Below are 144,179 nucleotides of genomic sequence, written 5' to 3' on the forward strand. Positions count from 1 at the left end.
GAGTATATTCAAGACAGAGACCAATAGATTTTTGAATATTAAGGGAATAAAGGGATATGGGGATAGTGCAGGAAAGTGGAGATGAGGTAGAAGAGCAGCCATGATCTTATTGGATGGCTGAGCAGGCTCGAAGGGCCAAATGACCTACTCCTGCTCCTATTTCTTATGTTCTTATGTTATCTTCTTATGTCTGAACAGAACCCTTGAAGTCAGAAGCAAGGGCATTTTGACTTGCAGCACCAGTCCCTGTCGCCTGACCAACTTTAAACAACTCTAGAAAGCTTCAAACACTTCCACAAACTTACACTGCGCCAGAGAAATTAATCAGCAACTGACCAGAGAGTGATTGATGATCCCTTTAAGTAACGCTGGTACGGGCTCCTTACAGCTGCTGAACGCATGTTCAGCTGTGCGAGGTTAACACAGGGCATTACTTCCAGCATTGAGGACGAAAATGGCAGCGCTGGCATCAAATCAGCGTTGCACACTGATTGACGTCATGATCTGCCTGCTCTACATACTTCTGGTGCATACTTCTGGCGCACGCACCCAGCGCTGCGCTACCGCCCTCAACAAGAGGGGGTCCGGCACGGCCCACACCAGATTTGTGTGTTTGCTGCTCGGACGCCACTTTCGAACCAAAATGGCACCCATAGCTCCCAAATAACAGGTGCTACATAACCGAATTCGTAGGCCAGGATCTTTAACTTCCACCTGGAGAGGCAGTTGAATCTTTGGTTTAATGCCGACTGAATGATGGAACTAAATACTACAGGCCACACCAGACAATGGCTTGGATTTTCTGTGTATTTACTGCCGGCTTTACGGCAGTTTCTGGGTGAGAAATGGAAATGCAGTGTGGAGCCGTTCCTCTGGCTCCCCAGCCTCTGCCGCCACTCCTTGGATTTTCTGTTGAAAGTGACGGCAATCTCATACCTCACCAGACATATTCAAATGAAATGCTAACGATAGGAACACATCATCTGATGTATTTTCTGTCATTAGGGCCTCAGTAACGGTGGGTGAGATTAAAAAAATTAAAGCTTTGCATTGCTTCCCTGACTTCTGTTCTTCAGGCAGCACTGCCAGCCTTGCCACACTGCAGCAGGTGCCACATAGCCACTTCCCTCCCCTCCCCATCCAAGGCAGGCAACCTGGCAGGATCAGAAATAGGGCCAGGACCCTGCTACAAAAATTAAATTGGGCCTGATCTCAGCGAGGCTATTGGGCATAAAGTTTGCACCACCACCGATCCTGCTGGATTCCTGCCGGATCAGAAAATCCAAGCCGTTATCCCCATGTGTAGCTGAAAGAGACACATGAAGCAAATTTTCACAGGACTACTAAAGGCTTGAACTATGGCGAAGTTGCACGAGTCAGCAAGTCTGACTTTTTCAAAATGACTTAAAAATGTTAACTTTCATGGGAAAGTCAGTTTAAACTGATACCAAGGAACCTTAATTCTAAGTTTTTTTTTGTTGAATGTCCTCTTTTAAGAGGTGATTGCACGTTCACATCCTTATGGCGGGGCTGTACTCATAGGGAGAATCGGAAAATCAATGTTGTATCCCACTGGGAACATGGGTTAGCTCGACAGTGAGTATGCTATGAGGCAAAATGATGCTGAGAGGGGAGATGGGAAATGTAGCTGAATGCAACAAGTTCCATTTGCCTTTAACTCTTCACTTGCACCAAGTTGACTGGCACATTCTTTCTTAAATAAGTGTTTTGTATTTTTAAATGAATTGCACAATGTTATCTTTCTTTGTGCCCTATGTAATATGTTTGGAATTCTGAATACTTTTCCTTCCTGTCCTGGGATTCAGTGCATTCATTCACCACATCAGCTGTTTGTGACATGAAGGTATTGTGCTCTGGACATAAACCGGATGCATGTTTCTATGAGGTCACTGATGTCTACATCTCCGACTGATAACTCACATTCAATGCCATAGAAGGAAGGGATTGAGCCTGGTGTTCTTAATGGTTTCCTGTACAGCAGCAGCAGAGATAGTATGACCCTCAAAAAACATATTTTTTCATTAAAGCTTCCTTCTTAACAATCAGACGTGCTTGGATATTTTTCTATAAGCTGTCTGTGTTTTTGTGAAACTCTTGTATAGATACTATCCTCAGCACACAATACAAAGGAGGAAATTTCTATGCAGGAATGTCAGCTGCAGACAATTACCAGGAAGTCCCAGTTATGCCGTGGTAAATTCAAACAAAATTCAAACAAAACCCCTTCTTTCAGAAAGTGAAATCAGATATATTATTTGTCTGAAAACTGCTGGTTTTCCAGTTTAGCGACATCGCTGAGGAACCAGTTATACAACAGGTACTGGTCAGTCCTCAGGCTGCTGCCCGCATCAAGTGATATGGAGACAGCAGACCCAATTTACACTGCTCTTCCCACGTTGTTCTCTGTCCAGGAATTTTGAAATTCTGTTAAAGTCCATCTGACCAAATACTGCAGTTAATAGTACAAGTCAGTTATATTTTAATGTTAGGAGGGAACCAATAGAAACAACATGCATGTTTTGTTTGTCCAAAAGCCAAATAAAGCATGTGCAGTGCACAGCAATAGACAAATGGGATGGGCAGTCGCAGTTCATGATTGTAAGTATGGAAAAAGAAAATAACACTGTCGGTCACAAAGATGGACAATCAGATCCCCACGTGCCTTTCTGATGAGGATAATTTTGTGTCTTTAGCTCCCTCAACAGAGGGCCTTGTGTGTCAAGAGCTCATATGGAGAATTCACAGCCTCTGTGATTTTCTATGCAGTACTTTTAATTAACAAATGTGGGACTTCAAATTGGGCAGACACCTGAATATGGGGCAGAAGCAGTGTGATTAATTGATTGCACACCCTTTACGGCATTTAAAGTTCAAATCCTCCCCCTCACGTACCATAGCAACGCTATACGGCAAGAATGCACGTCGTTCCTCGTGTCCAGCATTGCTACAGTTCAAATGATGGGAACACATTGTATACGGTCTCTGTGGCATTTGGATGTCATTATAATATGCAATCCCATATCTGGGTTGACATAATTGAACACACAATGTCAATTTCTTGTGGGAAATTCCAGAAATGGCGGCAAGTGGAGGGGTCCCTACAACGTAGCTCCCTGCCTGATTTTCCGCCCCTATATGTTGGAGTTAGGCCAGGGAGCCAGTGTAACTGCAGAGGAAAATCTTCCCCTCGTGTCTAACTTGCTGCACCACTAGGCCTTCCTCTGGGAAAGGGTTTAAATGGTATTATTCTTTATTATTTTCATACTGGTCATTGCTGAGATGTGGCACTGTAATGTATAAGGCCATGTGCAGTCAGGGGAAGTGCTGGTATCATCAATAATCTATGTGGAAGGTCCCAGCGCAGAGCTTAGCATGCTGGAAGCATATAACAGGAAATGGAGTGCACCTAATTCAATTAAAATTTATGGATGGAAAATCGTGGGTGGGTGTGGGCATGTGCCTGAATTCCTGATATGTGGTGCTGGCATGCCAAGCTCTGTGTCAAGATCCTAAAGACAAGACTTTACCTCAGAGCAGTTATTTCCTTCAAATAAATGTGTATGTACTTCCACTTGTAACATGTGCATTCAGATTAGTGCACTGCACTATTGCAATGAGAAGAGAGTTATTTGCACATAATGGAATGCAGACATATGGGTGGTTCGTGTCAGCATTAGTGCATGGCGCTTCCATACGCATCAATACCACATGCAGACTTATTTTATCTAACAAATTCTGCATGATATTAAATAATTAACTTTATTGTACCACATAAACTGAGTTGAGGGCTGGTTTGAGAGTAGCTTACACCACAAAATTGCAGCACAACTCAGCAACTGGATGTACTTCTCTATAATCGGTTATATTGCACTTTGCCCATACGAATCAAAAGATTTACCTCCCTGCCAAAAGTATGTTGGAAAATGTGAACTAGCAGAAAAACTGCCCAATTGAGACTGAACTCATTGAATTAAATCTTATGATGTAATGTTCCCAGCGCAAAGCTTCCGACGATGAAAGCGAATGACAGGAATTCACCACGTCTGATTCGGAGCTACAAATTTCCATCCATAAAATTTCATCACACAAAATATGTGAGAGCAGTAAGTTGTAAAATTTGCCCCTCAGTATAATTTCTTACAGGGAGCATTTCTTCTGTGCAGTTGGTGAATCGTGAATCGGTTTATAAAGAATTGGTTTACCATTTCAATTCACCGAGCACACAGAGAAAATTGGCCCCTCATTGGCGGTAAGTCAGTATAAAGCTATCATTCCCCACGTTCTCTACAAAAACACCAAACAGGTTTTAATAATAAGGACTTGAGTTGCCATCTCTCTTTAAGTGGTGCTTCTTTTGGGTGGGAATAGTCAATGTTTGCTGCTGAGTCACCAGACCCAGTTCCGAGAGTGTGAGTTGAGGTTGCAGATTGTCACATTCCCATAACATGAAAACTGTAGAGCAGCCAAACCCCCAGCAGCAACACTAAAATTGAATATAATTCTCAAAATGATTCTCAAAATGAAATTGCCAAAGCATTTATATAGCATCTTATCATATCCTGAAGAACTTCATACCTATTGATTACATTTGAAGTGCAATCACTGCTGTAATGTAGGCAAATGCAACAGCCAATTCGTACACAGCAAGGCTGCACAAACAGCAAATTCATGAATTACCATGTAATCTTTTATGGTGGTTTTGATTAAGAGAGGAATATTGGCCAGGACACCACTTGAACATGCAGTTTAGCATCTCATCCAAATGACAGCACCACCAAAGTACAGCACTCCCTCAGTAATGCACCAGAGTGTCAGGCTAAATGATGTGCTCAAGTACTGCAGTGGGGCTCAACAACTGTCTGATTTAGAGGTGAGAGTGAGTAAGTCAGGCTGACAATGGCATTGATGATTCATCTGGACTGCATTGAAATGAGTATTGGGCAATGCTGCTGAAAGAAAAGATCACCAAAATGAGACATAACTGGTTGTCTGTTTGGCAGTCTGTTCTTAGAATTTGTAAATATTAGGGCCTAGATATTCGGGCACATGGCCTGACTAGTGAGGCCCAAGGCGCCCCCAATATTGGGCCTCAGGCCTCATTTCCATGAAATGGGCGAGCTGCAGGGAGTAAGAAACAGTTCGACGGACATGGCGTGCTTGAAGTTCGAGCCAATGCAACGCGAACAACCACCCTCGGATAATTAAGGAAAGGTGGATGACTGGGTCAGGAGGTAGCGGTGGTTGGGGAAGGGTGGCTGGGGGTGGGGGGTAAATCAGTACCCGGGGGTGAGGGCAATTGGTGGCTGGGTAGTTGATTGGAACCCGAAAAACTACATTCATTTAAACCTTGTTTCTTAATTATTTTATTAAGTGCTGCTTTTAAAAATTCAATTTCTTTCACAAGATCTGCAGTTAAAATGTTGACGCCCCTGGCCATCCCCACAGGACTGTTCTTGTTTCTCTTCTACATTGCTCTTGTATTCAGGCCTCTCACAAGACTACTCTGCTTCCTCACGCGAAGTCTTGCATTGTGAAAGATCCTCTTTACAGGCTGCAGCTAGGTATCAACCACATATTGGATTAGTACTTTACATTCAATGCAAACCATGTCACTAGATGATCTTCTTCTCGAACTGCCGATTCATACAATACGTTCAGGCTGTGGTATATCAAACAAATTTAGGGTTAGTCACTTCTTTCAGTTTGCTCATTATTTGTTAGATTTTTGAAGAAATTGTTCAGTTTCCACCACCTCTTGGGGCAGAAGTCTGGCATAGTGGTAGCAGGGAAATGGAATTTGGGGTCTCCACCAATTGAAAACAGCCCTGACAAATTTTGATGGCGGGTGGGTGGGGGTGGTGGGCATGGAGGGCACTTCTTCCGCCTATCCCCTCCATTTGTAGATGTCAGTTTGGGGTGTTTCTGGGGTGCAGGGGGAGGTTCCTGGCTCTCCAGGAAATCACGGCAAGTATAATATTTTTACAGCTAGTGAAGTTTACACCAGCAAGAAACAGGCACGCATGCCTTACAGGACTGAATGCACAAAAGATAAATCATATGGCAATCGATCCCAGAGGTAGTAACAAAGAATGATGATAACAAAGCACGAAGCCTGCGGCCCAAATGGCCTTTGGATTCCTTCAATAGCGTGTCAAAGTGCCGCTCCAAAATAACGGCAGCTCCGCTAGGTGGGCACATCTGTAGTGTCACTACTGGCATGGGTGCCAGCCTCTAATTTACTAATGACCCTGTCCCAGGGGTTTGGAACGGTTTTATGGCAGGTGCAAAGTGATCGGTGGAACTTCAGCCCCACTGCACTTCTAACAATGCAATGGTGTCACCGGAATTTCAACCCTCTCTTAATTTGCCTGGTGCTGTTTTCCAGTTAAGCAATTCACAGAATCACAGAAATCACACAGTGCAGATAGAGGCCATTTCGGCCCATCAAGCCTGCACCGACACATATCTAACCCGATCCCCGTAACCCCTACACCAACACATATCCCACCCTATCCCCGTAACCCCACGTATTTAATCCCCCTAACACTAAGGGTCAATTTTTATCATGGCCAATCAACCTAACCCCGCACATCTTTGGACTGTCATTTGTAGGTCATTTTCAGTGTATCCATGTTTTCCAATATTTATTTGTCACAAGACTGAATGCAAATAACATTATTTGTGATTATCCCAAAGGTGCCCAATGCTTATTTCCAATATCTATAAATAATATTGACTGTTTTCATCTGCATGCATATTATTAGCTCTTTTTAAAAGTTACTGAAGTTATTTTTAACCAAGAGGTTGCTAAATTTACACTATTTTTAATTCCAGCAAAGTAATGGCATTCTGCCAGTTTCAATGAAACAATGAACAATCTCTCTGCACTTTTCTGAAGACTGCACATATTTTCAACCTTACAAATGGTTGGGGGTGAAATTCGTGCAGCTTTATAAACTGGCACGAAATGGATGCCGCGACTGTAACGCACGCCTGAAGATATCAGCCCAAGGCTTGGTGGAATTTTTGAGCCTTTTGCCTTACCTTTAGAAAACTGGCAAGCTACAGATGCAGCTCGCTGGTCAGGACCTCAGGAAATTTGGCCAGCACCTGACACCGAGCCAGCCTGGAACTAAGTCCTAGGGTGGGGGAGGGGAAGAAATTCAAAACAGAGGGGGACAAGGCAGGGCCTGCAGTATTTTTGTGGAGTCAGAAAGTGCTCCTCCTGGCTCCACAGAAACCAAAGAATACAAAAGTTACTTAACTTTTTGTGGGCAGTCTCCAGCGATCCCTTTCGAACTGCTAGTTAGGCCACTGTAGACCTGGAAAAACTGTGAATGCTCTGCCCAGTAGATGACCAATTTGGAGCTGGGTCCCAAAACAAGCATTAGGACACTGATTTTCATATTCAAGACATCTAATGCCAGTTTCAGGTGGGAACCCTGGACACTTGGAAATCATTGCTTTCCAATTTGGCAGCTGGTGCACTTCCGGGGAAGCGACCCGAAATTGGTTTCCCCAGCGTAAAACTTTTCACCAACAAAACTGTTGCGATGAGGACCAATTGCCTCCATGACATTTTCTTCAGTGGGGCACAGAATATAGTCTATCCAAAGTGCATGATTGATGCTTTAACTACACGATATTAAACAGAGCCAGCACTAGTTAATTAGAATATAAGCAAGATGTTAGGCTGCAGGGATGGGGCTTGATTCAAAACCCCTGTTTGTTTTTCAGATGCTGACAGACCTGCTTTGTACTTTCAGCATTTTCTGTTTTGATATTCCTTTAATTGAGGATTTTCTTTCAAATAACACTGCCATTTTTCAGCACCTATTTCTTTCAAAACATAGTTGTTTAGAAATTTGAGTGTGCCCCAAAATGGGCAGGCAGGAGGCACGGGGATCAATCCCTGCACCTGGACAGTAAGGCCTGAGGCGCACGTGATATAGGGCCTCAGGCTGTGGATACTGTTACGTCCGTGTATAATAAGACACAGACTGCGGAGAACGGTACAACAGATGTTTACTCAACGTGGCTCACACTGCAACTGATCTGTACAGATTACTGCTCAGCGTTATATACAGGTGTGGTCACTGCCGGTACTACAGTATACATGAGCTGTAAAAAGTAGTTCCCCCTTAAAGGTATATACATTACAATTCCTCCCCTTTTAGATTAACAGTACCATAACACTCATTTAACAATTAAATATCAAACTAATTACAATTAACACTTTTAACATGCAACATTAGCTGAAAATAGTCCATTTAAATATTCAGTCTTTGGGGAGGCTTCCTGATCCTTTCTGGATAGCGCCTTTCCCGAGAGTCTTGCTCTTGGTGCAGAGGCGATTCTGGCCCCCTGTCGTCGGTTGGTTCATCGGCTTCCGATGCTACTGTTTCTGGGGTAGATGCGACCTGTACGTCGGGTTCATCACCAGGTACGTATGGGCGAGGCATGGGGTTGACTTGTTCCTGTGACTCTAGGATCTGGTCAGCATGGCATCTCACGATGCTCTCCCCAACGTCCACTGTGTACATTAGTGGGCCCTGCCGTGTGCATATTGTTCCTGGCTGCCATTTTTCTGTTCGGTAGTCGCGGGCCAAGACTGGTTGCCCTACATTGAAGCTCCTTGTTGGCTTCTCATGGATGTGCTGGAATTGCTTACTCTCAACATCTCTTCGTATGTTTGGTCTGAGCAAATCCAGGCGAGATCTTAACCTTCGGTTAAAGAACATCATGGCTGGGGCCTGGTTGGTGACTGCATGTGTCGCATTCCGGTAGGCGAACAGGAAATTGTCCACCTTGTGCTGCAGCGGAATGTTGTCATTGTACATAGCCTTTATTGCCTTCTTAAAGGTTTGTACGAACCTCTCAACCAATCCATTTGTGGCTGGATGATACGGGGCGGATGTGTAATGCCTTACCCCATTCTTTTTCAAGAACCTCCGGAACTCTTCGGACACAAACTGTGGTCCGTTGTCGGAGCAAATCTGTTCTGGCAAGCCATTCCTGGCAAAAATGGTCCGTAGGACTGCAATAGTTTTCTCCGTGGTGGTGGAGGACATTTTGATGACCTCAGGCCATTTCGAGTGCGCATCCACGGCTATTAAAAACATTGAGTCCATGAATGGACCAGCAAAATCAATATGCATCCGTTGCCATGGAGATGAGGGCCACTCCCATGGGTGTAGAGGGGCCTGTGGTGGTGCATTTTGGACTTTCTGGCATCCTGAGCAGCTCTTGGTCAGGTACTCGATTTGTTTATCGATTCCCGGCCACCACACATAAGCCCTGGCTAGGCTTTTCATTTTTACCCCTCCCAGATGACCCTCATGAAGCTCATTGAGCACTCTATCCCTTAACTTGGGTGGAATTACCACTCGGGACCCACACATCAAGGTCCCCCAGCACACTGACAGCTGTTCGCTCCTTGTCGAGAATGCTGGCAACAGTGAGTCGCCATGTGCTGGCCATCCCTTCACCGTCAAATCATATACCCGAGACAGTGTCGGGTCATTTCGGGTTTCCTTTTCGATACAAGTGTTAGTTACCGGTAGGTATTGAACTATAGTCGAATGGAATATTTCAACAGGATCCACTGCTGGTGCTTCCTCTGCAGTAGGCAGTGGCAGGTGTGATAGCCCATCAGCATTTCCATGCTGATTCGTGCCCTTATATTCAATCTCATAGTGGTGCACCCCTAGAAAAAGTGACCATCTTAGTAGTCGTTGCGCAGTCATCACCGGAACGCCCTTCTTCGGATTAAAAATGGAGACAAGAGGCTGGTGATCAGTCAGCAAGGTGAATTTCTGCCCGTGCAGATAGTGATTGAACTTTTTCACTCCCCACACTAGGCTGAGGGCCTCCCTGTCAATCTGGGCGTAGTTACGCTCGGCTGAGGTTAGTGATCGTGATGCAAAAGCTATTGGCCTCTCTGAGCCGTCCGAGAATTTGTGCGACAGCACCGCTCCAATGCCATAGGGTGACGCATCACATGCCAACCGAATTGGTAATGCCGGGTTGTAATGGGCCAATACCCCTTTCGATGCGATTAATGCTTTGCTCTTCTGGAAAGCTCGTCTTCATTCGTCACTCCACTTCCATGGCACCCCAGTTTGCAGTAGGGTGTTCAGTGGGTGTAGTATTGTAGACAAATTTGGCAAGAACTTATGGTAGTAGTTTACCAGCCCGAGGAACGACCTCAGTTGTGACAAATTTTCCGGTGCTGGAGCCTTGACTACTGCCTCAATCTTCTCTGGGGACTTATGTAACCCCTCTTTATCGATAACGTGGCCACAATACGAGATCTGTTTTCTAAAAAACTCGCATTTGGGGTGGTTAGCTCGGAGCCCATATTCCTGCAATCTAGTGAGCACCTGCTCCAGGTTGGCAAGGTGATCACTGTCATTTTCGCCCGTGACCAGGATGTCATCCAAATAACACTGGGTCCCTTGGATCCCTTGCAGGACTTGTTCCATTGCCCTCTGCCAAATAGCTGGAGCTGATGCTACCCCGAATACCAGCCGGTTGTATTGGTAGAGACCTTTATGGGTGTTGATTGTGAGGTATTTTTTTGATGCTTCTTTTACCTCCATTTGCAGATACGCCTGGGCCAGATCAATCTTAGTGAAGCGTTTCCCTCCAGATAGCGAGGCAAAAATATCTTCAATCCGCGGAAGTGGATATTGTACGGTGTGAAGGATCGGGTTCACTATTACCTTAAAGTCCCCACAGATGCGAACCTTCCTTGGTTCCCCAGGCGTGCTGCTCAACGACTTTTTCATCACAGGGACGATGGGTGTAGCCCACTCGCTCCAGTCTACCTTGGACAGTACACCTGAACGTTCCAGACTCTCCAGCTCTGCTTCGACGGCTGGGCGGATCGCATAAGGTACCGGTCTGGCCTTAAAAAATTTTGGGCTTGCGTTTTCTTCAATTTTAGTCGTCGCTGTCATGCCTTTTAGTGTTCCGAGTCCTTGCTGGAACACTTCTTTCACATCAGTTAGGATCTTTGACAGTCGCCCAGGTGTGACGTCGTCATCCTTTTTGTCAGCCACAGTCAGTGCCTGTATGGAATGCCAATCCAATTGTATTTTCCGGATCCATTCACGTCCCAGTAATGGTGGTCCTCCATCTTGCAATACATACAGGTCTAGTTTTGGTGTTTCCTTACCGTTATATATAATGGTCACCCTTATTTTTCCTTTGGGGTAGACCTTTTGCCCCGTGTACGTCTTCAAAATAATTTTTGTGTCTCTCAAGGGTATGTGTGAGAATAGCCGCTCGTAGTCCCGTCGGTTTATAACTGTTAGGGCTGATCCTGTGTCCAATTCCATCTTTACCTGGACTCCTGCTAACTTGAGAGTGACCCAAATGGTTCGGTGATCCTCCGTTGTGATCACATTATGTAGTTTCAGACAAGAGGGCAAAAGGATAACCAGGGAAAGGGTAGGGCCCATTAGGGACCAAAGTGGCAATCTGTGTGTAGAGCCAGATGATGTAGGCGGGGTTTTAAATGAATTTTTTGCATCTGTGTTCACTATGGAGAAAGACGATGCAGACATAGAAATCGGGCAAGGGGACTGTGACATACTTGAACATATTAGCATCGAGAGGGAGGAGGTGCTAGCGGTTTTAGCAGGCCAAAAAGTGGATAAATCCCCAGGCCCGGACGAGATGTATCCCAGGCTGCTGTGGGAGGCAAAGGAGGAGATTGCAGGGGCTCTGACACAAATTTTCAGAACCTCTCTGGCCACAGGGGATGTACCAGAGGACTGGAGAACAGCTAATGTAGTACCATTATACAAGAAGGGTAGCAGGGATAAACCAGGGAATTACAGGCCAGTGAGCCTAACATCTGTGGTAGGGAAATTATTGGAAAAAATTCTGAGGGACAAAATTAGTCTCCACTTGGAGAGGCAAGGATTAATCGGGGATAGTCAGCATGGCTTTGTCAATGGTAAATCATGTCTGACAAATCTGATTGAATTTTTCGAGGGGGTGACTAGGGAGGTGGATGAGGGAAATGCTGTGGATGTGGTTTACATGGACTTCAGTAAAGCTTTTGACAAAGTCCCGCATAGGAGACTGGACAGGAAGGTAAGAGCCCATGGGATCCAGGGTGCCTTGGCGCGTTGGATCCTAAACTGGCTGAGTGGCAGGAGGTAGAGGGTGATGGTCGAAGGTTGCTTTTGTGACTGGAAGCCTGTGTCCAGTGGGGTACCTCAGGGATCGGTGCTGGGTCCCTTGTTGTTTGTGATCTACATAAATGATTTGGATGAGAATGTAAAAGGTATGATCAGTAAGTTTGCAGATGACACGAAAATTGGTGGGGTGGTAAATTGCAAGGAGGAAAGCCTCAGGCTACAGGACGATATAGACGGGTTGGTCAGTTGGGCGCAAAAGTGGCAAATGGAATTTAACCCTGAAAAGTGCGAGGTGATGCATTTTGGACGGACAAATAAGGCAAGGGAATACACAATGAGTGGTAGGACCCTAGGAAGTACAGAGGGTCAGAGGGACCTTGGTGTACATGTACATAGATCTCTGAAGGCAGCGGAACAGGTAGATAAGGTGGTTAAAAAGGCATATGGGATACTTGCCTTCATTAGCCGAGGCATAGAATATAAGAGCAGGGAGGTTATGATGGAGCTGTACAAAACGCTGGTGAGGCCACAGCTGGAGTACTGTGTGCAGTTCTGGCCGCCTCACTATAGGAAGGATGTGATTGCTTTGGAGAGGGTGCAGAGAAGATTCACCAGGATGTTACCTGGGATGGAGCGCCTCAGCTGTGAAGAAAGACTAAACAGGCTGGGGTTGTTTTCCTTGGAGCAAAGAAGGCTGAGGGGGGACCTGATTGAGGTGTACAAAATGATGAGGGGCATAGATAGGGTAGACAAAGAGGAACTTTTCCCCTTAGTAGGGGGGTCAATAACAAGGGGGCATAGATTCAGGGTAAGGGGCAGGAGATTTAGAGGGGATTTGAGGAGGAAATTTTTCACCCAGAGGGTGGTTGGAATGTGGAACTCAATGCCTAAAAGGGTGGTAGAGGCAGGAACCCTCACAACATTCAAGAAGCATTTGGATGAGCACTTGAAATGCCATTGCATACAGGGCTATGGACCAAATGCTGGAAAATGGGATTAGACTGGACAGGGATGGATGGGCGGCGCAGACACGATGGGCCGAAGGGCCTCTTTCTGTGCTGTAAAACTCTATGACTCTATGACTCGAACTCAGTTCCCTGCTGTCGGAGTCGTTATCACTCTTTTGTTCGTCTGAACTATTCTCCGTCATCTTATGTACCTTCTGGTACTTTCCTTTGGTAGGTTTCTTATTGCTGGTTTTCTTTCCTGACCTGCAGACTCGTGCTATGTGTCCTACTTTTCCACACTGTCTGCACACTTTGTCTTTGAACCAGCAATCATTCTGGTCATGTGTTGTTCTGCCGCAGTGATAGCACTTCTCTGTTCCATATGACATTTCGTTTGTGCCATATTCTTGCGGTCTCTGTTGTATCTCTGCAGCGCCCCGTGCTGCTGCTTCATATGATACCGCAATGCTGAAAGCCTTTTCTAGCGTAAGGTCCTTTTCAGATAAAAGCCGTTTCTGGGTTCCTTCACTTTGAAGCCCACACACAAACTTGTCCCTTAAGGTATCTGCCAGTCCCGCTCCAAACTGGCAGTGTTTCGACAGTTTGCGCAGTTCTGTTAAATAATCAGCATTGCTTTCACCCTTATGCTGGTTCCGTTTGTGAAACTTGAATCTTTCTGCTATCAGCAGCGGTGTGGGGTTTAAATGTTCCTGTAGTATCGTTACTATGTCTTCAAAACTCTTTTCCATTGGCTTCGTTGGGGTTACTAGATTTCGTAATATACCATACGTCTTTGCACCCATTAAATTTAATAATACTGACGCTTTCTTGTCATCTGACACCTCATTTGCCTTGCAGTACAGCTCTATTCGTTCGACATGTAGTCCAATCTTCGTCTTCATTGTCAAATGCGGTGATACTGCCACTCTTCGGCATTTTGGGTGTGGTTTAAAATGGCGTCTCCCAATGGCTTAAAATGGCATCTCTCGCGCTTTCCTTCCTCCCCCGCTGCTGCCAACGCCGCTCCCGGCGGTTCTCGTGGCAATGGCGGCACCTTGCGGGTTTCTGCGCGTCTCTCTTTCCCTCTCTCCGACGCTGCTCGGCCCCTGAACACCGGCTGCACCCTATGCGCTCTGCCCTCTCTCTCTCTCCCCCGTCGACGCTGCTCGGCCCTTTGCTGTGCCACTCGGTCGGGCTCTAGCCCGCCGCTGTCCGGGAAGGGTCTGCGCACTACCTGTTGCCAGCCCGTTTCGCTGGACCACCTCGACTGGAAAGCCAAGCCTGGCTCTCGACAGCCTCCCCTGCAATTCTCGAGTCTCTGCTGGATGACTGGACGGTTGCCCGTGGTTGACGCCTGAGTCTCTGGCCTTGACCTCCAATCCACTGATCTCCAGGAACGAATCCCCGGGAGGTGATGCAGAGTTGCAGATAGTTTCGAACCTGCCTCGTCGCCAATGTTACGTCCGTGTATAATAAGACACAGACTGCGGAGAACGGTACAACAGGTGTTTACTCAACGTGGCTCACACTGCAACTGATCTGTACAGATTACTACTCAGCGTTATATACAGGTGTGGTCACTGCCGGTACGACAGTATACATGAGCTGCAAAAAGTAGCTCCCCCCCTTAAAGGTATATACATTACAGATACCTAATAGGCTTTCCGATGCAGCTCGCTTGTAGCATCCCTCAGGTAAGTGGTGAAAGGGGACCGGGAAGGGGGGACCAGGAATGGAAATCGAGTCGAGAGGGTAGTATATCGGGGAATGTAGAGATCAGAATCAGGGAAAGCAGAGGTTGGGCTGGGGGGATATTGGTGGTGATCAGGGTGGGGGGGGGTGGTAGTGTTGGCAATGGCAATCAGGGAGGGGGGAGTGGTGGCTGGCAGTGGCCCACAACCTTTTAATGTGGGAGGAACACTCCATTTAAGGATCAACTGTAAGACCTGGTTTTCCTGAATGCAGCCAGCGCTGGCTGCCTCAGGGCAATCCAATATTGCAGAGAGGGCCTCAAACAGGCGTTAAGTCTGTTATAGGCATATGCTTGTGCATCTCTGTCTCTAACTTCTACCAGCCCCACACCCCTTAGAGAGGGAGACATCTACCTTGGAGAGATTGATAGAGCAAATGGATTGGGGCATCACTCATCCTTTGCTGTCTACGGTCCCGTAGATCAGTGGCAGTGGCACAGTGGGAGGGGCACGTGTTTCCCTCTCTCAGGATGTCAGCACGTCTGCTTCCTCACCACCTGATCAACTAATACTAAACACGGTGCTAGAAAACTGTAAAGTCCGCGCCTCAATAATACACGGACTTCGGGAGAACAGTTTAACAGGTATTTTACTGAACAGAGGGTAACGTCAGACTGAAGTACAGAAGCCTGCTAGGGCCTTTTATACAGGGGTGGTCACTGCCGATACTGCAGTATAAAATCAGTTCTTCCCTTAAAGGTACATACACAACAATTCCTCCCCTTTTAGATAAACAGTACATAACATTCATTTAACAACTAAATAATAACTAATTACAATTACAATTTTCTCGGTACTATATACATCAACTGAAATAATCATTTATAAGTTCAGTCTTTGAGGAGGCTTCCTAATCCTGACTGGATAGCGCCTTTCTCGAGTATCCTGTTCTTGCGGTGGAGTCGATTCTGGCTCATTGTCATTGGTTGGTTCGTCAGCTTCCAATACCACTGCTTCTGAGGTAGACGCAATCTGTACTTCGGGCTCATTACCAGGTGCACATGCTCGTGGTATAGGTTTGGCTTGTTCCTGTGACTCTAGAATCTGGTCAGCATGGCGTCTCACGATGCTCTCTCCAACGTCCACTGTGTACATTAATGGTCCCTGCTGTGTGCATATCGTTCCTGGCTGCCATTTCTCTGTTCGGTAGTCACGGGCCAAGACTGGTTGCCCTATCTTGAAGCTCCTGGTTGGCCTCTCGTTGATGTGCTGGAATTGCTTATCCTCAACATCTCGTCTTATGTTTGGTTTGAGCAAATTCAGGCGCCATCTTAGCCTTCGGTTGAAGAACATTATGGCTGGAACTTGGTTGGTGACTGCATGTGTCACATTCCGGTAAGCAAACAAGAAATTATCTACCTTGTGTTGTAGTGGTATGTTGTCGTTATACATCGCCTTTATTGCCTTTTTAAAGGTCTGAACAAACCTTTCAGCCAATCCATTTGTGGCTGGATGATATGGGGCAGGTGTGTAATGTTTCACCCCATTATTCCTCAGAAACCTCCGGAAATCCTCGGACACAAACTGTGGCCCATTGTCGGAGCAAATCTGTTCTGGCAAACCATTCCTGGTGAAGATGGTCCGTAGGACTGCAATAGTTTTCTCCGTGGTGGTGGAGGACATTTTGATGACCTCTGGCCATTTCGAATGGGCGTCCACGGCGATTAGAAACATTGAGTCCATAAATGGACCAGCAAAATCAATGTGTACCCGTTGCCATGGAGATGAGGGCCACTCCCATGGGTGTAGAGGGGCCTGTGGTGGTGCATTTTGGACTTTCTGGCATCCTGAGCAGCTCTCGGTCAGGTCCTCGATTTGTTTATCGATTCCCGACCACCACACATAAGCCCTGGCTAGGCTTTTCATTTTTACTCCTCCCAGATGACCTTCATGAAGCTCACTGAGCACTCTGTCTCTCAACTTGGGTGGAATTACCACTCGGGATCCACACATCAAGGTCCCCCAGCACACTGACAGCTGTTCTCTCCTTGGCGAGAATTCTGGCAACAGTGAGTCGCCATAAGCTGGCCATCCCTTCACCATCAAATCATAGACCCGAGAGAGTGTCGGGTCATTTCGGGTTTCCTTTGCTATACTTGAGTTTGTAACAGGCAGACATTCGACTATGGTCGCATGGAATATCTCAACAGGGTCCACTGCAGGTGCTTCCTCTACCATAGGCAACGGTAGACGCGACAGCCCATCAGCGTTTCCATGCTGCTTTGTACCCTTGTATTCTATGTCGTACTGATGTGCCCCTAGAAAAAGTGACCATCTTTGCAGCCGTTGCGCCGTCATCACCGGAACGCCCTTCTTTGAGTTAAAAATGGAGACCAGGGGCTGATGATCAGTCAGTAGGGTGAATTTCTGCCCGTGCAGATAGTGATTGAACTTCTTCACCCCCCACACCAGGCTGAGGGCCTCCCTGTCAATCTGGGCGTAATTACGCTCGGCTGAGGTTAACTAGCGCGACGCAAAGGCTATTGGCCTCTCTGAACCGTCAAGGAATTTGTGTGACAGCACCGCTCCAATGCCGTAGGGTGACGCATCACATGCCAACTGAATCGGTAGTGTTGGGTTGTAGTGGGCCAATACTTCGTTTGAAGTGATTAGGCATTTACATTCCTGAAAGGCACGCTTACACTCATCACTCCATTTCCATGTTGCTCCAGTTTGCAGCAGGGCGTTCAGTGGGTGCAGAATTGTAGATAAATTCGGCAAGAACTTATGGTAGTAGTTCACCAGCCCGAGAAACAACCTCAGTTGTGACACATTTTCCGGTGCTGGAGCCTTGACTACAGCCTCAATCTTGTCTGGCGACTTATGCAACCCTTCCTCATCAATCATGTGGCCACAATACGAGATTTGTCTCCTGAAGAACTCGCATCTGGGGCGGTTGGCTCGTAGCCCATATTCCTACAATCTAGTGAGCACCTGCTCCAGGTTGGCAAGGTGTTCACTGTCATTTTCGCCCGTCACCAGGATGTCATCCAAATAACACTGGGTCCCTGTGATCCCTTGCAGGACTTGTTCACAGTCACCTTGAAGTCCCCACAGATGCGAACCTTCTTCGGCTCCCCAGGCGTGCTGCTCAATGATTTCTTCATTACAGGAATGATGGGTGTGGCCCACTCACTCCAGTCCACCTTGGACAGCACACCCGAATGCTCCAGACTCTCCAGTTCTGCTTCAACGGCTGGGCAGATCACGTACGGCACCGGTCTGACCTTAAAAAATTTTGGGTTTGCGTTATCCTCGCTTTTTATCATTGCCTTTACTCCTTTTAGAGTCCCAAGTCCTTGTTGGATCATCTCTTTCGCGTCAGTTAGAATTTGTGACAGACATCCAGGTGCGACGTCATCATCCTTTTTGTCAGTCATAGTTAGCGCCTGAATGGAATGCCAATCCAATTATATTTTTCGGATCCATTCACGTCCCAATAATGGTGGTCCTCCATCTTGTAGTATATATAGATACAGTTTCTGTGTTTCCTTGCCGTTATATTTAACTGGCACCCTTATTTTTCCTCTGGGCTAGACTTTTTGCCCCGTGTATGTCTTCAATACAATGGACGTGTCCTTTAAGGGTATGTGTGAGAATAGCCGCTCATAGTCTCGTCGATTCATGACAGTTATGGCTGATCCTGTATCTAATTCCATCTTTACTTGGGACCCTGCTATCATGAGGGTGACCCAAATGGTTCAGTGATCCTCCTTTGCGATCACGTTGTGTAACTTTAGACAACTTAGTCTCCTGCTCCCGGAGTCGTTATCACTCTCCTGATCTTCCGAACTACTGTCTGTCATTTTGTTTACTTTCTTGTACTTTTCTTTAGTAGTTCTTGTAGTGTTGGTTTTCTTTCCCGACCTGCAGACTCTTGCTATATGTCCCATTTTTCCGCATTGCCTGCATACTTTGTCCTTAAACCAGCAGTCCTTCTGCTCATGGGTTGTTCTGCCGCAGCGATAGCACTTTTCTGCTCCATACGCCATTTCGTTAGCGCTGTATTCTTGTGGTTTCTGTTGTATTTCCGCAGCTCTCCGTGCTGCTGCTTCGTAGGATACTGCCACGGTGAAAGCCTGTTCTAGCGTCAGGTCCTTTTTCGAAAGTAGTCGTTTCTGGGTTCCTTCACTCTGGAGCCCGCAGACAAACTTATCCCGTAAGGTGTCTGCCAGTCCTGCTCCGAACTGGCAGTGCTTCGATAACTTGCGTAGTTCCATAAGATAGTCAGCATTGCTCTCATCTTTGTGCTGGTTTCTTTTATGGAACTTGAATCTTTCTGCTATCAGCAGCGGTGTAGGGTTTAGGTGTTCCTGTAAGATATTAACAATCTCCTCAGAACTTTTCTCCATTGGTTTAGCTGGGGTAATTAAATTCCGCAATAGGCCGTATGTTCCCGCGCCCATCAAATTTAATAATACCGACGCCTTCTTTCAATCGGCCACCTCATTTGCCTTGCAGTACACTTCAATTCTTTCCACATACGTGGTCCAGTCTTCTACCTCGTTGTCGAAAGCAGTGATACTGCCACTTTTCGGCATCTTGGGTGATTTAAAATGGCGCCTCCCGTGCTTTTTCTTCTTCCCCAATGGAATAAAATGGCGCCTCCCGCGCTTTTCCTTCTTCCCCAATGGAATAAAATGGTGCCTCCCGCGCTTTTCCTTCTTCCCCTTGCTGCCACGCTGCTCCTAGCGTTCTACAGGGTAATGGCGGCGACCCGCGGCTTCGGCGCGTCTCACTTTCCTTCCCCTCGTTTATTTTCTCTCCGCTGCTCGGTTCTTGAGCACCGACCGCGCCCTGTGCGCTCCACCCTCTCTCTCTCTTTCTCCTCCCAGCGACGCTGCGCGGCCCCTTTTGCAGAGCCACTCGATCGAGCTCGAGCCCGCCGCAGTCCGGAAGGCTCAGCGCACTACCTGCTACCAGCACGATTTGCTGGAACACCTTAACTGGGGAGCCAAGCTCAGCTCTCCACAGCCTCTCCCGCAATTCTCCGAATACCGATGGATCCTTGGGCGGTTGCCCGCGGTCGACGCCCGTTGCTCAGACTTCGACCTCCAAGAAACTTCTTCTCAGGGTGAGATCCCCGTGAGGTGATGTAACTCTGCCGGTGAGTTCGAACTTGCTCATCGCCACTGTAAAGTCCGCGCCTCAATAATACACGGACTTCTGGAGAACAGTTTAACAGGTATTTTACTGAACAGAGGGTGACGTCAGACTGAAGTACAGAAGCCTGCTAGAGCCTTTTATACAGGGGTGGTCACTGCCGGTACTGCAGTATAAAATCAGTTCTTCCCTTAAAGGTACATACACAACAAAAACCAGTTGGGCCAGACTGCCCCAGCAGCATCGAACATGCTGCAGTCTGTAACTAGGCCCTCAGAAGCTCGAGCTCCCAGGAATTGCCAGCCATGAGCGTCTCAAGTGTCACCACATGAGCAACAGTAGCTTACCCCCAGCTCTACTGAATCCACTGGAAGGGTAGCAGAATTAGTAAACCTTCTTTTAATAGCTCTATGGGTTGATCACTTGCATAACAGAAGAATTCACCACAATATTGTGTTTAGAATTAAAATCAACGACCTAGAAATTCAGTAGCATCAATTTTTGGGTGCCTTACCTGCAGAGTAAATGGGGAGGTCCGAGGAGCCCAGGATTTTGGGCCTCAGACTTCCTTATCATGTAGATGGCGCAGTGGTGGGAGCCCACACAGGTTAGTGCGGCAATTTTCAGGTAAGTGATTGGGTTGGATTGCGGGGATCTGGAGGAGGAACGGCTGGGCCTCGGAGTCTGATTGGAGAGCTGTCGGGGGTCGGGTAGGAGGATCGTGGTGGTCTGCAGGAGGAACGTCAGGACCTCCGAGTCCGATCGAAGGACTGTCGGGGCTTGAGTAGGAAGATCGCGACAGTCTGGAGTATTGTTGGGGGGGTCGGGAGTGCTGTCGGGGGTGGGGGAGGGGTGGCTAGGAGCTTGGGGCGGTGGCGGGGTGGGGGGGGTAGCGGTATGGTGCAGATCGGGAGGGCCTGAAAGTCAGAGTTGGGAGTGAGGTCGGTGATCTCGGGACCGGGAGCAATGGTGATTATGCTAAGTACTTACCTTTTTTAAAATTCCGTGCTGTTTAGCGTTAGTTTTCCTGGAGTCAATCAGCACTGGTGCTGGCTGCCTCAGGCGCAAACTAAAGTTGCAAGAGGGAGCAGAAACAGGCACTAGGCCCCTTATTTGCGTATCTTAATGGCCTAACGCCTGCTTCAGACATGGGTAAAGGAAGCCTTTTGTTTGGCCTCTACCAAGATGGTGTCGGCGTGGCCTGCACCAAAAGTGAGCGCGCGCAGCACGGACATCATTTTGGACATGAATTTCTAGCATCTTTACTGCATTTGGGACTTTGATATACAATTTCTTTTCATTGCAGCTTGTTAGACTGCATTTTCAGAATGTAATTGATTTAGAGGTTGGATAAACGGTTTCAATATTCTTTCATACAGATTGAAGGGAGTGTTGAAGGGATAACAAAGTGTGTTAATACTAAGGGGCTTTTTATCACTTTTCAGGTAAGGGGAGTGAGCATGTCACTGAAAGCACTGCGCTATCAATTGCTCCCTGTCCTCTTTAGCTGCAATGCATTGTGCTGCAGGATAAAGGGGTCGTGGCAGTTACCAGCGAAACTGGCATTGAATAAGTATCTATGTCAGATCTGGATTAGTAACAGGCACTGTTGCCTTTTAGAACTTTCAATTTTACAATTCAACTTATGCGGAGTGCTGTGAGTGACCTTTTCAAATGGTATTATTCCATTAAAACTTGGGCTATCTTTATCATTTTAAGAGAAACACATTTCTTAAAATCTTGTTTAAGTTATAGTTTTCACAAACATCACAAAGGTAAGTACAGATAGGAGAAGCCATTCACCCTATCTAACTCATCTTTCTATGAAAACCTATGGTCCCCCATCACAGCATCTAACTGCCTCTTGAATGGCTCCAGATCTTGAGCCTGATATTGCGATTGGAGGCTTCCTGCGGGCGGATGCCTCCAAATGGCAATAAATCTACACACCTACCTGATGGCCCTGGATCCACGGAGACTCGTGCTCCTGGGCCTCTATACATAGACATGCGCAGAGACCCACATGTCCCAGGAGTGCAGGCGGTTCTCAAGCGCCCCTACGATCACATGGGCCGGCCCAACCAATGAAAGAAGGGGAATCCCCATTCATGCTTATGGAGATTCCGTACATATGGAATCTCCATAAGCATGAATGGGGATCACATAAAAAACATTTACATACAAATAAATGCAAAAATTACATATTTAAAATTAATAAAATTACAATTTAATTAAACATTCAAAAATAAAAAAAATTTGAAAAATAAATTTAAATGTTTTGAAGGGGCTAAAAATAACCGTAACTTATTTTCCAGGTGTTTTAATGTTTAAATAATTGAAAGAAATTTATTTTTATAATCATTTAAACTCTTACGCTGGTAAAAGCAGGCCTTAGGCTTAGGAATTTCACGGGCATTCACTGGGCAGTAGTTGAGCAAATAGCCCAACTCTCCGCCCACGGATGTTCATTTCCTGGGGATTCCCGAAGATTCTTGACAGATCGCAAGTTCCGGGTTTGCACGTGGTTTGTAGAACAGGTGCTGAACTTGCAATAATAGATTTACATTGCAGTCGTAAGATGAAAATTACCCCCATACCGCCTCCTACATATTTAAAGTTTAGTGGAAAATATGAATGTTATATAAATGACGTTCATGGCCAAGTTCCCATCCTTGTGTAAGTAAAGCTGTGTCATTTTCTAATGACACTGTCTCGTCTGTTTGCAGTGCCACTGAACCAAAAGTTCTTACAATAGGGAAGCAGGCCAACAAGAAAAACAATCATGCTCATTCTTTCCTGTTTTTGTAACATGAAGATTAGAGCGCAGTCAACAACATGGAAAATAACATCATAAACATCTTCAACAGTCAATACATTTTCAATATAGTTTTCTTTGTACTCAAAGATTAAGTCTATCAGGCTTTTTTACTTCACGTGTGGATCTTCTCAGCACAGGTAAGTCTGATGTGTTTTCATGAGAGCCTGTATGTGTATTTGTGTTAGATTGTTCTGGTGGTGAGTGACAAGATTCAGTTGCGGCATTGTCATCGATTTGCTCTTCGATAGTCTCTTGTGTTTTTAGGAGGGAACGGCGGTTCCTCCTGAGAATCTGTCCTTCCTCAGTTCTAACAGTGTATGACCTTGGTCCTACTTCCTCAAGAACTGTAGCTTTCCTGTTCCGTGCATCTGGATCCTCAATCCTGACAACATCATCCCTTGTCAATGGTTTCAGAGTTTTGGATGACTTGTCATAGTATGATTTCTGTTTCAGCTTTAACAGTTGAAGTCTCTGTCTCAGTTCCTTACTCTGCTTTTCTTTTGCACAGCAGGGTAGCGTGGTACGCAACTTGTGACCCATTAGGAGTTCAGCAGGTGAAGAACCAGAGTCTAAAGGTGAGGCTCGGTAGCTCAGCAGGGCAAGATAAGGATCAGACTTGCTTTCTGTTGCTTTCTTCAGTAGCTGCTTGAGAACTTGAACACCTTTCTCTGCCTTACCATTCGACTGAGCATACAAAGGGCTGGATGTGATGTGTTGAAAGTCATAATGTGCTGCAAACTGTTGCCACTCCTTACAGTTGAAGCATGGACCATTGTCGCTAACGGCAATCCTGGGAATTCCATGTCTGGCGAAGATGGATTTCACATGCATTATGACACTGCTTGCTGTGGTGCTTGAGAGCAGCGCCATCTCAGGATAGTTAGAATAGTAGTCAATCACTATTAGATAGTCTTTACCATTTAAATGAAAAAGGTCCATACCAACATTTTGCCATGGTGCTGTTGGTATGTCAGCTACTATCATTGGTTCCTTTGCTTGTTTGTTTTGGTGTTTTTGACATGTCTCACATTTGCCTATCATGTTCTCAATGTCCTTATTTATGCCAGGCCAATAAACAGTGTCTCTTGCTCTCCTTTTGCATTTTTCAATTCCGAGGTGTCCCTCATGAATCCTTTTGAGCATGTCTTGACGTAGAGCCTGTGGAATGACTATTCTGTTCTGTTTTAGTAATAGTCCACTTGCGACACTAAATTCTGACCTTATGTGAAAATATTTTGGACAGGAACCTTTTGGCCAACCATGATGAATGTACTCTATTACTGTTTGTAATATTGTATCTTTTACTGTTTCTTCTGCTATTTGCTTTGATTTTGTGTCTGACACGGGCAGCGCAGCAGTGACCATACTCACATGAACATCCACGTCTTCTTCAGTAGAGCTCACATGACTCATTGTGGGTGCTCGGGATAGTGCATCTGCTAACACTATGTATTTGCCTAGTGTGTAGATCAGTTCAAAGTCATATCTTTGCAGCTTCATCATGAGTCGTTGAATCCTTGGAGACATCTCATTCAGGTTCTTTTTTATGATGGCAACCAGTGGGCTGTGGTCTGTCTCAACTGTGAAGGTGGGAAGTCCATATATGTAGCCATGAAACTTTTCTAGTCCAACTACCAAGCCTAGACATTCCTTTTCAATCTGGGCGTATCGACACTCAGTATCAGTCATAGACCTGGAGGCATAGGCAACAGGCTTCCAATCTTCACCCTCTGCTTGTAGCAAGACCGCACCTAGGCCATCTTTTGATGCATCCGTTGACACTTTGATTCTTTTTGTTGGGTCAAAGAAGATGAGTACAGGTGTGGTTGTCAGCACTGTTTTGAGGTTTATCCACTCTTGTTCATGTCTTTCTGTCCATGCGAACTCATTTGTTTTATGTAGCAGGTCTCGCAGACAGGCTGTCTTGGCTGACAAGTTAGGAATGAACTTTCCAATGAAGTTTATCATCCCCATGATGCGTAGCACTCCTTTTTTGTCAGTGGGTCGGGGCATTTTGTGTATGGTGTTTACTTTTTCCACATCTGGCTCTATTCCTTTACCAGATAGATTATCTCCTAGGAAAGTGACTTCCTGGACACCAAACTGACACTTGGCTTTGTTGAGCTTCAGTCCATTCCGGCGTATGCTCTGTAGCACTTTAGTCAGTCTCTCATTGTGTTCTTTTAGTGTGGAGCCCCAGACGATGATGTCATCAACATAGACCCGAACTCCTTCCTGACCTTCAATTATGTGTTCCATCGCTCTATGAAAGATTTCAGATGCAGATATTATCCCGAAAGGCATTCTGAGGAAACAATACCTGCCAAATGGTGTGTTGAAGGTACGGTATTTGGTGCTCTCTTCATCCAGTTTTAGTTGCCAAAATCCTTGTGAGGCATCGAGCTTTGTAAAGTATCTGGCACCTGACATTTCACTGGTGATTTCTTCTCACTTGGGAATCTGGTAGTGTTCACGTTTTATGTTTGCATTTAAGTCCTTTGGATCCATGCATATTCTTAGATCATTGTTCTTTTTCTTTACACATACCATGGAGTTAACCCAGTCTGTTGGCTCTTCTACTTTCCTGATGACTCCTAGTGTGGTCATTCTGTCCAGTTCATTCTTGAGCCGGTCACACAGGGGTGATGGAACTCTTCGTGGAGCATGTACCACTGACTGAGCATCCTCCTTTAGCTGGATCTTGTAAGTGAATGGTAGAACTCCAAATCCTTTGAACACATCCTGGAAATTATTCACTACAGAATCCACCGAGTCATCTGGTCTGCTTATGGCACAGTTTATGCGGTCGACTCTCTTGACCAGTTCTAAGTCCTCACAAGCTTTGTCACCCAGTAGTGAATCAGGTCCTTCAGCCACAACAGAAAACATGAGATGATGCACTTTGTCTTTGACTGTCACTTTAAGTCTGCATACACCTAAGCTATCTATTTTCTCTCCATTATAGTCCTTCAGTAGTACTGACTTTTTCTGTATTTTGGGCTTTTCTTTCATATTGTTAATGTCACTCATACTGATTAAGTTTGCTTTTGCCCCAGTGTCCAGTTTCAATGTAACTAATGCTCCATTTACCTGCAGTGGGATCATCCATTTGTCCTCTTTTACTGCATTAACTTTATGTTCAGCATTGTTAATTCCTGAGGGCTGCACATTTTCTGTATCCTTTCTGATATTGTCACATGACACCATTCCTACAAAACATGTCTTACTTAAATCAGTGTCCTCAATTACATTAACTCATTGCCCTTTCTTAGTTTTTACTTTTGAAAAGCATTATTTGGCAAAGTGATTCTTTCCATGACATTTTGTGCACATTTTTCCAAACGCTGGACATTGTTTTAACTGGTGTTTGTAACCACAGTGTTTACAATTAAAAATTCCTTCCTCCGATTGCTTTTCACTTCTGTTCTTCCCCTTGTAGGACACAGCACCGACAGCAGCACTTACTGCAATCGCATCATCATTGATTTCACTGAAAGTCTTGGCATGCTTTTGAGCTAGCTCGCTAGCTTGGCATATTTTCACAACAATTTCCAATGTTAGTTCGGTTTCTCTCAGCAGACGTTCCCTGACTTTTTTATCATGAATACCAAACACAATCTGGGCATGAATCATGGATGCTTTCAGCTCAGAGAAATTACATGTCTATGCATTCAGTTTCAGATCAGTCAAAAAGCTATCAAAAGTCTCATTTTGCTGCTGTGTCCGAGAATGGAAGATGTACCTCTCATAGGTTTCATTCTTTTTGGGAGAACAATGTGTATCAAACATCTTTAGCACATCGTCTAATTTTTCTCTGTTCTCCTCTGGATTAAATACAAATGTATTAAATACCTCTATCGCCTGTGGGCCTGCAACCGTGAGCAGCAACGCTATTTTCCTTGCGTCTGGCTTCGTACCGTACCCGATGGCAGCAATGTAGAGTTCGAATTGTTGTTTAAAAGTCTGCCAATTGTAGTCAACATTTCCTGTGAGTTTCAAACGCTCTGGTGGCTTCAAATTCTCCATGTCGCGTTGCACAATATTCAGCAGATCTTACCAATCCTGGTACCATGTTATGTTCATTAATAACTAGTCGTTTTTATTAAGAACAGCTAACTTTTGCTAGACACTTTATTGAGCACATGTGGACTAGGTACAGTATCTGTAGAGGCCTCCATCTTGACTGTTGCCTTGTGGGTAGCCTAGTGCATCGTGGGTAGCCCACTCTTATATACATACAGCACCACCTACTGTACCATTCCAGAATGACAGGTTACTGATCATTACAGTCACCAGACCCACTTCCTCTAATTGGCTGGGCAAAATGGTCAGAGGGGCTTAAGGGAAATTCATTTCAGAGGCCGGGATGGAGCCAGCAGTGGGGCCAGGACCCGCCACCCACCACAGACCCGCCGAAGTTGGTAAAATCCAGCCCAGAAAGTCAGCATGCAGGTACAACAAGCAATTAAGAAGGCAAATGGCATGTTGGCATTGGGCCAGAACTTCGGGTCCCCACGGGTGAGTACGCGCTGGGTACTCACGCGTAGGCCCAACGAAAGTGCCGGTTTCGTGCATGCGCGGGAAACCGGAACTTCTGTTCCCTTAAAGGAAAGGGTTCACAGGTCGAATGCGTGCGCTGGAGAGGTAGCACGTACGCCTGGAACTTCCGTTTTTTTTGCAGGTTTCTCCGGGAGGGTAAGTCTCCAGGAGCTATGCTTTTAAAAAGCAGTCGCAAGGCCTGCTTTTAGCAAGGTAAGTGGCGAATTAAGTAAAATTAAAACATTTTTTCCACAGGTTTATTATTTTTAAATACTTTAAAGAAAGGTAACATTATTTTTAGCCCCGTTAGAAACTGTAATTAATTTTTTCAAAAATTTAAATAATTGTTTAAAATAGTTATTTTATGTAATTTAAAGTTATTTTAAAAATGTGATTTTAAAAAAATTATTTGAAGTTTTACTTATGTTTTGGGGCTGAATTGTACTCATAGATTTGACAGGTCTTCCTGTCAAATCTATGAATACAGATTCCCTGCTACCATTGGCTCTCCATGGCCCACGTGATCCCAGGGGACACTTCGAACTAACTGCGCCCCTGGGATATGCAAGCACTGCACGCCGGCAGTTGGAGCAGGCCCAGGATCGGAATCCCACGCGGGCCCACAGCACAACGGCCGCTGCGCTAGGTAAGTGCAGGTCTGAGGCTTGCACCCGCGGGAAGCCTCCGACCCGAATTTCTGGGTCTTTATTGCAAGGGGGTTGGAGTACAAGAGTATGGAAGTCTTACCACAATCGTACAGGGCTTTAGTGAGACCACACCTGGAATACTGTGCACAGTTTTGGTCTCCTTATCTGAGAAAGGACATACATGCCTTAGAGGCCTCATCCTCACCATTCTACCTGTCACAGATGCATCTGTCCATGATAGTATTGGTAACAGTGACCACCGCACAGTCACTGTGGAGCCGAAGTCCCGTCTTCACACTGAGAACACCTTCAATCGTGTTGTGTGGCACTACCACTGTGCTAAATGGCATAGATTCAGAACAGATCTAGCAGCTCAAAACTAGGCATCCATGAGGTGCTGTGGGCCATCAGCAGCAGCAGAATTATATTCCACCACAATCTGTAACCTGATGGCCCGGCATATCTCGCACTCTACCGTTACCATCAAGCCAGGGTACCAACCCTGGTTCAATAAGAAGTGTAGAAGAGCATGCCGGGAGCAGCACCAGGTGTACCTAAAAATGAAGCTGCAACACAGGACCACATGCATGCTAAACAGTGGAAGCAGCATGCTATAGACAGGGCTAAGCGATCCCACAATCAACGGATCAGACCAAAGCTCGATAGTCCTGCCACATCAAGTCTTGAATGGTGGTGGACCCTTAAACATCTAACGGAGGAGTATTCATGAATATCCCCATCTTCAATGATGGTGGAACCAGCACATGAGTGCAAAAGACAAGGCTGAAGCGTTTGCAACAATCTTCAGTCAGAAGTGCCGAGTGGATGATCCATATCAGCCTACTCCCGAGGAACCCACTATCAGAGAAGCCAATCTTCAGCCAATTCAGTTCACTTCATGTGATATCAAGAAACTGGATACAGCAAAGGCTATGGGCCCCGACAACATCCCGGCTATCGTGCTGAAGACTTGTGCTCCAGAACTAGCTGCGCCTCTAGCCAAGCTGTGCCAGTACAGCTACAACACTGGCATCTAGCCGACAATGTGGAAAACGGCCCAGGTATGTCCTGTTCACAAAATGCAGGACAAATCCAATCCAGCCAATTACTGCCCCATCAGTCTACTCTCAATCAACAGCATAGTGATTGAAGGCGTCATCGACAGTGCTATCAAGCGGCACTTACTCACCAATAACCTGCTCACTGATGCCCAGTTTGGGTTCCGCTAAGACCACTCAGCTCCCGACCTCATTACAGCCTTGGTCCAAACATGGACAAAAGAGCTGAATTCCAGAGGTGAGGTGAGAGTAACTGCCCTTGACATCAAGGTAGCATTTGACCAAGTGTGGCATCAAGGAGCCCTAGTAAAACTGAAGTCAATGGGAATCAGGGGGAAAATTCTCCACTGGCTGGAGTCATACCTAGCACAAAGGAAGATGGTTGTGGTGATTGAAGATCAATCATCACAGTCCCAGGACATCGCTGCAGCAGTTCCTCAGGGCAGTCTCCTAGGCCCAACCACCTTCAGCTGCTTCATCAATGACCTTCCCTCCAATATAACGTCAGAAATGGGGATGTTCGCTGATGACTGCACAATGGTCAGCGCCATTCTCAACTCCTCAGATAATGAAGCAGTCCATGCCCGCATGCAACAAGATCTGGACAACATTCAGGCTTGGGTTGAAAAGTGGCAGGTAACATTCGCGCCACAGAAGTGCCAGGCAATGACTATCTCCAACAAGCAAGAGTCTAACCACCTCCCCATGACATTCAACGGCATTACCATCGCCGAATCCCCCACCATCAACATCCTGGGGGGTCACCATTGACCAGAAGCCTAACTGGACCAGCCACATAAATACTGTGGCAACAAGAGCAGGTCAGAGACTAGGTATTCTGCGGCAAGTATCTCACCTCCTACAAGGCACAAGTAAGGAGTGTGATGGAATACTATCCACTTGCCTGGATGAGTGCAGCTGCAACAACACTCAAGAAGCTCGACACCATCCAGGACAAAGCAGCCCACTTGATTGGCACCCCATCCACTACCTTAAACATTCACTCCCTCCTCCACCAGCGTACCATGGCTGCAGTGTGTACCATCTACAAGATGCACTGCAGCAACTCACCAAGGCTTCTTTGGCAGCACCCCCTAAACCCGCGACCTCTTCCACCTAGAAGGACAAGGGCAGCAGGCACATGGGAACACCACCACCTCCAAGTTCCCCTCCAAGTCACACACCATCCTGACTTAGAAGTATACTGCCAATCCTTCATCGTCGCTGGGTCAAAATCCTGGAACTCCCTACCTAACAGCACTGCGAGAGTACCTTTACCACACGGACTGCAGCAGTTCAAGAAGGCAGCTCACCACCACCTTCTCAAGGGCAACTAGGGATGGGCAATAAATGCTGGCCTTGCCAGCGACGGCCACATCCCATAAATAAATAAATAAAAAGAGGCGGTACAACGAAGGTTCACTAGATTGATTCCTGGAATGAGAGGGTTGTCCTTTGAGGAGAGATCGAGTAGATTGGGCCTATACTCTCTGGAGTTTAGAAGAATGGGAGGTGATCTCCTTGAAACATGAGTGGTATTGACAGGGTAGATGCTGAGAGGTTGTTTCCCCTGACTGGAGAGTCTATAACTAGGGGGCACAGTCTCAGGATAAGAGGTCGATCATTTAAGACTGAGATGAGGAGGAATTTCTTCACTCAGAGGGATGTGAACTTTGGAATTCTCTGCCGCAAATGGCTGTGGATGCTGAGTCATTGAGTATATTCAAGGCTGAGATAGATAGATATTTGGACTCTAGGGGAATCAAGTGAAATGGGGATTGGGCGGGAAAGTGGAGTTGAGGTCGAAGATCAACCATGATCTTATTGAATGGTGGAGCAGGCTTGAAGGGCTGTGTGACCTACTCCTGCTCCTAATTCTTATGTTCTTATGCTAATGGCTGAAATCTATGTCCCCACCACTATCACCAACATAAACATGTGGATTTAAATTTGTAGGACAGCGATCAGATACAGCAAGTGATGTCTGACCTCTACTTAAAGTTAAGACAATACTAAGGATTATAAATCTCTTTCTGGAGGCTTAAGCAACTGAATATACTTCATGAGCTTCACAACAGATGCTGCAGAGTGAGGAAAAGGCTGATACAAGAGATAAGATGGGAATGGACCCTCACCAACTCCATGAGCAGTAAAAATGGATTCAACCAAACATCACAGTCTCATGCATCCCTGCCAGCTACCCACTCACCCAGTAACTGATAACAAAGCACCCTGGGTTAGATTTTAATCTTAATCAGTGAGGCATTAAACATTGTCTGGGCAGAGTGCTGAAAGGAATTTTTTTTCCAATCATTCTCGGGATGTGGGCATTGGTCTCTGGTAAGACCGGCATTTATTGCTTATCCCTAGTTACCCTGGGAAGGTGGTGGACTTTCTTCTTCAACAGAGGTTTATTACAACTGAGTGGCTTGCTAGGCATTTCTCAAACTGCCATGGTGAGATTTAAACTCACGCTCTCTGGGTTATTAGCCCAGGCCTCTGATTATTGGTCCAGAAACATAGGGCGAGATTTTGCGGTGGGACAGCCGGTGTGATTGGTGGTGGGTTGGGTGGGAAAGGTTTTTTTTTCTCTAGCGGTTCAGGACCCCGATGTGAACCCACTGCCATGCACCTTCCCCAATGTTGGGTCCGTCAGCGCTGAGCAGACCCGACACGCAGCGGTGGGGGACCCAATTCAGGTAATTATGACCTTGTTTAGAGATCATTAAGAATATATTTGAGCTCACCTTTTAATTTTTACGTGCTCGCCCACTGGGTCCACGCTGGTCGGGGACCATGCCTATCAAGCTGAGGTGGGAGTTCAGTGGCCATTGAATCAGCTGTTGAGTTGACAGCTTCAAATGTAAAGTAAAAGCTCCCACCTTACACAGATATCTTCCCACAGCCACAAGCTCTTCCTCACTGCATTTCCACAACAGATTCTTTACACAAGCCTCCATCCAGTCTGACCTCATTACCTCTCTTACCATGGACAGATCGCTTCTGTCATCTCTACTTCACCTGCCATCTATTCCATCAAGATGGGTGCCCTTTAAACTCTTTCACCTTGGTCCTCAGAATCCCACCACGATCAGCCCCAACACCAGCAGCACCAGGCACACCAGCAGCACCAACAACAATGCCACTGTAATGTATATACCTTTAAGGGGGGAACTATGTTTTACAGCTCATGTATACTGCAGTACCGGCAGTGACCACACCTGTATATAGCACTGAGTAGTAATCTGTACAGATCAGTTGCAGTGTGAGCCACGTTGAGCAAACACCTGTTGTACCGTTCTCCGCAGTCTGTGTCTTATTATACACGGGCGCAACATTGGCGACGAGGCAGGTTCGAAACTACCTGCAACTCTGCATCACCTCCCGGGGATTCGTTCCTGGAGATCAGTGGATTGGAGGTCAAGGCCAGAGACTCGGGCGTCAACCACGGGCAACCGCCCAGTCATCCAGCAGAGACTCGAGAATTGCGGGGGAGGCTGTCGAGAGCCAGGCTTGGCTTTCCAGTCGAGGTGGTCCAGCGAAACGGGCTGGCAACAGGTAGTGCGCAGACCCTTCCCGGACAGTGGCGGGCTAGAGCCCGACCGAGTGGCACAGCAAAGGGCCGAGCAGCGTCGATGGGGGAGAGAGAGAGAGGGCAGAGCGCACAGGGCGCAGCCGGTGTTCAGGGGCCGAGCAGCATCGGAGAGAGGGAGAGAGAGACGCGCAGAAACCCGCGAGGCGCCGCCATTGCCACGAGGACCGCCGAGAGCGGCGTTGGCAGCAGCGCAGGAGAAGCGCGCGAAACCTACAGGGCGCCGCCATTGCCACGAGAACCACCGGGAGCGGCGTTGGCAGCAGCGGGGGAGGAAGGAAAGCGCGGGAGACGCCATTTTAAGCCATTGGGAGACGCCATTTTAAACCACACCCAAAATGCCGAAGAGTGGCAGTATCACCACATTTGACAATGAAGTCGAAGGTTGGACTACATATGTCGAACGAATAGATGTGTACTGCAAGGCAAATGAGGTGTCAGATGACAAGAAAGCATCGGTATTGTTAAATTTAATGGGTGCAAAGATGTATGGTTTATTACAAAATCTAGTAACCCCAACGAAGCCAATGGAAAAGAGTTTTGAAGACATAGTAACGATACTAAAGGAACATTTAAACCCCACACCGCTGCTGATAGCAGAAAGATTTAAGTTTCACAAATGGAACCAGCATAAGGATGAAAGCAATGCTGATTATTTAACAGAACTGCGCAAACTATCGAAACACTGCCAGTTTGGAGCGGGACTGGCAGAAACCTTAAGGGACAAGTTTGTGTGTGGGCTTCAAAGTGAAGGAACCCAGAAACGGCTTTTATCTGAAAAGGACCTTACAGTGGAAAAGGCTTTCAGCATTGCGGTATCATATGAAGCAGCAGCACGGGGCGCTGCAGAGATACAACAGAGACCGCAAGAATATGGCACAAACGAAATGTCATATGGAACAGAGAAGTGCTATCGCTGCGGCAGAACAACACACGACCAGAATGATTGCTGGTTCAAAGACAAAGTGTGCAGACAGTGTGGAAAAGTAGGACACATAGCACGAGTCTGCAGGTCGGGAGAGAAAACCAGCAATAAGAAACCTACCAAAGGAAAGTACAAGAAGGTACATAAGATGACGGAGAATAGTTCAGACGAACAAAAGAGTGATAATGACTCCGAAAGCAGGGAACTGAGTTGTCTGAAACTACATAATGTGATCACAACGGAGGATCACCGAACCATTTGGGTCACTCTCAAGTTAGCAGGAGTCCAGGTAAAGATGGAATTGGACACAGGATCAGCCCTAACAGTCATAAACCGACGGGACTACGAGCGGCTATTCTCACACATACCCTTGAGAGACACAAAAATTATTTTGAAGATGTACACGGGGCAAAAAGTCTACCCCAAAGGAAAAATAAGGGTGACCGTTATATATAACGGTAAGGAAACACCAAAACTAGACCTGTATGTATTGCAAGATGGAGGACCACCATTACTGGGACGTGAATGGATCCGGAAAATACAACTGGATTGGCATTCCATACAGGCACTGACTGTAGCTGACAAAAAGGATGACGACGTCACACCTGGGCGACTGTCAAAAATCCTAACTGACGCGAAAGAATTGTTCCAGCAAGGACTCGGAACACTAAAAGGCATGACAGCGATGACTAAAATTGAAGAAAACGCAAGCCCAAAATTTTTTAAGGCCAGACCGGTACCTTATGCGATCCGCCCAGCCGTCGAAGCAGAGCTGGAGAGTCTTGAACATTCAGGTGTACTGACCAAGGTAGACTGGAGCGAGTGGGCTACACCCATCATCCCTGTGATGAAAAAGTCGTTGAGCAGCACACCTGGGGAACCAAGGAAGGTTCGCATCTGTGGGGACTTTAAGGTAACAGTGAACCCGGTCCTTCACACCGTACAATATCCACTTCCGCGGATTGAAGATATTTTCGCCTCACTATCTGGAGGGAAACACTTCACTAAGATTGATCTGGCCCAGGCGTTTCTGCAAATGGAGGTAGAAGAAGCATCAAAAAAATACCTCACAATCAACACCCATAAAGGTCTCTATCAATACAACCAGCTGGTATTCGGGGTAGCATCAGCTCCGGCTATTTGGCAGAGGGCAATGGAACAAGTCCTGCAAGGGATCCCAGGGACCCAGTGTTATTTGGACGACATCCTGGTCACGGGCGAAAATGACAATGATCACCTTGCCAACCTGGAGCATGTGCTCACTAGATTGCAGGAATATGGGCTCCGAGCTAACTGCCCCAAATGCGAGTTTTTTAGAAAACAGATCTCGTATTGTGGCCACTTTTGTTTGTTCCACATTTACTGTGTACTGTTTACTGCTTAAAATCTAAATTTCCCAGATTTAAGCAGGGTTAAAAAGGGATAAACAAGTCCTGCAACTCAGAGCAGCTGAAGCCAGTGAACAAGGGAAACTGGAGTAATCTGGTTAACCTGGTTCTCCTGTAGCTGGGCTCAGCTCAGCAAGTCTTTGTTTCAGGGCCTATAAAAACAGGCTTTGAAGTGCAATTTTGCAGTGAGTGCTGAGAGTTGGGTGAGTCAGGGAGTTAGGTGAGGCAAGGCCTCAGAACTTCGGCGAGTGCTTCAGCAGTAGAGCGGGCCTACAAAGGGCTCCAGACACCAGGTAAGGCTTACTTTACTGGTGGTATTGAACTAAGTTAATTTAAATTGATTAAAGGGGTAGGTCATGCCAGGAGAGCCCAGCCCCGTGATGTGCTCCTCGTGCTCTATGTGGGAATTCAGGGACGCTGCCAGTGTCCCTGACCAACACGTGTGCCAGAAATGCATCCAGCTGCAGCTACTAACGGGCCGTCTTGCGGCGCTGGAACTGCGGGTGGATGGGTTGTGGAGCATTCACGATGCTGAGAGGGTCGCGAATTACTCATACAGTGAGTTGGTCACACCGCAGGGCAGGGCTGCACAGGCAGAAGGGAAATGGGTGACCACCAGGCGGAGCAATAGAAGCAGGCAGGTAGTGCAGGAGACCCCTGTGGCCATCCCCCTTTCAACCAGGTATACCGCTTTGGATACTGTTGAGGGGGATGACTTACCAGAGGAAGGCAGCAGCAGCCAACTTCCTGGCACTGGGGGTGCTCCTGCTGCCCAGGAAGGGAGGAAAAAGAGTGGGAGAGCAATAGTGGTAGGGGATTCTATAGTAAGGGGAACAGATAGGCATTTCTGTGGCCGTAGACGTGAATCCAGGATGGTTTGTTGCCTCCCTGGTGCCAGGGTCAAGGATGTCACTGAGTGGCTGCAGGGCATTCTGGAGGGGGAGGGTGAACAGCCAGAGGTTGTGGTCCACATTGGTACCAACGACATGGGTAAAAAGAGGGATGAGGTCCTGCAGCAAGAATTTAGGGAGCTAGGTAGAAGATTAAAGAGCAGGACCTCAAAGGTTGTAATCTCTGGATTACTCCCAGTGCCAAGTGCCAGTGAGTGTAGGAATAGGAAGATAGAACAGATGAATGCGTGGCTAAAGAGTTGGTGCAGGAGGGAGGGCTTTAGTTTCCTGGATCACTGGGTCTGCTTCTGGGAAAGGTGGGACTTGTACAAGTCGGACGGTTTACACCTGAACCAGAGGGGGACCAATATCCTTGCGGGGAGGTTTGCTAGCACTGTTGGGTGGGGGTTAAACTAACTTGGCAGGGGGATGGGATACAGAGTGGAGCTATAGTAGGGGGTGAATTACAGCCAAATACGGAGGAAAAAACAAGTCAGCTGGGAAGGCAGAGCAAATATATGAAGGCAAAAGGGAATATGACAAGGCTGGAAGGCATTTATTTTAATGCAAGGAGTCTTGCAAATAAGGTGGATGAACTGAAGTTGTTGTTGAACACATGGGAGTACGATATTGTTGCTATCACGGAGACATGGTTGAGGGAGGGTCAGGACTGGCAGCTCAATATTCCGGGGTATAGAATCTTCAGGCGAGACAGAGGGGGGTGTAAAAGGGGAGGGGGTGTGGCAATATTAATTAAGGAGTCAATTACTGCTGTAAGGAGGGATGATATATTAGCGGGTTCCTCTAATGAGGACATATGGGTAGAACTTAAAAACAAAAAGGGGGCAAGCACTTTGCTGGGAGTGTACTATAGGCCCCCAAACAGTCAGGGGGAGATAGAGGAACAGATATGTAGGCAAATCTCAGAGAAGTGTGCAAATAATAGGGTAATAATAGTGGGGGATTTCAACTTTCCCAATATTAATTGGGATAGTCAGAGTGTGAAAGGCTTAGAGGGTGCAGAATTCTTAAAGTGCATCCAGGAGAGCTTTTTGAGCCAGCGTGTAGAAAGTCCTACAAGAGAGGGGGCGGTACTGGACCTAATTCTAGGGAATGTAGCTGGGCAAGTGGTGGAAGTGTCAGTAGGAGAGCATTTTGGCGACAGTGACCATAATTCGGTGAGATTTAAGGTGGTCATGGAAAAAGACAAAGACGGCCCGGAAATAAGGGTTCTAAATTGGGGGAAGGCCGATTTTAATATGATAAGGCAGGATCTGGCCAAAGTGGACTGGGAGCAGCTACTTATAGGAAAATCCACATCAAAGCAGTGGGAGACTTTCAGAAGGGAAATAGAGAGAGTACAACGCCAACATGTTCCCGTAAAGGTCAAGGGTGATACCAACAAGCAAAGGGAACCTTGGATGACAAGGGATATACAAAAATGCATTAGGAAAAAAAGGGGGGCTTTTGGCAGTTACAAAAGACTAAAGACGGAGGAAGCCCTAGAGGAGTATAAAAAGTGCAGGGGCATACTTAAAAAAGAAATTAGGAGAGCGAGGAGGGGCCATGAAATAACACTGGCGAGCAAAATAAAGGAAAATCCTAAGATGTTTTATAAGTATATTAAGGGCAAGAGGATAACCAGGGAAAGGGTAGGGCCCATTAGGGACCAAAGTGGCAATCTGTGTGTAGAGCCAGATGATGTAGGCGGGGTTTTAAATGAATTTTTTGCATCTGTGTTCACTATGGAGAAAGACGATGTAGACATAGAAATCGGGCAAGGGGACTGTGATATACTTGAACATATTAGCATCGAGAGGGAGGAGGTACTGGCGGTTTTAGCAGGCCAAAAAGTGGATAAATCCCCAGGCCCGGATGAGATGTATTCCAGGCTGCTGTGTGAGGCAAAGGAGGAGATTGCAGGGGCTCTGACACAAATTTTCAGAACCTCTCTGGCCACAGGGGATGTACCAGAGGACTGGAGAACAGCTAATGTAGTACCATTATTCAAGAAGGGTAGCAGGGATAAACCAGGGAATTACAGGCCAGTGAGCCTAACATCTGTGGTAGGGAAAATATTGGAAAAAATTCTGAGGGACAAAATTAGTCTCCACTTGGAGAGGCAAGGATTAATTGGGTTAGTCAGCATGGCTTTGTCAAGGGTAAATCATGTCTGACCAATGTGATTGAATTTTTCGAGGGGGTGACAAGGTGTGTGGATGAGGGAAATGCTGTGGATGTGGTATACATGGACTTCAGTAAGGCTTTTGACAAAGTCCCGCATAGGAGACTGGTCAAGAAGGTAAGAGCCCATGGGATCCAGGGTGCCTTGGCACATTGGATCCTAAACTGGCTGAGTGGCAGGAGGCAGAGGGTGATGGTCGAAGGTTGCTTTAGTGACTGGAAGCCTGTGTCCAGTGGGGTACCTCAGGGATCGGTGCTGGGTCCCTTGCTGTTTGTGATCTACATAAATGATTTGGATGAGAATGTAAAAGGTATGATGAGTAAGTTCGCAGATGACACGAAAATTGGTGGGGTGGTAAATTGCGAGGAGGAAAGCCTCAGGCTACAGGACGATATAAACGGGTTGGTCAGATGGGCGGAAAAGTGGCAAATGGAATTTAACCCTGAAAAGTGCGAGGTGATGCATTTTGGACGGACAAATAAGGCAAGGGAATACACAATGAGTGGTAGGGCCCTAGGAAGCACAGAGGGTCAGAGGAACCTTGGTGTACATGTACATAGATCTCTGAAGGCAGCGGATCAGGTAGATAAGGTGGTTAAAAAGGCATATGGGATACTTGCCTTCATTAGCCGAGGCATAGAATATAAGAGCAGGGAGGTTATGATGGAGTTGTACAAAACGCTGGTAAGGCCACAGCTGGAGTACTGTGTGCAGTTCTGGTCGCCTCACTATAGGAAGGATGTGATTGCTTTGGAGAGGGTGCAGAGAATATTCACCAGGATGTTACCTGGGATGGAGCGCCTCAGCTATGAAGAAAGACTAAACAGGCTGGGGTTGTTTTCCTTGGAGCAAAGAAGGCTGAGGGGGGACCTGATTGAGGTGTACAAAATGATGAGGGGCATAGATAGGGTAGATAAAGTGGAACTTTTCCCCTTAGTAGGGGGGTCAATAACAAGGGGGCATAGATTCAAGGTAAGGGGCAGGAGGTTTAGAGGGGATTTGAGGAGGAACTTTTTCACCCAGAGGGTGATTGGAGTCTGGAACTCACTGCCTGAAAGGGTGGTAGAGGCAGGAACCCTCACAACATTCAAGAAGCATTTGGATGAGCACTTGAAATGCCATTGCATACAAGGCTATGGACCAAATGCTGGAAAATGGGGTTAGATTGGACAGGGCTTGATGGACGGCGCAGACACGATGGGCCGAAGGGCCTCTTTCTGTGCTTTATATCTCTATGACTCTATGACTCTATGACACGTTATCGATAAAGAGGGGTTACATAAGTCCCCAGAGAAGATTGAGGCAGCAGTCAAGGCTCCAGCACCGGAAAATGTGTCACAACTGAGCTCGTTCCTCGGGCTGGTAAACTACCACCATAAGTTCTTGCCAAATTTGTCTACAATGCTACACCCACTGAACATCCTACTGCAAACTGGGGTGCCATAGAAGTGGAGTGACGAATGAAGACGAGCTTTCCAGAAGAGCAAAGCACTAATCACATCGAAAGAGGTATTGGCCCATTACAACCCAGCATTACCAATTCGGTTGGCATGTGATGCGTCACCCTACGGCATTGGAGCGGTGCTGTCGCACAAACTCTCGGACGGCTCAGAGAGGCCAATAGCCTTTGCGTCACGATCACTAACCTCAGCCGAGCGTAACTACGCCCAGATTGACAGGGAGGCCCTCAGCCTAGTGTGGGGAGTGAAAAAGTTCAATCACTATCTGCACGGGCAGAAATTCACCTTGCTGACTGATCACCAGCCTCTTGTTTCCATTTTTAATCCGAAGAAGGGCGTTCCGGATGATGACTGCGCAACGACTACAAAGATGGTCACTTTTTCTAGGGGCGCACCACTATGAGATTGAATATAAGGGCACGAATCAGCATGGAAATGCTGATGGGCTATCACGCCTGCCACTGCCTACTGCGGAGGAAGCACCAGCAGTGGATCCTGTCGAAATATTCCATTCGACTATAGTTGAATACCTACCGGTAACTAACGCTTGTATCAAAAAGGAAACCCAAAATGACCCGACACTGTCTTGGGTATATGATTTGACAGTGAAGGGATGGCCAGCACATGGCGACTCACTGTTGCCAGCATTCTCGACAAGGAGAGAACAGCTGTCAGTGTGCCGGGGGACCTTGATGTGTGGATCCCGAGTGGTAATTCCACCCAATTTAAGGGATAAAGTGCTCAATGAGCTACATGAGGGTCATCTGGGAGGGGTAAAAATGAAAAGCCTAGCCAGGGCTTATGTGTGGTGGCCGGGAATCGATAAACAAATCGAGGACCTGACCAAGAGCTGCTCAGGATGCCAGAAAGTCCAAAATGCACCACCACAGGCCCCTCTACACCCATGGGAGTGGCCCTCATCTCCATGGCAACGGGTGTATATTGATTTTGCTGGTCCATTCATGGACTCAATGTTTTTAATAGCCATGGATGCGCACTCGAAATGGCCTGAGGTCATCAAAATGTCCTCCACCACCACGGAGAAAACTATTGCAGTCCTACGGACCATTTTTGCCAGGAATGGCTTGCCAGAACAGATTTGCTTCGAAGAGTTCCGGAGGTTCTTGAAAAAGAATGGGGTAAGGCATTACACATCCGCCCCGTATCATCCAACCACAAATGGATTGGCTGAGAGGTTCGTACAAACCTTTAAGAAGGCAATAAAGGCGATGTACAATGACAACATTCCGCTGCAGCACAAAGTAGACAATTTCCTGTTCGCCTACCGGAATGCGACACATGCAGTCACCAACCAGGCCCCAGCCATGATGTTCTTTAACCGAAGGTTAAGATCTCGCCTGGATTTGCTCAGACCAAACGTACGAAGAGATGTTGAGAGTAAGCAATTTCAGCACATCCATGAGAAGCCAACAAGGAGCTTCAATGTAGGGCAACCAGTCTTGGCCCATGACTACCGAACAGAAAAATGGCAGCCAGGAACGATATGCACATGGCAGGGCCCACTAATGTACACAGTGGACGTTGGGGAGAGCATCGTGAGACGCCATGCTGACCAGATCCTAGAGTCACAGGAACAAGTCAACCCCATTCCTCGCCCATACGTACCTGGTGATGAACCCGACGTACAGGTCGCATCTACCCCAGAAACAGTAGCATCGGAAGCTGATGAACGAACTGACGACAGGGGGCCAGAATCACCTCCGCACCAAGAGCAAGACACTCGGGAAAGGCGCTATCCAGAAAGGATCAGGAAGCCTCCCCAAAGACTGAATATATAAATAGACTATTTTCAGCTAATGTTGCATGTTAAAAGTGTTAATTGTAATTAGTTTGATATTTAATTGTTAAATGAGTGTTATGGTACTGTTAATCTAAAAGGGGAGGAATTGTAATGTATATACCTTTAAGGGGGGAACTATGTTTTACAGCTCATGTATACTGCAGTACCGGCAGTGACCACACCTGTATACAGCACTGAGTAGTAATCTGTACAGATCAGTTGCAGTGTGAGCCACGTTGAGTAAACACCTGTTGTACCGTTCTCCGCAGTCTGTGTCTTATTATACACGGACGCAACAACCACCATCCTTCACCGCAATCACCTGATGCTGCACAGGTCACACGGCATCGGCACCTGACCACATTGCTGCCCGGGAGGCCAGGGATGGCCTCACCATGGCCAGATTTACTTCACTTGAGGCTGTACACCCTGGCTGCCACATGAGGCGCCAGGTTGGCACCACCTCATAATAACACCTTAAACCATCCCTACAATGCCCAAGCCATTCCTTTCACACACATCACCATTGCGGGGGTGGTGGTGGTTGGGGGGGGTGTAGCGTTATGTCTCACCATTCACTGCAACTCGCTAAGCCACTTCCAAAGGTGCACACAAATCTGTCAAAGAAGGCAAAGTGTTGAATATAAAGGTTTAAATGTTTGACACCACATTAACAGAAACTTTACATGAACATTGCATAAAACACCCAAGTGCCTACCCTTGTGTGTTGTTAGTTGGTATGATTGCACTAGGATGAGGGTGAGTGTGAGGGGTGGCTAGTAAGATGTAGATGTGATAATGTAGGTAGAGAGGGATGGGTGGAGATCCAAGGTAAGTTGGTGTGAGTAAGGATGTGTAGGAGTAGAGTAGGGAAGGTAGAGTGATGGGGATGTGATGAGAGACACAGCATGATGAGGTTGTGTGTGACTTTGTACTAACGTTTCGTGATCTACTGAGATCATTGAAATGTTTGCGGCACTGCACCCAGGTCCTCCTGACGACATCCCTGCTTGTGCCCTCCTGTGCAATGTGCAACCAGGCTGTGTTTATCTCCTGGGGAAGTCTCTTCCACCCATGGGAAGGGACGAGGACCTACCTGTGTGTTGTGATTCCCCCCATCTGGAGGGAGTCATGGGAGAGCCTGGGTGCAGCCCTGTGCCTCTGTGCAGTCATTGTCAGTGTTTGCAGCACTTCAATGCTGTAGAACACTAACAGCGCAAATGTCAAAATAAATTTGGACATGGTCCCTTTAAGGAAACCGGCTAATGATGCATCATCAAATGATGTCATGAGATCCACTTCCTCTAATTCGCCAGGAAATGCACTGGGCTGGCTTAACAAGCCCCATCAAGAGAAATTAATTTCACAGAGCAGGATGGAGCCAGCAGCGGGGTCGACACCCGACACCGACATCGCCCGCCATGGACCCGCCGAGGTTAGTAAAATCCCGGCCATAACCACTAAATTAATCGGGCATGGAGGTTCATACGCCAGTAACAGAACCCACCTGTTTTTCCTTCAACTGAAATGAATAGAGGGGAAATGTTACAAAGGCTCTAATAGGGGTGTGAAAACATTTGTCCCAGATTTTCATTTCTGAACTCTGCCCAGGCAATGCTTATCACCCAAATGGTAAAGAGGAAAATCTACCTCCATGACTCTGAATGTGTATCACTGCAATACCAATATATACAACTCTACTAACGGACTCATTACATAGATGTAAAATATCCTGCAAGCAGAATATGTAACTGCCCATTTATATAAACCAATGTCAAATTCTAAAAAGAAAAAGGACCAAAAATAAACAATGTAAGCTACAGTCAAGCAATCTAAAGTTTTAGGGAGTTAATTATTTGCGCTAACTTCAGAGCCAGAACAATGCAACTGTTTTTCATCCAGCACAAAGCTTAGGTCAATTCGAAGGATAAAGTGATGAAAATGTAAAATCATAAGCTGTATTGAGACACATACACTGAAATTTATTAACAACTGGTAGCAACAAAACTGAATTGAGCAACAAAAGCATGTCCCTTCAGGACAGATTTCAATTTGTATTCCTCTAGAAAATTGTTTTATCAAGATGGTGATAAGGAAAGTGAATTGCTTTTTTATCATACCAAGTGGAAGGAGCTGTTATCGCTGCCACTGCAGGAGCATAGACTACAATACCATAGGTCCATAAAGTTCACCAATGCACTCAGAAAACAACACTTCCTGGAGCAAAGACTGGTCAATGAACTTGATACAATTCTTTCAAACTGTATTAATTATTACAGCTCTGTAATGAGAGCGAGCTACTTATCCTGAATTTCAAACTTGATTCTCTCTAACTCAAAAAAAATCACCATCTTTTAATTTTATAATACCACATTTTAAGCATTATAATAATTTCATTAAACTTATACATAGATTAAAAAAACTCAACAAAGCAATGATTTTTTTTTACAAGACTTGTTCTTTCCAATATTCCTGCGCTAAATTTATTACATAGTATTTACAGTGCAGAAACAGGCTATTCAGACCAATCATGCCATATTTATGCTCCACATGAGCCTCCTTCATCTAACCTCATCAGCATATCCTCCTATTCCTTTCTCCTTCATGTATTTATCTAGCTTCCCCTTAAATGCATCTATGCTATTTGCCTCAATTACTACAAGTGGTAGCGAGTTCCACATTCTCACCACTCACTGAGTAAAGAAGATTCTCCTGAATTCCCTATTGGATTTATTAGCGACTATCTTACAAAGTTCTGGTCTCCCCCGCAAGTGGAAACATTTTCTCTACGTCCAACCTTTCAAACCCTTTCAAAATCTTAACAACCTCTATTAGGTCACCCCTCAGTCTTCTCTTTTATAGCCTGTTCAATCTTTCCTGATACGTATAACTTCTCACTTCTGGTATCATCCTAGTAAATCTTTTTTGCACCTTCTCTAGTGCCTCTATATCCTTTTCCAAGGAGTACGTGGCTTCCTTATTCTTCCGACTAAAATGTAGCACATCATACTTATCAATATTGAAGTTAATTTGCCAATTACACACCTATTCACACACAGAATCACACAGAAACCCCACAGTGCAGATAGAGGCCATTTCGGCCCATCGAGCCTGCACCGACACATATCCCACCCGATCCCCGTAACCCCTACATATCCCACCCGATCCCTGTAACCCCACGTATTTAATCCCCCTAACACTACGGGTCAATTTATCATAGCCAATCAACCTAACCCGCACATCTTTGGACTGTGCGAGGAAACCGGAGCACCCGGAGGAAACCCACGCAAACACGGGGAGAATGTGCAAACTCCACACAGACAGTCACCCGAGGCCGGATTCGAACCCGGGTCCCTGGCGCTGTGAGGCAACAGTGCTAACCACTATGCCACCGTGCTGCAAGTTTATTAATGTCTTCCAGTATTTTTTTGCAGTCCTCCTCTGTATTAACTATTTCCCCCAATTTAGAGTTGTCTGCAAATTTTGAAATTGTACTTCCAATTCCCAAGTCCAAATGGTTTATGTAAATGGTGAACAACAGTTGTCCCAGCACTGATCCCTGTGGAACATCACTTCCCACCTTCTGCCAGTCTGAGTAACTACCTTTAACCTGTAACCAATTTTCGATTTGCAGCCTTGATTCATAAAAAGTAGAAGTTTCTTTATAGTGAAGAGTAGCTACAACTTACAACAAACAACAGAACCAAGCAGCTTAGCGTATATCAGACAGCTCGGGGTTTGAATTCTAAGAGGACATGTCCTTAGTGAGAGTGATCGCTGAAGTGAGGAGTTTTAGCCTTCAGGCTGCAGAAAGATTCCTAAAATGTATGGCAATGTGAAATCATACTGCATTGCCCTCTTAAAGATGGCTGCTGAGAAAGATGCATATTCTCAACAGAACATATCAAATGTCAGAGAGTGTGTAAGTATAGTCAAGGAAGTGACAATGAAGCAAAGTGCAGTGTACTCAGAGATTTATATTGCCCTAGATTTTGCTGTAACAGGACATCTAATGCCTCTGGCATTAGTGAGACTTTCCCTTGCATGTTTAGGTTTTTAAATGTTTTGCATAGCAAGTTTCTGAGCGTGCGAGGGAAACAGAACATCTGGGTGAAGAAATTCCTCCTCATTTCAGTCCTAAATGGCTTACCCCTTATCCTTAGACTATGACTCCTGGTTCTGGACTCCCCGGCCATCAGAAACATCCTTCCTGCATCTAGTCTGTCCAGGCCTGACAGAATTTTATAGGTTTCGATGAGATCCCTTCTCAATCTTCTAAACTCCAGTGAGTATAAGCCCAATCGACACAATCTCTCCTCATACGTCATCCCTGCCATCCCAGGTATCAGCCTGGTGAATCTTCACTGCACTCCTTCCATGGCAAGAACGTGCTTCCTCAGGTAAGGCGACCAAAACTGCACACAATACTCAAGGTGCGGTCTCACCAAGGCCCTGTACAACTGTAGCAAGACATCCTTGTTCCTGTACTCGAACCCTCTTGCTACGAAGGCCAACATACCATTTGCCTTCTTAACCGCCTGCTGCACCTGCATGCTTACCTTCAGCGACTGGTGCACAATAACACCCAGGTCTCTTTGCACTTCCCCTTCTCCCAATCTGTTGCCATTCAAATAATAATCTGCCTTCCTGTTTTTGCCACCAAAGTGGATAACCTCACATTTATCCACATTATAGTGCATTTGCCATGTTTCTGCCCAATCACCCAACCTGTCCAAATCGTACTGGAGTTTCACGACATCCTCCTCACAGCATACCCTCCCACCCAGCTTTGCGTCGTCTGCAAATTTGGAGATATTACATCCAATTCCCTCGTCCAGATCATTAATATATATTGTGAACAGCTGGGTTCCTATGTACTGAATCAGGTACTGAAACGGATGAAAGTTTGGATTAAGAGAGAGAGAAAAAAAGAGACAGAAAGGAAAAGTAAAACATTTAATAAAAATTAAATTTTAAATTTTAAATTCTCCAACAATTAATACCTGAAGGAATGAGACTCCACACTTGTAATAGTTATTTTTCAGTGGCAGAGAGGTTGATTCGCAGTAATTAACAGTTGTTATGTCATTAAAAATTCACTTACACTTGCAATGACAAGACTTACATTTCTGTGATGAGTTTAGTTCGTATCTACCATGCAAATAAAATATTTTCACAGCATTCAATGCATTTCAATAGTGAGGCAGACAGCGAAATGACATTTTGCAAAGCTAATGGCGGAGTGACGCAACTTGGACAGCAACATTTGGGAATGGACACTTAACTGCGCATCTGCCCCTTGCCTGACGTTGCTGTACCATTTACGCTTAAAGAATGGCAAACGGCATTAACCTCACCGTCATTTTGACAGCAAAATCTGGGCCAATAACTTTGAAATTATTGTACATGATTTTAACATACAAATTCTTAATCATATGATTAAAGAAAGAACTTGCCTTTATATAGTACCTTTCATGTCCTCAGGACATCCAAAGCATTTCCCAGCCAATAGATTACTTTTGACGTGAAGCCACTCTTGTTATGTAGGTAAATGCAGTTAATTTGCACATAGCAAGGTCGCACCACTAGAAAATGAGATAAATTACCAATTAATCTGTTTTGTTGGTGTTGGTTGATGAATGAATGTCGGCCAGGACTCCAGGAGAATTTGTGCTCTTCTTGAAATAGTTCCACAGGATCTTTAATATCCACCTGAAATGATGGACTGGGCCTTGATGTAATGCCCATCCAAAAGACAGCGGGGGAGAAATTCAGTTGTTAGCGCCACCTGTTAGCGCCTTAAGAAGGCGATAAGTGGGGCGCGAAGCAGCTAGCGCCTGGGCGCGGCGAGACCTGCGCCTCTCGCGACATTGAGCAGACATTTAGCTGCGCGCGCAGATCCTGACGTCATTTCATGGTGTAGCGCCCTTGGGGCGCCCCGAACCGGAACATCAGTGGTGCCCCCCTCCTTTCTGCCTGGTGTTCCCAGCGACTGGTTGACTGGAATTGTTCCCAGTCGCTGTGGGGCTGGGGGGGTGCTATTTAAAGGGGGCTCTTCCTGGCTTCTTAATGGTAGCCATTTTTGGACCACTCCTTCTGTGAGAGAGAGGGAGATTTGCAGAGAGACAAAGGGAGAGAGCTATGTGGGAATTCAGGGATGCTGCCTGTGTCCCTGATGACCATGTGTGCCAGAAATGTATCCAGCTGCAGCTACTAGTAGACCGCATTGTGGCGCTGGAGCTGCGGATGGATGAGTTTTGGAGCATTCGCAATGCTGAGAGGGTCGTGGATAACACGTTTAGTGAGTTGGTCACACCGCAGGTAAGGGCTGCACAGGCAGAAGGGAAATGGGTGACCATCAAGCAGAGCAGCAGAGGCAGGCAGGTAGTGCAGGGGACCCCTGTGGCCATCCCCCTCTCAAACAGGTATACCGATTTGGATACTGTTGAGGGGGCTGACTTACCAGAGGAAGGCAGCAGCAGCCAACTTCCTGGCACCAGGGGTGCTTCTGCTGCTCAGGAAGGGAGGAAAAAGAGTGGGAGAGCAATAGTGGTAGGGGAGTCTATCGTAAGGGGAACAGATATGCATTTCTGTGGCCATAGACGTGACTCCAGGATGGTTTGTTGCCTCCCTGGTGCCAGGGTCAAGGATGTCACTGAACGGCTGCAGGGCATTCTGAAGGGGGAGGGTGAACAGTCAGAGGTCGTGGTTCACATTGGGACCAACGACATGGGTAGGAAGAGGGATGAGGTCCTGCAGCAAGAATTTAGGGAGCTAGGTAGCAGATTAAAGAGCAGGACCTCAAAGGTTGTAATCTCTGGATTACTCCCGGTGCCACGTGCTAGTGAGTATAGGAATAGGAAGATAGAGCAGATGAATGCGTGGCTAAAGAGTTGGTGCAGGAGGGAGGGCTTTAGTTTCCTGGATCACTGGGCCTGCTTCTGGGGAAGGTGGGACTTGTACAAGTCGGACGGGTTGCACCTGAACCAGAACGGGACAAATATCCTTGCGGGGAGGTTTGCTAGCACTGTTGGGGGGGGGGGGTTTAAACTAACTTGGCAGGGGGATGGGATACAGAGTGGAGCTATAATAGGGGGTGAATTACAGCCAAATATAGAGGAAAAAACAAGTCAGACTGGAAGGCAGAGCAAATATGTAGCAGCACAAGGGAGTAGGGTAAGGCTGAATGGCATTTAATTTAGTGCAAGGAGTCTTGCGAATAAGGTGGATGAACTGAAGTTGTTGATGAACACATGGGAGTATGATATTGTTGCTATCACGGAGACATGGTTGAGGGAGGGGCAAGACTGGCAGCTCAATATTCCGGGGTATAGAATCTTCAGGCGAGACAGAGGGGGGGGGTAAAAGAGGAGGGGGTGTCACAATATTAATTAAGGAGTCAATTACTGCTGTAAGGAGGGATGATATATTAACAGGTTCCTCTAATGAGGCCATATGGGTTGAACTTAAAAACAAAAAGGGGGCAAGCACTTTGCTGGGAGTGTACTATAGGCCCCCAAACAGTCAGGGGGAGAGAGAGGAACAGATATGTAGGCAAATCTCAGAGAAGTGTGCAAATAATAGGGTAATAATAGTGGGGGATTTCAACTTCCCCAATATTAACTGGGATAGTCAGAGTGTGAAAGGCTTAGAGGGTGCAGAATTCTTAAAGTGCATCCAGGAGAGCTTTTTGAGCCAGCATGTAGAAAGTCCTACAAGAGAGGGGGCGGTACTGGACCTAATTCTAGGGAATGTGGCCGGGCAAGTGGTAGATATGTTAGTAGGTGAGCACTTTGGTGACAGTGACCATAATTCAGTGAGATTTAAGGTAGTCATGGAAAAGGACAAGGATGGACCGGAAATAAAGGTTCTAAATTGGGGGAAGGCCGATTTTAATATAATAAGGCAGGATCTGGCCAATGTGGACTGGGATCAGCTACTTGAAGGAAAATCCACATCGGAGCAATGGGAGTCTTTCAGAAAGGAAATTGAGAGAGTACAATGGCAACATGTTCCCGTAAAGGTCAAGGGTGGGACCAACAAGCCCAGGATGTCAAGGGATATACGAGAATGGATTCGGAAAAAGGGGGGGCTTTTGGCAGATACAAAGGACTAAAGACAGAGGAAGCCCTAGAGGAGTATAAAAAGTGCAGGGGGATACTTAAAAAAGAAATTAGGAGAGCGAGAAGGGGCCATGAAATAACACTGGCGAGCAATATAAAGGAAAATCCTAAGATGTTTTATAAGTGTATTAAGAGCAAGAGGATAACTAGGGAAAGAGTAGGGCCCATTAGGGACCAAAGTGGCAAGCTGTGTGTAGAGCCAGAAGATGTAGTTGGGGTTTTAAATGAATTTTTTGCATCTGTGTTCACTATGGAGAAGGACGATGTGGACATACAAATTGGGCAGGGGGACTGTGATATACTTGAACATATTAGTATCGAGAGGGAGGAGGTACTAGCGGTTTTAGCAGGCTTAAAAGTGGATAAATCCCCAGGCCCGGACGAGATGTATCCCAGGCTACTATGTGAGGCAAAAGAGGAGATTGCAGGGGCTCTGACACAAATTTTCAGAACCTCTCTGGCCACAGGGGATGTGCCAGAGGACTGGAGAACAGCTAATGTAGTACCATTATTCAAGAAGGGTAGTAGGGATAAACCAGGGAATTATAGGCCAGTGAGCCTAACATCAGTGGTAGGGAAATTATTGGCAAAAATTCTGAGGGACAGAATTAGTCTCCACTTGGAGAGGCAAGGATTAATTAGGGATAGCCAGTATGGCTTTGTCAAGGGAAGATCATGTCTGACCAATTTGATTGAATTTTTCAAGGGGGTGACTAGGTGTGTGGATGAGGGTAGTGCAGTGGATGTGGTTTACATAGATTTCAGTAAGGCTTTTGATAAAGTCCCGCATAGGAGACTGGTCAGGAAGGTAAGAGCCCATGGGATCCAGGGTGCCTTGGCACATTGGATCCAAAACTGGCTTAGTGGCAGAAGGCAGAGGGTGATGTTGGAAGGTTGTTTTTGTGCTTGGAAGCCTGTGTCCAGTGGGGTACCGCAGGGATCGGTGCTGGGTCCCTTGCTGTATGTGGTCTACATTAATGATTTGGATGTGAATGTAAAAGGTATGATCAGTAAGTTCGCAGATGACACGAAAATTGGTGGGGTGGTAAATAGCAAGGAGGGAAGCCTCAGGCTACAGGACGATATAGATGGGTTGGTCAGATGGGCGGAACAGTGGCAAATGGAATTTAACCCTGAAAAGTGTGAGGTGATGCATTTTGGACGGACTGACAAGGCAAGGGAATACACAATGAATGGTAAGACCCTAGGAAAGACAGAGGATAAGAGGGACCTTGGTGTGCATGTACATAGATCCCTGAAGGCAGCAGAACAGGTGGATAAGGTGGTTAAAAAGGCATATGGGATACTTGCCTTCATTAGCCGAGGCATAGAATATAAGAGCAGGGAGGTTATGATGGAGCTGTACAAATTGCTGGTAAGGCCACAGCTGGAGTACTGTGTGCAGTTCTGGTCGCCACACTATAGGAAGGATGTGATTGCTTTGGAGAGGGTGCAGAGGAGATTTACCAGGATGTTACCTGGGCTGGAGCGCTTCAGCTATGAAGAAAGACTGGACAGGCTGGGGTTGTTTTCCTTGGAGCAGAGAAGGCTGAGGGGGGACCTGATTGAGGTGTACAAAATTATGAGTGGCATAGATAGGGTAGATAGAAAGGAACTTTTCCCCTTAGTAGAGGGGTCAATAACAAGGGGGCATAGATTCAAGGTAAGAGGCAGGAGGTTTAGATGGGATTTGTTGAAAAACTTTTTCACCCAGAGGGTGGTTGGAATCTGGAACTCACTGCCTGAAAGGGTGGTAGAGACAGGAACCCTCACAACGTTCAAGAAGCATTTGGATGAGCACTTGAAGTGCCATAGCATACAAGGCTACGGACCAAATGCTGGAAAATGGGATTAGATTAGTCAGGGCTTGATGGCCGGCGCGGATGCGATGGGCCGAAAGGGCCGAAAGGGCCTCCTTCTGTGCTGTATAACTCTATGGCCTAGAAATTCAGTACAGCCACGTTTGAGGCGCTAGTGCTGGCGATGCGCAAAGTTTAGCGCCTGGTGCAATTTAGCACCACCTAGCGTGATATTGGGTTGCAGCGCCCCTAAAGGTGATTGCGGCGCTAAATCAGGTGCTGCACACTACTCTTAAGGCACTAACCCGGCGGCACAACCCAATTTCGCGGCGGCGGGGCGCAGCGAAGGTGCTGTCAATAATCACTTTCCCTGAGACACACTGGCGCCGGCCAGCACTTAAAGGGGCAGGTCAATTGACATCACCAGACACACTCACTGCCTTGTAGGCCTTCAAAGCGGTGGGAGCCTACCTGTGGCGCACCAGCCTAGCAAGAAATGGATAGGGTGAGGCAGAGGGCGGAATGCCTCACTGATGGGGCATTGGATGCTTTGGTTGGCGCAGTGGAATCAAGGTCAAGGAAGATGGTCGGAATGTGATTTATGTTTTGGACAGTCTCCCGGGTGTGAGAGGCAGTTATGTGTCAGTGTAATAGTTTTGCTTTCTGTTGCCATAGCTTTCTCATGTTTGAAGGAACCACATTTTGTGCAATGAAACACTTTCTTCATTTACAATGGCCATGCCTTCTATTTACATGCATCTTGCCATTCACAGGCTTGGGGGTATCAGAGCGGTTCCATTCCTGTTCTTGGAATGGCAGCAATCATTCCGTGAGAGGGGCCTAGAAGCTACTTCTGATCAGCCTTTGACGCGCAGCCTGAGAAGAGCCGCTCGCATAGAAGTTCAGGCCAGTAGGCATCTTCTCAGCCACCGACAGAGATGTCCTGCACCTTATCTGAGGCTGCAGATCTGGCTGAAGCAGCTGGCACAGCTCAGTCACCACCTCCTTTCTAAATCGCAGCCTTCTGACACACTGCTCCTCCGGCATGTTCATGTCGGAAAACTGCTGTCGGAAAACCCTGCCAGTGTAAGGTCTGCTGTGGCGACGTCTGTTGGCCCTCCTCCGTCTGGCCATGCCCGCCCCCCTCTCCCAGCGTCTCAGTGCCCTTTCCAGATGATTCAGCAGCAGGACGTTCCCCTCCAATGCAGCCCCCATAATAAGTGCCCACAGGAAGGTCCCCCGTTGTCAAGGCTCATCAACAGCAAGGTGATGGTCAGAAGGCTGAAGATCGTCTGCCTGCGCTGGCTCAGTGGTCAAATGGCTCTCAGTGTGCAGCTCAGCAACTCTTTGTAGCTCTCGAGGAAGTTGTGCACCAAAAATGGCTGCCGCTTTTAAACCATACCAGTCCCCTTTAAATAACGCTTCTCCAGCCCGAGAGCGACTTGGTAAGGTCCAGGAAAGCTGTCACTATTAGCGCCAGGTGCTATGGAAGGGGGCGCCACTGAACTTCCAGTCCGGGGCGCACAAAAGGCATTGCACACTCAAATGACATCAGAATCAGCCTGCGCCCATGAGCGGGCACTAAGATTTAGCGCCGGCGCTAAATGCATGCTCAATATGGGGCGAGGCGCTAGGCGCCTTGCGACCGCCCGGAAATTGGCTAACGCCCCACTTCTCGGCCTCTTTAGGCGTTAATCGGTGGCGCAACCAACCGAATTTCTCCCCCTATGACTCTATGACTATGACTTTCTGCATTGAGTCAGCGCTCGCACAGGTACTTCTGGCTTCGGCCCAGAACTTTGCAGTTGGTTTGATTTTTCAGTGGCATAACCTTGAGTGGCCACATACTATGGGGGCTGCAATGGGTGGAAACGTTGGGTTTCTCCATTGCATTGAGAGGGCTCAGAGATGCCTAGAGAGAATGCCAATCATGGCCAGACAGAGGAGGGCCAACAGGCGTCGGCACAGGAGGCTTACCCTCCCAGGGTATTCCGCCAACAGTTTTCCTACCTCAACATGTCTGAGGAGCAGTGTTTTCGGAGGCTTCGATTCAGCAGGGAGGTGATCAATGAGCTCTGCCACCTGCTTCAGCCAGATCTGCAGCCTCAACTGAGGAGCAGGACGTCTCTGTCGGTGGCAGTGAAGGTCACAGTGGCTCTCAACTTCTATGCCACTGGCTCCTTCCAATCCGCTACTGGGGACATTGCCAATGTCTCCCAGTTCGCGGTGCATTGCTGCATCCGCCAAGCCACGAATGCCCTCTTTAAAAGGAGACATCAGTACATTTCCTTCCCCATGACCTTGGACAAGCAGCAAGAGCGTGCAATGGGATTTGCAAGAATAGCGGGTGGTCCAGGGCGCCATTGACTGCACGCATGTGGCTTTGCAGGCGCCGCAAGAGAATGCCGAGGATTACCACAACCGGAAGGGGTTCCATTCGTTGAACGTTCAGTTAGTGTGTGACCACAGACAGCTGATACTAGCTGTCAATGCCCGCTTTCCAGGCAGCAGCCACAACGCCTTCATCCTGCGCCAGACTTCTGTGGCAGACCTTTTCGAAGCCCCGGCTCACCCAGGAGGCTATCTTCTCGGGGACAAGGGCTATCCTCTGTGCACCTGGCTGATGGCCCCGCTCCATGCGCCCAGCACCCCTGCTGAAGAACAATACAACGAGAGCCATCAAGCGACCAGGAACATCATTGAGCACACAATCGGCGTGCTAAAGCAACAGTTCCACTGTCTGGACCATTCCGGGGGAGCCCTTCAGTACTCACCTGAGCAAGTCTCCCATTTCGTTGTAGTGTGCTGCATGCTGCATAACCTGGCAATCCTCAGGACTCAGCCACTGCCACCAGACATTGGAGGACCACCAGAGGAGGAGGAGGAGGAGCACCAAGACGGGAGGGAGGCACAATGTGCAAGGGCCGTCCATCAGCGGCTTATTGCAAGTCGGTTCTCGGCCCCCACTGAGGGAATGGCATGTGCCATTGAAAGAACATGAATGGAACCGTTCCACAACCCCTGAGCCGGTCAAGGCAACAAATAGTTCAAAGAGCAAACATGCACAATCTGAATAAAGACACTTCTTTATTTAACAAACTGTGTGCCCTTCCCGCATGACAAAGTAATAGAGAGAAACCCAAAAAAAAGCAGTCAGACACATAACTGGCTCTCACAAGCTGGAGACAATGAACAAAAGAGTTAACAAAAAATGACCTCGATCCTCGGCCTTCACTAAAAAAATTAACAGCAGTTTGCCACACCTCCTACTTTTTGCCCTTCGAGGGTGATCTGCTTCGCTTGCGAGATTGGCCCCTTCCCACCCTGCAGCTCCTCCGCAATGGGACCCCAGTGGCTGCAAGGTTGGGGGAATGCTGCTGAGTGTCAGAAACTGAGTCGGCAGATGCCCTTGGGGGACGGCCTGGACCAGCTCTGGGCCTGGAGGGCCCGGCTGCTGACTGCTCCAACTCTGCATGGGCGGCAGCAGTCTGTCCTATGGGTGGTGGCAGCTGCAGTGGAGAAGTGACAGTGTTGGCAGCAGGAATGCTGCCATCCTGACAGAGGACAGGCACTCCCTTGTCGGACGACACACTGGCACTCCCACGGGGCAGTACTGCAGCATGCGAAGCAATCTGCTGAAGCACAGCCTGCTGGCCTTCTGCGGTGCGCCGAGGGCCCCGGCGATTCATGCCCGATGCAGTGAGGGTGGCAGCAGTCAGTGCTCGTGTGGCCTCAAACTGCGTCTGCATCAGACCAGCCACTGACTGCATTGCACCACTAAGCACTTGCGTGGAAGCCGCCTGTGCTGCCTGTGCTGCACCGAAGTCCTGCAGACTCCTTGCCAGTGCTGCACCGAAGTCCTGCAGACTCCTTGCCTGTGTTGCACCGAAGTCCTGGGCACTCATTTCAGCGAGGAGCCGCACCTCTTCTGCGCTGACTGTAGCAGGACTGGAGGCCAGACTCTCCCTCTGGGGAGAAGGCCGCCGAGCTTCCCTACCACCCCCCTGCGTTGCTGCAGCCCGCTGGACAGCCCCGGAGCTTCACCCTCCTCAGACCCTTCCCCCCTGCTCCCCTCCAGGGAAGACGTGTCCCCATTATGACCATGGGCTGCCTCGGCTGAGGGTGGCACTGATGGTCCGGCTTCCTCTTCCTCTTCGCCTTCAGAATCACTCACAGTGGCAGCTTGAGGGCCCGCCTCCTCACCTGGTGAATCAGCATCTGAAAGCAGGAAGGTACAAGAGTTGCTTTAGCGTGAGGACAGGGCGGCAGTGAGGGAGTCATGAGTGCTGCAATGCACTGTATTGATTCGATAGTGGCAAAGGATGCTGGTGTGAGGCACAAGTGGAAGGAGAGAGGTCAAAAAGGTGATGACCTTACCATTGCTGTCCATAATGGGGTCGGCATCTCCAGTGGCGACGGGGCCAATCATCCAGCCTGCCATAATGCGCTGGACTTGCTGCTCCAGATCGCTGAGGTCTTTAACGTGAGGCCGGCCTCCCCCGGTCCATTGCTGCTGCCTCCTGTTATGGGCCAGCTTGCCCTGCAAGAGAAAGGATGGGCTCTGAGTACAGTGTGAAGCCCTGATCTTGGCTGCACTGCCTCACATGGTCGAATAGCCCTTACAGTGTGAAGCCCTGATCTTGGCTGCACTGCCTCCTGTGGTCGAATAGCCCTTACAGTGTGAAGCCCTGACCTTGGCTGCACTGCCTCCCATGGTGGAATAGCCCTTAGAGTGTGAATCCCTGATCTTGGCTGCACTGCCTCACATGGTCGAATAGCCCTTACAGTGTGAAGCCCTGATCTTGGCTGCACTGCCTCCCATGATCAAATAGCCCTTACAGTGTGTAAAGTGGTGAATGTGCATGTGAGTTTCATGAAAGGCCCATAGGTGTTGGATGAGGGCTGGGCATTGGTGCTTTCAGGACCCTTTGGCCATAAAGTGAGGTGCACATGCAGGGATGAAGAGGATATTGAAAAGGGAACTCACCCTGACGACCCGAGTGAGGTCGTTGAACTTCTTCCTGCATTGCACAGGGGTCCTAGGCACCATGCTGCTGGAGGTCACTCTGTGAGCCACCTCCCTCCAAGCTTTGCGGTCGTCGGTGGGCAGCGGCCTCCTGCCACTCTCCAGAAACAGGATAGATCGCCTGCGCTCCACTGCGCCAACCAGAACCTGCAGGGCCCCCTCACTGAACCGCTGCGCTCGCTCCCTGGCCCCCTCCATGGTCATAGGCATTAGAATGTGGCAGCAGGTCTGTCCAGGCCGAGAATCAGGGCTCCAATGCGCAGGGTGTGGCTGCAATCCAAGATCGACCCTCCCCTTTAAGAGCTGACCGGCGCCAGCGTGTCTGAGTGCAATCGCTAACTGGCTGCACCTGCGCTGCGCCCGCCCTCGGTGGCACCTCGCTTCTCCGGCTTAGCGCCTTAGGACAGTCGTGCAGCGCCTGTTTTAGCGCCCCAAGTACCTCCTGGGGCGAAGCAGGTCAATTTAGCTGTAGGTGGTGATAATTTGCGGCGGGCTAAATTTCGCGCCCGCTCGAGTATACTCAAAGACAAGGAATTAAAGGATTCACCTGAAGGCTTTTAATCACTAAGAACATTGCATGTCTTTCCACATCGGATTCGTCTGGCAGAAATGACTCATACAGCTCTTGAGACTTTTATATGACAAAAGACAGGGGCGGAGCCAATACACACAATAGGAAAAAGGGGGCGGTACGCACAATACAATGCAGGTAAAACACAGGGGCTGATGAAGGCATATATTTCATCACAAGTATAACGCCCCAAACGTGGCGATACTGAATTTCTCCCACAGCATCTCTGACAGCACATATCATAAACATTAGCAGTATTTCTATAGAACGAATTTCACAACAGGCAGTATCACTGTTGCAGGTGTGATTTGGGCAACTCAGTATCAGTTGGGTCCCACTGAAAATGTACTCTGCACATATTTGCCATTGGGGCTCTGTGCCCTTGCCAATCATCCTCGTTCATTCTAAGAGGGAGTCTCATCTCAGAAAGATAAGGAAGGTGAAATCGGGCTCTGTTGTGTCTGTTTTTTTGGGGCGCTACGAGGCCTCTTAAACTACCGAAATGGCACCGCGATATTGCGCGCACACTTCCAATGGCAAGTGTGCCGGATGCCGTATTTGCAAAGGGGTTTTCGCGCGTACACCTAACAAACACTGACAGTATACAGAGCAGGTGGATCATGATTTCAATCAGCGTGTAACACTGATTTGATACCAGCACTGCCATTTTGGAGATCCATGCTGCAGCCTATGCCCTCTCTTAACCTTGTACAGCTGAACATACGTTCAACACATTAAGGAACCCCCACCAGCGCCTTTTAAAGTGGTGATCAACTATTTGCAGGTTAGTTGCTGAATTATTTCTTCTGGCTGTTGCTGCAATTCTCCACATTTTGGGTGCTTTTGTAAAATTGTTTAAAGTTTCAATAGTCTACAGGGAGTAGTGTGGCTGGTGCTGATGTACTTTTATGGTGACTTAAAGGCTTGTGCACAAACTAGTTGCTTCCAGGCATGGCTGGTGTAGTGGGGCTACCTCTTGGCATTGAGCATGTCCGTGAGAATGAGCAGAGGCCACGCAGAGCAGGAGTAGCTGCTAGAAGAGGGAGGAGGAGGAGGGAAGAGAAGAGCTCTCCGCAGTGCTCCTTCCCATAATGACCAGATTTGTCTCCTCCATGGGGGTTAAAACATGCAGGCGTGTATCTCCACCTCCCATTAATTCCTGTTGCTTCCTTTTGTGTGCCACCTTCTCCTGCAAGTTTGGGTGATGTGGCTGTCATGGTTGAATAGCTGGGAGTGTGCAAGCTTTGAGATGTGGGTGCAAGGCTTGCAACAGTTCTAAATGTGTGAAGGTGAGGTAAAGCATATGAATGCTAGGTATGAGTCCTGATTGATAGAGGTTGTTGGTAGATGAGTGATGGGGATGTAGTGAATTGATCAGTGGATGAAGCTGGTGGTGCAGTTGATAGGATATGGCATTTGAAGATGCATTCACTGACATTGACAACTCATGTGAGATCATTAAACTTCCTCCTACACTGCATCCAGGTCTTCACCTGTCTCGGCCGCTAAGGGACCAATGCTTACTTTTGCTACTCTTTTCCTTTTACAAACTTGTAGAAGCTATTACAATCTGTTTTTATATTTGTTGCTAGCTTACTCTCATATTTTATTTTCTCCCTTTTTATCAATGTTTTGGTCATCCTTTGTTGGTTTCTAAAGCTCTCCCAATCCTCAGGCTTCACAACATTATGGCCTAGAAATTCGCGTTCACCACGAAAGTTGCCGGTGCCTCCGGCAACTGGAGCTAAAGGCCACTGTAAATGGCTGTGGGGCTGGAGATTGATGGAGCAGCACTTACCTTCTGTCCTGGTGGCATTACTGGAGGCATCCGACCCGAAGTTTCTCTCCAGGTGTAACGTTTGAGCTTCGCACAGCCTCTGGAAGCGAGGCTGTGGTACTCGCAAGGAATTGTGGGCAATGAAAAGGGCTATAGGTTAAAGGGGCCATGCACTCAGAACTAATACAAATTAAAATGCAGTGAAAGAATGCAGTTTTCGGCCTATTCTGCCTTTCAAAACAAAAATGAACATTAAAAAGAATTCCCAAATGTGAATATTCAGCTCTTAAAGCAGAATTCCCTTCCTAAGCTCCAAAAATGGGAAAACTGCTTCAGCACTAACACAAATGGCTCAGCAAGCCAGGGAAGGCGCACCGAGGGTCTCACACGCAGCACTCCAGCTTTGTGCAGGGGGTCAACACTGCAAGAAAGGTCCTCTACCCACAGGGGCCAGGAGGCCCTCCAGAAAGAATGATGTGGGAATACATCACCGAGGCCATCACTGCTAGCAGTGTCGCCCCCACCACCTGGCTCCAGGGCCCAAGAAGTTTCAAGAGCTCAGACCACTGGTCAAGGTCAGTGAATGCATCTTCAAAAGCCGTCTCCTATCAATTGCACCACTAGCCTCACACAATGCTCAATGCACAACCCCCACCCCCAATCACTCACCTACCAACAAGCTGCACCAATCATGAGGCACATCTCCCATTCCTAGCCTCACCTCACCTCCTTGGAAGAGACGGTTCAGGTCATTCTTGACAGGGGCATGGCTGAGTCCTTGGCCAGTGGAGGGGCTGAAAGGATACAAGATGCTGGTATCCTCATATGTTATCCTCCTTCTGGCATGCACCCCCTGCTTTCCTGCCCTCCCGTCACCACAACTCCACCATTGTGCCTTCCTCATTTCACACACCCAAGAAATGCAGCCTGCCCAGCCAGTGGGTGAACAAGAAGAGGGAGAGGAGTGTGAATAAAAATAAAAAGAAGAAGACGGATTTGACACTCCCAGACACCTGCTCCTCAAAGTCAACCAGCAAGGCCATTTGCAGTGTCCTCCACTGAACGTTAGCAGCCTTCCCCAGCCATGCTGCAGCCACTAGGGTAGCACTGTGTGACATCAGTAGGATAGGCAAAGGCACACACAAGACAGTCATTAAGAGAATGCATAAGGGTGATGAGTTGATTTCTTGATGTCACGTTACATGGCAGGTAAGCACTGCGCCACCAATCTCCAGCCCCACAGTCATTTACAGTGGCCTTTAGCTCCAGTTGCCAGTATCATATTGGATGGATAGATGTATAAAGTTGGATTGGGATGTTTGTTTTGTAGTAACCTGGGAGGTTATGAGTAACCTGATCCACCAGGTGGTGCTGTGGCAATTGCTCTCCTGAGTTAAGTCTGATCGGTACTGGTTGTACTCTTTGTTTTTGCTGCCTCATGGCAGAAGCTTTTATGTGCAAGTGTTGATTAAACTATGTTACGGAGTTAACCTGTGTCTGTCTCCACCTCAAGATGCCACATATGGCGACGAGAATAAAGGACGGAAAAGTTTTGGAGTATTTGGAAGAGGTGCTCGGGTTGGTTAGCAAACTAGTCGGAAAAGCACGAGGCTAGGCCGCGGGAGTCGAAACGGAGTTTGATTTTTTGGCTGAAGTGACCGGACTCCAAGGATGGCAGGAACGGTAGGCTCCGTGGCACCTTTTGACAGCAAGTCGCAGTCTTGGGAGGAGTATATTGAAATACTGAGCCATTTCTTTATGGCAAACGAGGTGGACAGTGCTGAAAAGAAAAGGGCCATTTTACTGAGTTGTGTGGGAGCGCAAACCTATACACGGATGGGGAATTTGCTGAGCCCGGAGCGGCCAGGAGAAAAATCTTTTGACGAGTTGATGAGTCTACTAAAGAATCATTTCAATCCGAAACCTAGTGAAATAGTACAGAGATGGAAATTCAATTCGAGGATTAGGAGGCCGGAAGAAAGCATTACTGAGTATGTGGAGGAGCTTCGTAAGCTCGCACAGGACTGTAATTTTGGAAATGCGCTCACAGTCATGTTAAGGGACAGACTAGTATGCGGAGTTAACGACGACAGTATACAGCAAAGGTTGCTGTCAGAAGAAGGATTAACGTTTGAGACGGCACTTAAAAAAGCACAAGCCATGGGGATGGCTAACAAGGATATTAAGGACTTAAACAGTATGAGCAAGGAGAAATGGAATAAACCAGTGGGAGGAGCTGTTTTCAAGATGGAAGCTGGCGCGAAAAGTCCACCAGTCGGGGTTGGGGATTGCTACCGATGTGGCGGGACGAGCCATTATGCAAAGGACTGCAGGTTTGCAAAGGCAAAGTGCCACAATTGTGGAAAAATAGGGCACTTAAAGAAAGTCTGTAAAAGGGCAGTGAGTGAGAGAAGCAGTGCTAAAGGGGCAAAGCATGCAAAAGGGGGGAGGGAGAAATACACAAAGCGGGCAAATTACATACAAGACGAGGAAGAGTCTAGTGAGGAGGTTTTCACTGTATACAGTATAGACACTTCAAGGCCCAACGTACCCCCTCTCACTCAGTATTTGATAGTGAACAGAGGTCAAGTAAAGTTTGAGATTGACACCGGATGTAGTGTAACCATAATGTCGCAGACTGAGTACGCCAAGCTATGGGGGGAAGCAAAAGTACCAGAGCTAGGTACATGCCCCATTAGTCTCAAAACCTACACAGGACAGAAGGTGGACAATTTGGGGGTGGCTGAAGTACAAGTGGAACACAAAGGAGTCACCAAAGAGCTTACGGTGGTAGTGGTAGCAGGGTCAGGGCCAAACCTGTTAGGGCGAGGGTGGATCAGTGAGTTGAGTGTGTACTGGCAGGCAATGAATAAAATGGAGGACAGTACAGAGGCACTGCAAGAAGTGCTGATGAAGCATGAGTTAGTGTTCAAGGATGAACTGGGCACCTTAAGGGGAGCCACAGCCAAGATTAATGTAGCCAGTGATGCCACGCCTCGTTTCTTTAAACCAAGGTCGGTACCTTTTGCAACGAAAACCAAGGTTGAGGCAGAACTAGATCGCCTGCTAAAGGACAAATTAATAGAACCAGTGAAATTTTCAGACTGGGCGGCACCAATAGTCCCGGTATTGAAGCCCGATGGTAACGTAAGGGTGTGTGGTGACTATAAGTTAACAGTGAACAGAGTAGCATCACTGGAACAGTACCCCATTCCGAGAATGGAGGACATGTTAACATCACTCGCTGGGGGAGAAAGATTCAGCAAACTGGACATGAGTCATGCGTATCAGCAGATATTGCTAGATGAAGAATCAAAAAAGTTTGTCACGGTGAACACGCACAAGGGGCTGTTCACGTATGCCAGGTTACCATTTGGTGTCAGTTCTAGCCCAGCAATGAGGGCATTCTGCAGGGCATTCCAAAGGTGGCCGTGTACTTAGATGATATTCTGCTAACAGGAAGTGATGATCAGGATCACTTAAAAACACTGGACAAAGTACTACAGCGGCTGGAAGAGGCGGGGCTACGCCTGAAACGGAGTAAGTGTAGTTTCATGGAGAAGGAAGTTACATTCCTGGGACATCGGGTGGATGCCACAGGCCTCCATCCATTACCAGGGAAAGTGCGGGCAGTGCAGGATGCACCTGCACCCACCTCAGTGACTGAACTGAAAGCCTATCTAGGGCTCCTGAATTATTATAACTGGTTTCTTCCAAACTTATCGATGCTGCTGGCACCCCTGCACAAACTGCTGAGAAAGGAGGAGCCATGGCGTTGGGGGCCAGAGCAAGCGAAAGCGTTTCAGCAGTCAAAGGAGCTACTTCAGTCCAGCAGGATGTTGGTGCATTACGATGAGAAGAAGGAGCTGATAATGTCCTGCGATGCATCACCCTATGGAGTGGGGGCAGTGTTGGCCCACCGCATGCCAGATGGAGCAGAAAGGCCCATCGGGTTTGTTTCACGCACGCTCACAGCGACAGAAAAGAACTATTCACAGCTTGATAAAGAGGGGTTAGCCATTATATTTGGAGTAAAGAAATTCCATAAGTACATATATGGGAGGAAGTTTGTAATCAGTACTGACCACAAGCCTCTTATTAGCTTACTGAATGTGATGAAAGCGGTGCCTCAAATGGCATCACAGAGAATAATGAGATGGGCAGTAATACTAAGAGCCTATGAATATGTGATCACGTACAGAGCCAGCAAGGAAAACGGGAACGCGGATGCTCTCAGCCGCCTGCCCCTCTCAAAATCTCCTCACAGTACTTCCCCTGAGGAGCACGTCCTGATGCTGGATCAGGAGATCAGTCCCTTGATGACTTCAGTGCAAATCCAGGGCTGGACAGCCAAGGACCCCGTTCTGTCAAGGGTCCGTGAGTATGTGTTGAAAGGCTGGCCAGATCACCGTGAGGGACCGGAGTTTGCGCTGTACAGACAGAGACAGCACGAGCTCAGTGTCCAAGATGGATGTGTGCTATGGGGAGCACGCATCATAGTCCCAGAGCGGGGACGCTCTACTTTGATGGAGCAGTTGCATCAATCGCACCCAGGAATGACTAGAATGAAAGGATTGGCTAGGAGCTACCTGTGGTGGCCTAACTTGGATGCTGAAATTGAGTCAAAGGTAAAGTGATGCACTATATGTCAGGAACAGAGGAAAGCACCTGCCGGGGCACCACTCCATCCCTGGGAGTGGCCCAGCAAACCCTGGAGGAGAATTCACATAGACTATGCGGGACCTTTTATGGGCAAAATGTTTTTGGTGCTGGTAGACGCTCACTCAAAGTGGATCGACGTTTATCCAGTGAGCTCTGCAATGACTGATGCCACACTGAATTGTCTCAGGAACAGCTTCAGCACGCATGGTATTCCAGAAATGATTGTATCCGACAATGCACAGTGTTTTGTTAGTGAAGGGAGCAAAGAATTCATGGTAAGGAATGGAATCACACATGTCACCTCGGCTCCATATCACCCAGCCTCAAATGGGTTAGCCGAGCGAGCCATGCAGACTTTTAAGGAGCTCATGAGGAAGAGCTCAGGTGACACCCTGGAGACCAAGCTCAATAGAGCCTTGTTTAGTTATCGTATAGCACCCCAAGCTACCACGGGGCTTTCTCCGGCTGAGTTGATGATGGGGAGAAAGTTGCGGTGCACGTTAGACCTGATACACCCAGATCTCAAAAGCAAGGTTGAGACAAAACAAACAAACCAAAAAGCGTACCATGACAAACATACTAAAGCTCGCCATTTCGCCATAGGGGACTCTGTGTACACCCGGAACTTCGGTTATGGACCTAAATGGATACCAGGACTAATCCAGGACATTACAGGACCTGTGTCATACTCCGTGTTACTAGGGGATAGTCGAGGGGTTTGTCGGCATGTGGATCAGCTTTTCAGCCGGCAGCAGGGGGAACTGCCTCAGATGGAACCAAGGGCAGTAGAGGAGGCTGTTCCAGGACCCAGCACGGCTTATAAGGTGCCAGTGGACATTGGTACTGCCAGGCCACAGCGGGACAGAGTAAAACCAACATCAGAGACTACTCCAATATCAAGTGCGAATGAATCTGAGAATCCACCACAAGTGGAATTAAGACGTTCACAAAGGATTCGCAAGCAACCAGAAAGACTTATACAAAACTGTTAAATTAGTCAGGGGTTAACCATGGTTAGAGCATACTGGTTAATTAAAACGTAGTACCTAGTAAGGGTTATTGTTTAAGAATTGCATATGGCAATCTTAAGGGGGGAGGAGTGTAGTAACCTGGGAGGTTATGAGTAACCTGATCCACCAGGTGGTGCTGTGGCAATTGCTCTCCTGAGTTAAGTCTGATCGGTACTGGTTGTACTCTTTGTTTTTGCTGCCTCATGGCAGAAGCTTTTATGTGCAAGTGTTGATTAAACTATGTTACGGAGTTAACCTGTGTCTGTCTCCATCTATGGCCACCTCAAGATACCACAGTTTTGTGGTGGCTTTCAGCATTGTGGCTAAGAGGACACTGTGATGCTCAGTAATAGAGTGAAGGTAAGGTGTGGGACTTGTGTTGAAAGGGGAATTAGGGTTGTGGTCACTGGGACCACAGGCTGATGATTCCATCCCGGATATCCTGGCCACAAAGGGGCTATCTTGGATGTATCCTTGCATCTGCTTCCTCCTCTTCTGCCTCCTCCTCTCTGTTCCCTTCTCTTCAGCTTCTTCCTCTCTGTATCTTCCTCTTCCCTCTGCAAGCAGATGCTGTAAATCTGAAATGATAGCATAAAATGCTGGAGATACTCAACTGCTCAGGCAGTATCTCGACCTGAGATGTGAACTCTGTTTTTCTCTCCACGGATGTTGTCTGACCTGCTGAGTATTTGCAGCATTTTCTGTCTTCTCAAAGGCCTTCATTTACCATCTGAGCCCTTGCAAACATCCAGCAGCGCTCCCTAATGCTTAAAAAACTTTTAACATCTATTGCAGCAACCCACTACTTCAATAAAATATAAAAATCCCAGTATAAAAACCCTTTAAGAGACGCTGACATCGCCACTGTCAGCCTGTTTGAACACTAGGTAAAGGTGAAGAATGCCAGGTTGAACTGATGATGGGAAAACATGCCAAATTGCAAGGGTTGGAGGAGAAGCAATTGGACAAGATTATAACTTGGAGGCAGGTAGGAAGTGTGGGGGTGCGGTGCTGGAATCCGGTCAGGAAACCTGGGAGAACGCGTTTCCCTCAGGCCCTGCCAAATTTAACAGCAGGGCCTGATTAATATGTTTTTTCTCTGTTTCTCTGCAGGTAGGCCTGCGGCAGCAGGCAACAGCCAGGGAGCAGATGGGAGGGAGGTAGGAGTCGGAAGGCTGGGATCAGGGGTGGGGGTGAGGGGGGATGTCGGAAGGCCGGGGGTTGGAGATCGGAGGGGTAGGTCGGAAGCCCGTGCTCAGGGGAGGTTGGAGATCAGCAAGGAGGGTCAGAAGGCCTGGATCGGAGGTGGTTGGTGATCGGGATGGCAGGGTCGGAAAGCCGGGATTGGAGGGGTTTGGAGATTGGGGTGGGGGGGAGGATCAGAAGGCTGGGATCAGAGGGGGGGAGGGGTCGGAAAGCTGGGATTGAAGAGGGTCAGAAATGGGGGGTGGGGTTATAATGCCAGGATTGGGGGGGTGGGGGGTCGTAAGGCCGGGATCGGTGCGCTGGAGGGGTGGATGGGGGATGGAGGCAGGGTGTCGGGGGCTGGGATCATAAGGCCAAAGGCGGGCTCGGGAGCTGGTGATTGGAGGCTGGAGGGGTGCCAGGGATCGGAGGCTGGAGGCCTCTTGGGGGTGGGAATCAGAGGCCTCAGGGAGGGGGGAGGGGGAGATCGGAAGGATCGGGGTGGGGGTGTCAGTTTTGGGGGTTGGTGAGGCAGGGTCGCTGGATCCAGCAGGTAAGTGGAAAAGCACTTATCTCCTGAATCCAGTAATCTTCACTTACCTCTAGCTGGCTTGGGAAACCCGGCCACCAAGAGTTAAATTTAAAATGGAGATTCGAAATGAGGCATGCAGTCTTATATTATAATATTTAAAGTGCCAACCCACCTCCTGGGAATGGGTTGCCCTCCACCACCCTCATCCCGTGTGTGTTAAAGCCGGATGTGGGTGGGTTGGAGGTGGGTTGGGGTCGGGATTCAGATTTCTACCACTTTAACCTCCCACCTGACCCAAACCCGTCTGTTTCTTGGGGTTAAAATTCCTCCCAATGTCTCTGTGAAAATTTAGACAGTTGGATGGGGGTCCAATGGTGTAGAAATTCACTCGCGCCCAACAACAGGTGCGTGGGGCACTGATGATGATGAGCAGGCAGCATATAGTATTCGTGCAGTCTGCTCATTATCATGAATCGATATGCAGCCAAGTGCTATTCATTGGCTGCACGTCTGTTTGGGGGGCCGGATATCCAGTGTCTCTGATGTCACTTAAAGGTACCAGCACATCTTAAAAGGTTGGTACACTCTGGCTGCAGACAACAGGGAGACATTTATATGACTCTGGAAAGTTAAGTTTGGCTGCTGAGATGAAGCATTTGCTGATGCTAGCCATTGTTTTTGGTCCCCACCACAAACTCCGTTCCCTGGCCACTGACTCCATCCCTCTCACTCACATCAGTCTGAGGCTGAACCATACTTTCCGCAACCTTGGTGTCATATTTGACCCTGAAATGATCTTCCGGCCACATATCCACGGCATAACTAAGACCGCCTATTTCCACCTCTGAAACATCGCCTATCTCCGCCCTTGCCTCAGCTCATCCACTGTGAAACCCTCATCCATGCCTTTGTTACCTCTAGGCTTGACTATTCCAACGCACTCCTGGCTGGCCTCCCACATTCTACCCTACATAAACTTGAGGTCTTCCAAAACTCGGCTGCCCATATCCTAACTTGCACTAAGTCCCGTTCACCCTTCACCCCTGTGCTCGCTGACCTACATTGGCTTTAGGTTAAGCAACGCCTCGATTTCAAAATTCTCATCCTTGTTTTTAAATCCCTCCATGGTCTTGCCCCTCCCTATCTCTGTAATCTCCTCCAGCTCTGCTAATTTTGCCCTCTTGAGCATCCCTGATTATAATCGCTCAACCATTGGTGGCCGTGCCTTCTGTTGCCTGGGCCCTAAGCTCTGGAATTCCCTCCCTAAACCTCCCCACCTCTCTACCTCTCTTTCCTCCTTTAAGACGCTCCTTAAAACCTACCTCTTTGACCAAGCTTTTGGTCATCTGCTCTAATTTCTCCTTATGTGGCTCGGTGTCAAATTTTTTGTCTTCTAATGCTCCTGTGAAGCGCCTTGGGACGTTTTACTATATTAAGGGCGCTATATAAATATAAGTTGTTGTTATTTGTGACTGTAGTCATGAGTGATCTTGTAGAGCTGCCTTTGGGATTGGAGGAGGAGGGTGAGCAACAAGGAAGACGGGGAGGAGGGCACTGCGCAGGAGACCACACCCACAGCAAGTATTCATGGTCTACTTCTCCTACATGAACCTTTAGGAAGTATAAGGTGCCTTCGCTTCACAAAGGAGGCTGTCACTGAGCTATGTCACCTGCTGCAACCACAACTCGAGCCTCGCACCAGGGTACGGTCAGGACTGCTTGTGGCTGTCGAGGTCAATGCAACTCTTAACTTATATGTCACTGTCCCCAAAAATCCACAGGGACTGCATCCTGGCAAAAGTACCAGGATGTGCCCTTCTGCGGGCTCCACTGTTGACTGTTGACTGGCCAAGCAAAGTCACCCTTTTGAGCCCAGAAGGCAAATCTGGGCGCATTCCAGCAGAAGAGGCCACATACTACTTTGTAAGGGGGCTGCTTTTAAATATTTGAAAAAAAGATATTGGTCCTCCTCATCAAGGTTCCAGACCTCAACCCCAGCTTGGGCCTCCAGGTGCGCCCCACTTACACCCGTCTTCCCCGATCTTCCGGTGCGACTGGTCTCATGGTCGACCTTCATCGACATTTGCAAGGTCCTGACTAAAGGCCAGAGCTCAGGAACTTTGGCCTTCTGAGTCCCCGTGCCACTGGCTGTGTAAGGGGCAAATAGAGACTGTTAGGGGGAAAAATTCAGTTGTTTGCGCCTCCCGTTAATGCCTTAAGAGGGCGCTAATGGGGCACAAAGCATCTAGTGCCCGGGCGTGGCAATGCTTGCGCCGCTCGCGAAATTAACTAGACATTTTGCACAAAAAGAGAGCTCACAATAAAAGAGAAACAGCGAGGACAGGAGGAGGGAAACCCTCAGTAGCCCACCTCACCCCCTGGGAGGAGGCGGCCCTGGAAATCGTTGGAGTTGAGGAAGATGCGCAAGTGGGGGTTGGACAGACGGGTGCAACACAGCAAGCTGGTGACAGACTTGTTTACCATCTCTCTCATTGACATTGCATGAGTCACTGATAATGATTCTGAAGCTCTAACAGATGGACTTATGAACATCTGCAATATGCAATGTGCATGTAACCTTGGCATCACATCTCTGACACTTTCCTTTACTCCCCCACAGGACCATCGCAAACAGCCGTCCCCACTTGCCAGGAGGAACAGCCTGAGCAGCCAGACTCCCCAGAGGAAGCTGCAACCTCTGAGGGCGCAGCGTGAGCAGAATTCAGCGCACCCAGCACCAGCGCTGACACTCACCTCGGTGGGACCTTTGGGATACAGAATAGTGTTGACACCTGGTGTACCACAGCTCACAAGTGAGCATCAGCAGATTGTGGAGACAGGGACAGCAGTGGAGAGTCCTAGTTGGAGGGCGCAGGGCTCTGCCAGCTCGGCTCAGCTGCATGTCGACTCTCTGCCTCTGGGTCCATCAATAAGATCAGCAGTGCTGGAACTCCAGGAACAGATGCAGGAGTCTCTGGCAGGTTTTGTCTCCAGGGTCGCTGCGAGTGTGGAGCAAATGGAGGAGTCCATAGCGAACATGAGCAGAAACATGCAAAATTTCCTTCTTGTGGTCACACACCAGCGGAACGTTAAGGGAGTGGAAGCCCTTGCGGTTGACAAAAATACCTGGATTGCGATGGGGTGCTTTAAGGGCCACATGTATGCAGTCAACGACGCCCTGCACCCTTGGAAAGCCTGCCAGATTAGCTAATCCAACCGCTCGCACCATGACACTAGCTTGATCCTTGGTGAAATGGATGTGATTGTGCGCGATGGCAAAGAGGGCATCAGTTACCTGCGTGATGCAAGTGTGTGCGGCCGCCTGGGAGATGCCGCTGATGTCTGCTGCTGATCCCTGGAATGAGCCAGAGGCAAAAAAGTTGAGTGCGGTGGTGACTTTGATGGCCACTGGTAAGGCTTGTCCACCTGGTCCTCTGGGCTGCAGGTATTGCTGCAGCATTGCGCAGATATCAGTCACTACCTCTCGCGAGAGTCAGAGCCGCCTTTGGCACTGCTGCTCAGTCATGTTGAGGTAGCTGACCCTGTGTCTGTAGACCCTGTTTGGGGGGTATCTCCTGCGCTGACGGGCTTCCATGCGCTGGCCCCTTCTGGCCTGTGCAGCTTCAGGTGGGTAAGCAGCAGCCTGGCGCTCCTGTTGCTGCTACTGCTGTTGGTGCTGCTGTTGTTCCTGGTTCTGCTGGTGCCCCGGCTGGTGCTCGAGCTCATCTAATGCCCAGAAGGGAAGGAAATAAATGGCTTCCATGCTTCTGGTGTATGCCTCTGTTGAGGAAGCGCTCAGTGAAGGTGGTGGGAAGGGTTTCCCAGGAGGTCACACTGGAGATGGGTGTCAGGCTCCAAACTTCCACAGCTGTGGTTAAGCCTTCTAAAAGTTCCCCCAGACCTAAGACAACAAAGTCCTGCCACCTGCAAATGATGGCTGATCAAATCTCCTCTTTAATGGTTGACCGGCAGCTGATAGTCAGCAGGCCAATAGTGCTCCCACCAGGTTTCACCGGCGTGTTTCACACCAGGCGTGTTTCACATGGGAAAAGGGTTAAAATCGCAAAGGCCTTTCAAAATGGAATTGGAGACGGGACGGAGACGGGACCATTAGATACGAATGAATTAAAATTGCTCAGAGGCGGGATGGAGGCGGGGATTGTCCCGCCCGCCAGTTTTCGCGATTTTAACCCCCACACACCTCCAATCCCACCTCCACGGCTCAATGAAAATCCTGCCCAGTGACTTTTTTTCAGGAAAATTGCCTGAGAAAAGTTAAAGATGTCATCCTTTACCTTGAGTTTGATGTCTTGTACAGAACCAAATTCTGGTTACTTCATTCATTCTCAGTCATTTTCCACTGAAAGGGAAGGAGTTTACAAACAGCAAGTCCTAACCTGCTGTGCCTTCCTGTCAATCATGAAAACTTCTAGAAGCTAATATGCACCAGTGCATGCTGGGAACTTCATCCTGCGAGTGCCATTCTCTTCAGCTAACAGTGCTGGCTCTTGGGAACCCTCAGAACTCAAGACTCAAACGTTTCGCATAAGCACAGGACTTCAATGGAAAATATTGACACAGCATTTCAAATTCAAATACATTTAAATCATTTTCTTGCAAATTTTTCTATTTTTATGATGATAGAAATCATGGAGGCAAATTTGTACCTCGTTTCACAAGTTACTCGGGCGCAAAGCAGGTTCTAAACTTACCAATATTGGGCTGTGATCTCGCGCGCACCCGGTGTAAAGCAGAAATGATTCATGTGCGATATTGGTTTGGGCGTCCCTTAGTCATCCCAGGTGCTGGCTTAAAATAAGCATTTAAGGCTACTAAAATATTTATATCATAGTCCTTCGACTGTTTTAGGACCTTTTTGTGAAATTGGTCTGTGCCGGCAACTGAATCACTGGGGAGGAAGCAGGGGGGTAGTTTAGCGGTCAGGAAACCCAGATGAACGACTGCAGCCAGGCAGATTGAGAGGCTGGCTGGCTGTCGGGTGGGTAGGCCTGAAGCACTAGGCTGCAGTTGGGGAGCAGAGAGAAGGGAGGGGGACATCGGGGGGTGGGTGGATGGGGAGGCGGGTCAGAGGGGACCTGGAGAGATTGTTTGTTGGGTGGTGGACATCGATGTGCAGGTGGCGCGGAGAGACAATGGGGGGCCAGTGAAGGAAATTGCAAGGGGCATGTGGAGGGGATTACAGGGGGACCATGAAGGGGATTGCAGGGGGCTTTTGGAGGGGATTGTAGGGGGCCCGTGGAGGAGATTGTAGGGGGATCGTGGAGGAGGTTGCAGGGGGCCCGTGGAGGAGATTGTAGGGGCCTGTGGAGGAGATTGCAGGGGGACCGTGGAGGAGATTGCAGGGGCCTGTGGAGGAGATTGTAGGGGCCTGTGGAGGAGATTGCAGGGGGACCACGGAGGAGATTGTAGGGGGACCGTGGAGGAGATTGCAGGGGGACCGTGGAGGAGATTGCAGGGGCCTGTGGAGGAGATTGTAGGGGGCCCGTGGAGGAGATTGCAGTGGCCTGTGGAAGAGATTGCAGGGGGACCGTGGAGGAGATTGCAGGGGTCTGTGGAGGAGATTGTAGGGGACCGTGGAGGAGGTTGTAGGGGGACGGTGTAGGAGATTGTAGGGGGACCGTGGAGGAGATTGCAGGGGCCTGTGGAGGAGATTGTAGGGGGACCGTGGAGAAGATTGCAAGGAGACTGTGGAGGAGATTGCAGGGGCCTGTGGAGGAGATTGCAGGGGGACCGTGGAGGAGATTGCAGGGGCCTGTGGAGGAGATTGCAGGGGGACCGTGGAGGAGATTGCAGTGGGCTCATGGAGGAGATCGCAGGGGGCCTATGGAGGAGATTGCAGGGGGCCTGTGGAGGAGATTGCAGGGGCCTGTGGAGGAGATTGCAGGGGGACCGTGGAGGAGATTGCAGGGGGCTCATGGAGGAGATCGCAGGGGGCCTGTGGAGGAGATTGCAGGGGGACTGTGGAGGAGATTGTAAGGGGACCGTGGAGGAGATTGCAGGGGGCCTGTGGAGGAGATTGCAGGGGGCCTGTGGAGGAGATTGCAAGGGGACTGTGGAGGAGATTGCAGGGGGACTGTGGAGGAGATTGCAGGGGCCTGTGGAGGAGATTGCAAGGGCCCATGGAGGAGATTGCAGGGGGACTGTGGAGGAGATTGCAGGGGGCCCATGAAGGAGATTGCAGGGGGACTGTGGAGGAGATTGCAGGGGGCCCATGGAGGAGATTGCAGGGGGCCCATGGAGGAGATTGCAGGGGGACTGCGGAGGAGATTGCAGGGGGACCGTGGAGGAGATTGCAGGGGGCCCATGGAGGAGATCGCAGGGGGCCCATGGAGGAGATCGCAGGGGACCGTGGAAGAGATTGCAGGGGGACTGTGGAGGAGATTGCAGGCTGTGGGTGTCCTGATTAGTGAGGCCCGGGGCGACACAATAATGGGGATTGGACTTCACTTTCATGGACCCGGCAAGCTGTGAAGACTAACAGGCAGCTCGATGGCGAAATGCAATGTAACATTGGGCCATTCCTGGCGTCACAGCGGCCCTCATGTCAGTGAGGAAGGGGGGCAACCGGGAAGGGGAGGTGACTGGGAGGGGTGGGGGTGGGGGCAACTGGGAAGGGGCGGGCAATTGTGTCGGGAGGTAGTGGTGGCCGGGTGGGAGGTAGCAGCGATTCGGGGGGATTGACGTTGATCGGGCTGGGGTGGGGGAATCCGTGGCGAATGGGAGAGGGGGGAGTGGTGGCCAACACTTGTGCTCTTCCCGGCTCTCCATTCATGTAAGTGTATTTTAAAAATGTACCTCGTTGATTGTGGCCTAACAAGCAGTTTCTGTAAGGACCGCTTGTTAGGCTGCATGTAGGCCTGGTTTCCTGAGTGCAGCTGGCTCTGGCTGCCTCAGGGCAAACCAATCTTGCATTGGGCCCTCAAACAAGTGTGAAGCCCCTTATTTGCATATGCAAAGAGTGGGCACTGCACACCGATATTTTGGCCTTTTACCAATTTGGCGGGCACTGTACTTCCGTCTCACAATGAGCGTGTATTTATGGCATGTATTCAAGAAACGGATTTTGCTCCTGAACCTGACTGAGGAGTAGTGTGTGAGGTGCCCCCATTTCACAAGGGAAACTGCCAATGAGTTGTGTCATCTGTTGCAGCACCCACTGGAGCCTTACACCAGGGTGAGAACAAGCCTGTGGCTGTCAATGTGATGGTAGCCCTTAATTTATGTTCTACAGGGTCATTCCTGGGTGACGGGTGACGTATGTGATGTCACGCAGTTTGCACTCTCCTGCTGCATCAGGGATGTGAGGGAAGCACTTTACTCCTTTTTTGTCTCTCCCAGGAGATTACACAGCTGGGGGTTGTGTTGGAGGTAGGAAGTGTCTAGTCATGATCCTCCAGCCATCGACATGTGGGGCAAGCTTGACGGACCAGCAGGTCTTTTCCTGCCCGTCATTTTCGTATGTTTGTATGCACTCCCAGAGGAACCAATTCATCTCGTTCCCTATGGAGGCAGTGAAGCAAGAGCTGTGGGCTTTTCCTGCATAGTAGGCTTCCCATAGATGCAAGGTACCATAGACACAATGGACTTTGCTTTGCGTATTCCATGTGAAGACCCAGGGATATATGTGAACAGGAACAGAATCCACTCTCTGAATGTCCAGCTCGTGTGCAATGACAGATAGCATGTTATACAGGTCTGTGCCCGATATCCTGGCAGTAGTCAGAATGCCTTTATCCTGCACCAGTCCTCAAACCACTCTCTATTCCCCCAGACCATTGGGTCAGAGGCTGGCTGCTTGGGGACAAGGGATATCCATTGACTACTGGCTCATGACTCCTATCAGGAACCTGGGCATAGATGCTGAGAAGCACTACAGTCCAAGCCATACCTTCACCAGAGTGCTCATAGAACAAACTATCGGCCTTCTGGAGTAGAGGTTCCGCTGCCTGGATAGATCTGGAGGCTTCCTGCAATACAGCCGCAACATCGTCTCCAACTTCATCGTTGTCTGGTGCATTCTCCATAAGTTTGCCCATCAAATGCACTTTAAAATTCGTGCTCTATAGCCATCAGTTTGCTTCTGTAAACTGAGCCCTTGAAGTCTTAATCTGTGCTCTCTGCAGCAGGATTAGGATACAAGCTCTCCTTCCAGCGAGCTGCCTACTGGGCTGTCCTATCCCCCTGCTCTTGCTCCTGTGCACTTGTGCAGGGAGAATCACCCAGTGCAAACCCCTCCAGCTGACCCTCTGACTAACCCTCTAAATTACATGGCATGCCGGTCTCTGAGCTGATGCTTGCTCTGTAATGCTTCATCTTCTGAAGGGCTGGCCTCCTCTTTCTCTGCTCACACTGGGCCCTTTTCAGCTGTTTGACATGAAAGGGAAGAGAGGTACATGGGTCAGCTTTTAGTGGCAAGCAGAGCAGAGACAGGTGAATGGCTGCTCAAAGTAGAAGCACTTTGTCATGCATAGTGTGTGAGAGTGAGATTTCAGGAAGGAAAGCGGGTAAGATGGTCAAAAGCCATGCAGGACATGTCCTCAAGGCTCGCTAATCATTACGCTCATGATGCGCACCCTGCTTACAATGTCCATGATGTTATCATCAAGTGGGCACAGTATGTGGATGGACGCTCATCCTCCTCATGCCAATTTGTCCTGCAAGAAAGAAGGCAGTGCATTACTGGTAGCCTAATGAGATGTTTTGAGGATTTGCATGTAAGAGTAGAATAGTGTGAGAGGTGTGTGAGAGATGGCACAGGTGTGAGGAGGAGAGGGAATTAATCGTGAGGCTAGTAGCAGGTTTAGGGTGATGCAGAAGGAGGTGAAGTGAAGTGCGCTGTAGTGATTGGACGAGAGTGATGGAATGAAGTGAGGGAATGAAGGGCTGTGAGTGCTGGGGCTACAGATCGTACAGGGCAGAGAGTCATGAGGGATAAGAGTTATGAGTCTTACTTTAGCAGCCCTTGTCAGGTTATTAAACTTTTTTCTTGCATTGCAGCCAGGTCATTGGTGCATAAGCTTCTGACACTGACCTGCTGTGCCACCTCTCCCCCACTGGGGCCGGGCAGCTCGCCTGGACATATTCCTCTTGCTGGCTGGAAAGAGGATGTCCATCCTCTTGTCAACCTCCTCCACCAACACCTCCAAAGCAGCGTCAGAAAACCTCTAATTATAGCCGATTGAAGCCAATGTCCATGATACAAAGTGTACCTTCACTCCATGAGGTGTGGGCTGCCTTTACATGGTGCGAGGGAAGCTGATATTCCGGCCCTTTCAGTAGGCTAGCTGCTAATGAACAGCATGAGTAGTGCTAGTAGCCTGCCCATTCTAAGCAAATAAGGCAGAGGAACCAATTTGGTACGTTCCTTGTGTCCACGTGATAGGGTGTGCTGCCCATTTTGCACCTGAAAATGGTCCTAAACCAATGTCTTCCTCCTTAGTTTCATTAGTATGTTTCTCAGCTGGTGAGAGTCCAGGATGGGGCTGAAAGAGTTTTCAAAACAAAATTTGTGCAATTTGGTTGATCAGCCTTCTTTTTTCTATTGGTAGCTGTCATTGACTGCCAATTTTTGATTCATAGGATTTTTATTTGAATTACTATCTGACCTGCAAGGAGTTGGCACCGGAGGAGGGTACTTTAAACAGCAGGAGCGGAGAGCTAGAGCGGCAGAGTACTTTAAACAGTGGAGTGGAGAGCCAGAGCGGCAGAGTACTTTAAACAGCGGAGTGGAGAGCCAGAGCGACAGAGTACTTTAAACAGAGCAGGAGCGGAGAGCCAGAACGGCAGATTACTTTAAACAGCGGAGTGGAGAGCCAGAGTGGCAGAGTACTTTAAACAGTGGAGTGGAGAGCCAGAGCGGCAGTGTACTTTAAACAGCGCGGACCTAATTGGAGACACTAGTGGCAGCGGGGCCTTCCACAATTTCCAAAAAAATAATGTGTGACGTCAAAGGGCAGCAGTACAGCCTGAGTGAGCAGACCTGTGGGAGGAACGGAGGTGGGGACCGTGAATAAAGGCAGCGCGGAGCAGAGGCCTGGGAGTCTGAGTGACCGGACTACCTGTGAGGGAGACAGTCGGCAAGCGACACAACAAAGGAGTGACGTCAGAATTCAAAGGTGTCGCTGGCACAAGGGAGCTGAGAGGTGAGTATAGAGTGCGTATTTGTGGTAAGTTTTTTTTGTTCTGTTTTGAGTATATTTCTGCGAAGTAGTTCATAGCCTATCTAATAGAGGGAAGTGCTGATTGGTGGGTAGCTGTTGAGTGTTTCTTGTTAAGTTTTAAGTTTATTTCTGCTAAATTACCTCCATAGTCTGATAAATAGAGGCATGGCAGGGCAGCTCAGTCCCGTGATTTGCACATCCTGTTCAATGTGGGAAATCCTGGACGCGTCTTGCGGCCTGAACGACCATGTGTGCAGGAAGTGTCACCAACTGCAGCAACTCAAGCTCTGGGTTTCAGAGCTTGAACGGTAGCTGAAGACACTACAGTGCATCCGTGAGGCTGAGAAATACTTGGAAAGCACGTTTCTAGAAGTGGTCATGGGTGACCACCAGACAGGGATATTGCAGTATATTGTGGATAAATGCGAGGTTATCCACTTTGGTGGCAAAAACAGGAAGGCAGATTATCTGAACGGCAATAGATTGGGAGAAGGGGAAGTGCAACAAGACCTGGGCATCCTTGTGCACCAGTCGCTGAAGGTAAGCATGCAGGTGCAGCAGGTGGTTAAGAAGGCAAATGGTATGTTGGCCTTCGTAGCGAGAGGATTCAAGTACAGGAACAAGGATGTCTTGCTGCAGTTGTACAGGGCCTTGGTGAGTCCACATCTTGAGTATTGTGTGCAATTTTGGTCGCCTTATCTGAGGAAGGATGTTCTTGCCATGGAGGGAGTGCAGCGAAGATTCACCAGACTGATACCTGGGATGACAGGAATGACGTATGAGGAGAGATTGGGTCGATTGGGCTTATACTCGCAGGAGTTTAGAAGAATGAGAGCGGATCTCATTGAAACATAAAATTTTAACAGGACTAGACAGACTAGATGTAGGAAGGATGTTCCCGATGGCGGGGGAGTCCAGAACCAGGGGTCACAGTCTAAAGATAAGGGGTAAGTCATTTATGTATTGATTTCTTTGTGGGTTCAATGACGAGACATTTATGAAAGAGAATGACTTTTAATCTAAAGCTTGTTCAACTCTTTATACAGCTTTACAGGAGACACGATGCTTGTGATGCATCTAGAACGAAACTGAAACTAAACTAAACTGCCTTGCTTGTCTCGGTCACATGCCCTCTGCTAGTCAGGCACAAGCAATCAATACATACAAACATGTTGTTAAGGCATCATAATTGAACAGGCAAATACCATCTCTATTTGCTGATAACATTACATCTCCTTTTCTTAAAACAAAAGTATTTTACTTTTAACTAACAACATGTTTTCTTTGTATTAATCTGCATTTTAACTGTAACACTTAATGAACTTACATTATCATTATCATGATCAAGGTTTTTTAACCTTGCTTTGTGTGTTCACATGAAATATGTCAATACACTAGAACTTGAAGAAAGAATAAGATAACATTACTTCCTTCTATAACAATAGTCCTTAAATTTGCTCAATGAGTCTCTCAGGAGGCTTCATGTGTCTTGAGGATTTTATGATTGATTGTCCTTGAATCTGAGTTGTTGCCTCAGATGATTGGTTCTCAGCTGTGTGATCAGGTTGTTCAACAGTATCAGTCTCTTGACCTGCTGTGGCTGGTCCCATGAGAAGATCTCGACGATTTCTTCTCAGAACAGCACCCTCATCTGTCTGAATGGTGTATGATCTTGGTTGAACTTCACTCAGGACAGTTCCCTTCTGAGTCCATGTGTTTGTTTTGTCTTTCAACCTTACTTGGTCACCAGTGTGGAGTTCAGGTAGGTTTTGTGTTCCTTTGTCATAGTAGTACTTTTGCTTTTCTTTCTGTTGTTCTTTGAACTTCCTCACTTTCTCCCCCTCTTTTGTTTTCAGGAGGTTCTCCGGGATGGGTAGGTTTGACCTTAGCCGACGTCCCATAAGGAGTTGGGCTGGTGACATACCACACTCGAGCGGCGTTGTGCGGTATACAAGCATGCTCTGGTAGAAGTCAGTTCCACTGTCTTTTGCCTTGTACATCAGTCTTTTCACTGTGTTTGCGGGCTCTCCTGGGTCAACAGCTCTGGACAACGTGTCTGCTGTATACATCAGCTTACCCGGTGTGTACGCAACATTCAGTTCATCATAGACTGTCTCTCCTTCGCTTTCCACAACTAGGACTCTCTTTACCAGGTTCAGTCTCTCACAGGCTTTTAAACCTAGTATGGCTTGCACATCCTTTGGCATCACGATTAATGCTGGCGTGTGCTCTCTGTCCTTGTGTGTCACTTTGACAATGCATCTTCCTCTCACTGGTATATCAATACCTGAGTATCCTGTCACTTTCACTTTTATTCCATGTATCTTTGGTCTGGGTCTAATTTTCTTAAAATCAGTTTCTGATATCACATTAACTTGTGCTCCAGTATCCAATTTAAATGGAATATGTATGTCATTCACTTTTAGTGTCAACATCCAGTCTCTTTTTCTTCTTTTTTGTTTTCAGACGCGACATCTACATAGAACTCCTCTATGTCACTTTCATCTACTGCATGGACCTTGCTTTGTTGCACTTGGTTCTTGCAGCAACGGGCATAATGGTTGTTTTTGTTGCAACTATTGCATTTTTTACCATATGCTGGACACTTTTTTGGTGGATGCTGTGTACCGCATCGACTACATGACTTTCGATTGTCCCTTTCATTTTCGTTCGCTGGCCACGCCTTTTTTTTCACATTTGCGCTCGTTTTGTTAAACGGTTTGTGTCCGTTCTTTCTCACTGCACCCACGTTGCAGCTATTGTCACTGAACAGCTCCTTTGCCTGCAACTTCACAGTTTCTGTAGCCCTACACAGTGCTATGGCTTTTCCCAGGTCTAGATCTTGCTCTCTTAGCAGTCTTTCCCTTAGACCATTATTCGGAATACCACACACCAGTCTGTCTTTTATCAGCGAGTCTGTCAGTCCCCCAAATTCACACGATTTGCTTCTGTTTCTCAGTTCAGTCACATACTGATCAATAGTCTCACCCGTTTTCTGTACACATGTGAAAAATCTGTGCCTCTCAAACATCACGTTACATTTAGGTATGCAGTAGGCCTCAAACTGTTCCATTATTTTATCTAGCTTCATTTTGTCTCCATTAGCAGCAAATGTGAAATTATTATACACCTCCAGCGCTTCATCACCCACGACATGTAAGAACACTGACGATTTCTTATTATCACTTTGCTCGTCAGCTCCGATTGCCACTAAATACAACTCTAAACGTTGTTTGAATCTCCTCCAATTTTCAGCCACATTACCTGTCAACTGAAGCGTCGCCGGTGGGAGTAAACCTTCCATTTTTCACTTCGTTAGCTATTCTCTAATGGTAAGTAACGATGTTCTCTTTTGGCTTGCTAATCTGTGGAGAGCTGATTTAACTTCAGATTTTTCCTCTTCATCTCTTTCAATCACTTCTGACACCATGTATTGATTTCTTTGTGGGTTCAATGACGAGACATTTATGAAAGAGAATGGCCTAGAAATTGAGTTTTGGCTTAGCCAGGGCTTTAGCGCCGGAAGTTAGTGCCGGCGCTAAGTCCCCCTGCGCGCGCCAAAAATTCAGCAGGGCCGCGCCCAAACGGCTGCCGGCGCTACTGAAGGGTCTTTGCGGCGGTAAATCGGCGCTAACTGCCGTTTCGCGCCGCAATTCCGGCGCTGCGGCACCCGATGCGGTGCGGCAGGCTTGGGAAGTGTAGGCCTCCTCCTTCCCTTAAGGAGGAGCTGCCTGCACCCGATCGCGGCCCGCGAAAATCTTTTAAAAAATGAGCCCGGCACCTCGGACAAGTGCCGGGCTTGCTTCTGTTCCGGGGGGGGGGGGGGGAAGTCCGGGGAGGGAGCTGCGGCCAGGCGGCCGGCGGGAAAGCGGCCGGCCGCCGCGGGGCCTTTAATGCGCCAGCGCAAAGACTCGTAAGACTCTGTTGCCAGAGTCTTAGTTGCGGCTGTCACGGGCGAGGCGGCCGCAACTGAATTTCGGCGCTGGGGCCCGTCGGCATGGCAACCGGGACGCTGCGCACACTGATGACGTCATCGGTGCCAGCGCAGCGCTACCGGTCTACCGCGGCGTAAGGGCCCCAGGCAATTTCGGCGCCGGCGCCAAATGCAGCGCTAGGCCCTCTAGCGCCGCAAAATCGGCGCTAAGGGCACTCAATTTCTAGGCCAATGACTTTTAATCTAAAGCTTGTTCAACTCTTTATACAGCTTTACAGGAGACACGATGCTTGTGATGCATCTAGAACGAAACTGAAACTAAACTAAACTGCCTTGCTTGTCTCGGTCACATGCCCTCTGCTAGTCAGGCACAAGCAATCAATACATACAAACATGCTGTTAAGGCATCATAATCGAACAGGCAAATACCATCTCTATTTGCTGATATCATTACAATTTAGGACAGAGATGAGGAGGAATTTCTTCACCCAGAGAGTGGGTTGAGGCCAATTCATTAAATATATTCAAGAAGGAGTTAGATATATTTCTTAAGGCTAAAGGGATCAAGGGATATGGGGAGAAGGCAGGGACAGGGTACTGACTTTGGATGATCAGCCATGATCTCATTGAATGGCGGAGCAGGCTCGAGGGGCCGAATGGCCTACTCCTGCTACTATCTTCTATGTTTCTAGAAGGAGGACCAGGCAGGTAGGGCAGGAATCCCCACAGTGCATCTCACTCGCTAACAGGTTCACAGTTCTGGAAACTGGTGGCGGTGATGGCTCCTCTGGGGAGAGCAGCCAGAGCCAAGGCCACGGCGCCACAGGTGGCTCAGCTGCACGGCAGGGGAGGAAAGAAGAGTGAAATAGCAATAGTGATAGGGGATTCATTGGTTAGGGGAACAGATAGGTCTTTCGGTGGATGCATACGTGACCCCAGGATGGTATGTTGCCTCCCTGGTGCCAGGGTCAAGGATGTCACTGAGCGGCTGCAGAACACTCTGAGGGGGGAGGGTGAACAGCCAGAGGTCGTTGTCCATATCGGTACCAACGACATAGGCAGAAAGAGGGATGAGGTCCTGCATGCAGACTATAGGGAGCTAGGAAAGAGATGAAAAAAGCAGAACCTCAAAGGTAATAATCTCCAGATTACTCCCGGTGCCATGTGCTAGTGAGTACAGGAATAGGAGGATAGAACAGATGAATGTGTGGCTGGAGAGATGGTGCAGGACGGAGGGCTTTAGATTCCTGAGGCATTGGGAACATTTCTGGGGAAGATGGGACCTGTACAAGCCGAACGTGTTACGCCTCAACAGAGCCGGGACCAATATTCTTGCGGGGAGGTGTATTAGTGCTGTTGGGGAGGGTTTAAACTAGCTTGGCAGGGAGATGGGCACCAGCATATGTAATGATATCAGCAAATAGTGATGATATTTGTCTGTGTTTGATTACTTATGCCTTACAGCATATTTGTCTGTGTTTTTGATTGCTTGTGCCTGAGCAGCAGAGGTCATGTGTCACAGACAAGCAGGCTGAGGGTTTTACTTTCAGTTTGATTCTAGATGCATCACAGCTTGGTGTGTTCTGTAAAGGCTGTTAAAAAGAGTTGAATATACTTTAGATTAAACAACATTCTCTTTCAGAAATGAGTCGTTATTGAACCCACAAAGAAATCAATACAGCATATAGGAGTAGAAAAGAGGAATAAGGTGCATAAAAGAGTGAGTGTGTTTGATAGTACTAGAGAAGAAAGTACTAGAGGCAGAAGTCGTACCATATTAGATAGGAGCAGACTAAGAAAGACTACGAAAAATTCAAAAATGAGTTTAGAATGCATGTACGTAAACGCACAAAGTGTGTTGAATAAGGTTGGTGAGCTACAAGCACAATTAGCCTTGTGGCAATATGATGTTGTGGCAATAATGGAAACATGGCTTAAAAACGGTGGGGACTGGGCACTTAATATTTAAGGGTAAAAGGTGTTCAGAAAAGATAGGGAATGAAAAAAGGGAGGTGGGGTGGCAGTGCTGATTAAGGAAGACATTGTAGTGTTGGAAAGGGAGGATGTTCTTGAGGGGACAAGGACAGAAACCATTTGGTTAGAGTTGAGGAGCAAAAAGGGGATGATCGCGCTACTTGAGGTATTCTACAGGCCTCCAAATAGTGAGAGGGAGGCAGAGGAGCAAATTTGCAGGGAAATCGCAGATGTGCAAGAGCTATAGAGTGGTGATATTGGGGCCTTTTATTACCCAAATATCGTATGGGATAATGCTAGGGTAAAGGAAAGGAGGGGGAGGAATTTCTGAAATGTGTTCAGGAGAATTTCCTTGACCAATATGTTCTTGGCCCAACTAGGAAGGAGGCATTGAGGGATCTGGTGCTGGGGAATGAGGTGGGCCAGGTCGACCAAGTGTCTGTGGGGAAACACTTGTGTATGAGTGATCATCGTTTCATAAGATTTAGATTAGCAATGGAGAGGAGCAAGGAACAATCTAGAGTGGAACTTCTAAACTGGAATAGGGCTAACTTCAATGGGATGCGAAAGGATCTCACCAGGGTAGAATGGAACCAAAGACTGACAGGAAAAACTGTAATGGAACAATGGGTGAAATTTAAGGAGGAGTTGTTCCAAGTACATTCCAACAAGAGAAAAGTGTAAGGGAACCAAAGCAAGGGTTCCTTGGGTGACGAGGGAGATGGAGAAAATGATGAAACAAAAAAAGAGGGTGTATGATGAATGTCAGGTGAATTCTTCAAGGGAGAACCAGACCAAATACAATAAGTTGAGAGGGGAAGTGAAGATGAAAATAAGATTGGCAAAGAGAGAATATGAGAGTAGAATGGCGGTTAACATAAAAGGGAACCCAAAAATCTTCTACTGGCATGTAAACAGTAAGTGGGTAATAAGAGGCAGGGTGGGGCCTATTAGGGACAAAGAAGGTGTTATATGCTTAGAGGTGCAGGGGAAGGCTAGAATACTCAATGAGTACTTTGTATCGGTGTTTACTAAGGAGGTGGATGCTGACAAAATATTGGTAGAAGTGGAAAAGGTAGAAGCAATGGAATGGGTGAAAATTGATAGACAGGATGTACTAGAAAGACTGGGTATGCTTAGAGTGGATAAGTTGCTTGGTCCAGATGGCTTGCATCCCAGGTTGCTAAGGGAATTGGGGGAGGAGATAACGGAAGGGCTTGCCATAATTTTCCAATTTTCCCTAGATGCAGGGGAGGTGCCTGAGGATTGGAAAGTGGCAAATGTGACACCATTGTTCAAGAAAGGGTGTAAGGACAATCCTAGTAACTACAGGCCGGTCAGTTTAACATCAGTGGTGGATAAAGTTTTAGAAACAATAATCAAGGAAAAAATTAATGGGCACTTGGAGAGGATTAAGCTAATTAAGGAGAGCCAACACAGATTTGTAAAAGGTAGATCATGTTTGACTAATCTAATTGAATTTTTTGATGAAGTAACAGAGGATTGATGAAGGGAATGCAATGGATGTTGTCTACATGGATTTTAGGAAGGCGTTTGACAAAGTACCACATAGAAGGTTGTTTAACAAAATTGAGGCTCATGGAATAGGTAAGTCAGTGGCAGCTTGGATATGGAATTGGCTTAAGGACAGAAAACAGCGAGTTGTGGTAAATGGCTGTTTTTCAGACGGGAGTATGGTAGAGAGTGGTGTTCCCCAAGGGTTAGTGCTGGGGTTACTGCTTTTTTTGATATATATAAATGACCTGGATATTGGAATACAGAGTAGAATTTCTAAATTTGCCGATGACACCAAACTTGGGGGTACAGCAAACAGTGAGGATGATACCAATCGACTGCAACAGGACATAGAAAGGCTCGCAGAATGGGCAGACAAGTGGCAGATGGAATTTAATACAGAAAAGTGTGAGGTGATGCATTTTGGCAGAAGAAACAGGGAGAGGCAATATACACTAATGGCACAGTTTTAAAGAGTGTGCAAGGACAGAGGGACCTGGGAGTTAATGTGCATTGGTCCCTGAAGGTGGCGGGACATATTGAGAGAGTGGTTAGAAAAGCATATGGGATCTTGGGCTTCATAAATAGAGGCATTGAGTACAAAAGTAGAGAAGTTATGCTGAACCTTTATAAAGCGCTGGTTAGGCCACAACTGGAGTATTGCGTCCAGTTCTGGTCACCACACGTTAGAAAGGACGTGAAGGCCCTTGAGAGGGTGCAGAAGAGATTTACCAGAATGGTTCCGGGGATGGGGCATCTTAGCTACAAGGGCAGGTTGGAGAAGCTGGATTTGTTTTCATTAGAGCAAAGGAGGTTATGGGGTGATTTGATAGAGGTGTACAAGATTATGACGGGTTTGGATAGGCTAGATGGGGAAAGGCTGTTCCCACTAGTTGAAGGTACAAGGACTAGGGGACACAGATTTAAGGTTTTGGGCAAGAGATACAGGGGGGATGTGAGGAAAGCTTTTTTACGCAGCGAGTGGCGAGGACCTGGAATTCGCTGCCGACGGAAGTGGTGGAAGTGGAGACACTCAATGTTTTCAAGGGGAGACTGGATAGGCACTTGAGGGAAATAAACTTGCAGGGCTATGGGGATAGAGCGGGGGAATGGGACTGACTGGGTTGCTCTGCAGAGAGCTGGCACGGACTCGATGGGCCAAATGGCCTCCTTCTGTGCCATTATGTCTCTATGACTATGATTTTGGGTAGTTTTTGGAATTTAGAAGAAGTTTATTGTCCTAACCATCCAAAAAAATGGTGCCATAATTGTCCTGAAACAAACACCTGCCCTTTAATGCCCACCCGGAGACCATATCGCCACAATTATATGGAGTCAGGTGAGTGTGGCCAATCATACTGCTTCATTTCCCACAACCTCTGCCCCAAACCCAACTCTACTTAATACTGCCATTATATAGGTGGCGGTGTGAGCAGCACAATGATATCCCTGAGACAGGTATCACATTGAGGAGGAGAATTTATTTTCTGGAGCTGAAGGTTGTATTCTGCACAATGATTGTAGTGGCTTGGTGCTCTGGAAGTCAAGACTTTTACTGTCATATTTAGTTAGCTCTACGGAAAATGCAGCTTTGAATCAGGGACATGGATTTCCCAATGGCAATCCATGTCCTATGTTTTTGAAGAGGAGGAGGATGAGGATATGGAAGAGACTGGATTGGAGACAATTACAGTGAGCCATTACAAAAGATGTTTATTTCCTACATGTAGATTCCGACAATATGGGCTGGATTTTCCAAGCCCCGAGGAGGTGGGCATGGAGGCGGGACTGCCGGTAAAGTAGCAGAAAGTGGGGGCAGATGGTAAACCCGTCCCCATCCCGCCTCCGTGCCCTTTTGCCAGGAGGCGGGAAGATGTGTTGCTTCGGGTCCCGTCTCCTGGAGGCAGGAAAGGGATTAAATCCTTTTAACTGCCTGTTAATAGGTAGTTAACAGGCAGAAAAAAGGATTAGTGCCATTTTACCTTCACAGGTGAAGGCTTCCCGACCTTGGAGAACCCCGCCGGGTTGGGGGAGACGTGAAGGAGGTCTGCAGGGGTTGGATGCACCTGGAAGTAAGATGTGGAGGTGAGTGATGGGTGCAAGTGTGGCGTGGTAAGTATGTAAGGTGAGTGATAAGTGTTAAAAAATGTTCACTTACCTTGTTTTCTTCCTACAGCCTTCATCCACCCTGGATCGGGAGACCCAACATCCTCCTTGTCGATTTCACTGACTGGCTGTTGGATCCTCTGACCCAACAGCCATCTGAAATTGACAAAGTTGAAAGGTTTGATGAGTGCTGAACACAAGGACTCATCAAACTACAGAGAATGTCAGTGTTTGACAGCTTCACAGAGCTGTCCAACGCTGACATTTCTTCTTTCAAGAAGTCTTGACAGATAGCACATCTGACGACGTGCTCTGTCAGTGACTTCCTCCCTAATTGGCCTGCTGAGCCCACAGGGCGGGCTTAACAAGGTCAATCAGGGGAAAATCCCTCTGGTTGGTCAGATGATGATGGAGGCGGGACATTGACACAACAAGCAGCAGTCCCGCCTCCAACTCGTCTCCATTGAGAAAATCCAGCCCTATAGGATTAACAGATCAAGAAGGTGTTACTGAGGTTTATCTGCATGTCATTGCTTCAGAAAGCTGTGCTTCCCCTCAGCCGATTGAGGACGAGCGTGAACTGTTGGCTGAAGACCTGCATCCCACTTCCATCAGTAGAACAGCATTACCTATACCAGTCTAAGGCATCACTGCCCTGAATTTCTTTGCAACTTTATCCTTCCAGACAACATCTGGTGACCTTTGCCACATTAATCTGACACCTGCTCACCTTTGTATAAAGAAGCTCGCTGATGCTCTCTTCAGGCAGACATGCACTTCATTTCCTTTCCAATGGAACCCGATAAATAAAGAGAGAGCTATTCAGTTTTACAGGCTGCCAGGTTTCCCACAGATGCAAGGAGCAATTAACAGAATGCGTGTGGCATTCAAAGCTCAATATGAGCAGCCCCTCAATTTCATGAACAAAAAAAGCACTAATTCGATTAACATGCAGCTAGTGTACAATAACAATCATCTTATCCTGCACAATTATGCTTGCTACTCAGGAAGCAATCACAACACTCTCATCATGTACTAATCCACCAGATCTGCCCTGATGACTCAAAGCCGTTTATCAGGATGGTTGAATGGTGATCAGAGCTATCCCCTGCAGTCTTGGTTTATGACTCCAGTAAGGCTTCCATGGACAGAATGGGAGAGCAAATATAATAATGCCCATGGCACTATAAGAAGTGTGATAGAGCAGAACTATAGCTATTCGGAAGTCTTGTTTTAGGAATCTGTGTAAATCTGATAAAGGCCTGCAACACAGCCCAGCATGATTCTTTAGAATCATTGTAACTTTGCATACTGCATAATACAATGAAGAAAGGCTTGCTGCAATTGTAGGGGATAATGAAGATGGAGGCAGCAAATGGGGGAATCACCTCCATCCCCACAGCATAAGGAGGGTGAGGATGTGAAATAAGACAACCATCAGCCTGAGCCAGAGAAAGAAGGAGACAACTTTTCAACCAGTGCTTTCAATGAATAAAAGTTGACACACCAAAAAAAGTCACTTCACATCAGCCTGTTTTACCTTCTGCTCCCTCACAAAGTCTTTTAGTGTCAAAAACTTCTGCCTATTTCTTCATTAGATAGAGGTTTACATTTCCTTGGCATCATCTGATTCCAAAAAGTTGCAAGTGACAAGAAATCCATTTACCCTATCTACTTCTTAACATCACGTCTACCTTCCAGCTAACTTACTTGCTCAAGCTTCTCATCTGCTACTTCTATGAGATGCTCCCTGAGAAAAAATTGAATGGTAGGTAGCTGGGCTTGTTCCCTTGGGGCCTTAGAAACCTGAGGTGATTCTTGTCCCAGTGAACAGCTATCCCAGAGGGTGAGCTTCTGGCAGCCTTTCTCCTTCAGTGTCAAGGAGTGTTGGGTCCATACCTGATGCTCCCTCATGTGCAGGCATTAAAGAAAGAAGAAAGAACTTGCACTTGTATGGCGCCTTTCATAACCTCAGGACATCCCAAAGGGCTTTACAGCCAATGAACCAATGGAGCCAGGTTTCACAGACAGCAAGGTTTGAGAGTGATGTCTGTGACTACTCCTTGTGTAACATTGGTGCAGGGCACAGGCTCAGAGATGCTCCTGGTCAGTGTCCATACCGATTAGTCCCAACCAGGTCGCGGAAGCCCTGTGAAAGTGTGATGTTCTGGCTGACCCTCAAACATCTAATGCAGCACTGTTAGCTGCCATTCCAGAAGTCAAGAATGTCCTTAGAATCTGTAATAACAACAGAAAACACTGGAAAAACTCAGCAGGCCAGGCAGCATCCGTGGAGAGAGAAACAGAGTTAACATTTCAGGTCGAAGACCTATCAGGTCGAAGATCTGTTCCTGGCACCTGGACTGTTACTCCAGGGTGTTCTGCAGGTCATGGAAAACTTCCTGCAATGTGTTCCAGATGCGGGTTTAAGACTCCTTTAACTTATACTCTATCTGCAATATATGGGAAGAGACTATCTCCACTGCCTGCACATGAGTTTGATGCTCCTTTGTTTTTTTGAAGAGTGGACCCAAGGATCTGAGTCCCGAGGCTCTTCAGCTGAGGGCAGTCATTTCTTCACCCTCCATGCAGGAGTAGCATTCTGCTTCTCATCCACTTCCAGGCCCTTATGTTCACTAGAGCTCAGTGCTTCACCTGGTGAAAACCCTCTGACTCACTAACTACTTCCATCCAAATGGTTTGATCTGGACTGGTGTAGGATTAAGTGAGGTGCCATGATGGAGTTGGCAAGGATGTGGCAGGAGTTGTAGATTTGGACGTGCCTGGGTGGTCATCAGAGTGTCTGTGCTCTTCCTCCAAGAACATAAGAACATAAGAACATAAGAAATAGGAGCAGGAGTAGGCCAATCGGCCCCTCGAGCCTGCTCCGCCATTCAATAAGATCATGGCTGATCTGATCCTAACTGCCAATCCACTATCACAGAACCATCTCCTGAATCTAACAGAATTAGACACACGAAATAGGAGCAGGATCAGGCTACACGGCCCCTGGGCCCGCTCCGCTACCCACAGGGCCATGACCGATCCGAACCTAGACTCATGTCCACATTCCTGCCCGCTCCCCGTAACCCTTAATTCCCTTTACTTCTAGGAAACTGTCTATTTCTGTTTTAAATTTATGTAATGATGTAGCTTCTACAGCTTTTTGGGGCAGCATATTCCATGGACCTACCACCCTCTGAGTGAAGTAGTTCCTCCTCATCTCAGTTTTGAAAGACACCCCTATGAAGTCAGAAACATAGGAGTTTTTTTTTAGCTATGAATAGAGTGACATTTCCCTTTGAGGATATGGCTGCTGAATGTAGGGGCATTGTCGTACTTTGAGAATGCACATGAATCTGACACTATAGGGGTATTTTAATCCCCCCCCCCAACTCAGTGGGAATGGTAGGGGAAGGGTTAAGATGTCAGGAGTGTTTGCGCCGCATTCCTGCCCCCACTATTTTAATTAGGCTGCAATCAGGCATGAGGAGGCCGCCCATCCCTGAAGAGCAGGGGCCTAATTTAAATGGCGAAGATGCATCCCCATGACATCATCGGGACATGTGTAGGGCCAATTAAGGGCTGCATGGTCTCAAACCTGCCAGCAAAAGTTGGTGGCAGGAACGGTGTAGGCCAGAACTGGGAAGTGTTTTTTCTTTACTTTTTAATAGTTCCTTGTGGGCCAGGAGGCAGAGTAGTGCACCTCCTGGCCCCAGAAGAATACCTTGGGCCTCCCCTGTCCAGTGTTTCCCACCCCTCTGATTGTGGACTGTCCCAATTTTCCGCCCCACCCCCATTCCTGGCTTATCTTAGCAGGGCTTGTTTTTGTAGGTTGCCGGTGGCGACCTGACCCTCAGCTAAATTAGACACCTGCCCGCCAGCAGCGGCATCATTCCTGCTAGCTTTGAGTGGGTATCAGTGTCAGAGTTAAAGGGCTCGATTTTGTCATTGGGGGCGGGCTGTGGCGTGTCAGGTGGTTTTTACGTCAGGACCCCGACTCCAATGTGAAGTGGGAAAAAAGTGCAATTTTGCCCTAATTGGGCACTTGATTTCCAGCGTGTGGAAACCTCTGGTCCAATGAGCCTTTTCAAACAGAAAATCGCCTCCGATGACGTCATCAATGCTGCTGGCTATAAGGCCTGCAAGCAGCCTTACTTCTTCTGGAGACTTTAAACTTTATGCCCATTGTTGTGATAGAAACATAGAAACATAGAAGATAGGAGCAGGAGTAGGCCATTTGGCCCTTCGAGCCTGCTCCGCCATTCAATGAGATCATGGCTGATCATCCAATTTCAGTACCCTGTCCCTACCTTCTCCCCATATCCCTTGATCCCTTTAGCCTCAAGAAGTATATCCAACTCTTTCTTGAATATATTTAATGAACTGGCCTCCACCGCCCTCTGTGGCAGAGAATTCCACAGGTTCATCACTCTCTGGGTGAAGAAATTCCTCCTCATTTCAGTCCTAAATGGCTTACCCCTTATCCTTAGACGATGGCCCCTGGTTCTGGACTCCCCGGCCATCAGAAACATCCTTCCTGCATCTAGTCTGTCCAGACCTGACAGAATTTTATAGGTTTCGATGAGATCCCCTCTCAATCTTCTAAACTCCAGTGAGTATAAGCCCAATCGACACAATCTCTCCTCATACGTCATTCCTGCCATCCCAGGTATCAGCCTGGTGAATCTTCGCTGCACTCCCTCCATGGCAAGAACGTCCTTCCTCAGGTAAGGCGACCAAAACTGCACACAATACTCAAGGTGCGGTCTCACCAAGGCCCTGTACAACTGTAGCAAGACATCCTTGTTCCTGTACTCGAACCCTCTTGCTACGAAGGCCAACATACCATTTGCCTCCTTAACCGCCTGCTGCACATGCATGCTTACCTTCAGCGACTGGTGCACAATAACACCCAGGTCTCTTTGCACTTCCCCTTCTCTCAATCTATTGCCATTCAAATAATAATCTGCCTTCCTGTTTTTGCCACCAAAGTGGATAACCTCACATTTATCCACATTATCGTGCATTTGTCATGTTTCTGCCCAATCACCCAACCTGTCCAAATCGTACTGGAGTTTCACGACATCCTCCTCACAGCTTACCCTCCCACCCAGCTTTGTGTCGTCTGCAAATTTGGAGATATTACATCCAATTCCCTCGTCCAGATCATTAATATATATTGTGAACAGCTGGGGTCCTAGGACCGATCCTTGCGGTACCCCACTAGTCACTGCCTGCCACTCGGAAAACGACCCGTTTATTCCAACTCTTTGCTTTCTGTCCGCCAACCAGTTCTCTATCCAAGTCAATACCTTGCCCCCAATCCCATGTGCCTTAATTTTGCATGCTAATCTCTTATGTGGGACCTTATCGAAAGCCTTCTGAAAGTCCAAATACACCACATCCACTGGTTCTCCCTTATCTATTTTACCAGTTACATCCTCAAAAAATTCCAGTAGATTAGTCAAGCATGATTTACCTTTTGTAAATCCATGTTGACTTTGTCCGATCCTGTCACTGCTTTCCAAGTGCTCTGCTATTACATCTTTTATAATAGACTCTAGCGTTTTCCCCACTACCGATGTCAGGCTTACCGGTCTATAATTCCCCGTTTTTTCTCTACCACCTTTTTTGAATAGTGGGGTAACATTAGCTACCCTCCAATCCATGGGTACCGTTCCATAGTCTATCGAGTTCTGGAAGATGACCAGCAATGCATTTGCTATCTCTAGGGCCACTTCCTTAAGTACCCTGGGATGTAGACCATCAGGCCCTGGGGGTTTATCGGCCTTCAGTCCCATCAATTTTCCTAACACCATTTCCCTACAAATACTGATTTCTTTCAGTTCTTCCCTTTCATCAGACCCTATGTTCCCCGGCATCTCTGGGAGGTTATTTGTGTCCTCCTTTGTGAAGACAGAACCAAAGTATGTATTTAGTTGGTCTGCCATTTCCTTGTTTCCCATTATAAATTCCCCTGATTCTGACTGTAAGGGACCTACGCTTGACTTCACCAATCTTTTTCTCTTCACATATCTATAAAAGCTTTTACAGTCAGTTTTTATGTTCCATGCTAGCTTACTCTCATATTCTATTTTCCCTTTCTTAATTAATCCCTTTGTCCTCCTTTGTTGACTCCTAAACTGCTCCCAATCCTTAGGATTATTGCTTTTTCTAGCCAATTTATATGTCCTCTCCTTGGATCTTATGTTATCCCTGATTTCCCTTGTTAGCCACGGTTGAGTCACCTTTTTTGTTTCATTTTTATGCCAAACTGGGATGAACAAATTCTGTAGCTCATCCATTCGGTCTTTGAATGTTTGCCATTGCCTATCCACCGTCAACCCTTTGAGTGCCATTCCCCAATCAATCCTACCCAACTCGCTCCTCAGACCATCGTAGTTTCCTTTATTTAAATTGAGGACCCTTGACTCTGAGTCAACTACTTCATTCTCCATCTTAATGAAGAATTCGATCATATTATGATCGCTCCGACCCAAGGGGCCTCGTACAACAAGATTGCTAATTAATCCTTTCTTGTTACATAATACCCAGTCTAAGATGGCCTGATCTCTGGTTGGTTCCTCGACATATTGGTCCAGGAAACCATCCCGTAAACACTCCAGGAATTCCTCCTCCACAGTATTGTTTTTAATTTGGTTGGCCCAATCTATATGTAGATTAAAGTCACCCATGATGACTGCTGTGCCCTTATTGCACGCTTCTTTAATTTCCCTTTTAATGCTGTCCCCAACCTTCGCCTTACTGTTTGGAGGTCTATATACCACTCCCACTAATGTTTTTTTCCCCTTAGTATTTCTCAATTCTACCCATACAGATTCCACATCATCAGAGCTAATGTCCTTTATTACAATTGTATTAATCCCTTCTTTGGCTTCATTCAGCAACTATGTCCAGCTGTAGGCCAAAGTGTGCTCCAAGGTTCGATGAGGCCTCCCTCCAAAACTCTGCTGGAAGGAGCAAGATCAAATAAGGAGGTGCTGTTCCCTTCCTCAGGGAGGAAAAAGCCTCCCCAGCAGACTAAAGCTGTGTGGATGCCCAGGAGGTCAACTCAATCTCTATGTGCCGCAGAACCTGGCTGCAGTGCAGGAAGAGGTTTCATGACCTTCTTCACACGGGAAAAGTGAGTATGACTTTCCCATCACCCTCAATCTGATCCCCATTGCCTCTCCTCACCAGCACTCTGCTTTGCCAAACTCTTCCTCCACATCCCACTTGACACTTACATCCCTGCACCCTTACCCATTCCCTCTCTATGGTCACATTCACTTAACTATTTGACCATGCAGCCCTCACACTTCCTATCATTGTGATGCAATGACAACAACTTACAACACACCCTTTGTCTTCTTCTAAGCATCTATGCTATGGATTCTCTACACTCACTCCTTCATTCTAACTCAAACTCCACTTGTGTCCCTCATTGTAGGAAAAGAGAGCCCACAATAAGAAGGAAAGAGCGAGGACAGGAGGAGGGCCACCCTCAGTAGCCCAGCTCACCGCCTCGGAGGAGGCAGCCCTGGAAATCTCTGGTGTCGAGGAATATTCGCAAGTGGGGGACAGACAGACAGGCGCATCACAGCAAGCTGGTGACAGACTAATACAAAAAGAAAATACTGCAGATGCTGGAAATCTGAAATAAAAACAGAAAATGCTGGAGATACTGAACAGGTCAGGCAGCATCTGTGAAGAGAGAAACAGAGTTAACGTTTCAGGTCTGACGAATGGTCATCGATCTGAAACGTTAACTCCGTTTCTCTCTTCACAGATGCTGCCTGACCTGCTGAGTATCTCCAGCATTTTCTGTTTTTATTTTTGGTAACAGACTAGTTTGGCATCTCTCTCATTGACTTAGCATGGGTGACTGATAATGATTCTGATGCTCTAACAGATTGACTTATCTGCACAATTTACTTATGATCATCTGCACAATTCAATGTGCATGCAAACTTTCGCTCACACCTCTAACTCTTTCCTGTACTCCCCCACAGGACCATCGGCAGCCCCGCCCCACTGTCCAGGAGGAACAGCCTGAGCTTCAAGACTCCTCAGAGGAAGCTGCAACCTCTGAGGGCGCAGCGTCAGCAGAATTCAGCGCACCCAGCACCAGCGCAGATACTCACAGCTCGGTGGGACCTTCGCGAGATAGAGTAGTGTTGTCACCTGGTGTATCACAGCTCACAAATGAGCATCAGCAGATGGTGGAGACAGGGACAGCAGTGGAGAGTCCTCGTCAGAGGGCGCAGGACTCTCCCAGCTCAGCTCAGCTGCATGTTGACCCTGTGCCTCTGGGTCCATCCAGGAGGAGAGCGGTGCTGGAACTCCAGGAACAGGTGCAGGAGTCTCTGTCAGGTTTTGTCTCCAGGGTCGCTGCGAGTGTGGAGTGAATGGAGGAGTCCATCGCTAACATGAGCAGAGTCTTTGTGGAGGCGTTGGCGCATGAACGCATCACAACGGAAAGGATGGCAACCTCCATGGAAAGGATGGCTACCTCCAAGGTAAGGCTGGCTACCATAGAGGAGAGGGTGGCTATGCTAGAGGAGAGGATGGTTACGGCCATGGAGGAGCTTAGTTGCCAGGGTATTGAAAACATGGTCATTGTTCAGAATAGACTGACATCTCTTGAGGAGCGATGGTCAGCTATTGAACAGAGAAACCAGACCCTCATCGAACTCCTCTGGAGTAGGACTTCCAGTGCAGAAACGGGTCCTCATGGCCCCCCTGAAGTGCAGCAAGGTGCTGTCGAGCCACTTGTTAGCTCTGAAGTGGGGCTGACCCATGAGAGGGATGTTGGTGGCAGACAACAAGGAAGTGGGGGCTCCTCTCCAAGCGCTCACATGACCATGCCACTGCAAAGCCCTCGGTCAGAGTGCCACCAGGGTCCTCACCCAACTGAGATGGGCGTCTCACCCCCTGCACAGCCGCAGGAGCAGCAGACTGTTGCCGAGCCCTCACAGGTTCGCAACCTCAGAGGACGGCCGCCAAAGGTGTCGAGACAGGAGCAGCAAGAAAATGAGCAAGGGGCCTCCATATCTGCTGAAGCCACAGGGGAAGCACCACGTAGGAGCACACGTAAGAGGAAGATAATGCACAAGTAGTCGCAAGGGTAGTCACTTGGGTGTTATGTTGTGTTTATTTTTGAAATGCCATCAGTTGCTTGTTGTGAAAAAAATTCTGATGGCAAACTGTTGAAGTTGTGGCCTGTGTCATTTCACAAATGGGCCTTCCACATTGAGGGCTTAGAGCAACTTGCAATTGTCAGTATGGTGGTCAGAGTGATAGGAATCCGCAGGTTCTTGTCCATTGTCGATGCTCTGGTAAGAAGGTGCGAGGCCAAAGTGTTTGATTATGCCGGCTAAGCAAATCTGGCCAACATGAGTGCGCCCCTTGCATCCCGGGAAGCAATGAGGTCGCGCGCTGGCGCCTTCTGGCCTGTGCAGCTTCAGGTGGATGAGCAGCAGCTTGGCGCTCCTGTTGCTGCTGCTGTTGTTCATGCTTCTGCTGCTGCCACGGCTGATCTTTGTCCGAAGCTGATGTCCGGGAGGAAAGGAAATAAATGGTTCCCATGCTTCTGGTATATGCCTCAGTTGAGGAAGCGCTTAGTCAAGGTGGGGAGAGTGGTTTCCCAGGGGGTCACACTGGAGATGGGTGTCAGGCTCCAAACTTCCACAACAATGAGTATGCCTGCTAAAAGTTCCCCCAGACCTGAGACAACAAAGTTCTGCCACCTGCAAGTGATCATTGGTGAAAACTCCTTTTTAATGGTGGAGCTGCAGCTGTTAGTAAGCAATCCACTTGTGAAGCCACCAGGATTAACTGGCATGTTCCAGAGGAGACGTGCAGGATGGGGAAAAGTGTTAAAATCAGGAAGGCCTCTCAAAATGGGATTATAGAGGCAATTAACTGGTTGATAGGGGTCTTAAGGGCCTATCCCACCTCTTGGAGGCGGGATGGAAACGGGATCTGAAACCCCGATTCTGGGAAAATTACTCTGAGGCGGACTGGAGGTGGGATCGGAGCCGCCCGCTATTTTTTGCGATTTTAGCACCTCACACACCTCCAATCCCGCCTCCTCGGGCCTGGCAAAATCGAGCCCCAAATCGCTCAGGCCTCCCCCTCCAAGGGACCCAATGATTTTTCGCCTGCTTTGACCCCCGAAACCCTCCTCCCCCCAGCCGAGTACGAGGAGCCTTGCCCAGCCTTTACCAACCTTCTGCTCCAGTCTTGCTATCTTCCACAGCTGTCCTGTCTATCTGCCTATTATCTGCAGAGGTTCTTCTTTGCATGGATTCAGGGTTTTCAGTTGTGTTATTTCCTCTGCCCCACTTGCAGTTCTCTGGCATTAATTAGGTGCATCCTTTTCCTTTGCAGGTGCAGAATACAGGGGTAAAGAAACATCAGTGACATAGACATTTGTTTTCCCCATGATTTGCATCCCCTGATGATGATCTGCAGGTGCATTGTCCTTTTAAATCAACTGTCCTTCAGAACTCCTTATGGCAGGCAATGTGAGTCCATAGAATGATTGTCAGTTAACATGCTGCTTCATTGTTTCCTGAGGGTGCCCTTTACATAAATCAGTTTGCCTGACACCCAGGCTAACGACACAGAAAGAGCATGAAAGGTAAGGAGGTGAGCGAAGCCTCTATCATTGGTACAGAATGTGCATTGGGAACAGTGCCTTGACTTACTTTAAGCACCCTTCTGAGATCATTGAATCCTCTTCCCGCATTGTGTGGCAATTCTTGAGGTGTTGGAGCTTACACTGACTGCTTCAGAAATCTCCTTTCATAGATCCTGAACCAACCAACGGTGGGGCTTCCTGCCCTCAGTTCCCAACAACCTTTCCCTTTAACCCTTACTCAGCCAGTAAAACTTCAATGGATGTATTTGAGAATCTGGGAGCCCCTTCTATGGCTTGCCTCTCTTCACAAGAGTGCTGCTCCTGCTGTCCGATAAGTTATATCCCCCTTTAATTAATTGCAACATATAAAATACTGCAACAAGACCCAATTTCTCTCTCTCAGTGGCAGTAACCCACTGACGAGGTGTATTGCTGCTCCTATCCTTCCTTACATATATTATCCGAGCCCTCTAGAAGAAAAAGCAATTGGTTAGTGGGGTGAGTCACGTGGGCTGGCAAAAGTCCCACCCTGTCGTTAGCCTACCAACGGCAGGAGAATCGTGTCCATGGTTTTTTATATCTCATGATTAATAGCTTCATTGTTCTTGCTACCTGCAAACTTGTACATCTCCTACCTGTTCAGTTGTGAGTTCTGGATGTTTGAAAAATTTAAAATTTGAGGCACTCAAGTGTGACACAGAAATTTGCATATTGATTTGTGCTAGATATATCACTTACAAAAATAGATTAGATAGGGATACATAAATCAATCAAATATGCAAATACCTATCAATCAAGCTTAACTGTTATAAGAACTACACCCACACTTGCAGCCCCTAAATCTCCCTGCAAAACGTTGGCAGATTTGCTTTTTTGTATACTAAATAATCATCTGATCAGAGCACACAGAGAAAAATTGGGTAGGGTGGATGGCACACCCATAATGGGGTCTGGCTGATTTTCCTTCCATTTAAATTGATGGACAGACATCAGGCAGGCTTCATTACGGGTGTGCGATCCTTCTTATCCGATTAACTTGTGCACTCTACCCAGGCAATTAATTAACATCCAAATGTAAGGGAGGAAAATCTGCCTCAGTGATTAGCCATCTAGCTCGAGTTCCATGTTTATTGGCCCCTATCAGCCTGGCTCACAGTCTCTTCTGTTCACTGTCCTACACTCCCTTGATTTGCTGGCTGCTTCCTCACTGCTTATTTCTATAGCTGGCAGACTGGTTTTTGTGCAAGTTACTGACAGCCAAATTCTCCGACTAACATTGACCCCCAGACTGGCTGACATTTGGCTGTCACCTAGAACCCTGTGGGTCTTAATTAGTTACTCTCCTATGGTGAACCTGGTGTTAAATTTCAAAGGAAAATAATGATTATAATTTTTATTACAACACAACCCCGGACGTTTAGTTATAGGACAGGTGTGGTCTGGAAAATGTGAAAGTACTTTCCCTATTTCTGCGCATATTTAAAGACCAGGATACTGTTCGCTAATGTCAGAGGGCAGAGATATGAGGAAAGACTGGAGAAATTTTCAGCCTTGAAAGAAGTGACAGTATAAAGGTACAGATAAGATAATAAACAAAAGAAAAATGTAGCTATGGAGAATTACCTCAAATGGGCTATGGGGACACAGGTTCAATTTGTAAGAGGCAAACTTGGAGCTGATGTCAGGTGGTTCCTCACACAAACAATGATCAATACCCGGAATTAACTTCTGGTAGGGTATTGGCAGGAAAAACTCCTGGAATCATGTATGGAATAATTTAATTCTGTTATGGGATGAGTGTAGAGTCTTTCTGGGTGGACGAGCTAAAATAGGCCAAATGGAATTACTCATCTCTAAGAACATAAGAGATAAAGTGCTAAAAATTGGATATAGCCACGAAATGGACAGTGTTGAGACTAAATGAGGTTAAGCTGCATCACCTGAAAAATGGTCTAGGTAGTACGCAAAATTTGTGTTCATTCTTCATTAACATGATCATAGCCATGATTTTAGCGCTAAAACGGATGCTGATTGACTTAACACTCAACAGGTGGACCAATATCATGGCCAGTATAATTCATAGTCACGTTTGCCACAGGCTTTTTCCATTACTTAAAGGGAAGGTGCATTAATGCTGCAGCTCCTCATTGTCAGGGAGGTTGGGTCTTCTGCTGCCCCAACAGCAAACTGAACAAGGTTAAGGACAAGCAAGAGATATTTAGAAATTGTCATGGCAGATCCTAGACCAAGGGAGAGAGCCTGGAGGTTCTCGGATGAAGCTCTACAGGATTGGTATTCATGGTAGAGAGAAAACGGGTGGTCCTATACCCACAAACTGGCAGGAGGCCCTCGCCATACACATGTGGCATGAGATTGCAGACCACGTCACAGCCAGCACTGTTGTCCCCAGGATCCACACCCAGTGCAGGGAGAAGTTTAATGACCTCACTCGGGTGGTCAAGGTGAGTGAAGGCTTCAGCAAATGCCCCATACCACCATCTGTACCACAAGCTTCACATACTGCTCCATGCACCACTCCCCCAGCACTCACCCACCAACAATCTCTACCTCACAATCAGAGCTTCACTTCACCCTCACAACCTTACATAAGAACATAACATAAGAACATAAGAAATAGGAGCAGGAGTAGGCCAATCGGCCCCTTACCATTGCTGCAACACTCACACCCACATCTCACACTTTGCACACACTGACAGTTGTTGAACTATGACAGGCACATCACCCAAACACATTGCATTAAACTCACTCAACACTTCTCTTTCTCTTTCAGGCCAAGGTGGCACATAATCACCACGAGCAGGAGCAGACAGGTGAGGGCCAGACGGACATTCAAGAACTAAGCCAGCTCGAGGAGCGAGTACTGCAGATCATTGGGTGCTACATTGTCGACGCCGTGGCAACTGGTGAGGTTGAAACCTTTGGGGACAACAATGGTACGCTCATTCCTAATCCACCTTCTCACATCCCACTTCCCTCTCAACCCACAAACTTTTCTCACTTTCAAGATACTCATGCTGTATGCATGAATTTCTGGCTTCCCCGACCCCCACCATCGCTTCACCATAACACGACTCTTGTGCCTTTCTGCTTTCAGATAATCAACAAGCACCTGAGCAGCCTGTCCCCGGGGGCACCGCAGAGAGCGAGGGGGGCGAAGAAGAGGAAGAAGACACCGCATTACTGCTTCTGTCAGTCGCAGATACGTGCTCAGAAACTGGCCCTATGCGAACTTTAGATGTTAGTGTAGAAGCGGGATCTACATAGGATAAGGCACCGGGCACAAGTGGACTGCAGCAAGGTCAGGGGGAAAGGATAGCTCAGTGGCCAGCTCCCTGGAGGGCGAGTTCTGCTGCACAGGACTCCGATGAGGACCTCGATGGGGAGGCCTTCAGAAGAAGGGTGATGGGCATGCACACGGAGATGATAGGTGCAATGGTAAGGGTGCCCGAGAGCCTCTCGGCAATGTCAAGGAGTGTGTAATTCATTGATTTGCTGAAGCTTTTTTCCTCTGCTGATTCCTGTTCCTGATTTAAATGTCGATTCCCTCCCAGGATCTGCTTGATGCTTTCCTGTCCTTTTCACTCCTTGAAAACCTCCTTCTAACCCCATAAATACCACTTTAATCCCTCAGTCAGGGCTGTGAGACGGTGACAGAGCTGAAATAAGATGCGAATCCCACAGCCTGTTCAGGGCTGATGTTTAGGATTGCTTTTACTGTCTGTGATTGAAGTACGAGAAACCCAAAGGGAGTGGGTCAGCCCACAACTCCACAGAGACACTCGATTGCTCTCTGGCAGAGAGCGATGCTGTTACAGTGATGAGCATAGCTGCCTTCCAAGCAGTTGCCCTGCATCCGAACTCCCAGCCATCGCAAGTACACTTTTCTTAATTCCCTTACATCAGAACCTCCGAGATTGGAACCGGATTTGATGCTGCTCAGACGGTAGAATTTATAACAGGATTTGATAATTTTAGCTATGAGGAAAGATTGTATAGACTGGTGTTTGTTTTCTTTGGAACCGAGGAGGCTGAGGGGAGATTTAATTAATGTGTATAAAATTATGAGGGGCCTAGATAGAGTGGATAGGAAGGACATACTACCCTTAGCAGAAATGTCAATAACCAGGGGTATAGATTTAAAGTAATTGGTGAAAGGATTAGAGGGGAGATGAGAACTTTTTTCACCCAGAGGGTGGTGAGTTACTGGAAATCACTGCCTGAAAGGGTGGTAGAGGCAGAAACCCTCATCACATTTAAAAAATACTTGGATATTCACTTGAAGTGCCGTAACCTACAGGGCTATGGACCAAGAGCAATGAAAGTGGGATTAGGCTGGATAGCTCTTTTTCGGCTGGCACAGACACGATGGGCCGAATGGCCTCCTTCTGTGCTGTAAATTTCTATGATTCTATGGAGGAGTCCACCTCCAACATTGTACAGAGCTGTGAGCAGAGCATGGAGCCCAGAATTTCCAGCCTGGAAATGATGGTACACTCCCAGAGAGACCTTGGTGACCCAAATGTTATGGTACGCATGATGGGCAATGTCGCAGCTTCCATTGCAACACAGGTGGAAGCGACCCAACATCTTAGTGCTGCAGAGGAAGCTCAGACTGCTCTCATGCAGTCTCTGCTTGGTGCCATCGCAACTCAGACTGCTGTCATACAATCTCAGCTTGAAGCCACCCAAGCTCTGACTGCTGCCATCGTGGCTGGGTTTACCACCATCGACCAGGGCTTGAAGTATGTCGCAGCAGGCCAGCAATTTGTGCTCCAACAGCCAGGAATGCTGAGGCACCACCCCAGGGGAGTGGCAGTGGGTCAGTGGAGCAGGATCCTGCTGTCCTCTCTTAGGATGACAGCATTCCTTTTCTCACCACTGCCACTCCGCCATTGCCCTTGCTGCAGCCTGTTAGCCAGCCAGCTCAGACTGCTGTCCCCTATGTCGAGGTGGTGCAGACTACAGCCAGGCCTTCTAGGGCCACAGCAGCTCGAGGTCATCCTGCAAGGCCATCTGAAGTCTCCTTCACGGATACTCAGCAGCCTTCCACCAGTCTTGCTGCAGCCACTGGGGGAGCACTTCATAGGAGCACTAGGTTAGGAAATCCCACGCGAAAGACAGACACCATGGGCTAGATTTTCTCAATGGAGATGTGCTGGAGGCGGGACTTCTGGTTTCCGGGTTTCAGTCCCGCCCCAAGCGACGTCTGACCCACGCTATTTTCCCTTGATTGGCCTTGTTAAGCCCGCCCTGAGGGCTTACCGGCCTATTAAGGGAAAGCTGGTGACAGATGATGTCAGTGTATGACGCTTCATCTGTCGAAAATATTTTGACAGATGAATTGTCAGCATAAGGTGAGTGCAACGAGCACAGAGTGAACAACTGGAAGTTTGGTAAGTGTGGGAGTTAGATGAAGTGGAGGAAGGAGGTGCTTGCTTTTCCTAACTTCTCCTGCAGTGCGGCGGTGGACCTGAGCGGGTGCAGACCGAGGCCCGAGAGTGGGGATAAAAGCAGCAGCAGACCTGCATCAACAAGAAAAAAATGGCATTGTGACATCACAGGTAAGGCAGGAAAGTGATTGGTAGTGACTGTGGGCTAAGTTTTAAGTTAACATACCCCTTTGCTTAAATACTTTAGAATTGACATGTGGTCCAGGACAGGAGGGTGTGGCTGTGAGTGAGGCAGGTACGGGGATCCAGGAGGTAGTATTGTAGGAGCCTCAGTCCCTGCACTTGTCCAATAGATTCGAGGTTCTTGCAACCCTTGTGGACAAGTGCGGGGACTGCGGGGAGGATGAGCAAACTGACAACGGCACCATGGTACAGGTATTATGTCCGTATATGATTGAGACACGGACAGCAGGAGTTGAACAAAACAAGTCTTTACTGAAAGGAGTCAATCGGGAAACTGAAACTACAGAGGCTTACTAGCGCCTTTTATACAGGGGTGGTCACTGCCGGTACTGCAGTCTGAGACCAGTTATTCTCTTAAAGGTACATACACAACAATTCCTCCCCTTTTAGATAAACAGTACATAACATTCATTTAACAACTAAATGATAACTAATTACAATCACAATTACGGTTGCTAGATACATTGGTTAAGTTTAAGCAATTATAAGTTCAGTCTTTGAGGAGGCTTCCTGATTCTGTCTGGATAACGCCTCTTTGGGGTATCAGGTTCCTCTGGCAAGGTTGAGTTGGGATCAATGTCGTTGTTTGGTTCATCTGCTTCCAATATCACCAATTCTGCGGTAGCTGCAATTGGTATGTCGATTTCATTACCAGGGGTATCAGATCGTGGTGTGGAGTTGACGTTTTCCAGTGACTCTAGAATCTGGTCAGCATGGCGTCTTACAATGCTCTCTCCAATGTCCACGGTATACATGAGAGGTCCTTGCCATGCACAAATCGTTCCTAGCTACCATTTCTCAGTGCGGTAGTCCCGGGCCAAAACTGGCTGACCTATCTTAAAACTCCTGGTCGGCCTTTCATTCATATTCTGAAACTGCCTGTTCTCCACATCTCTTCGGACGTTTGGCTTAACCAAATCCAAGCGGCATCGTAGTCTTCGATTGAAGAACATCATGGCTGGAGTTTGGTTGGTAACCGCATGTGTCACATTCCGGTAGGCAAACAAGAAGTTGTCCACCTTGTGTTGTAGGGGTATATCTTCATTACACATTGCCTTGATAGCCTTCTTGAATGTTTGAACAAACCTCTCGGCCAATCCATTAGTGGCTGGATGATATGGGGCAGATGTGTAATGCTTAACACCATTGTTCTTTAAGAACCTCCGGAACTCTTCAGACACAAACTGTGGTCCATTGTCAGAGCAAATCTGTTCAGGCAGCCCATTCCTGGCGAATATGGTTCGTAAAACTGTGATAGTTTTTTCCGTGGTGGTTGAGGACATTTTTATTACCTCTGGCCACTTTGAATGTGCATCCACCGCAATTAAAAACATTGAGTCCATGAAGGGACCAGCAAAATCAATGTGCACCCTTTGCCATGGAGATGAGGGCCACTCCCATGGATGTAGAGGAGCTTGTGGTGGGGCGTTTTGGACCTTCTGGCATCCTGCACAGCTCTTGGTCATCTCTTCGATTTCTCTATCAATTCCCGGCCACCACACAAATGCTCTGGCTAAGTTCTTCATTTTTACCCCACCCAGATGACCCTCATGAAGCTCATTGAGCACTCTATCCATCAACTTAGGTGGAATTACTACTCTGGATCCACACATCAAGGTTCCTCTGCACACTGACAGCTGTTCTCTTCTCGGCGAGAATGCTGGCAGCAGTGGTTTGCCATGTGCTGGCCATCCCTTCACCGTTAAATCATAGACCCGTGATAGTGTCGGGTCATTCCGTGTTTCCTTTTCTATGTTTGCATTCGTCACAGGGAGACATTCGACTATGGTCGAGTGGAATAACTCCATTGGATCCACTGCAAGGTCTTCTTCTTCCACCGTCGGCAACGGTAGGCGTGACAATCCATCAGCATTCCCATGCTGTTTAGTTCCTTTGTACTCGATGTCATATTGGTGTGCCCCTAGGAAAAGGGACCACCTCTGCAGCCGTTGCGCTGTCATTATCGGTACGCCCTTCTGAGGGTTGAAAATGGAGACAAGAGGTTGATGATCGGTTAGTAGAGTAAATTTTTGACCGTGCAGGTAGTGATTGAACTTCTTCACCCCCCACACTAGGCTGAGGGCCTCTCTGTCAATCTGGGCGTAGTTACGCTCGGCAGAAGTTAATGAGCGTGACGCAAAAGCTATTGGCCTCTCTAAACCATCAAGGAATTTATGTGACAGTACCGCCCCAATGCCGTAGGGAGACGCATCACACGCCAGTCTGATCGGCAGTGCTGGGTTGTAGTGAGCCAATACTTCTCTTGAAGTGATTAAGTCCTTACTCTTCTGAAAGGCCCGCTTACAGTCATTGCTCCATTTCCATGCTACTCCCGTTCGCAGCAGGGCGTTCAGTGGGTGCAGGATTGTCGACAAATTCGGCAAAAACTTATGGTAGTAATTCACCAATCCGAGGAATGACCTCAGTTGCGACACATTTTCAGGCGCTGGGGCCTTAACAACCGCTTCAATTTTGTCAGTGGACTTATGTAACCCCACTTCATTAATCACGTGGCCACAATACGATATCTGTTTCTTAAAAAACTCGCACGTGGGGCAGTTGGCTCGTAGCCCATGTTCCCGTAGTCTAGTGAGCACCTGTTCTAGGTTGTTAAGGTGCTCACTGTCATCTTCACCTGTCACAAGGATGTCGTCCAAGTAACACTGAGTCCCCGGAATCCCTTGCAGGACTTGTTCCATCGCTCTTTGCCATATCGCCGGAGCCGATGCTACTCCGAATACCAATCGATGATACTGGTAAAGACCTTTGTGAGTGTTTATCGTGAGATACTTCCTAGAGGATTCTTCAACTCCATCTGCAAATATGCTTGTGCTAGGTCAATTTTTGTAAAACGCTTCCCTCCAGACAGTGAGGCGAAGATGTCTTCTATCCTTGGAAGAGGATATTATACTGTGTGAAGGACTGGGTTCACCGTCACCTTGAAATCCCCACAGATGCGAACCTTCCTTGGCTCCTCAGACTCATTGCTTAACATTTTCTTCATGACAGGAACGATGGGCGTCGCCCACTCGCTCCAGTCTACCTTAGATAACACGCCTGCCTTCTCCAGATTCTCCAGCTCTGCCTCGACGGCTGGGCGAATTGCATATGGTACCGGTCTTGCTTTGAAAAACTTGGGAATTGCATTCTCTTCTATTTTTATCGAGGCGGTTACGCCTTTAAGAGTGCCAAGTTCTTGTTGAAATACCTCTTTGGCATTAGCTAAGATTGTTGACAATCGTCCAGGAGTGACGTCTTCATCTTTTTTACCGTCCACCGTCATTGCATGAATGGAGTGCCAATCTAAGCTTATCTTCCTGATCCATTCACGTCCCAATAACGGTGGTCCACCATTTTGCAGTATGTAGAGATACAATTTCCGTATTTTCTTGCCGTTGTATTCGACAGGCACCCTTATTTTTCCTCTGGGGTATACTTTTTGCCCCTTATACGTCATCAAGACGATGGATGTCTCTCTCAAGGGTATGTGTGAGAATAGCCGCTCATAGTCTCATCGATTCATGACGGTTAGCGCTGATCCTGTATCCAATTCCATTTTAACTTGGAACCCTGCTATCGTGAGGGTGACCCAAATGGTTCGGTGATCCTCTTTTGCGATTACATTGTGAAGTTTGAGACAGCTTAGTCTCCTGTTCCCGGATTCACTATCGCTCATCTGGTCTTCAGAACTACTGTCCGTCATCTTTTGTACTTTCTTGTACGGTTCCTTAGTAGCCTTTTTGTTGTCGCTGGTCTTCTTCCCAGACCTGCAAACTCGTGCAATGCGTCCCATCTTTCCGCATTGCCTGCATATTTTGTCCTTGGACCAGCAGTCCTTCTGGTCATGGTTAGTTCTGCCGCAGCGATAACATTTTGCAAATCCCCGTGTCATTTCGTGGGTGCCGTATTCCTGTGGCTTTTGTTGAATTTCCGCAGCTCCCCTGGCTGCTGCTTCGTACGATACTGCCACGCTGAAAGCCTTATCTAGCGTCAGCTCTTTCTCTGAGAGTAACTTCTTCTGTGTTCCTTCACTCAGGAGTCCACAGACAAATTTGTCCCGTAGTGTATCTGCCAGTCCTGCTCCGAACTGGCAGTGCTTTGATAGCTTGCGTAGTTCCGTAAGGCACTCAGCATTGCTCTCTTCTTTATGCTGAGTTCTCCTGTGGAATTTAAATCTTTCGGCTATCAACAGCGGTGCAGGGTTTAGGTGTTCCTCTAGGACAGCAACAATTTCGTTAAAACTCTTCGCCTTCGGTTTGGCTGGAGTAATCAGGTCCCGCAATAGGCCGTACGTTCTAGTGCCCATTAAGTTTAGCAATACCGATGCCTTTTTCTCATCGGCTATTTCGTTTGCCTCGCAATATACCTCGACCCTTTCCACATACGTGGTCCAGTCCTCTATTGTATTATCAAAGGCAGTGATACAGCCAGTCTTCGGCATCTTGAAAATTTTAAATGGCGCCTCCCGCGCTTTGCCTTCTTCCCCGATTTAACAAAATGGCGCCTCCCGCGCTTTGCCTTCTTCCCCCGCTGATTAAGATGACGCCTCCCGCGCTTTTGCCTTCTTCCCCGCTGTTGCCAGCGCTGCTTTCCGCGGTTTCCATTGCAACCTGCAGCTCCTCGCGGTTTCCTGCGCGTTTAATATTTCTCTTTTTTAAAATTATTTTCCCGTCGTGGAACAACCCTGTGGGACTCTTGCCTCACTCTTCTTGGGTCTATACGCAGCCCGGCTTCGTAGCACCGGCCACGCCCTGTGTGCTCCACCCTCTCTATCTCCTCTTCCCGACAACGCTGCTCGGCCCCATTGCAAGCCACCCGCTCGAGTTCACGACCGCCGCAGCCCAGGAAGGATCAGTGTACTACCTGCCACCAGCCCGATTAGCTGAAGCACCGTCGACAGGAACCAGGCCCCGCTTTCGACAGCTTCTCCAGCAATCTTCAACTCCGCTAATACAGGGGCGGATGCCCACGGTCGACGCCCATTTCTACTGCTTCTTTCTTCCTTCTGGCCTCGACCTCTGCTCACTTCGCTGCAGGAATGGATCCCAGGAGGTGGTGCAGAGTGTAGGTAAGTTCGTATCTGCTCGCTGCCAGTATTATGTCCGTGTATGATTGAGACATGGACAGCAGGAGTTGAACAAAACAAGTCTTTACTGAAAGGAGTCAATCGGGAAACTGAAACTACAGAGGCTTACTAGCGCCTTTTATACAGGGGTGGTCACTGCCGGCACTGCAGTCTGAGACCAGTTATTCTCTTAAAGGTACATACACAACAACAGGAAGCCATTCAAGTGGGGGGTGTAAAAAGGAAGGTGATTGTAGTAGGCGACAGTATAGTTAGGGGGTTAGACACTGTTCTCTGCAGCCGATGCCAGGGTAAAGGACATCTCCTCCGGGCTGGAGAAGAACTTGGGGTGGGAGGGGGAGGATCCAGTTGTCGTGGTCCATGTAGGTACCAACGACATAGGTAGGACAAAGAAAGAGGTTCTGCTGAGAGAGTTTGAGCAGCTAGGGACTAAATTACAAAGCAGAACAAAGGTCATAATCTCTGGATTATTACCGGAGCCACGAGGAAATTGGCATAGGATCAGGGAGATGAATGCATGGCTTAAAGATTGGTGTGGGAGAAGTGGGTTTCGATTCATGGGGCACTGGCACCAGTACTGGGGAAAGAGAGAGCTGCTCCGATGGGACGGACTACACCTGAACCAGGCTGGGACCAGAGTTCTCGCAAATCGAATAACTAGGGAGGTAGATAGGGTTTTAAACTAAATAAGTGGGGGAGGGTAACAATGGAGAGAAATCTAGAATGCTAAAGAGAAAATGCAAGGAAGCAATGCAAGAAAGTGATTGTGGTAAGGATAACTAGATTGTGTCAGGAAGGGACAGAGCGCACAAACAAAGGAGTACACTAACAAATAGGGTCCGGGTAAGTAAAAATGGTAATAAGACAAATAGGGCCATAGTACAAAATAATATTAAGTTGTCTAAAAATGTTAAAAAGACAAATCTAAAGGCACTGTATCTGAATGCATGAAGCATTCGTAATAAGGTGGACGAATTAACAGCGCAAATAGATGTAAACGGATATGATATAATTGCAATTATGGAGACATGGCTGCAGGATGACCAAGGCTGGGAGCTGAATATCCAAGGATATTCGATATTTAGGAAAGACAGGCGAAAAGGAAAAGGAGGTGGGGTGGCGTTGTTAGTAAAGAATGAAATTGGAGCAATAGTGAGAAAGGATATTGGCTCAGAAAATCAAGATGTAGAATCAGTCTGGGTGGCGCTAAGAAGCACCATGGGGCAGAAAACATTGGTGGGAGTTGTCTATAGGCCTCCAAACAGTAGTGGTAATGTAGGGGATGGCATCAAACAGGAAATTAGAGATTTAGAGATGCATGTAACAAGGGTACTTCAGTAATCATGGGTGACTTTAATCTACATATAGACTGGCCAAACCAAATTAGCAATAATACTGTGGAGGATGAATTCCTGGAGTGTGCACGATATGGTTTTTTAGACCAGTATGTTGAGGAGCCAACTAGGGAACAGGCTATCCTAGATTGGGCATTGTGCAATAAGAAGGGGTATTGTGCGGGGTCCTTTAGGGAAGAGTGACCATAACATGATAGAATTTGTCATTAAGATGGAAAGTGAAGAAGTCCAATCCGAAACTAGGGTTCTGAATCTAAACAAAGGAAACTATGAAGGCATGAGGAGTGAGATGGCTATGATAGATAGGGGAGCTTTATTAAAAGGCATGACGGTGGATAGGCAATGGCTAACATTTAAGGAACGAATGCATGAATTGCAACAGTTATACATTCCTTTCTGGTGCAAAAGCACAAAAGGAAAAGCAGCCCAACCATGGCTAACAAAAGAAATTAAGGATAGTATTAGATCCTAAGAGGAGTCATATAAAGTTGCCAGAAAAAGTAGCAAGCCTGAGGATTGGGAGCAGTTTAGAATTCAGCAAAAAAGGACCAAGAGATTAATTATGAGGGGAAAAATAGAGTATGAGAGTAAACTTGCAAGGAACATAAAAGCGGACTGTAAAAGCTTCTACAAATATGTAAAAAGAAAAAGATTAGTGAAGACAAATGTAGGTCCCTTACAGTCAGAAATGGGAGAATTTACAATGGGGAACAAGGAAATGGCTGAGCAATTAAACAAATACTTTGGTTCTGTCTTCACAGAAGAGGACACAAATAACTTCCCAGAAATGCTAGGGAACCAAGGGTCTAGCGAGAAGGAGGAATTAAAGGAAATTAGTATTAGTAAAAAAATAGTGCTGGAGAAATTAGTGGGACTGAAAGACGATTAGTCCCCAGGGCCTGATAATCTGCATCCCAGAGTACTAAATGAGGTAGCCATGGAAATAGTGGATGCATTGGTTGTCATCTTCCAAAATTCTATAGATTATGGAACAGTTCCTGCAGATTGGAGGGTGGCAAATGTAACCCCACTATTTAAAAAAGGAGGGAGAGAGAAAACCGGGAACTACAGACCGGTTAGCCTAACATCAGTAGTAGGGAAAATGCTAGGGTCTATTATAAAGGATGTGATAACAGGACACTTGTAAAATATCAATGGGATTAGACAAAGTCAACATAGATTTATGAAAGGGAAATCATGTTTGACAAACCTACTGGAGTTTTTTGAGGATGTAACTAGTAGAATAGATAAGGGAGAACCAGTGGATGTGGTGTATTTGGATTTTCAGAAGGCCTTTGATAAAGTCCCACATAAGAGGTTAGTGGGCAAAATTAAAGCACATGGGATTGGGGGTAATATACTGGCATGGATTGAAAATTGGTTAACAGACAGAAAACGGAGAGTTCGATGTAATGAAATATATCATACAGCTGGATTGTTCAGAACACACCTGAACAGAAAGCACCAAATCAATAATTTCCAAACAAAGTACGGGAAATGCAATAAAACCGGTGAATACCATTCCATATCATGCCATTACGCCAAATGGGTCTTTTTCGGGGTGGCAGGCGATGACTAGTGTGATACCGCAGGGATCAGTGCTTGGGCCCCAGCTATTCACAATATATATCAATGATTTGGATGAGGGAACCAAATGTAATATTTCCAAGTTTGCTGACGACATGAAACTAGGAGGGATTGTGAGTTATGAGGAGGATGCAAAGAGGCTCCAAGGTGATTTAAACAAGTTGAGTGAGTAGGCAAATACATGGCAGATGCAGTATAATGTGGATAAATGTGAAGTTAACCACTTCAGTAGGAAAAACAGAAAGGTAGAGTATTATTTAAATGGTGATAGATTGGGAAATGTTGATGTACAAAGGGACCTGGGTGTCCTTGTACACCAGTCACTGAAAGCAACCATGCAGGTGCAGCAAGCAGTTAGGAAGGCAAATGGTATGTTGGCCTTCATTGCAAGAGGATTTGAGTACAGGAGCAAGGATGTCTTACTACAGTTATACAGGGCTTTGGTGAGACCACACCTGGAGTACTGTGTGCAATTTTGGTCTCCTTACCTAAGAAAGGATATACTTCCAATGGAGGAAGTGCAGTGAAGGTTCACCAGACTGATTCCTGGGATGGCAGGACTGTCGTATGAGGAGAGATTGGGTCGACTAGGCCTGTATTCACTGGAGTTTAGAAGAATGAGAGGAGATCTCATTGAAACGTATAAAATCTGACAGGGCTAAACAGACTGGATGCAGGGAGGATGTTTCCCCTGGCTGGGGGGGGTCCAGAACAAGGTGTCACAGTCTCAGGATATGGGGTAGGACATTTAGGACTGAGATGAGGAGAAATTTCTTCACTCAGAGCGTGGTGAACCTGTGGAATTCTCTACCACAGAAGGCTGTGGAGGCCAAGTCACTGAATATATTTAAAAAGGAGATAGATAGATTTCTAGACACAAAGGCATCAAGGGGTATGGGGAGAGAGCAGGAATATGGTATTGAGATAGAGGATCAGCCATGATCATATTGAATAGTGGAGCAGGCTCGAAGGGCCAAATGGCCTACTCCTGCTCCTATTTTTTAATGTTTCTATGAGCCCTTGCACACAGGCTCAACAAGTCCTCTGTCATCAGCAGAAAGCAGATGGCTGCTGCATCTGAGAATGCAGCAGCCATTCTGTCATCTCTACCATTGAGCTGAGGCACCTCCGGATCCCTAAAGGTTGAAGCCTTCAGAGAGAAGCAAAGGTAAGAAAAATGTTTCCAACACTTTACACTCACCTCTCATACTTACCTGTCCACACTTGCACCCATCACCCACCTCTACCGCTGACGTTTTGACACCTCTCACCCCTGCAGACTCACTGCTCACCTCGCTGACCCTGGCGAGGTTCGCAGCCATCGGCAAGCCCGTAATTGCAGGCGTGAAATGGGGAAAATCCTCAAAACTGCCTGTTTACTACCTGTTAACAGACAGTTAATTGGCTCTATTCCCCTTCCTGCCTCGAGGAGACGGGTCCCTACACGATTCGGGGACCCACCTCCTTGGTAGATGGCACGGAGGCGGGTTGGGAGCGGGGTCGGTACCTGCTCCCAGTTTCTGCCATTTTCCCGGCAGTCCCGCCTCCATACCCGCCTCCCCAGAGCTGGGAAAATTCCCCTACAAGGGTGATTAGTTAATAGTACTATTGTAAATATGTGTGATGTGATTATTGAGAAATGTATTAATTTTGTTTGGAATCTTTTATGGTGTCTCTCATTTCAGCTTTGTGCCCAGGAGGACGCTGTGATATTCTGTGAGACAGGGATGGTATGATGGGGATGTGGTGAGCAACGGCTATCTGGGGTTTCATTCATTCGCATCGGAGTCTGCTGAGTTGTTCACGGGCAGCCCGTCTGGATGGACAATTGGCTGCCTCCCTGCTCCCTCCCTGACATAAGAAAAAACTTTTTTACGCAGCAAATGGTTAAGATCCGGAATGCCCTGCCTGAAAGGGTGGTGGAGGCAGACTCAATCATGGCTTTCAAGAAAAACATTTGCAGGGCTACAGGGAAAAGACAGAGGAGTGGGACTAGCTGAGGTGCTCTTGCAGAGAGCTGGCACAGGCTCGATGGGCTGAATGGCCTTCTTCCATGCTGTAACCATTCTATGATTTTATGAGTTTTCCTCTTGCTCCTCCTCCTCGTCCTCCTCCTGAGCTGGTGGTGCAATCCCTGCTGGAAGGGCTGTGCCCTCATGATGGCCAAGTTTTGAAGCATGCAGCATACCAACACAAAATAGGACACCTGCGCCACAGAGTATTGGAGGACACCTTCCGAGCGATCAAGGCAGTGGAACCATTGCTTCAGTAGCCCGAAGGTCTGTTCGATGATGTTCCTGGTGGAAGCGTGGCTCTCATAGCGTGGCAGCACGGTGGCATAGTGGTTAGCACTGTTGCCTCACAGCGCCAGGGACCCGGGTTCGAATCCGGCCCCGGGCAACTGTCTGTGTGGAGTTTGCACATTCTTCCCGTGTTTGCGTGGGTTTTCCCCGGGTGCTCCGGTTTCCTCCCACAGTCCAAAGATGTGCGGGTTAGGTTGATTGGCTATGATAAATTGACCCTTAGTGTTAGGGGGATTAAATACGTGGGGTTACGGGGATAGGGTGGGATATGTGTTGGTGTAGGGGTTACAGGGATCGGGTGGGATATGTGTCGGTGCAGGCTCGATGGGCCGAAATGGCCTCTATCTGCACTGTGGGGTTTCTGTGATTCTGTGATTCTGTGATATGAGTGCTGGGCACAAGTGGTGGGGTGGCGGAGAGGAGTCATGAGCCAGGTGGAGAGTAGATAGCCCTTGTCTCCAAGCAGTCACCCTCGAGTTTGCTGTGGTGGCGGGAAGATTGCTGGCACACCGGACTGGCACAGGATGAAGGCATCATAACTGCTGCCAGGATAGCGGGCATTGACCATCAGGAAGCACTGGACGTGGTCGCACACCAACTGCACGTTAAGTGAGTGGTAGCCTTTGCGGTTACGGATCTCAGGATTGTTATACGGTGCCCGCAAAGTCACTTGTGTGCAGTCAATGGCGCCCTGCACCATGGGGAATTCGATAAGATCTGAAAATTGGCATGGACTTAAAGTAGTGAAGGCAGCGCGCGAAATTCGTGCTACCTGCTGATTATCATGATTGCAGCTCTGAGCCCAGCACTAAATGCACTGCTAGTTAGCTCAGCGCTCAACAGGGGGATCAATATCGTTTGGCATCTCCTCTCTATTTAAAGGTTGCCCGCAGAGTGAAAGGCTGTCTGCACTTCTTAAAGGAGAGGTGCTTTGTGAGAGAAGTACCTCATTGTGACTGCAGCTGCAACTTAGCAATGTCTCAACAGGGCAGAGAAAGGGCACCCCGGTTCTCAGTTGCAGCACAGGTGGCCTTGGTGCAGGGGGTCTACAGGAGGAGACAGGTCCTCTACCCACAGAGGGCAGGAGGCCCTCCAGACACACTGTTCGTAGGCAGTGGGAGGAGGTCGCTGAAACCATCAGTGCCACCAGTCTGTCCCCCAATACCTGGATCCAGTGCCGGAAGAAGCTTACTGACCTTACACGAGTGGGCAAGGTCAGTGACTGCATCTTCAAATGCCATATCCCACCAACTGTACCACTAGCCTCACACACTGCTCAATGCACCACACCCCCATCATTCACCTACCAACAAACTCTAGCAATCACAACTCATACCTCACATTCATAGCTTCACCTCACCCTCACACACTTACTACTGCTGCAAGCATCACACTCATATCTCACACCTTGCGCACAATGCCAGCTATTCAACCATGACAGATTGAGTGATGGTGTTTCTTCTCTTCTACTTCTTCCTGCACAGGTTGGGCTTGTGACATCACCCAAACACATTGCACCACACTCACTGACACACTTCACTTTGTCTTGCAGGCCAAGGCGGCTCACAACCGGCGTGAGCAGGAGCAAACATGTGGGGGGCAAGCACGGCTGCAGAAACTGACCCAGCTGGAGGAGATAGTCCTGGAGATAATTGGAGGGGCCGTCACTGAGGCCGTGGTGATTGGTGAGGCTGAAAGCTTTGCTGATGATGATGTTATGCACATACCTAATCCTTCTTCTCACATTCCACTTCCCCCTCATCCCACAATCCCTTCTCACTTACAAGCTGCTGATGGTGTAAGCATGCAAATATTGTTTTCACCCTTCCCCTCACCACAACCTGATCCTTGTGCCTTTCTCTTTTCAGATAACCAAGAACTGCCTCAAGCCCAACCTGTGCAGGAAGAAGTAGAGGAGAAGCGACACCATCACACGATCTGACACTCCCAGACACCAGCTCAGAAAATGGCACTGCGTGGACTTTAGAGGGTAGTATAGAGGTGGGATCTGCACATGGTGAGTCACCAGGCATGGGTGGCCTGCAGCCAAGGGAGGGGGAAAGGGCAGTGTAGGTGGCAGCTCCCTGGAGGACGAGGTCACTTACGAGCTCTGCTGCACATGACTTAGATGAGGATTTCGATGGGGCGGCCTTCAGAAGAAGGGTGATGGGCATGCACACAGAAATGCTTGGTGAAATGGCAGACCTGCCACAGAATCTCTTGTCACTGTCAAGGAGCATGTAGGAGTCCGGCTTCAACATTGCTTGCGGCTTTGCGCAACTCCATTAGAGCACTTGTGGACCAAACCATAACTCTGGGTGGGATGGGTGATGTCGCAGCTTCCATTGCAGCACAAGTGGAAGTGACCCAGTGTCTGAGTGCTGCAGTGGAAGCTCAAACTTCTGTCATGCAGGCTCAGCTTGCTGCCACACAAGATCAGACTGTTGCCATCATATCTGTATTTACGAATGTGGAAAATGGCTTGCAGGGACTCACAACAGTCCAGCAGTCTGTTCTCCAACAGATGGTTAGGGATGCTGAGGCGCCGCCCCATCGGGGAGTGGCAGTGGCTCCGTGGAGCAAGAACCTGCTGTTCTCTCTCAGGATGACAGCGGATGTACTTGCACCACTGCCACTTCGCCAGTGCCATTGCAGTTGCCTGTTAGCAAGTCAGCCCAGACTATTGCCGCCCAATCTGAGGTCATAAAGTCATAGAGTCATAGAGCTATACAGCACAGAAAGAGGCCCTTCGGCCCATTGTGTCCGCGCTGGCCATCAAGCCCTATCTATTCTAATCCCATTTTCCAGCACTTGGTCCGTAGCCTTGTATGCTATGGCATTTCAAATGCTCATCTAAATGCTTCTTGAATGTTGTGAGGGTTCCTGCCTCTACCACCCTTTCAGGCAGTGAATTCCAGATTCCAACCTCCCTCTGGGTGAAAAGGTTTTTCCTCAAATCCCCTCTAAACCTCTTGCCCCTTACCTTGAAACTATGCCCCCTGGTTATTGACCCCTCTACTAAGGGGAAACGTTCCTTTCTATCTACCCTATCTATGCCCCTCATAATTTTGTACACCTCATGTTGCAGTCTAATGCAAAGCTGCTCGAGGTCATTCTGAATGACCATTTGCAATCTCTCCCACTGAAAGTCAGCAGCCTTCCACCAGCCATGCTGCAGCCATTGGGGTAGCACTCCGTAGCAGCACTAGAATAGGCAAAGAAATATGAAAGACACTAAGGGAATGCACAAAGGTGATTAATTGACTTTGTAATGCAATTTATAAATTATGTTTGTAATGTTTGTTTTGTGGTGGCTTTCATTTCAGCATTGTGCCCAAGAGGACGCTGTGATGTTCCATGACAAAGGGATGGTAAGTTGGGAAAGTTTTGAGCAATGGGGATCTGGGGTTTCATTCAGGGGAACTGGAGTCTGTTGATGCGCTCATGGACGGCTCATCCGAAACTGGAATTTTCAGGCTGCCTCCTCGATTCTTCTTCCTCCTCCAGCTCCTTCTCCTCATCCTTCTCCTCTTCCTCAACCTTTTACTCCTCTTCCTCCTCCGGAACAAATAGGGTAGATAGAAACTGACGTAAGAAAACTACTAGGCACTTGGTGTAAGCGTTAAACAAAGCTTTAATCAACTGTTTTACAACATGGAGTTTTAGTTGTGTCCATCACTAGTTCCTGTTAAGAATGTCCTGCGCAAACTGGGCCCGTGCCCGAGTATTTACACTCTGCCTGGACAGCGCCACCCGTAGGCCGCTCAGTATTATTTCAGAAGTGAAGGTCAACACACCATTTGTCTTCTTAACTGCCTGCTGCACCTGCATGCATACCTTTAGCGACTGGTGCACAAGGACACCCAGGTCTTGTTGCACTTCCCCTTTTCCCAATCTATTGCCATTCAGATAATAATCTGTATTCCTGTTTTTGCCACCGAAGTGGATAACCTCGCATTTATCCACATTATACTACATCTGCCATGCATCTGTCCAATCGCCCAACCTGTCCAAATCATACTGGAGTTTCTCTGCATTCTCTTCACAGCACACACACCCACACAGCTTTGTGTTGTCTGCAAACTTGGAGATATTAGATCTAGTTCCCTCGTCTAGATCATTAATATATATTATGAATAGCTGGGGTCTTAGCACCGATCCCTGCGGTACTCCACTAGTCACTGCCTGCCACTCGGAAAAAGACCCGTTTATTCCAACACTTTGCTTCCTGTCTGCCAACCAGTTCTCTATCCAAGTCAGTACCTTACCCCCAATCCCATTCTGAAAGTCCAAATACACCACATCCACTGGTTTTCCCTTATCTATTTTACCAGTTACATCCTCAAAAAATTCCAGTAGATTAGTCAAGCATGTTTTACATTTTGTAAATCCATATTCACTTTGTCCGATCCTGTCACTGTTTTCCAAGTGCTCTGCTATTACATCTTTTATAATTCCCCGTTTTCTCTCTACCTCCTTTTTTAAATAGTGGGGTTACATTAGCTATCCTCCAATCCATGGGAACTGTTCCAGAGTCTATAGAATTTTGGAAGATGACCAGCAATGCATCTACTATTTCTAGGGCCACTTCCTTACGTACCCTAGGATGTAGATTATCAGGCCCTGGGGATTTATCGGCCTTCAATTTGCCTAACACCATTTCCCTACAAATACTGATTTCATTCAATTCCTCCCTCTCATTAGACATTATGTTCCCCAACATCTCTGGGAGGTTATTTGTATCCTCCTTTGTGAAGACAGAACCAAAGAATGTATTTAATTGGTCTGCCATTTCTTTGTTCCCCATTATAAATCCCCCTGATTATGACTGCAAGGGACCTACACTTGACTTCACCAATCTTTTTCTCTTCACTTATCTATAGAAGCTTTTACAGTCAGTTTTTATATTCCCTGCAAGCTTACTCTCATACTCTATCTTCCTCCTCTTAATTAATCCCTTTGTCCTCCTTTGCTGAATCCTAAACTGCTCACAACCCTCAGGTTTGCTGCTTTTTCTGGCCAATTTATATGTCCTCTCCTTGGATCTTATGCTATCCCTAATTTCCCTTGTTAACCACAGTTGAGTCACCTTTTTTGTTTTATTTTTATGCCAAACAGGGATGAACAAATTCTGTAGTACATCCATGCGATCTTTAAATGTTTGCCTTTGCCTATCCACCGTCAACCCTTCAAGTAACATTCACCAATCCATCCTAGCCAACTCATGCTTCATACCATCATAGTTTCCTTTATTTAAATTCAGGACCCTAGTCTCTGAGTCAACTACTTCACTCTCCATCTTAATGAAGAATTCTATCATATTATGATCGCTCCTCCCCAAGGGGCCTTGCACAACAAGGTTGCTAATTAATCCTTTCTCATTATATAATACCCAGTCTAAGATGGCCTGATCTCCAGTTGGTTCCTCGACATATTGGTCCAGGAAACCATCCCATATACACTCTAGGAATTCCTCCTCAACAGTATTGTTACTAATTTGGTTAGCCCAATCTATATGTAGATTAAAGTCACCCATGATAACTGCTGTGCCCTTATTGCACGCATCTCTGATTACCCATTTAATGCCATCCCCAACCTCAGCATTACTGTTTGGGGGTCTGCATACAACTCCCACTAACGCTTTCTGCCCCATGGTATTTCTCAGCTGCACCCATACAGATTCCACATCATCAGAGCTAATATCCTTCCTTACTATTGTGTTAATCTCCCTTTTAACCAGCAATGCTATCCCACCTCCTTTTCCTTTTTGCCTGTCCTTCCTGAATATTGAATACCCCTGGATGTTGAATTCCCAGCCTTGGTCACCCTGGAGCCATGTCTCCGTAATCCCAATTATATCATATCCGTTTACATCTATTTGCACAGCTAATTCATCCACCTTATTACGAATGCTCCTCGCATTAAGACAGAAAGCCTTCAGGCTTGTTTTTTTAACACCCTTAGTCCTTTTAGAATTATTATTTACTGTGGCCTTGTTTGACTTACACCCTTGGTTTCTCTGCCTTACACTTTTGCTTTTCTCCTTCCTGTCTTTTGTTTCTATCCTTGCTTCCCTTTCCTCTGTCTCCCTGCACAGGTTGCCATTTTAGTTTAAACCCTCCCCAACAGCACTAGCAAACTCTCCCCCTCGGACATCGGTCCCGGTCCCGCCCAGGTGCAAACCTTGCAGTTTGTACTGGTCCCACCTCCCCCAGAACCGGTTCCAATATCCCAGGAATTTGAATCCCTCCCCCTTGCACCATTCCTCTAGCCACGTATTCATCTGAAATATCCTTCTATTTCTACTCTGACTAACATGGGACACTGGTAGCAATCCTGAGATTATTACCTTTGAGGTCCTATTTTTTAATTTACCTCCTAACTCCCTAAATTATCTTTTAGGACCTCATCCTGTTTTTTACCTATATCGTTGGTACCTATATGCACCATGACAACTGGCTGTTCACCCTCCCCCTCCAGAATGCCCTGTAGCCACCCCGAGACATCCTTGACCCTTGCACCAGGGAGGCAACATACCATCCTGGAGTCTTGTTTGCGGCCGCAGAAATGCCTACCTATTCCCCTTACAATAGAATCCCCTATCACTATAGCTCCCCCACTCTTTTTCCTCCCATGCTGTGCCAGGAAGTTGGCTGCAACTGCCTTCCCCCGATATGCCATCTCCACCAACAATATCTAAAGTGTTATATCTGTTTGAGAGGGGGATGACCACAGGGGACCCCTGCACTACCTGCCTGTGCCTACTACTTTCTCTGGTGGTCACCCATTCCCTTTCTGCCTGTGCAGCCTTTACCTGTGGTGTGACCAACTCATTAAATGTGCTGTCCATGACTAGATGCAGGAAGAATGTTTCCGATGGTGGGGGAGTCCAGAACCAGGGATCACAGTCTTAGGATAAGGGTAAACCATTTAGGACTGAGATGAGGAGGAATTTCTTCACCCAGAGAGTGGTGAACCTGTGGAATTCTCTACCACAGAAGGCAGTTGAGGCCAATTCATTAAATATATTCAAGAAGGAATTAGATATATTTCTTAAGGCTAAAGGGATCAAGGGATATGCAGAGAAAGCAGGGACAGGGTACTGAATTTGGATGATCAGCCATGATCTCATTAAATGGCGGAGCAGGCTCGAGGGGCCGAATGGCCTACTCCTGCTCCTAGCTTCTATGTTTTTATGGGGAAGCCTGATATCCTGGCAAAGCCATGTGTGCACTCCTGCTTCTCTCTGTTTAGAGAGGAGACAATGAAGTCCCTTCTCCTGGCGTACTCTTGGAGTCTCTGTGACCCCTCCAGATGCAGCGACGGATGGCGAATTGTGAGATATTGGAAGGATCCGCTGCTGAAAAAATTCAGGGCCACGGTCAGCTTGAGGGCCATTGGCAGAGCTGCCGTCGCCCTGCTCTGAGGCTGCAGGTCTGCTTCCAAAAGTTTCTTGATGAAACAGAGCCTCCGAATACAGTACTCATGGCTTAGGTGCAGGTAAGAGAAGTTCTCCCTGAAGACCCTAGGTGGGTAAGGCCTCCTACTGAGAGCCTTCTCCCCCTCCTCCTTCTCCCTCTGTGGGAAGTTTGTCTTTGCTGTCTCTGCTCCATCTCCCTGTCATGCTGCAGTGCGAGAGGGACTGCAAGTAGACTCCCCATGACTGGGAGCAAATGGTGTAGTCAGAGGTATTTCAGTTGCAGCCAAAACCTTCCTAACATCCATCAGCACTCCCTGCACACTTTAACAATGTTAGAAATGTCTTCCAGTGAGCCAGTATTGATATAAACTCTGTTTGAGCCTGTACTAGAGAAATAATCAACTTATCTGCAAGTTGGATGTTTCCCTTTAAATAGTGCTGTTGGGGTGGTCCCTGGTGCAGCTGAATGCACATTCAGCTCTGCTTGTTTAGGAGAGGGTGTTGTTTGGAATGGCGATGTCCAAAATGGCAGGTCATGTGTCAAATCAGCATTACATACTGACTGACGTCACAATCGGTCTAATCTGCATACTGCCACCGGATGCACATCCCACCTGCACTATCGCCCTCATCAAGATGGCGACCAGCGTGGGCCACGCCGGAAGTGGGTGGAAGCAAGGCGACCACCATTTTTATTCCAAAACTGGCCTTAACTGCCAGCGCTAAGGTGCCGAATTTCACGCCCTATATGTTTCATTGAGATCACCTCTCATTCTTCTAAGTTCTAGGGAATCTAGGCCTAGTCTCCTCAATCTCTCCTCATAGGACAATCTCCCTATCCCAGCAATCAGTCTGGTGAACCTTAATTGCACTCCCTCTATGGCAAGTTTAATCTTCCTTAGGTAAGGAGACCAAAACTGTACACAGTATTCCAGGTGTAGTCTCACCAAGGCCCTAAGTAATTGCAGTAAGATGTCTTTACTCTTATACTCCAATCCTTTTGTAATAAGGGCCAACATACCATTTCCTAATTGCTTGCTGTGCCTGCATGTTAAATTTCTTTGATTTATGTACAAGGACACACAGGTCCATATGCATAACAACATTTCCCAATCTCTCACCATTTAAAAAATACACTGCTTTACTATTTTTCCTACCACAGTGGATAACTTCACATTTCTCCACATTATATTCCATATGCCATGTTCTTGCTCATTCACTTAAAATCCCCTGGCAGCCACTTTGCTTCCTCCTCACAACTTTCATTCCCACCCAGCTTTGTATCATCAGCAAACTTGGATACATTACACTCGGTCCCCTCATCTAAGTCATTGATATGGATTGTAACTAGCTGAGGCCCAAGCAATGATCATTGCGGTACCCCACTAGTTACAGCCTGCCAACCCGAAAATGACTCGTTTATTCCTACTCTCTGTTTTCTGTCCATTAACCAATCCTCAATCCATGCTAATATATTACCCCCAATCCCATAAGCCCTAAGTCTGTGTAATAACCTCTTGTGTGGCATCTTATTGAATGCTTTCTGAAAATCCAAATACACTACATCCACTTGTTCCCCTTATCTATCCTGCTAGTTAGAACCTCAAGAAACTCTAACAGATTTATCAAACATGATTTTCTTTTCATAAATTCTTGTTGACTGTGCCCTATCATATTATGGTTTTCTAAGTGTCCTGTTACCACGTCCCTAATAATAGATTCTAGCATTCGCCTGATTACTGATGTCAGGTTAACTGGTCCACAGTTCCCTGTTTTCTCTCTCCCTCCTTTCTTGAATAGTGGGATGTATATTTGATATGAATTATGAATTATTTCTTTAAATGTTTGCCATTGCTTATCTACCATCATACCTTTTAATCTAGTTTCCCAATCTTCTCTCATACCTACGTAGTTTGCTTTGTTCAGATTTAAGACCCTAGCTTTGGACTTAACTAAATCACGCTGAAACGTAACATATATTCTATCATATTATGATCACTGCTCCTCAGAAGCTCCTTTACTACAAGGTTATTAATTAACCCTGTCTCATTGCACAATACTAGATCTAAAATAGCATGTTACCTATTTGGTTCCTCAACATACTGATCTAGAAACTATCTTGAATGCATTCTATGCACTGTTACTGCAAATTTGGTTTGCCCAGTATATATGAAAATTAAAGTCCCCCATGTATCAGCCTTGATACACGCACCTCTAATTTCCTGATTTATACTCTGCCCAACACTGCAACTACTGTTTGGGGGCCTGCAATCTACTCCCATCAGTATTTTCTGCCCCTTGTTGGTTCTTAGCCCCACCCAAATTGATTCTACATCTTGTTTTTCCAAGCTAAGATCCTTTCTCTTTGCTCTCTTTATCCCATCCTTTATTATCAGGGCTACCCCTCAACTCTCTTCCATTCTGCCTATCCCTTCTAAAAGTCAAGTATCCTGGAATATTTAGTTCCCAACCTTCATCACTCTGCAGCCATGTCTCTGCAATGGCTATTAGATCAAACCCATTTATTTGTATCTGTGCTATTCATTTATCTATTTTGTTACGAATGCTTCGTGTCTTGTTTTGCACATTTTGTACAAAAATAATAAATTGCAGGACAACGGAGTATTACAGTTTAAACTCTTTTATGAAGCATCAGGTCTGTGATCTCAATCATACTGCACAAGTGGGGACAAGATGGAGTTAGGACCCCTAGCCTGGGTCTTCCAAAACAATAGTAGTCCTTACAGATGCCTGCAGGCCAATGACAACTCAGCATGTGATCACATGTGAATATAATAGGTATTCCTTACAGATGCCTGCAGGCCAATGATAATTCAATATGCAAATGTTACATCCCCTTTCTTTTAAAAGAAAAATGTTATGCATTGCTTTTAAACCTTTCTTCTACATAATGTTCTCGGTAGCATAAACATATAATTAAACTCAGCATTTAACTAGCACTGAAAACATCTCAACGTTTCAATAACGATGTACAGTTTTTTTTAAGACAGCGATCTGCCTACACCCTTTGACAGTTCACAAGTCAAGGATAACTCTAGGCTTGACCTCTCGCCCCGACCTTGTGTGGTATGGAACTGAGCATGCTCCTGAATTGGTCAACAAATCAGGTTCAGGTTTAGGTTCAGGTAAGTATGATGTGTTTTGTGTATTGCTCTGTTCATCACACTCTGTTGAACTGATCCTCTCGTCGGAATAACGGTGCTGTTCCTTGGTGTTCAGGAGGTGCCTGCGATTGCGGCATTACACCTGTCCTTCTGGGGTGCAGACGTGATACGAACGCTCAGTGTCAGCTGGCTGGATGACGACTGCTTGCTTCCAATAGTCATGCTCCTGGATTCTGACGGATTCTCCATTGTGCAGCGGCGGCAGTAGTCTAGCTGACCTGTCATAGTATCGCTTTTGGTGTTGCTGTCTCTGTACACGTTTTGCATGCACTTGCTTGCAGCTGATGACCTCTGGCTGCAGCTGCTGGTTGGTGATTGGAAGGATTAAGCGAAGTCTGCGGCTCATCAACAGCTGTGCTGGTGACTTGAAGTTGTCAACCGGAGTGTTGCGGTACTCAAGGAGACTGATGTAGGGGTCTCTTTTGTCCGTTTTGGCTTTGTCCATGAATGTTTTTGCAATCTGGACAGTTTTTTCAGCAAGGCCATTACTTTGAGGGTAATGTGGGCTTGATGTGACATGTGTGAAACCCCATGCCTTGGCAAATGACTCGAACTCTTTTGATTTGTATTGGGGGCCATTATCTGAGACTAAAGTCTCTACAATGCCATGCCTGGCAAAGGCTGCCTTTAGCTTGTGGATCACAGCTGCAGATGTGGTGCTGTGAAGCTTGTCCAGTTCAAAAAATCTGCTGTAGTAATCAACAGTCACTATGTAGTCCTCGTTGTTCCAAGTGAACAGATCCGTTGCCGTGACCTGCCAGGGCCTGTCTGGGATACGGTGAGGTATCATGGGCTCTTTGACATTTGATGGGTGGCATTCTAGACAAATGGAACATTTTCCGACAATGTCCTCAATGTGTTTGCACATTCCGGGCCAAAACATAATGTCACGTGCTCTTTGTTTGCATTTTTCCATGTCCATATGTCCAGCATGAATTTTTGTCAACATCCCTTCTCTGAGATTGGTAGGAATGATGATTTTCTCCCCTTTGAAGACAATTCTGTTGATTTGTGACAGTTCATCTCTGTGGTTCCAGAATTCAGATATGCTCTGAGGACATTTCCTCCTTTCCTCAGGCCATCCTTCATGTATGACTTTGCTCAGCAGTGTGAGTTGTTCATCTTTCTCTGTTTGAGCATAGTTGAGTAGAGTGGATTGGGAAAATAAATTAAAGGGTAAGACGATACATGATCAGTGGTGTACATTTAAGGAGTTATTTTACAACTTCCAAAAAATATATATTCCACTGAGAAGAAAAGGGTGTAAAAGAAAAGACAGCCATCCGTGGCTAAGTAAAGAAATTAAGGATAGTATTCAACTAAAAACAAGGGCATATAAGGTAGCCAAATCTAGTGGGAGGATAGAGGATTGGGAAAACTTTAAAAGACAGCAAAAAATAACAAAAAGATTGATTAAGAAAGGGAAGATAGATTAGGAAAGTAAATTAGCAAAAAATATAAAAACAGATAGTAAGAGTTTTTATAGTTATATAAAAAGAAAAAGGGTGGCTAAAGTAAATGTTGGTCCCTTAGAGGATGAGACCGGGAAATTAATGGTGGGAAATATGGAGATGGCAAAAACACTGAATGAATATTTTGTATCAGTCTTTACAGTAGAGGACACCAAGAATATCCCAACACTGGACAAACAGGGGGCTAAAGGGGGGGAGGAGCTAAACACAATCAAAATCACTAAGGAAGTGGTACTCGGTAAAATAATGGGACTCAAGGCGGATAAATCACCTGGACCTGATGGCTTACATCCTAGGGTCTTGAGGGAAGTGGCGGTAGGGGTTGTGGATGCATTGATAATAATTTTCCAAAACTCCCTGGACTCAGCAAAGGTCCCGGCAGACTGGAAAACTGCTAATGTAACTCCCTTATTTAAAAAGGGCAGTAGACAGAAGGCTGGAAACTATAGACCGGTTAGCCTAACATCTGTGGTAGGTAAAATATTGGAGTCCATTATTAAGGAGACAGTAACAGGACATTTGGATAATCATAATTTAATAGGACAAAGTCAGCATGGTTTTATGAAGGGGAAGTCATGTTTGACAAATTTGCTGGAGTTCTTTGAGGAAGTAACATATAGGGTGGATAAAGGGGAACCAGTGGACGTAGTGTATTTAGACTTCCAAAAGGCATTTGACAAGGTGCCACACAAAAGATTATTGCTTAAGATAAAAAATCACGGGATTGGGGGTAATATTCTGGCATGGATAGAGGATTGGCTATCTAACCGAAGGCAGAGAGTTGGGATAAATGGCTCATTCTCGGACTGGCAATCAGTAACTAGTGGTGTTCCACAGGGGTCAGTGCTGGGTCCCCAATTCTTTACAATCTATATTAACGATTTGGAGGAGGGGACCGAGTGTAACATATCAAAGTTTGCAGATGATACTAAAATGGGAGGGAAAGTAGTGAGTGAGGAGGACATAAAAAACCTGCAAGGGGACATAGACAGGCTAAGTAAGTGGGCAGAGATTTGGCAGATGGAATACAATACTGGAAAGTGTGAGGTTATGCACTTTGGCAGGAAAAATCGTAGAGCAAGTTATTATCTTAATGGCAAGAAACTGGAAATTACTGAAGTACAAAGGGATCTGGGGGTCCTGGTGCATGAAACTCAAAAGGTTAGTAGGCAGGTGCAGCAAGTGATTAAGAAGGCCAATGGAATGTTGGCTTTCATTGCTAGGGGGACAGAATATAAAAATAGGGAGATATTGCTTCAGTTGTACAAGGTATTGGTGAGACCGCACCTGGAATACTGCATACAGTTTTGGTGTCCATACTTAAGAAAAGACATACTTGCTCTCGAGTCATTACAAAGAAGGTTCACTCGGTTAATCCCGGGGATGAGGGGATGGACATATGAGGAGAGGTTGAGTAGATTGGGACTCTACTCATTGGAGTTCAGAAGAATGAGAGGCGATCTTATTGAAACATATAAGATTGTGAAAGGGTTGGATCGGGTGGATGCGGGGAGGATGTTCCCGATGATGGGTGAAACTAGAACTAGGGGGCATAGTCTTAGAATAAGGGGCTGCTCTTTCAAAACTGAGATGAGGAGGAACTACTTCACTCAGAGGGTGGTAGGTCCATGGAATATGCTGCCCCAAAAAGCTGTAGAAGCTACATCATTACATAAATTTAAAACAGAAATAGACAGTTTCCTAGAAGTAAAGGGAATTAAGGGTTATGGGGATCGGGCAGGAATTTGGACATGAGTCTAGGTTCGGATCGGACATGGCCCTGTGGGTAGCGGAGCGGGCCCAGGGGCCGTGTAGCCTGATCCTGCTCCTATTTCGTGTGTCTAATTCTGTTAGATTCAGGAGATGGTTCTGTGATAGTAGATTGGCGGTTAGGATCAGATCAGCCATGATCTTATTGAATGGCGGAGCAGGCTCGAGGGGCCGATTGGCCTCCTCCTGCTCCTATTTCTTATGTTCTTATGTTCTTATTTCACTGTCTGTGAGAGATCTGGAAGCGTAGCCGATGGGCTTTCCTTCTTGCAGTAATACTGCGCCTCGTCCGTACTTTGACGCGTCCACTTGTAGTCTGAGCTCTTTGTTGGGGTCGAAGTAGGCAAGAACTGGTCCTGGTTCTCTGGTGATTAGGTCTTTCATTTTCTGAAATGCTGTGTCATGTTTTTTGTCCCACAGGAACTCATTGGATTGTTTGAGCAACTGACGCATGGGTGCGTTGATTTCGGAGAGGCTCGGGGCAAACTTGGCTAAGTAGTTAACCGTGCCTAGTACTGTCTCTAGCTCTGCACGGTTCTTTGGCAGCTCCATCTTCTTGATGGCAGAGATTTTCTCTGGATCCGGCTTAATGCCATCAGTTGAGAGGCGATGCCCGAAATAACTGATCTCGGTGGATCCAATTATGCTTTTCTTGGGGTTGAGCCGGATACCTTTCTCCCGTGATCTTTGTAGCATCACACGGAGGTTCCTGTCATGTTCCTCTCTATTCCTTCCATAGATGAGGATGTCATCTACGATTGTGACTACTCCATCGAGGCCTTCATAGGTTTCGTCGACCTTCTGCTGGAATTCATCCTGAGCTGAGAAAAGACCAAATGGTAAACGTAGAATTCGGTTGTGTCCAAATGGTGTGTTGAACGTTGTTAGCTTAGATGGCTCTTCCGTGAGCTTGATAGTCCAGTATCCTGATCGTGCGTCCATTACACTGAAGTAACGTGCTCCCACTAGCTTGGGTGTGACGTCATCTAGCGTTGGTAGAGGGTAGTGAGGGCATTTGACAGCCTTGTTCAAATCTCTGGGGTCAAGACAGACTCTGAGCTTGCCTGTACAAGGTTTCTCAACCACTACTAACGCGTTGACCCACTCTGTCGGTTCTGTTTCCCGGACGATGATTTCTGTATTCTCCATGCTTTGCAGCTCCTCCTTCAGGTGGCTATGTAGAGCAAGGCATATCCTTCTCAGTGGGCAAACCACAGGGGTTGCTGCTGGGTCAAGGTGAATAGTGCATTCACCTGGGAATAGTCTGATTCCTTTGAAAACGTCAGCAAACCCCTCCATGACTGTCTGCTTCTCAACTGGTGCTGTCAATGATAGCACTAGCTTGACGAGGTCCATGTCTAAACATGCCTTTAGACCTAGCACTGGAGGTGCTCGAGTGTCAACAATGTAAAAGTCCAACATCATGTCTCTTTCTTTGTACTTGCATTTCATTAAGCATGTGCCTTTTACAATGAGCTGCTCACCCCCATAGCCGGTCAGTCTGCATGAGGTGGGCTGTTGCTCACACTCATCCTTCAAGCTGTGATACTCACTCAGAGGAATTACATTAACCTGAGCTCCAGTGTCTAATTTAAACCTAAGCTCTGTGCCCTGTTTTCCTATCTCAATATCGGCAAAGGCTTGCTCAGTCTCTGAAATCAGTTTTTTCTGTGACACAGAATCAATAAACAGTTCCTCTGCATTTGGCTCTCTATCTGGCATTTGGCTGTCACTCACTGTGTGTACTGCTACTCCAAAAACAGTCCTGCAAACTTTAGCAAAGTGGTTCCATTTACCACGTTTAGCACATTGTCTTCCTTTGGCAGGGCAATGCTCCTTTTCTCCATATGTCTTGTTTCCACAATATCCACAGTTTTTGAAGCATTTTATGTCTGTGTCGCTCATTTTTAGAACTCTCTGTTCTTTCTGTTCTGAAACACGCTCTCTGGGCGGTGTTCTTTGGTATGTGTCTATTAACTGCGTGCACTGTCTGTTCACGTGAGCTGTTCGTGGTGCCAGTTATGGTTTTCAACTGTGCTTGGGCTATCTCGTGCGATCTAGCTATGTCCATAGCGTTGTCCAGCGTTAGCCCAGACCCAACATTCAAAAGTTTCTCTCTCACTTTAGCTGAATGTATTCCAAACACGATGCGGTCTCTGACCATCTCATCTGTATCTGCATATTCACAGTTTTTTACCAGCAGTTTTAACTCAGGCACGAACTGTTCAAACGACTCACTAGCTCCTTGTACTTTCTCCTGAAACTTTTACCTAGCGAATATCGTATTTGTCTTGGGCATCACATATGATTCAAAACGGTCAAAATAACTTTTCAGTACCTTTGCTTCATCCGCGGTGAGAGACCATGTGTTAAAAATGTCTCTCCCTTTTTCTCCAATCCACAGGAGTAGGTAGCTGCATCGTTCTTCCTCCCCTTTGCTTTTCAACGGACCTGAGAATATCAACTGCACGTGTTGCTTGAACTTGTGCCATTCTCTATGTAAGTTCAAAGATTCCCAATCCATTCGAGGCAAGGGAGCTCCAATGATGTCCATTTCAAATCCCTGTTCTGACACCATGTCTTGTTTTGCACACTTTGTACAAAAATAATAAATTGCAGGACAACGGAGTATTACAGTTTAAACTTTTTTATGAAGCATCAGGTCTGTGATCTCAATCATACAGCACAGTGGGGACAAGATGGAGTTAGAACCCCTAGCCTGGGTCTTCCAAAACAATAGTAGTCCTTACAGATGCCTGCAGGCCAATGACAACTCAGCATGTGATCACATGTGAATATAATAGGTATTCCTTACAGATGCCTGCGGGCCAATGATAATTCAATATGCAAATGTTACACTTCGCGCATTCAGATATAGTGCCTTTAACTTTAACTGTTTTCTATTTTTCCCTGATGTCACTGATGCCCTATTACCTTTGTTAAGTTCTTTGTCCCTTTCTGACCCACTCTGCTTATTTTTTACCTAAATCACTACTCTGCTTGACATTTCTCTTACTGCTTTTGAATTTACCCTTTCCTGAATCCTCCCCACCGCACCCCCTAGCCCCCTCCACCCCTCATTAGTTTAAAGCCCTGTCTACTGGCTAGTTATTCAATTCACCAGGACATTGATCCCAGCCCGGTTTAAGTGGAGCCCATCCCAACAGAACAGCTCCCTCTTTCCCCAGTATTGGTGCCAGTGCCCCTATCTCCCACACTACTCTTTCAGCCACGCATTTAACCTTCTAATCTGCTTGTCCCTATTCCAATTTGCGCGTGGTTCAGGTAACAGTCCAGAGATTATTACCTTTGACGTTATGCTTTTTAATTTGGATCCTAGCTCTTCAAACTCTCTCAGCAGAACCTTATTCCTAGTTCTACCTATGTCATTGGTTCCTACATGGACCAGGACAATTGGATCCTTTTCCTCTCACTCCAAAGCCTTCTCCAGCTGTGAGAAGATATCCTTAACCTTGGCACTGGGCAGGCAACACAGCCTTCTGAACTCCCGGTCGCAGCTGCAGAGAACAGTATCTATCCCCCTAACTATACTGTCCCCTACCACTGCAACATTCCTTTTCACTACCCCCACTTGAATGGCCTCCTGTACCATGGTGCCATGGTCAGTTTGCTCATCCACACTGCAGACTTTGCCCTTATCCACAGATGCAGCAAGAACCTTGTACCCTCATCTGTATTTATCTTGTGATTACCAGCAGGCAGATTATAGTGGCAATTTTACATAACCACGCTCCTTCTGTAGAACTTCTCCACTGGGATTGTATGTCAGGAATTCAGGTGTGTATCCTCATGCGTGGAAAATCACAGAGATTGGGCAGGGGTGGAAAATCATGGCTTGCACTCTCAGTGGGTGAAGCTCTGCGATTTGAAGAAGAAAATATAAAAGTAAGTTCTATCCTTCACTGTGCTGGGAGTTAGTAAGTGGATTGATAAGTGGCGCCACTAAATTCCAGATCTTCTGATCTGTAACTCACTGCTCACATTTGGAAAAGAAAATTTAAAAGGGACATTGAGGTACGAATTGAAAATAGTCCCATGTCAAATCAGTAATATATTATAATGGGGGAAGGGGAGTGAGGCATAAGTAAGAAAGGCAGGTGCTGACTCACCTTTTAAATATTATCAGTATTTTCTGTTTATAATGAAATAACAAAGATGTAAAAAAAAAATACAGGCTATATTCAACAGGAAGTCAACAGTGCAAAATTTACTTTTCTTTCTCAACAATTTTTCTGTTCCCTTCTCCTAGAGATGTTGGATCTTGATGGAATTTCACAGACACTAGGGCTGAGAATCTCCTATTAGGTGTAGAGTTCTGACAGGTTGGGAATTCCGCCCGCCCCTTCAGATCCACCCCAACTCTGACCTAGGTTGTGTAGTGTATGTGCCTTTAAGAGGAACTATGTTTTTGAAGCCCTTGTATACTGTAGTACCAGTAGTGACCACTCGGTCTGTGTAGCGTCTTGTGTAGTTAGTTCACCTCCAGACTTTGTTCAGTAAACACTTGTTAAATCAACTCCTGCATTCCGTGTCTCCATTAACACACGGATCTAACAGTGGCGACGAGTTAGAAACGAACTTGCCTGCAATTCGGCAGCACCTCAAGGGGATCGATTCCTCAGATGAAGGTCGAAGCCAGAAGCAAGAAAAAAAATAATAACTCGAAGAAACTCGAAAACGAGGGCCAGGCTTGGTCTCCAGTCTGTGGTTTCCCCAGCTAAACGGGCTGGTGGCAGGTAGTGCACTGATCCTTCCTGGGCTGCGGCGGGCTAGAGCTCGATCGGGTGGCTCTGCAACGGGGCCGGGCAGCGAGTCGGGAAGCAGAAGCAAAGAGAGAGAGAGGGTGGAGCACTCAGGGCGCGGCCGGTGCTGCAAAGCAGGTCAGCGTTCGGACCGAGCAGAGGGAGGGGAAAGTCCCAGAGGGCCCGCTCCACGACGGGAACGGTTCTCCAAGTAACGGAGAAACTATTGAAGCGATATATAAAAAAAATAGAAATACCGCGAAAAGCTGCAGGTCGCAACGGGAACCGCGGAGAACAGCGTTGGCAGCAGCGGCAGCGGCGGGAAAGTGCGGGAGGCACCACCTTAACTCAGCGGGGAAGAAAGAAAAGTGCGGGAAGTGCCATTTTAGATTTTCAAGATGCCGAAGACTGGCAATATTACTGCTTTCGATAGTGATATAGAAGATTGGACCACATATGTGGAAAGAGTGGCGGTATATTGCAAGGCGAATGAAGTAGCGGATGATAAAAAGGCATTGGTACTTCTAAATCTGATGGGCGCAAGGACATACGGGCTGTTACGAAACTTGATCACTCCAGCCAAACCGATGGACAAGAATTTTAAGGAGATTGTTGATACCTTACAGGAGCACTTAAACCCAACACCGCTGCTGATAACAGAACGATTCAAATTCTTCAGGAGGAACCAGCACAAGAATGAAAGTAACGCTGATTACCTCAGCGAATTACGAAAGCTGTCAAAGCACTGCCAATTCGGGGCAGGACTGGCAGATTCTCTACGAGACAAATTCATCTGCGGTCTCCTAAGCGAAGGAACACAGAAAAGACTACTTTCTGAGAAAGATTTGACACTGGACAAGGCTTTCATTGTGGCTGTATCACATGAAGCAGCAGCAAGAGGAGCTGCAGAGACACAGCAAAAGCCACAGGACTTCGGCACCCATGAAATGACACGGGGTTTCGAGAGATGTTATCGCTGCGGCAGATCCACCCATGACCAGAAGGACTGCTGGTTCAAGGACAAAGCATGCAGGCAATGCGGAAAGATGGGACACATTGCATGTGTATGCAGATCTGGAAAGAAATCCGCTGACAGTAAAAAGGTCAATAAGGAAAAGTACAGAAAGGTACAAATGATGACGGACAGTAGCTCTGAAGACCAGAAGAGCGATAGCGACTCCGGAAACAAGAGACCAAGCTGTCTCAAATTACATAATGTAATTGCCAAAGAAGATTACCAGACCATTTGGGTTACCCTCACGATAGCGGGGTCCCCATCAAAATGGAGCTAGATACAGGATCAGCTCTGACTGTCATGAGTCGACGGGATTAGGAGCGGCTATTTCCGCATATACCTTTGAAAGACACATCCATTGTCTTGAAGACATATACGGGGCAGAAAGTATACCCCAGAGGGAAAATAAGGGTGCCTGTTGCATACAACGGCAAGGAAATACAGAAGTTGTATTTATACGTTCTGCAAGATGGTGGTCCACCGTTGTTGGGACGTGAATGGATCAGAAGGATACGTTTAGACTGGCACTCCATTCAGGCACTGACGGTGACCAGTAAGAAAAAAAACGATGATGACGTCATACCTGGACGATTAAAAGAATTCTTGGCTAACGCCAAAGAAGTGTTTCAACAGGAACTAGGAACCCTGAAAGGCGCCACCGCCTCAATAAAAGTGGAAAATGCGGCAATTCCCAAGTTTTTTAAGGCAAGGCCGGTGCCATACGCAATTCGTCCAGCCGTCGAGGCAGAGCTGGAGAATTTGGAAAAAGCAGGCGTGTTATCCAAGGTAGATTGGAGCGAGTGGGCAACACCCATCGTCCCGGTCATGAAGAAAACGTTGAATAATGATAAATCTGAAGAACAGAGAAAAGTTCGCATCTGTGAGGACTTCAAGGTGACTGTAAACCCGGTTCTTCACACGGTACAGTATCCTCTTCCGAGGAGAGAAGATATTTTCGCCTCACTATCCGGAGGGAAACGTTTCACCAAAATTAACTTAGCACAGGCATAGCTACAGATGGAGGTTGAGGAGGCCTCTAAAAAGTATCTCACGATAAACACACACAAAGGCCTGTACCAGTACAATCGACTGGTTTTCGGAGTGGCATCAGCTCCGGCTATCTGGCAAAGAGCTATGGAGCAAGTCCTGCAAGGGATTCCAGGGACTCAATGCTACCTAGACGACATCGTTGTAACAGGAGAAAACGACAATGAGCACCTTGCCAACTTGGAGCAGGTGCTCACGAGGCTGAGAGAACGGGGCCTACGAGCAAATCGCCCCAAATGCGAATTTTTCCAGAAACAAATATCATATTGTGGCCATGTCATTAACGAAGAACGGTTGCATAAGTCACCTGAAAAAATTGAAGCGGTCGTAAAGGCCCCAGCACCTGAAAATGTCTCACAATTCAGGTTGTTCCTGGGATTAGTAAATTACTATCATAAATTTTTACCAAACTTGTCGACGGTTCTGCACCCGCTTAATGCACTGTTACAAACGGGAGTAGTTTGGAAATGGAGCGAAGACTGTAAATGTGCCTTCCATAAATGCAAAGGCTTGATCACGTCCAGGGAAGTGTTGGCTCATTACAACCCATCACTGCCAATCAGACTGGCGTGCGATGCATCCCCTTACGGCGTGGGAGCGGTATTATCGCATAGATTCCCTGATGGCTCGGAGCGGCCGATAGCTTTTGCGTCACGCTCATTGAACTCAGCTGAGTGTAACTATGCCCAGATCGACAGGGAGGCACTCAGCCTGGTGTGGGGGGTGAAGAAATTCAACCATTACCTACACGGACAAAAGTTTACCTTGTTGACTGACTATCAACCCCTCGTCTCCATATTCAACCCTAAAAAGGGCGTTCCCATTATGACAGCGCAAAGGCTACAGAGGTGGTCCCTTTTCCTAGGGGCACACCAATATGACATAGAGTACAAAGGAACAAAACAGCATGGGGATGCTGACGGGTTATCGCGCCTACCGTTGCCAACGGTGGAAGAGGCATTGACAGTGGACCCAGTGGAGATATTCCACTCGACCATAGTGGAATGTCTACCGGTGACAAATTCTACCATTGAAAAGGAAACGCGAAATGACCCAACTCTCTCACGAGTCTACGATTTAACGGTGAAGGGATAGCCAGCACATGGCGAACCACTGTTGCCAGCATTCTCGCAAAGAAGAGAACAGCTGTCAGTGTGCCGAGGAACCTTGATGTGTGGATCCAGAGTGGTGATTCCACCCAAACTGAAGGATAAAGTGCAAAAGGAGCTTCACGAGGGGCATCTGGGTGGAGTGAAAATGAAGAACTTAGCCAGAGCATTTGTGTGGTGGCCAGGTATCGATGGAGACATCGAAGAAATGACCAAGAGCTGTCTAGGATGCCAGAAGGTCCAAAACGCCCCACCACAAGCCCCTCTACATCCATGGGAGTGGCCCTCATCTCCATGGCAAAGGGTACATATCAACTTTGCTGGTCCATTTATGGACTCAATGTTCTTAATCGTGGTGGATGCACACTCCAAGTGGCCGGAGGTAATAAAGATGTCCTCCACCACCACGGAAAAAAACATCACAGTATTAAGGACCATATTCGCCAGGAATGGGCTGCCTGAACAGATCTGTTCTGATAATGGACCGCAATTTGCATCCGAAGAATTCAGGAAGTTCTTAAAAAACAATGGGGTTAAGCACTACACGTCCGCCCCGTACCAGCCCGCCACCAATGGATTGGCTGAAAGGTTTGTCCAGACCTTCAAGAAGGCCATAAAGGCCATGGGTAATGAAGACATAAATCTACAACATAAGGTAGATAACTTCTTGTTTGCATACAGGAATGCAACACATGTGGTTACAAACCAAACCACCACCATGATGTTTTTCAATAGAAGACTAAGATGCCGGCTGGATTTGGTCAAGCCAAACGTCAGAAGGGACGTAGAGAACCGACAATTTCAAAGCATGAATGAAAGGCCAACTAGAACCTTCCAGATAGGTCAACCAGTTTTGGCCCGGGACTACCGTACCGAGAAATGGCAGCCTGGAACTATTTGCAAACGACTAGGACCGCTGATGTATACCGTGGACATTGGAGAAAGCATAATAAGGCGCCATGCTGACCAGATCATAGAGTCATCCGAAAAAGGACAACCTACACCACAACTCTATACGCCTAGTGATGAAGCAGAGATACCCATAGTATCTACCTCCGATCCGGTGATATTGGAACCAGATGAACCCGACACTAGCATTGAAGCCGAATCGACCTTGCCAAAAGAACCTACTACACCACCGAGATGTTATCCGGACCGAGTCAGGAAGCCTCCAGAGAGACTGAATTTGTAATTGATTAACTTCAGCAAATGTGTATATTATTGTTCTTGTAAAAATGTTATTTAATGATTACTTAAAATATTATGTACTATTTATCTAAAAGGGGAGGAATTGTAGTGTATGTACCTTTAAGAGGAACTATGTTTTTGAAGCCCTTGTATACTGTAGTACCAGTAGTGACCACTCGGGTATATAAGCCTGTGTAGCGTCTTGTGTAGTTAGTTCACCTCCAGACTTTGTTCAGTAAACACTTGTTAAATCAACTCCTGCATTCCGTGTCTCCATTAACACACGGATCTAACAGGTTGAAATTAATTTCATATCCACGGCATGCTCCCGGTAGGGCTGCCACCGCCAAGAGGGAGCCAGTCATATCAAGGTGAAAAGACCCGGCAATGCTGAAGTGGGGACATAGCTGCAACACCAGAAGATGCAATGAGGGACTTAATGGTGCAGAAGTATCTGAAGTTAAGATCAAGGCTCCCACAAAGGCCTTGGCTGAGACCTTCCACATGGTAGCCTCGGGAAGTGGTGGTAATTCGAGCGAGAAAGAGAGAAATTCTCTAGGACCTGCGGGACCCAACCCCGCCCCCACCATCATTTGCATGAGGCAGGCAGAGAATGAGCAGCCGGCAACGATCCTGTCTGGGGCAAGGGGAGAAAATATACAGCCAGGGCAGTGAGGCAGTGATCGGCCTTGATGGCCAAATTTCCCCACATTCTCCACCACGATCTCACCCCAATTTCAGATGGGATCACAGAAGAGAATTTCCACAGTTGTCCTCTGGTAACAATTCATCACATTGGAGCCTCAACAGTGAATATCAGCAGGGTACAAGGAGAAACCGTGGCTGGTAAACACTTCACTAGCTTGGTTGTTCTGAGGCCAATTGTAGCTCTCCTATCGTCACCTTGACTAAGATCAATTATCTGAGCATAGAATTATGGCTCACCGGATACATTTGCTGATTCATTCGAGGAACCACATATTGCAACAACAAGCCATGTACAAGTTCATAATAAGCACATAAGGCAAGATTAAGTTGTTCAACAGAATTACCATATAAACTAAAGCAAGTGGTACTATAAGAGTTTCAACTAAGCCAAGGAGAAACAAAACAGATTTTTGTATTGGCAGGGATGGTTGGGGCCAGGACAGCAAGTCTTGCAGTTCATTCAAGATAAGGACCTAGGCACAATTAGCAGGGCTACAAAGGATCAATAACAAGAAGAAATGAGCATTATAGGCATTGGACATCAGGGCCTAGAAATTCAATTGGGCGCGCCAGCCGTTAGCGCCTTAGGAGGAGTAGATCTCGAGCGCTAGGTGCTTAGCGCCCGGGCGCAGCGCAATCTGCGCCTCGCCCCAACTTCAGTAGACATTTAGCGCTGGCGCAAAGTCTTAGCACGCGCCCTGCTGCGCGCGCAGATCATGACGTCATTTCGTCGTGCAACGCCCTTTGTGCGCCTGGAACCAGAACTTCACTCGCGCCGCCCCATTGTGCGCCGGGCGGCCCTAACGACTGTGAAGTGGAACGGTACACAGCCGAGGCGGGCCGCGGGGAGCGCAAATTAAAGGGCACTCCTGCAGTAGAAAAGGCAGCCGTTTTGCAACACTTTGTGAGAGACAAAGATGATGGAGGAGGAGGAGGAGGAGGAGGAGGTGGTGGTGGTGTGCTGGTACCACGTAACAAACGGATGGAGAGAAGCCCTCCCCAACAACACAAATACAGCAGTCTCGGCCTTTCCAAAAACCAAATCCACCCTCCCCCTTTAAGAGCTCACCGGAGCCAGAGTGTCTGCCATCAATCAGCAGCTCGCCGCACCTGCCCTGCGCCCACCTTCCGGTGTTAGCGCCCGGGCCGCCGGCTTAGCGCCTAAAGAGAGCCATGCATCACCAGTTTTAGCGCTCGAGCAAACTCTTAGGGCGAAGCTAATGAATATCGGGGAAGTGGCCTCGAATTTGCACCGGGCGCAAACTTTAGCGGCCGCCCGACTTTACCGCCCCAAAAGTGGCTATAATGAATTTCTAGGCCCAGGGATTTTAATGATCAGGCAGCTTTTACAATGCGGCTTCAGTACCACGCTGCCGGCAGGCGGCATGCAACCCACTGCAGCTCCCGGCTCTGGATCAATGAAGTATCAGGTAGCCGAAAGGCCAACCCAGTTGGCAACAAGGTAGGTCCAGTGGGGTGATTGGGGTGGTGGGGGAGTGGGGTGGAGCCCAGGGCAGCAGCAGCTCATATTATTTTTGTGGAATCTGGAGGATCCCTGCATGGTGCATGACTGCTGGTATGGAAAGGAAATGAAGGATCTGGAGATATATAAAAAGATCACCACATTTAAGAGGTTTGCTCTGTAGTAAATTTAAAAATTAGATCAAGGCACCCTCATCCACAAGACAGTAGAAGAGCCATGAAAGGCCCAAATCACATCACATATGGAAACTCCTTAGCACCAAAAGCGTAATTTCCAAGTTGTCCCAAAGAGGTAATTATGCAGAAAGACCTTGGTGAATATGAAAATGGTGATCAATGTCAATGAAATGAGTAAAATTTTACCAACCAACGAGAGTGAAAGCTTAGCCCAGTTATAGCCTCTGGTTTGGCATAATTGATCTTGTGGTCTGACAGAGAATCATGGTGTGGAATACATGGGAGAGAGAACTCGGCACAGAGATACATAAAAGAACATTGCTTGAATAGAGAGGTATTTTATGATCTTTGCCTACCACAAGAATCCCTTGAATGGCCAGACTGACAAGGATGCTAGCAGGCAGTGGTTGATAGCCAAAGCCAAAAGTAAGGACAACTGAAGCCATTCCTGCTGAGTTCTTTATAACAATTCAAATAAAGACAACTGATTAGCAGGGTGAGAATTTTAAGAAGGGGATCCCTCTCGTAAAGGTTTCCCCAAAAGCAAGGACTACTTTAATCTAGTAGAATCTTTTGAGGAGGTTACTAGCATGGTGGATAGGGGAGTGTCTATGGATATTGTCTACATGGACTTCCAGAAGGCACTTGATAAGGTTCCAGAGAAGAGATTATCAGCAAAAGAATTGGAGGTAACTTTGTTACATGGGTTGGTAATTGGTTGAGAGGTAAGAGACAGAGGGGTTGATTTTCATTGCCTTTGCCTGGCGTTAATTGGGCAGTAACAGCCTTAAAATGGGGTTGGTAGCCTTACCACCTGCTCCTCAGGGGCCCACAAAAATAATAATCTGGCCTGGTGCCACCCTGGGACCCCCATCCTCCCCAATCATGACCGCCCAGGCAACTTACTCTGTGACAGCCACCCCGGCCTGATCTTGAGGCTTCAATCTGGCGAGCTGCATTGTCTGTTTGGCACCCACAGTGTCTGTCAAACTTAAATGAGGCTGTTGCCGGGGCCTCTTCGCTTCCAGATTTTTACTACATAAGGATATCAAGGGATATGGAGCAAAGGTGGGTAAATGGAGTTGAGGTGCAGATCAGCCATGATCTAATGGAATGCCGGAAAAGGCTTGAAGCTGAATGGCCTACTCCTATTCCTATGTAATACACAAGCTGCAGAAAAAGAGCGAGACAGAAGCAGGGATAGAAACAGACACAGAGAAAGAGAGTGAGAAAGCAATACAGAAACTGTAGAGAAAGACAGGGAGGGCAAGAGAAAACAGCATAGAAAATGCAGAGAGGGAGAAACTAATGCATGAGGATTTTCTCAGAAATTCCCAGTGAAGGATAGAAACAGACACCCAAAGAACAACACAGAAAGTATTACAGAAACTGTAGAGCGATGGCGAGGAAATATGGAAATCATAGAGAGGACACGGGAATCAGAGAAAATACAGAAATCCTTTCATGTTAAATGACTGGAACAGTGTTAGATAAATTTGTGTTGCACAAAATGTACATACATTGATGTCATTTTTTACTTTGATTGACAAATGAAAATTTGGGCTGATACTGGGCTGGGAATCCTGAGAGATGGAGAGAAACGTATAATGTTGGGTGCAGGGGGAGAAGGAAAGAGGAGTAAGGCGCTTATGAAGAAATGGAAAGGCGAGAGAAACAGTGTAAATGGCTAAAAATGACTCTAAGGGGGTAATTTTAAACTAAATCATGGAAATCCACTAGTAATTACTTAACAATTAAATATAGAAACACGGTACAAAACATTGAGCAAAATGTTAATACAAAACTTAAATACAATGGAAAAAAGTCCATAATGGGTTAATTGCTTTTCGTAGAAACCCTTTCTGAAGAACTAAAACAGCTGTTTTTAAAGACAATGGGGTCATTTTCTGAGTATGCACTGTTGGGGAACCTCAGCCACTGCCTGTGTATATCGAAAACAATCTGCCATTTTCAGATATGTGCTAGCACTGGATGTGATTCGCCACTGTCACTGCATACTTGGAAATTGCCACTAAAGTTCTTGCAACTGGGTGATGTGCCTCAATGAATCCGAGACTCGATGTTAACGGAGCAAAGCAAGGCTTTTATTAACTAAGAAAGTAATACACAGTGGAGAAGTGTCTCCCATCCAAAGATCTGCTGCACTGTCTGTGAGACAGTGCAGCCTGCTTAAGTAGTGGCTAGGTATGGGCGGAGCCCTACACACAATACAGTACCGGAGGGGAAATGAAACTGAAACTAAACTAAACACAGAGTATACAGTGCCTGAGAACACAGAGAATACAGTGCCTGATGAACGGCATATTTCATCACACTGAGAAAACAAATACAGCCATTTTTCCTTTACTTACTACTTATGGCAATGGTGAAACATAATTTAATACATCTCCCTCAAGCAGAGAATTAAAAATGAGCCTGTTTAACGTGGCTGAAATATCACCCAATCCAATCTGGGGCCGGACATCTGGCATTGCCCCAAAAAATTGGTACCTTTTCCACCCGCTTTCCACCCCGAAAACGAGTGCAACGAGAAACCAATTTCTGGTCCAGACAAACTGAACCTGTGAGTCTTAAATGATATGGGGACTGAAATGAATGAAACTTGTATGCTTGTTAAATTTAGGAGAGAGTTTGTGGATGGGAAAGTGGCTAAAGTAACTTCATTATTTGTAAAAGAGTCAAATATCTTACCTAGAAACTAGGGACCAGTAAGTTTAATATTTGCGGTAGGGAAAGTCTTTGAAATGATCTTGAGAAATGTAGTGAGCGAACACTTGGAAAAGCATATTTTCTAAAGGAGTTCCGGCATAGATTCAGGAAAGGGAGGTCATGCTTAACTAACCTGCTGGAGTCTTTGAAGGTATTACAGACATGGTGGACTGGGGGATGGTTACAGTGATGCATAGCTAAATTTTCAAAAGGCTTTTGATGTGGTTTAACATTGGCAATTAATGGCCAGGTTAAGAATGGCAGGATTGCATTTCATAGCCTTATCGCATCTCGCAGAAACATTTCAAAACGCTTCACAAACATTTGAGCCTAGTCATTGTTTGTAGGCAAACATAGCAGCTATTCTTCACATAGCTAGATTCCAGAGGTTTTAATGAGATGTTTTTGGTAGCATTTGTACAGGAAATAATTTTGGTAGGGTATCAGTAGAACTCTGCTCTTCTTCAAATAGTATTATGGGATCTCTAACAGCCACTTGAAGCACCACAACAGATCTGATCCGATCTGAAGAGGAGTTCTGACAATGCAGCAGTCCCTCAATATTGCTCTCAGGTATTGGTTTACATTATGTGCCAATGTCTGGGAGTTGGGCTTGTACCCACAAAATTCTGATCCAGAGCTGAAATACAAACAAGTTTTGAGCAGATGATCCCAAGCCTCTGGTCTCGGGAACCTTGCTTTTTTTAATTTGTTATTGACTTGGATGAGGGATTGTAAGCAAAATCTCCCAATTTGCACAAGGTACCAAAATAGGAAGCACGTACCAAATAGATCATAGAAAAGAAACAACTTGCTTTTAAATTAGAACCTTTTGGAGTCAATTTTGACTTTTGGAGCAGACTGGCTGGCCACCCATTCTGGCAATGGAGGCTCCCATGATTTTGAGGACCCAACCTCATTTAAATCTGGCAGGTGAGTTGCGGGGCGCCAAATAGGTATTCCGATACAACTCGCTGGATTGAGGCCTCAATATCAGGGTGGCCCCCAGCAATGTAAATTGTGGAAGGGGAGAGCAGGAGTTATTAAAAATAATTCAACACTTATATTTGGCTGGCCTCTTCAGTTCCATCACCAAGACAACTGCTGCACAGCGCAGGCTCCGACAAGTTCTGACTAAAATTGGCAATCGGGGTACTAATTATGTCACAGGACCCTGATTTCCATATTAAAAGGGGCCTATTGCCTGAAGCAGGGATTAGGGATGGGCAATAAATGCTGGCCTTGCCAGCGACACCCACATCTCAGGAGCAAATAAAACAAAAGGCAGGTGTTTTGGACACCCAACGGTAGGCCCTTTCAAAATGGAGCCAGCCACATTGCCAGTGTTAATGGAGCAGTAAGGCTACCAACCCCATTTTGAAGCTGTTAATGCCAGGCAAAGGCAATGAAAATCAACCCCTTCATGTCCTCAGAACAGCCTAAGGTAGTTCACAGCTAATTAATTATTTTAAAAGCCTAGTCACAGTTGTTATATAGGCAGCTACCAATTTGTGCACAGTAAGGTCCTATAAACAACAAATTAGATAAATGACCATTTAATTTGATTTATTGATAGTTTTTGAGGGAGAAATGTTGGCCAGGAGATAACTCCCTGCTCTTCTTCAGTTAGTGGTACGAGATATTTTACTTCCTGAAAAGGCGGTTTAACATCTCTTCTGAAAGACAGCATCTTTGGTAGCGCAGCATTCCCTCAGTACTGTTCTGAAATGTCAGCTTAGATTAGAATCATACAGCATAAAGAAGGCCATTCAGCCCATCGTGCCTATGCTGTCTCTTTGAAAGATCCAATTAGTCCCACTTGGCTGCTCTTTCCCCAGTAGCCTTGTAAATTTTTCCTTTTCAAGTATATATCCAATTCCCTTTGGGAGTTACTATTGAATCTGCTTTCACCACCCTTTTGGGCAGTGCATTCCCTATCATAAAAACTCACTGCATAAAAATATTTCTCCTCATCTCCCCACTGGTTCTTTTGCCAATTACCTTAAATCTGTGTCCTATGGTTACCAACCCTCTTGCCACTGGAAATAGATTCTCCTTATATTATCAAAACGTCTCAAAATTTTGAACACCTCTATTAAATCTCCCCTTAACATTCTCTGCTCTAAAGAGAACAATCCCAGCTTCTCCAGTCTCTCCACATAACTGTTGTGTATTTTGAATGTGTATTAGAATTGTCCCACATGTGATACCGTAGTGGTGATTTGCAATGCACTATGGGAAATGTAGTGCATTGAGTGAAGAAGCACATTGTAAATAAAATGGCCGTTAACTAAACTCTCCACCCCGGAGTCCTTCTTAATTGTTATATAGGTAAGGGTATAGAACCCCTTGAGACACAACAAAACTGGCGACGAGGACGACGGATTTGCGCATCACTTTGCACTGGAATCGGCGATGTTTAAAGTAAGAAGTTCCTGTCTTTTCTTAATGGCGCACCCGCAGTTTAGTGCTGATGCAATCGCCTCATAAAGGTGGCGGTTCGTGTGTTACACAAATAAGAAGGGGGAGAGTAACGATACAGTGAAACGAAGTGGAGGAAAAGGACTGTAAACATTTTTTAAAAAGTGGAGGAAGAGGACTGTAAAGATTTAAAAAAAAATAACAAAATGGCTATGCTAACCGGAGCGTTTGGACCATTTGATGAAACGGCGGAGCAATGGAGTGCTTATACAGAGCGTTTCGGATTTTTCGTGACTGCAAATGGCATTAAAGATGACGTGAAAGTGGCGACGTTCCTCAGTGTGATCGGAGCAAAAACATTTGGCTTGTTACGGAGTTTGATGCACCCGGATAAGCCCGGTGCTAAGACATATGATCAGATTGTGGAAGTTTTGGAAACACATTTCGCACCCAAGCCGCTGCTGATTGCCGAGAGGTTCAGGTTTCACAAACGAAACCAAGGGGGGGGGGTGAGTCCATAGCCGAATATGTTGCAGTGCTAAAGAAGCTAACTGAGCATTGTGAGTTTGGTGAAACTCTAAATGACACTGTCCGTGATAGGTTTGTGTGTGGATTAAGATGTGAAGCAACACAGAAGCACTTGCTCATGACTGACAAACTGACGCTTAAATCAGCATTGGAGATCGCTGTGTCTATGGAGTTAGCAGCTAAAGATGCACAGCTGTTGGGGGCTGCAACAAGAGTGCACAGGGTAGCAGTTACACCGGATAAGCATGCAAGGGGCGCCAGAGAGTGTTACAGATGTGGAAGGTCAGGTCATCAGCCATCGGAATGCTGGTGTAAAGACCTGACCTGTCAGAAATGTGAAAAGAAAGGACACATTGAACGTGTGTGTAAAGGGCAAAGCAAACAATCCTACACAGAGACACACAAAAACAAACAAGGAAACACATCCAACTGGCGTTCTAAAAAGAAAAACCTACACATGGTGAAACAAGAACAGGAAGACAGTGACACAGACTCTGATGGGGAGCTGAATCTCCATGTGTTAACGGTGAATGGAGGCTCATCAGGCTATGGAGTCACTCCACTACTAGAGGGAATACCGGTCAAAATGGAGCTGGATATGGGGGCCGCTGTCTCCTTGATTTCAGAGAAGCTATTCAAAGAAAAACTGAACCACCTATCACTGACGCCGGCTAAGCTCATCTTAAAGACCTACACTGGGGAAACAGTCCCAATGCTGGGTAAGACGGAGGTCAAGGTGGAGCTTAATGGACAAACCGTGATGCTGCCAGTTTACGTGGTCAAGGGTGACTATCCATCCCTGATGGGCAGGCCATGGTTGGAGAAAATTCATCTGGATTGGAAAAAAGTGAATGCGGTG

The sequence above is a fragment of the Somniosus microcephalus genome, chromosome 5 (assembly GCF_052327205.1).
Source record: "Somniosus microcephalus isolate GS21.2 chromosome 5, FLI_Smic_1.0, whole genome shotgun sequence".
In the NCBI taxonomy this organism is placed as follows: domain Eukaryota; kingdom Metazoa; phylum Chordata; class Chondrichthyes; order Squaliformes; family Somniosidae; genus Somniosus; species Somniosus microcephalus.